At 47.5% G+C, this 123961-nt stretch overlaps 5 protein-coding genes, 16 non-coding genes and 2 pseudogenes across 21 annotated transcripts; all 23 read right to left on the reverse strand.

The window, feature by feature from the left end:
- Positions 1-14039: 14039 nt before the first annotated feature.
- LOC146193678 (uncharacterized) lies at positions 14040-14932 on the reverse strand (annotated as a pseudogene).
- A 15618-nt stretch (positions 14933-30550) lies between these two features.
- On the reverse strand, positions 30551-30671 carry TRNAL-CAA (transfer RNA leucine (anticodon CAA)). Its single transcript has 2 exons — positions 30634-30671; positions 30551-30596 (listed from the first exon to the last, which is right to left on the reverse strand). It is a non-coding gene; the product is annotated as a tRNA-Leu (tRNA).
- Positions 30672-30736: 65 nt separating this feature from the next.
- Positions 30737-30857, reverse strand: TRNAL-CAA (transfer RNA leucine (anticodon CAA)). The gene is made up of 2 exons: positions 30820-30857; positions 30737-30782 (listed from the first exon to the last, which is right to left on the reverse strand). It is a non-coding gene; the product is annotated as a tRNA-Leu (tRNA).
- A 3761-nt stretch (positions 30858-34618) lies between these two features.
- LOC146193681 (uncharacterized) lies at positions 34619-35841 on the reverse strand (annotated as a pseudogene).
- Positions 35842-36427: 586 nt separating this feature from the next.
- On the reverse strand, positions 36428-36548 carry TRNAL-CAA (transfer RNA leucine (anticodon CAA)). Its single transcript has 2 exons — positions 36511-36548; positions 36428-36473 (listed from the first exon to the last, which is right to left on the reverse strand). It is a non-coding gene; the product is annotated as a tRNA-Leu (tRNA).
- Positions 36549-41948: 5400 nt separating this feature from the next.
- Positions 41949-42070, reverse strand: TRNAL-CAA (transfer RNA leucine (anticodon CAA)). The gene is made up of 2 exons: positions 42033-42070; positions 41949-41994 (listed from the first exon to the last, which is right to left on the reverse strand). It is a non-coding gene; the product is annotated as a tRNA-Leu (tRNA).
- A 3678-nt stretch (positions 42071-45748) lies between these two features.
- LOC146193684 (uncharacterized) lies at positions 45749-46939 on the reverse strand. The gene has a single exon (XM_084600119.1). It carries the CDS (start codon positions 46937-46939, stop codon positions 45749-45751), a length of 1191 nt encoding a protein of 396 aa, XP_084456245.1.
- Positions 46940-47065: 126 nt separating this feature from the next.
- On the reverse strand, positions 47066-47189 carry TRNAL-CAA (transfer RNA leucine (anticodon CAA)). The gene is made up of 2 exons: positions 47152-47189; positions 47066-47111 (listed from the first exon to the last, which is right to left on the reverse strand). It is a non-coding gene; the product is annotated as a tRNA-Leu (tRNA).
- Positions 47190-47256: 67 nt separating this feature from the next.
- Positions 47257-47380, reverse strand: TRNAL-CAA (transfer RNA leucine (anticodon CAA)). The gene is made up of 2 exons: positions 47343-47380; positions 47257-47302 (listed from the first exon to the last, which is right to left on the reverse strand). It is a non-coding gene; the product is annotated as a tRNA-Leu (tRNA).
- A 68-nt stretch (positions 47381-47448) lies between these two features.
- Positions 47449-47572, reverse strand: TRNAL-CAA (transfer RNA leucine (anticodon CAA)). Its single transcript has 2 exons — positions 47535-47572; positions 47449-47494 (listed from the first exon to the last, which is right to left on the reverse strand). It is a non-coding gene; the product is annotated as a tRNA-Leu (tRNA).
- Positions 47573-47834: 262 nt separating this feature from the next.
- On the reverse strand, positions 47835-47956 carry TRNAL-CAA (transfer RNA leucine (anticodon CAA)). The gene is made up of 2 exons: positions 47919-47956; positions 47835-47880 (listed from the first exon to the last, which is right to left on the reverse strand). It is a non-coding gene; the product is annotated as a tRNA-Leu (tRNA).
- Positions 47957-53278: 5322 nt separating this feature from the next.
- On the reverse strand, positions 53279-54842 carry LOC146193689 (uncharacterized). The gene has a single exon (XM_084602806.1). The coding sequence runs from the start codon at positions 54796-54798 to the stop codon at positions 53287-53289; it is 1512 nt and encodes a 503-aa protein (XP_084458932.1). The 5' UTR covers positions 54799-54842; the 3' UTR covers positions 53279-53286.
- A 1679-nt stretch (positions 54843-56521) lies between these two features.
- On the reverse strand, positions 56522-58166 carry LOC146193690 (uncharacterized). Its single transcript, XM_084602807.1, has one exon. The coding sequence runs from the start codon at positions 58126-58128 to the stop codon at positions 56872-56874; it is 1257 nt and encodes a 418-aa protein (XP_084458933.1). The 5' UTR covers positions 58129-58166; the 3' UTR covers positions 56522-56871.
- Positions 58167-58257: 91 nt separating this feature from the next.
- On the reverse strand, positions 58258-58379 carry TRNAL-CAA (transfer RNA leucine (anticodon CAA)). The gene is made up of 2 exons: positions 58342-58379; positions 58258-58303 (listed from the first exon to the last, which is right to left on the reverse strand). It is a non-coding gene; the product is annotated as a tRNA-Leu (tRNA).
- A 4707-nt stretch (positions 58380-63086) lies between these two features.
- Positions 63087-73718, reverse strand: LOC146193692 (uncharacterized). The gene is made up of 3 exons (XM_084600590.1): positions 73539-73718; positions 68264-69160; positions 63087-63092 (listed from the first exon to the last, which is right to left on the reverse strand). The coding sequence occupies exons 1-3, from the start codon at positions 73716-73718 to the stop codon at positions 63087-63089; spliced, it is 1083 nt and encodes a 360-aa protein (XP_084456716.1).
- TRNAL-CAA (transfer RNA leucine (anticodon CAA)) lies at positions 63485-63605 on the reverse strand. The gene is made up of 2 exons: positions 63568-63605; positions 63485-63530 (listed from the first exon to the last, which is right to left on the reverse strand). It is a non-coding gene; the product is annotated as a tRNA-Leu (tRNA).
- Positions 63671-63791, reverse strand: TRNAL-CAA (transfer RNA leucine (anticodon CAA)). Its single transcript has 2 exons — positions 63754-63791; positions 63671-63716 (listed from the first exon to the last, which is right to left on the reverse strand). It is a non-coding gene; the product is annotated as a tRNA-Leu (tRNA).
- TRNAL-CAA (transfer RNA leucine (anticodon CAA)) lies at positions 63858-63978 on the reverse strand. Its single transcript has 2 exons — positions 63941-63978; positions 63858-63903 (listed from the first exon to the last, which is right to left on the reverse strand). It is a non-coding gene; the product is annotated as a tRNA-Leu (tRNA).
- TRNAL-CAA (transfer RNA leucine (anticodon CAA)) lies at positions 64232-64352 on the reverse strand. The gene is made up of 2 exons: positions 64315-64352; positions 64232-64277 (listed from the first exon to the last, which is right to left on the reverse strand). It is a non-coding gene; the product is annotated as a tRNA-Leu (tRNA).
- On the reverse strand, positions 69317-69437 carry TRNAL-CAA (transfer RNA leucine (anticodon CAA)). The gene is made up of 2 exons: positions 69400-69437; positions 69317-69362 (listed from the first exon to the last, which is right to left on the reverse strand). It is a non-coding gene; the product is annotated as a tRNA-Leu (tRNA).
- Positions 73719-78677: 4959 nt separating the features above from the next.
- LOC146193698 (uncharacterized) lies at positions 78678-79955 on the reverse strand. The gene has a single exon (XM_084600591.1). It carries the CDS (start codon positions 79953-79955, stop codon positions 78678-78680), a length of 1278 nt encoding a protein of 425 aa, XP_084456717.1.
- A 128-nt stretch (positions 79956-80083) lies between these two features.
- On the reverse strand, positions 80084-80204 carry TRNAL-CAA (transfer RNA leucine (anticodon CAA)). The gene is made up of 2 exons: positions 80167-80204; positions 80084-80129 (listed from the first exon to the last, which is right to left on the reverse strand). It is a non-coding gene; the product is annotated as a tRNA-Leu (tRNA).
- Positions 80205-97749: 17545 nt separating this feature from the next.
- On the reverse strand, positions 97750-97866 carry TRNAL-UAA (transfer RNA leucine (anticodon UAA)). The gene is made up of 2 exons: positions 97829-97866; positions 97750-97795 (listed from the first exon to the last, which is right to left on the reverse strand). It is a non-coding gene; the product is annotated as a tRNA-Leu (tRNA).
- Between the last annotated feature and the right edge of the window lie 26095 nt (positions 97867-123961).

The raw sequence follows: 123961 nt of genomic DNA on the forward strand, positions 1-123961 counted from the left end.
TTTGATAGGACGTCCGTAGACACATATATGCGATCCAGCCGCGCGTGGCTTGACTGCTGGAAATGTGTAAACTTCACACAACGCGATCCTTCTAAACATTCCGCCACGTCGTCAAGGTTGCTAGTGTCTGCAATTTCTGAGAGAGCCTCGGCACTTCTGTCCCTAAACGCTCTTGTACTGGATTTATCGCAGCCTCTCAAGACGCAATTAAAGTCGCCCATGACAATCAGGGATTTCTCACAACTGAAGTACTTTTGTACGTTTTGAAAAAAGGCTACCCTCTCATCCACAACATTTGGAGCGTACACACTTATAATGCGCCAATACTTTTTGTTGTACAGAAAATCAACCCAAACACCCCTGCCCGACGGACATGCCATATGCGCCTGAACCTCGAGTCCGGGTAATTTCTTAACAAAAATGACACAGCCCGCAGAAGTGCCAATTGCGTGGCTCACTACTGCAAAATACCTAGACGTGAAACGTCGCACCATGTTACCGGTCTCTTCTTCCCCATCAACTTTCGTTTCCTGCACGGCCAGGACGTCGATGTCATGCTCAGTTAAAAGGCGGTACACCTGACCCTGTTTCTTCTTGCTTGCCAGTCCCCTGACAATAAGTGTACCTACTTTCATCGGAGCCGCAGAAGCCATTTTCGTACAGGGGAAAGAGACCGGTAACATGGTGCTTACCTCTCGCGTCTAGCGCGTGGCTAGACGACGTCTTTGACACCGGAGCCATCCGGTGCTGGCGGCAGGCCTGGCTGCGGCGGCGGTTTGTCGTGGTCTCTCCTCTCCGCCGACATATTAGGTCGCGGCCGCAAAGTGGACCGCCGTCCTTGGCTAGTTTTTGCCGGCGGCTCCTCGACGCTGGGAGCTGTCGCCTTATCTCCCACAGCACTGGTCTGCGCGGAGCGGGCGGCGCTCTTGTCATGGCTCTGCTCAAACAGAGTCGCTGGTCTTGCTTCCTTGAGTGCCGGCCCGCTTACGCCTTCAGTAGGCTCCTCCATCTGGTTTCCCGCAGGTTCTTCCGCTTCAGGTTTCCGCCCGGCATCGCTGCTGCAAGGTCGTGAAGAGTCCGTAGCGCCGGTTTTCTTTTCGTGTTCCTCAATGCCTTTCGCGGATTCCTCGGCCTCCACTACGTCCATCAGGAGCTCCGCCGTGTCGTCTTTTGACGCGGCACCCGTAGCTGCCGCGTAAATCCGTACACAATTGTATCTGTGGCCGTACCACCGACATTTCGTACAACGGGGGACATTGCAATCCCGGCGCACGTGACCGGTGCCGCGGCAGCGGAGGCACTGCATCGGGCGTCCGGGCGCCACGACAAGGGCCAACTCTCCGGCGATGCGTACCTGATGTGGCAGGTCGTCCACTTTCAGGCCCGGCTTCAACTTCAGTAGGACAGTCCTTGTCGTAGAACCCTTGTCATTGACGCCTTGTACCCGCCACCGCTCACGCGTGACTTCCGTCAACTTGCCAAACGCCGTCCGGATGTCGTCGTCGGCCACGCCGTGAAGCATCCAGTGAAGCCGCAGCTTTACCTGCTGGTCTTCCGGGTCGATGATGAGACAGCGGCGTTTCTTCACTTGCAACTCCTTGAAGGCGAGCAGCTTCTTTGTTTCTTTCCGCACTCCGCAGGGTAACCGCCCAGACATGGTTGACTTGGTACGCCCCCAACGCAACCACGTCGGGGAGCGCACCGGACTCGGCCAGGGCGTCACGAAAATCTTCGACGCGGAAAGGCCTCACTCGTACATCGCCGTGAAGAAAAACTGTGTTTAAAACAACACGACCGGTTGGCAGTGTAGGCAAAATGATCTGGTAGTCCCTATCTTCACTTGCATCGATCCTGTTTCTGCGGCCGTCAGCGGCCGCTATCGCCGCTCCGTTGGAGCCCATGACCCTGCGATCCGTTCAGATCGGCTGCCGGAAGCCGAATCACGGCCATCCTGACACTGTTCTTGCCTGTTTTTGTTGCTGCACTACACTGCATTCTCGAAGTACGACAAAAAATAAATCTGTCAGAAGTGGTATTCGAACCCACGCCAACGTCCGTGGACCAGAGGCCTCGGTTAGTTCACATAGCGAACAAAGTACTAAACCTTGAGTCTGGCGCCTTAGACCACTCGACCATCCTGACTTTTTTTTTCTTTATTGCCGTGAAACACAAAACAAAAATACACATGACAAAACACGTCAACTACACTTGAGCTAACGCGTATGCGGCTAAAATCTTTTCAAGTGCACCAGCTCATCAAATAGACAATGCCATTGTGGTGGATCCTGCCGCATCCTGAAAGTTTCGCGTATGTACACCGCACTTTCAATGAAGTTTTCACGCGCAGATCGTGTATGTATATCTGCGTGACGCACCTGCATTCGTGTTTTCCACAAACTATGGAGGCCAAGAAGCATAATTAAATCACATGGTGCATCATCATTCTGCACTTGTAGGAATCTGATACCGTAAGGAGTTAAGGGAAGTTCCATTTTAATTGTCCTTTGGAGGACGTCCCATAGAAAGACAGCATCCCAAAACTAAGAAAACGTGTTCAATTGTTTCCATTTTTTTCCACAACAGGCAATTTGTTGTCCATGGGGCGAAGATACCTTTTTCATTCAACCAGGTTTTAACAGGGAGAGTATTAGAGTGAAACTTGAAAAGGAACGTTTTAGCAGATGGCCTCACGGGCATCTTCTCCACTCTTTTCAAAACGTCCTGCCTTGGGCCTCCACAGTGTAATGCCCGGTAAAAAGGCACCGGCAGCATCACGTCAATGAGAACCTTATACATTTTTTTTTGTTTTTTTTTTTTTGGGGGGGGGGGACATTGTAAAGGTAATCAAAAGAAAACCGCACTTCCAGCAACTTGCACGAAAAAACACCCTCGCGCAGCTAGCCAGTAACAGTACCAGGCATGTTTTCACATGACACAATCCATTCAGGGAGCAGCCTCTGCAATCGCACTTGCATCACAGTTCTTAGAAAGGTATCTTATTGATCACGGAGGAATATAAATCGCGAAACCACCTGACGCAAGAACAGATGTGCAAGGCCAAGCCCGCCCCTTTTAACAGAAATAAACAAATTCGTCCAGGCGGTTTTTTCCCATGTGAATGCCCAAATAAAAACAGCAAAAACGCGGTGCATTTTCTGAATTAAGGTTCGTAAGACACACATCACATTTATGAGGTACCACAGCCTCGAAATAAGAAAAACATTGAAAATAGAAGCGCGCGAAAACATTGACAGTTGCCTTCCTTGCCACGCATCCACTTTTTCTTTCGCTCTGGATGTTTCTTCAATCCAGTGCACGTTGAGATCTCGATAACAATCTAAAGGCACGCCTAGATATAGTGTTGGGAGAGCAGACCATCGCAGCATACAGAAGAAATCAGGTGTCACGTCCCAATCACCGTGCCAAAACCCAGAGCTTTTCTCCCAATTGATCTTACATCCGGTTTGATCACAAAATGTTTGGACGACACCCGTGACTTCAAAGATGCTCTTTCTGGTTGCACAAAACACTGCTGTCATCAGCATATGCTAGCATTTTCACGTGTGCTGATTACAGCTTGAACCCTAAAATGCGATCGCTATCAATGATAGCCAAGCAAAGTGGCTCTAAATACAGTGCAAAAAGCAGGGGTGAGAGCGGGCAGCCCTGCCTTACCGATGAACGTACTGCGATGCTGTCAGTCAGTTCACCATTAACTATAATACAGGTCGTGCAGTTCGCATAAGCCATTTTAACACCCTCCACTATGACTTCACCAAGGTTAGAATGCTCCAAAATAGAAAAAAGAATTTCGTGAGAAACACGGTCAAAGGCTTTCGCCAAATCTAACTGCGTCATGGCTATCTGACCACCGAGTGCATCAACACATTCTAGTACGGTTCTGGCGACATGTATATTCGTGGCAATGGATCGACCCTTGATGCCGCACGTTTGATGAGACCCAACTAATTTTTTTATTACACTTTGCATTCTTTTTGCTAAAACCTTCAGTACACCTTGTAGTCAACATTGGTGAGGCTAATCGGTCGATATGACCCCCCCAGCTGTCGTTTCTCCGGATCATAGGTCTTGGGTATTAGCACTATGTGCGATGTAGAGAAAGACAATCGAATAGTATTACGTTCATAAGCTTCAGTGATTACATCGAGCATAAACTGAGCCGCATACAGCTGAAAAGTTTTAAATAAGGCAGCGCTTAGACCATCCGGCCCAGGTGCTTTCCCAGGGGTCAGGACATCTATTGCAGATTCTATCTCCTGCAACGTATCGCTGTTTCTAGGCGCGCTTTACTTTCGTCATCCAGTGCAGGCATCAGTCTTCGAAAATCTGTTTGAAAGCCGCCTACAGTCTCAAGCTTAGCGCTAAGCTGTTCTTCAAAGTGCTCTGCTACCGCACGCTGAATATCTTTAGCATCTTCAGTGATATGGCCGGCATACCTTATACTTCTTATTTCTTTCTGGCAGGCGTATCTTTTCTCGTCTGCTAGCGCTCGTTTTGTCGGCACTTCTCCAGCCCAAAGGTTTTCAGCCCTTGCACATATGACAGCCGCTGTGTATTTTTCGCTATCGATTGTTTCCAGCTCACTTTTAATCTCTCGTATTTTAGTGGCGAAATGCCCTGGCACAGTACTTTCCATGCTTTCCAAAACTCAAGTTGTTCATTCAGTTATTTTTCATTTTTTTTTCTCTTGATGCCGCACCTTACTGCTCTTTTCTATGGGTTTCAATTTGACCCACTCTTTGAAGCTGTCCAATTCCGCTTCAAAACTTACTGGTCTCATAGCCAGACGATTTTCAAACTCGGTCTTAACTTCCGTAAGGAACTCTTCATCGGCGAGAAGTTTGGCATTCAGTTTCCATAGGTACCAGTTGAAGCGCGATTTCTTTCCTGCCCTGCCGAACACTGCACTCACGAGACAATGATCACTGAAAGACAGAGGTTTGACCTCATATGCAGAACATAGGGAAAGACGATCAACCGAGGCATACGCCCTGTCCAATCTAGCATGGCTATCTCGCTGAAAGTGCGTGAACTCTGGCTGGTTTCCAGTGGAGAACACACTGCCGACATCCTCAAGGCCATACTCATGTACAAGTGCATTCAACAGGTCGGAGCTTCTGTCTGTTCGAGGTTTACACTTCGCCGCTCGGTCCACAGCTGCGTACACACAGTTGTAGACACCAAGTACAAGCGAAATTTTGTCGACCTTCAACCACAATTCAATTGACTCAAAAAACAATTCACGTTCGCATTCTGAAATGGAGCATACACACACACAACACGCCAGCATAAATTACAGTAGGTAAAATCAGTATCCAAATGCCGACCACTTGGACAGGCAAAAACGAACTCTACGTTTACTCCCAGCCTGTTACGTATAAATAAAAGGCATCCACCCGATACACCAACAGAATGGCATACACACGCATAAAAATTTGGAGGACGCTTAAGCTTCGCCTTCAAGAGTGGAACGCGATAGCTTTATTGCATCTCGTTCGCACCGCCCACTCATTCGCTCGGTATGCTCTTGAATCACACAAAGACATAGTTTTATACTCAACACTTCGGAGCACCACGCAGAAGCATGATTCCTCGGAAGCAGCTCGGCACACATCGCAGGGGACGCTTTCCCAGCAGAAGCGCTCCGGCGCAGCGACCACATCAGAGGCGTCCGGCATCGGACGCTGCACCTAGCAATCGCGCTGTGAGCGGAAAGAGGAGCCGCGTCGCCTAAACACCACTGTTCGAGTGACGCACGCTGGATGTTGGAATGGGAGAGAGCGAGAAAACTTATTAAACGCAAGGGTATTGGGGCATCCTCGCACCGGTACCCGCGCGGCCCGAAGGGGAGAAGCCGGTGAGCGAAGATAGTGATCTAAAGAAAGCAAAGACGCTTGATTCTACAACCCGTGAGGGTGCACGGCGAAACGTCAGGGGCGTGTGGCGCGCCACGTGTCGGGGCAGCGCCGCACATTGCGAGGAGGGGTTCTTCTGTGTTCGCCGCAAGATGGCTCTGCATGTGCGCAGAGCGCAGAAGAAATGTAGCGGAAACGTACTTCGCTACTCGTGGAAACGTACTTCGCTACTCGTGTAACTGCGACTTCTGTAAGTAGCATGATCATAATTACCGATATACACCGCAGTATAACGTTCTACGGCACGTTTTTAAGGCAACACCGCATTCACTAGAAGCGCTTTTGTACCGCTTTCAAGCATCGAACTCGTGGCTGAGTGGGCTCGGTAATCGTGGAGGGAGTGAGAATGGCGTACGCAAACTGCTCTACGCGTATTATAGTTATGGCGATCTCACTGACAGTCTCGCAGTGCGTTCTTCGGTGAGGCAAGGATGCCCACTCTTTCCTCTGCTTTTTGCAGCCTATCTCGAGCCATTAAGCTTGGCCATTCTCAATAATGAATGCATCTCGGGTTCCAAGCTTCAGTCGGCGCATGTGAAGCTACTTGCATACGCGGACGACATTGCAGTATTTTGTAAAAACAAAGAGAGCATTTGTGAAGTGGTTAACGTTGTTGAAAATTTCTCCCGATTGCAGTGGTCTTCCTTGCCAATGCAGTATCTGGGTGTGCCCCTACAATGTTATCGCGATCCTAGCTTACACTGGAAGGAAGAAACAAATAGAGTGCGAGAGAAAGCGCAAGCATTGCAGGGAAGGCAACTGTCAATCTTTTCACGCGCGTTCATCTGCAATGTGTTTTTGATTTGAAAGATATGGTATGTAATGAATGTTCTATGTGCGTCACGAACTGCCATTCAAAAAATTCATCGTGTGTTTCCGGTTTTTCTTTGGACTTCGACCTGGGAAAAGACGAGGCGGACGAATTTATTTCTTTCTTTAAAAAGCGGAGGAGTCGCTTTGATTCATTTGTTTCTGCGCCAAGTTGTATCGCGCTTTTTTTTTCTTCGCGACCAAAATGACACCTTTTTAAGAACAGTCATGCAAGTGCGGCTGCAAAGGCTGTTACCCGGATTTGTTGTCTCCTCAAGTGAAAACATGCGTGGTGCTGTCACAGGATATTTGCGCGAGGTAGTTCTCTCTTACAAGTTGTTAGAAGTGCGTTTTTCCCTTGAATATTTGTACAGTGTTGGCAAGAAAAAGCTGTATAAGGACCTAGTGGAAATCGTGCTGCCGCCACCTTTGTATCGGGAGCCTTACCGTGGAGGCCCAGGGCAGGATATTTTAAAACGAGTGAAGAGGATGCCAGTTCGATCGGCTGCCAAAACGTTCTTTTTTAAGTTGCACTCGAACACTCTACCCGTCAAAACCTGGCTTCACGAAAAAGGAATCTATGTCCCTTGGACGACAAACTGCCAGCTTTGCAAGAAGCCAGAGACAATCGAACACATATTCTTTGACTGCTGGGATGCAGTATTTCATTGGGACGTGCTACAAAGAACAATTAAAAAAGAGCTGCCACTAAACCCTTATGGCATCCGGTCTTTACCGGTGGAGAACGAAGACGTACCCTATGATTTAATAATGCTTCTGGGCCTCCACAGCTTGTGGAGAACACGAATGCAAGTAAGGCATGAAGATATTAACATTCGCAGTGTACGTGAAAATTTTGTTGAAAGTGCTGTTTATCTACGGGAATGTATCTGCGCGCTCCCTGACCCACCACAGTGGGCAGAAGTTCTGGTTGACCTGGTAAAATTGAAGAAATTTTAACCTCACACGCGTCAGCTCAAGGGCAGCTGAAGTATTTTATTAAGTGTGACGATTTGTTGTTCATGTATACTTCGGAAATAAAGAAGAAAAAAACTCGTGGCTTAGTGGTAGCGTCTCCGTCTCACACTCCGGAGACCCTGGTTCGATTCCCACCCAGCCCATCTTGGAAGTTGCTTTTAATTTATGAAGTGCATGCCGGGATTTATCGCTCACGGCTAACGCCGCCGACGCCGACGACACCGGCTTTTCTGCGACACGAGCTCCTTAACGCTACCGCGTTAAAAGATTGTTTGAAAAGAAGCCACCATTCGGTCAGTGCTTTCTTGGCTCTCAATCTTTGACTCTTGCACAGCTGCTACATTTATATCATTATCGATAAGGAGGCGACTGAGCTGAAATTGTCGCCTTCTCGCTCCGAGCCCTCTGACATTCAAAGTAGCGACGTGTAACGGCGAGTTATGCTTGAAAGTCATGTGTTAGAAAGGGACGCCCGTACCCGCACGGTGCCTATCTTCATGGTTGCGTGGCCTCCGCTTCTGAAGAACAGCGGCGTATGTGTCCATGTAATGTCCTCCCAGCGGAACGTCGGGCTGCATTCAAACGAAGTCCAAGCACCGTCTTTCATTTTTTTTCTCACACACGCCCCGCTTGGTTTCAGAATGTTCCTGACGATTGTCGGTAGGCAGCCCACCCACAAATCGTTCAGGACACCACAAAAAACTACGGAGGCGGTTTCCCCGCCTGCCGCGTGTCGGCCGAGAAGTTCGGCTTCGGTCTCAAAGTTGATCTTCGGATGCCCGCAGATTTCGGCGGCGGCTCGTCACAAACGCCGCCTGGCAGCTGAGTCTCCTCGAAGCTTTCCTCGTGTGGACATTTCGCGGCAATTAAGGCCGCTGTCTCCGGCCCAACTTCCATGGCATCAGTACAAGGAGGCTCAGTACTGAGATGCTCCTCAGCGTCAGAAAACTTGATTACGTCTTCTTTCATGGTCCTGGGATGGAACGTTCGACATATGCCGAGTTTCATTTTTTTCACTTGAGACCATCACCTTATTCTTTGCTAAAACCGTCATGGAAGGCGCGTCCTGTTTTGTTGACTGTCATCTAATGTCCGCCGCCTCCTCCGCATCCACCTCATCCATTATTAACTTGGACGAGTCTTCGCTGGTCCCAGGTCCGGCAATGCTTGCGTAAGTACGTGTACACTGGCTGTCTTCATGCCCGAACCGTCGACAGGTTCCGCAGTGAGGAACACGGCACTCTTTGCGGATGTGACCCGTACTCCGACAGCGTAGGCACAAGGGATGTCTGCCTGGCACAACAACTAGCGCCAGTTCACCGCTAACGTTCAACTGATGTGGCAGGTCACCCAGCTTCACGCCAGCTTTCAACTTCAGCGTGACGAGTGTAGTAGTGAAGCCCTTTTCTATCCTACTTTTCACACACCAGCGCTCCCGTGTAACTTCAGACACCTTTCCGTACGGCGCAAAGGCCGCACGAACACCCTCGTCTGGCCCGTTGCGTAGCAACCAGTGAAGTTTCAGTCGCACGTCCTGGTTGGCCGGTTCAATCACAAAGCAGCGACCGTTCTTCACACACAATTCGCCTACACTAACAAGCCTGGTCACCGCTTCAGAATTCTTGAAAGTGAGCTCAGACGTGACTCATCCGATACGCCCCCATTGCAATAACATCGGGGATCAGCGAATGCTGTGCCAGCGCGTCGCGGAAATCTTCCACCCGGTACGGGCGGGCCCTGATATCGGCGTGCAAAAAAACTGTACTCAGAACAAACCGACCTGTTGGCAGTGCAGGCAACACAACCTGGTAAATATTTTCCTGTTCAGAAGTCCTGTTACCGCGGCCTGACATGGCCGCTGAAGCCGCTCCTGAGGAGCCCTGCGTCCTGCGTCCGTTCACTGGCGTGGCCGGAAGCAGAATTCACTCGGCCATCCTGACACTTTTCTAGCATGATTTTAGTTGCTGCACTATACTGCATTCTCGAAGTACGGAAAAAATAAATCTGTCAGAAGTGGGATTCGAATCCACGCCCACATCCGTGGAACAGAAGCCTCGGTTAGTTCGAATAGCGAACAAAGTACTAAACCTTGAGTCGGGCGCCTTAGACCACTCGGCCATCCTGACACTGCCCTAGCCTGATTTTAGTTGCTGCACTACACTGCATTCTCGAAGTACAGCAAAAATAAATGTCACAAGTGGGATTCTAACCCACGCCCACATCCGTGGACCAGAAGCCTCGGTTAGCTCGCATAGCGGACAAAGTACTAAACCTTGAGTCTGGCGCCTTAGACCCCTCGGCCATCCTGACACCTTTTTTTTCCTTTATTGCCGACTTTGACATTTGAAACTGAAATCAGAAATACAGTGCATAAAACGCGTAAGCCAGGCTTCGGCAAACACGGATTAAAATTCTCTCAGCGACACCAAAACATCAAGGTAATCCCTTCTGGTGGATCAGGGAGTGCTCGGTAACACTCTCTTAGTGAAACGACACTTTCAGCAAAATGCTCCCTAACAGGACGCACAACAAGATCAGCATGTTCAAATTGCATCCTCGTTTTCCATATTGAGTGCAGGCCCAGAAGCATAATCAAATCATATGGTATATCATGTGATGTTTCTATCGGCAAGAACCTTATTCCATATGGATCGAGTGGTAACTGTTTCTTAAGTGTGCGCTGTAAAACATCCCAGTTAAATATTGGGTCCCAGCAGTCAAGAAAAGCATACTCTATTGTTTCAGGTTTTTTGCATAAAAAACAATTGGTAGTCCAGGGTATGAAAATGCCTTCGCTATGAAGCCATGTCTTAACGGGTAGCATGTTAGTGTGCAATTTAAAGAAAAAAGTTTTGACTGAAGATATTACCGGCATTGTTTTAACTCTTTTAAGGACGTCTTGTCAGGGGCCTCCACGGTATGGCAAACTGTACAATGGCTGGGGAAGCATGATGTCAGTGAGGTCTCTATAGAGTTTCTTCTTGGTGACATTGCACAGATACTCATGAGAAAAACGCACATTTAACAACCTATAAGCAAGCATAACTTCACGCAGATATCCAGTCACGGCACCGCACATATTTTGACATGACGACACCACGAACCCTGGAAGTTGTCTCCTGAGCCTGACTTGAATCACTGTCCGGAGAAATGGATTGTTTTGGTCGCGTAGATAAATAAAGCGCGATAAAACCTGGCGCATAAATAAATGCACAAGCCCTACTCCTTCTTTCTTGGCAGGAAGGAAAAGATTGGTTCGACTTGTTCTGTCCCATGTCGAAGCCTAAATGAACACAGCAAAAACGATGAATTTTTGTACACTGATCCTAATGGCACCCAACACATTCATTACATACCAGATCTCAGATACAAGGAAGAAATTGCAGATTGTGGCTCGGGAAAACATCGACAATTGCCTTTCTTGCCACTTGTCAGCCTTTTCTTTTACAAACAACGCTTGGTTAGCCCAGTATGGCTCTGGGTCGCGATAGGCATCAAGCGGTACACCAAGATAACGTTTTGAAACATATGACCAATTGAGCCGACAAAAATTGTCCGACGTGGCTTCCCAGTCTCCATGCCAAAAGCCGTGACTCTTTTTCCTGTTTATCTGGGCCCCGGTGCACTCACAAAATTGTTGTACAACAGTTGTGGCATGCTGAATACTGTCTCTGTCGGAGCAAAAAATGGCGATATCATCGGCGTAAGCCAAGATTTTAACATTGGCCGCCTGCAGTCTATAACCTGTTATAAGTTGGCTATTTGCAATGGCCAAACACAGTGGCTCGAGGTAAACAGCGAACAGCAAGGGTGACAGCGGACATCCTTGCCTCACGGACGACAAAACTGGCAGGCTGCCAGTGAGTTCTCTGTTTACTATGACTCGCGTTGAGCAGTTCGTGTAGGCCATTCTTACTCCCTCGGTTATAACAGTACCCACGTTCTAATGCTCCAAAACGCATAGCAGAACTTCGTGCGAGACACGGTCGAACGCCTTCGCCAGGTCGAGGTCCATCATAGCCACGCGGTCACCAAATGCATCGCAACACTCAAGAATACTTTGAGCAACATGGACATTAGTTGCTATACTTCTGCCTTTTATGCCACAAGTCTGGTGCGGTCCAACTAAAGTTGTTATCATTGACTGCAAGCGTTTGGCCAGAGCTTTCATAAAAAACTTGTAGTCTACGTTGATAAGAGTGATCGGACGATAGGACCCTACCTACAAACGCTTATACGCATCATCACTCTTTGGTATGAGCACAATGTGCGAAGTTGTAAAAGACAAAGGCGCTCTTTTTATTTCGTAAGCTTCATCCAGAACCTTATGCCACATGCGGGCTGCCTTCGTTCTGAAAACTTTGTAAAAAGCCGCTCCTTGACCGTCAGGCCCGGGTGCTTTCCCTAGGACGAGGGCATCGATTGCGCATTCTATTTCGCCCTCAGTAATTGGCTGCTCCAGTTGCTTCTTGACTGTTTCGTCCAGACGAGGCATAAGCGAAAGGAATTCCAGGAATCCGTCTTTTACCTCGCGTGAGCAACTAAACAGATCCTTAAAATGATCGGCAACCACTTTCTTGATAACGGTGTTATCCGATGTGATTGCGTTCCCGGTTGCTAACTGGCGTATTTCTTTCTGACATGCATATCTTTTTTCGTCAGATAGCGCTCGCTTAGTTGGCGTTTCTCCTGCCCAGAGCTTCTCTGATCTAGCGCGTACAATCGCCGCTTTGTATTTTTTCGCATCCACACCTTCCAGCTGGCTTTTAACTTTCCGTACTTCTTTCGTATAATTACCAGGTTGAATGTTTTCCATGCTTATCAAGAACTTCAGTTCTTGCTGAAGTTTTGTTTCGTTCTTTCTTTACTGATATGCTATGAGGCTGCTTCTTTCGATGGCTTTCATTTTAACTCGCTGTTTAACTTCCTCCCATTCGATTTCAAACCAGGGGGGCTGCATTTCAAGTAACTTTTCGAATTCTTCCGTTACTGCGTTAACGAAGACCTCATCCTCCAACAGCCTCACTTTTAATTTCCATAGGTCCCAGTTGAATCGAATATTCCTCTGTCTTTCCCCAAACGTTGCCATCACCAAGCAATGATCACTAAACTGGACGGGCTTGACTTCGTAGGCAGTACATAAGGACACCAACTCATGTGATACATATATTCTGTCTAGTCTCGTGTGATTTTCACGTTGGAAATGAGTGTACTGCGGACGATTTCCGCCGGTCAGCACGCTTCCTATGTCTTCGAGATTGCATTCATGTACCACTGCATTTAGCACCTCTGCACTTTTGTCTCGGGCACGTGCACGCTTAGCACGATCCCAAGCTGAGCGCACGCAGTTGAAATCTCTCAACAGTACTATCACTCTGTCACAGTGTATGTAAGCATCAAAAAGCTCAAAGAAGTATCGACACTCTGTTTCAACATTCGGTGCATAGGCACAAATGACACGGAAAGACAGACCAGAATAGGTGAAATCAACGACTAAAAGGCGCCCAATTTGACAAGAAAGCACTCATTCCAAAGAAATCCCAATGTTATTGCGTACGAATAGGGCACAACCACCTGATCCACCATCTGCATGACATACACATACATGAAACTGCATACGGAAATTGGACACCATTCGATCAATCGCTTCTTCGTTTTCGATTTTTGTCTCCTGGACGGCAACTACATGTTGGTCATTGTCAAGAAGAACGCGACGAAGTTGGCACTGCCATCTCCTTGCACAAAGCCCTCTTACGTTTAGAGTGGCTACCCGTAACGCTGTTTCAAGAATGCTTGCCATGGCTACACGAACGAATGGTGCCCATTACAATGAAACGTGCTTCTCGTTTGATACATTTGCGATACCATGGGAACCGCATGCTTCCCAACCAAAATTCTTCCAAAGGAACGTAAACGCCATTATCCGGCATCCGTTCAAATACTAATTTATACAGTATTTCAGCCATTGTTGTCACCAATATCCCCCCCAACCCTTTTACGACCCTGACAGCAAAAAACTACGGAGGCGGCTTACCCGCCTGCCGAGCATCGGCGGGAATGCTCGGTCGCGGCTTGAAAGATGGTCGCCGCATCCCTGGTCCTGGCGTTTTCGCTGGTGGTTCGTCTCCACCAGCTCCTTCCTGATACAGTTGCTTGCTGTCGATATCATCGTTCGGCCGTTTCCCTGTCGGGAGGTTAGCCGCTCCGAACGCAGTGTCCATGCTGTCGGCGTCTGCTTGGCTGACGGCCCCGGCGGTGTCTGCAGGCTTTTCGTCCGTGCCCTTCGGCGTCTCCACGATGTCTCGTGAAGGCATTTGTAGCGGTTATTCAGCCACCGCTTCTTGTACAGTGTTGTCCCACACTTGCGGTATAGGTGTTTTCGACGTCGCCACAGTGGCTCGCGCACTTGCTGCAGCTGATGCTTCCTCCGCGTCTGCCTCGTCCATGAGCAGGTCAGACACATCCTCAGTGCCCACGGGTCCGGTCACACTGGCATAGGTCCGCGAACATTGGCTGTCGTCGTAGCCGAAGCGACGACAGACACCGCACCGCGGGATACGGCACTCACGGCGAATATGGGCTGTGGCTCGGCAGCGAAGGCAGAGTGGAGCCCTGCCCGGCACAACAACAAGAGCTAGCTCACCGGACACGCTCAGTTGATGAGGTAGATCGTCAACCTTCCCACCGACGTTCTGCTTCAAGGTCGCGTTTCTTGTGGTAGAGCCTTTGTCTGTCACTCCTTGAACACGCCACCGCTCTCGAGAGATGTCACTGACCTTGCCGAAAGGAGCGAAGGCGAGACGCACGTCCTCGTCTGATACACTGTGCAGGAGCCAGTGCACATTCATGCGTATATCCCCGTTGGCCGGGTCAATGACGAGGCATCGCTACTTCTTCACTTGCAGTTCGCCAATGCTGACCACCTTCTTGACTGCTTCGGCATCCTTGAGTGTAGCGGCCCACACGTGGCTCATTCGATAAGCCCCCAAAGCGATGACGTCTGGGAGCACCGAAAGCTGAGCGAGGGCGTCTCGAAAATCCTCAACCCTATACGGCCGGGCAGTTATGTCAGCGTGCAAAAATACGGTATTTAAAACGAACCGACCTGTGGGAAGACTGGGCAAAACAACCTGCTAATCACTGTCAGAGGACAAAAACCTGTTACCGCGGCCCTGCTGGGCCGCTGACACCGCTACGTGGGAGCCCATGAATACACGTCCGCTCGCTAGCGAAGCCGGAAGTGGAATCCCACTCGGCCATCCTGACACTGTTCTAGACTGATTTTATTTGCTGCACTACACTGCATTCTCGAGGTACGGCAAAAATAAACGTGTCAGAAGTCGGATTCGAACCCACACCCACATCCATGGACCAGAAGCCCCGGTTAGTTCGCATAGCGAGTAAGGTACTAAACCTTGAGTCTGGCGCCTTAGACCACTCGGCCATCCTTACACTGTTCTTGACTGATTTTAGTTGCTGCACTACACTGCATTCTCGAAGTACCGAAAAAATAAACGTGTCAGAAGTGGGATTCGAACCCACGCCCACATCCATGGCCCAGAAGACCCGTTAGTTCGCATAGCGAGTAAGGTACTAAACCTTGAGTCTGGCGCCTTAGACCAAACGGTCATCCTTTTCTTTTCTTTATTACCGACTTGGCAACCACAAAGAGCGATGAAAAGTCGCATGGAATTAAAAACACAAGTCACTTTCTACATGTTTCTTGTGATAGAATGGATAAGGTGACATGAGCTTGTCCAAGACTGGCAGCCATTCCGGGGGTTCAGATTGCCCTCCGAAAACATCACGCGTGTACATTACACTTTCAACAAAATACGGATGGGCTGGGTGTATGACAACATGCTCATGGCGAACATCCATCCGCGTTCTCCATATGCTGTGCATACACAAGGCCATTAATAAATCACTGGGCACTTCTCCTGGCTGGGCGCATGGAAGGTAGCGTATGCCAAACGGCGTTATTGGTAAGTCCTTTTTAATAGTAGGCTGTAGCACGTCCCACAAAAAAACCGCATCGTGACAATCAAGGAAAATATGCTCTATGGATTCCTTCTTTTTGCAAATTAAACAGTCAGCAGACCAAGGCACAAAAAGGCCTTTGCTTTCCAGCCATGGCTTCACCGGACGAGTGCTGGTATGCAATTGAAAAAAGAAAGATTTACGGACGATCTGATGGGCATTCTTTTCACTCTTTTCAACACGTCCCGCTCCGGACCCAAAGCACATACAGCGCGATAAAGAGGCACAGGTAAAAAGGTTTCCAATAAATCTTTGTAAAGCCGTTTTCGCGTAACAGTACACATATACTCATTTGAAAATCTCGCCTTCATTATTTGGGAAGACGCGACAACTTCGCAAAGAAAAGCACTTAGAGCCATTGGCCCTGAAGGCATAGTCGAAACTACATATTCCGGCAGTGAATCCCGCAATCGCACCTGGATTACCGTTCTAAGAAAAACATCGCTTTGTTCGCGCAAAAAAAAAAGAACCTAGTTACAATCTTCTTTAAGTATAAATGTGACAATCCCAGTCCACCATTATGCACCGTATGAAAAAGATTGCATCGACTGGTACGCTCCCATGTTGAAGTACACACAAACGTGGCAAATACCCTATGCAGTTTTTGAACAGAAATTCTTGACATAGACAACACTTGCAGCATGTAAAAAATTTTTGCAACCAGGAACATATTGCAAACGGTAGCTCTTGCGAACATAGAAAAGTTATGTCCTCCCCATTTGTTTGTTTGGGTTTTCACTTGCTCAACTTCACCGGCCCAACATTCCTTGCTTACACCGTAATGCTTTAATGGCACACCAAGGTAATTGCCTGCCGTTATTGTCCATTGCATACTGGAGAACAGTTCAGGCGCGTGCTGCCAGTTTCCATGCCAAAATCCTAAACCCTTTGCCCAACTAATTTCACTTCCACTTCAAAGCAGTGGCTTCTTTAACAACTTCTTGCACGCTCTCATGGTCAGTATAAAAAACCGCAATATCATCCGCGTATGCCAAAGCCCGAACTTCACTTTGAAAAAATCTATAACCGCGTATGCCTTGTAAGCAATCTTAAACAGAAAGGCTCCAGATAAAGCGCAAACAAAAGGGGAGACAGAGGACAGCCCTGCCTTACTGACGACTGAACAGGTATACAATCGGTTAAATGCTTATTCACGATCAGTCTCGCTGAACAGCACTCGTAAACCATTTTCACGCCCTTTTTTAATCACGGAACCAGCATTGACATACTCTATAACAGACACCAATATTTCATGTACCACTTTATCAAATGCTTTGTGGAGGTCTAATTGCATCATGACTACGTGGTCATGCATCGCGTCACAACATTCGAGTACACTCCTTGCTGCGTGTATGTTAGTAAAAATGGTCCTTCCTTTTATACCGCATGTCTGATGTGGTCCTACAAGAGAAGTAATTACACGTTGGAGTCGTCGCCCCAATACTTTCATGTAAATTTTATAGTCAACATTCGTTAGACTTATAGGACGGTAAGACGCTACAGACTGAAGCTTAACTGTGTCATCTGTTTTCGGGATTAGTACAACATGTGACATTCGAAAAGACGGAGGAGGTACGTTCTTTTCGTAGCATTCACTAATAACTCTTTCCAGTAAAACAGCCATTTTAGTTGGAAAGGCCTTGTATATGGCAGCACCAAAATCATCTGGTCCGGGAGACTAATTGGAATTTAATTCCCCGATAACGGCCTCAATTTCCTCGGAAGTAATACTTGCTTTAAGTGTCTGCGCAACTTCGTCTTCCACTTTTGACATCAGCACCAGAAAGTCTTTTCTGAAGCGTTCGATGTCCGGTGTTTTCAGGCTAAACAATTCCCTGTAAAATTCTACAAACGCCCGTTCAATCGTTTTCTTTTCCGAGGTAAATGCGTTCTGATAGCAGATTTCTTTTATCTCTTTTGGCACTGCGTACCTTTTTTCATCACTAAGTGCCCTTTTCGTGGGCGTCTCTCCGAGCCACAATTTTTCGCTGCGTGCCCTTATCACCGCACCGCGATACTTCTCCTCAAGTTTGGTTTTTATCTTTTTTATATCTTGGGCGAACAAGCCAGGGTAACGCTCTCCATACTAATCATGTATTCAAGCGTGCTTCGAAGTTCTATTTCTTGTTCTCTTTCTTTACGTCGGAGAGTGCATGCTCGGTCAATAGCAGCTATCTTTATAGCGCACTTAAACTGCTCCCATGCTTGTATAAAATTAGAGACATTTTGCAACATATGCGTAATATATTTTTTCACTTTAGTGGTAAACTCTTCATCCAGCAGCAGTTTTTCATTAAATTTTCATAGCTCCCAACTGAACTTTGTTGCCTTACTTTTCATACCTAGAGTAATCATTACGAGGGAGTGGTCACTAAAGCTCATGGGAAGTGTTTGATAATACGAGCACAAGGGCACACAATCCATGGGAACATATATTCGGTCCAACCTTGCATGACAGCTACCTTGAAAGTGCGTGAACTTTGCTTGGCCTTCATGCGTCAGTATACAGCCAGCATCTTCAAGCTCTGCCTCATTAACAATGTCAATAAGTAACTCTGCACTCTTGTCACGAAGGACACGGTCTGTTGTTCTATCTTCCGGTCTACAGACACAGTTGAAGTCTCCAAGCAGGAGAACACGCCTCTCATGTATTAGGAAGGATTTCATATAGTGAAAAAACTCTTCGCGCTCAAACGTTCTAGTCGGCGCATAAACGCAGATCACTCTCCAGTCCAATCCAGAAAAACAGAAATCACATAGCAATAGCCGTCCACTCTCACACGGGAACACAGACTGTACACACTATGCAATTTCGGATGAAAATGACACATCCCCCCGATCTTCCAACCGCATGAAAAACGCAAACACTATATCTAGAACGATATATTTCAGCTATTTTATCTGTTTGTTGTTCGCTTTCCATTTTGCTCTCTTGAACTGCTAGCACATCAATTTCATTTTCCAGCAGAATGCGGTTCAGCTGCTGTTGTCTTCGACGCGTTGACATCCCCCGCACATTTAGCGTGGCTACACGTAAGCTAGTTAATAAATTGGTCACCATCTCAAGAAATTATAAATCGCGAAACATGTATCACTCACATCTCTTTTGCAGAAAGACAGCATTGCGGTTGATCTGTTGCACGGGATGACCATTCTTCCGTTTTGGCGAGTCCGTCCGTCGTTCCAAGCGCTGCTCCCCATCATGGACCGGGCTTGTAGCGTCTCGACCGAAAAGAGTTTCCCGCTATGGCGGAGGCACAGGTGACACAGTTCTTCGGTCTGGAGGCACGTTTGGCCTTGGCTTGAAGGCCGACCTGCGAAGAGGGGCCGCCTTCAGTGGAGGCTGACCGTTCCCCTCTCCTCCTTGTGTTGATCCCTCGTTGACACTGTCTTCGTGCACACGCTTCACAGGCAAGGTAGAAGCAGCTGGCATCTCAGCTTCAGTGTCTCCCTGTTCCTCACTGTGTTGCGTAGACGAAGCTGGGCTTGCAGCACTGGCATTGCTTTTTTCTTTCGTGGGTGTCACGGTCTCAGCAACATTCGACAACGGAACTATCAAATCTGATTCAGAGTGTTCTTTAAGGGCAGGGGTCTTCTCAGAGGATTGGTCTTTCTGTTCTGCCTCCTCAGTGATTCCACTGCTCGCTTCCTCGGCGTCCACTGCGTCCATCAAGTGCTCGCCTGCCACTTCACTCGGCACGGGGCCTGCCACGTTGGCATACGTGCGCACACACTGGGACTGGTCATGGCCGTAGCGACGACACAGCCCGCAGCGCGGCACACGACAATCACGCCGTATATGACCTTTCCCGCGGCACCGGAGGCAAACCGGGGCTCTGCCTTGGACATGGACGAGTGCGACGTCCTCGGCGACCCGAAGCTGATGCGGCAGGTCCTCAATGGTCACGCCCACTTTTAGCTTCAGCGTGACGTTCGAGTCGTTGAAGCCTTGTCGATACACCCTTGCACTTTCCACTTTTCTCTTGATATTTCGGTCACTTTTCCAAAAGCCGCCAACGCCGCTCGCGCATCATCGTCGTGCACGCCGTGAAGCAGCCAGAAAAGTTTTAACCTGATGCCTTGATTACAGGGGTCAATGACCACGCATCGGTGCTCCTTCACTTCGAATGCTTCGGCTTCCAAAATCTTCGCTTTCGCCTCTTCCGCTTTAAACGTTACCGCCCACACATGATTCATCTGATATGCCCCGAGGGCAACCACTTCCGGCAAAAGTGAAAGACAAGCGAGGGAGTCTCGAAAGTGCTCCACCCAGTACGGCCTGGCTTTTATGTCGCCATGCAAAAGAACAGTGTGCAAAACACTCGAACCTGTAGGCAGATGCGGCACAACCAGTTCATAATCCTTGGCAGGCCTTTCCGTACTCCTGATACCACGGCCCAGCTGGGCCGCTGAATCCGCTCCTTGGGAGCACATAATAAACACGTCCGTCACGCTCGGTGGCCGGAAGTGGAATCCTTCACTCGGCCATCATGACACTGTTCTAGCCTGATTTTAGTTGCTGCACTTCACTGCATTCTCGAAGTACCGCAAAAATAAACGTGTCAGAAGTGGGATTCGAACCCACGCCCACATCCGTGGACCAGAAGCCTCGGTCAGTTCGCATAGCGAGTAAGGTACAAAACCTTGAGTCTGGAGCCTTAGACCACTCGGCCATCCTTTTTTTTTCTTTATTGCCGTGAAACACAAAACAAAATACACATGATAAAACACGTCAACTTCACTTGAGCTAACGCATACGCGGCTAAAATCTTTTCAGGTGCACCAACTCATCAAACAGACATTGCCATTGTGGTGGATACTGCTGCATCCTTAAAGTATCGCGTATATACACCGCACTTTCAATAAAGTTTTCACGCGCAGATCGTGTCTCTATATCTGCATGTCGCACCTGCATTCGTGTTTTCCACAAACTGTGGAGGCCAAGAAGCATAATTAAATCATGAGGTGCATTCGTTCTGCACTGGTAGGAATCTTATACCGTAAGGAGTTAAGGGAAGTTCCTTTTTAATTGTACTTTGGAGGACGTCCCATAGAAAGACAGCATCCCAACACTGTAACAAAACGTGTTCAATTGTCTCCGGTGTTTTGCACAACAGGCAATTTGTTGTCCATGGGACGAAGATACCTTTTTCATTCAGCCAGGTTTTAACAGGGAGCGTATTAGAGTGAAGTTTGAAAAGGAACGTTTTTGCAGATGGCCTCACGGGCATCTTTTTAACTCTTTTCAAAACCTCCTGCCCTGGGCCTCCATAGTGTAATGCCCGGTAAAAAGGCACCGGCAGCATCACGTCAATGAGATCTTTATACAGTTTTTTCCTGGGACCATTGAAAAGGTAATCAAAAGATAACCGCACTTCCAGCAACTTGCACGAAAAAACAACCTCGCGCAGGTAGCTAGTCACAGTACCAGGCATGTTTTCACATGACACAATCCATTCAGGGAGCAGCCTCTGAAATCGCACTTGCATCACAGTTCTTAGAAAGGTATCTTATTGATCACAGAGGAATATAAATCGCGAAACCACCTGACGCAAGAACAGATGTGCAAGGCCAAGCCCGCCCCTTTTAACAGAAATAAACAAATTCGTCCTGGCGGTTTTTCCCATGTGGATGCCCAAATAAAAACAGCAAAAACGCGGTGCATTTTCTGAATTGAGGTTCGTGAGACACACGTCACATTTATGAGGTACCACAGCCTCGAAATAAGAAAAACATTGCAAATAGAAGCGCGTGAAAACATTGAGAGTTGCCTTCCTTGCCACGCATGCGCTTTTTCTTTCGCTCTGGATGTTTCTTGCATCCAGTGCACGTTGGCGTCTCGATAACAATCTAAAGGCACGGCTAGATATCGCGTTGGGAGAGCAGACCATCGCAGCTTACAGAAGAAATCAGGTGCCACGTCCCAATCACCGTGCCAAAACTCAGAGCTTTTCTCCCAATTGATTTTACATTCGGTTTAATCACAAAATGTTTGGACGACACCCGCAACTTCACAGATGCTCTTTCTAGTTGCAAAAAACACTGCTATGTCATCAGCATATGCTAGCATTTTCACGTGTGCTGATTGCAGCTTGAACCCTAAAATGCGATCGCTATCAATGATGGCCAAGCAAAGTGGCTCTAAATACAGTGCAAAAAGCAGGGGTGAGAGCGGGCAGCCCTGCCTTACCGATGAACGTACTGCGATGCTGTCAGTCAGTTCACCATTCACTATAATACGGGTCGTGCACTTCGCATAAGCCATTTTAACACCCTCCACTATGACTTCACCAAGGTTAGAATGCTCCAAAATGGGAAAAAGAATTTCGTGACAAACACGGTCAAAAGCTTTCGCCAAATCTAATTGCATCATGGCTGTCTGACCACCGAGTGCATCAACACATTCTAATACGGTTCTAGCGACATGTATATTCGTGGCAATGGATCGACCCTTGATGCCGCACGTTTGATGTGGCCCAACCAATTTTTTTAATACGCTTTGCAGTCTTTTTGCTAAAACCTTCATGTACACATTGTAGTCAACATTGGTGAGGCTAATCGGTCGATATGACCCCACCAACAGTCGTTTCTCCGGATCATCTGTCTTGATTATTAGCACAGTGTGCGATGTAGAGAAAGACGATGGAACAGTATTACGTTCATAAGCTTCAGTGATTACATCCAGCATAAACTGAGCCGCATACTGCTGGGAAGTTTTAAAGAAGGCAGCGCTTAGGCCATCCGGCCCAGGTGCTTTCCCAGGTGTCAAGTCATCTATTGCAGATTCTATCTCCTGCAACGTTATCGGTGTTTCTAGGCGCGCTCTACTTTCGTCATCCAGTGCAGGCATCAGTCTTAGAAAATCTGTTTGAAAGCCGCCTACAGTCTCAAGCTTAGCGCTAAGCAGTTCTTCAAAGTGCTCTGCTACCGCACGCTGAATATCTTTAGCATCTTCAGTGATATGGCCGGCATACCTTAAACTCCTTATTTCTTTCTGGCAGGAGCATCTTTTTTCGTCTGCTAGGGCTCGCTTTGTCGGCACTTCTCCTGCCGAAAGTTTTTCAGCCCTTGCACGTATGACAGCCGCTGTGTATCTTTCACTGTCGATTGTTTCCAGCTCACTTTTAATCTCTCGTATTTTACTGGCGAAATGCCATGGCACGGTACTTTCCATGCTCAAAAAAAAACTGAAGTTGTTCGTTCAGTTCTTTTTCTTTTTCTTTCTCTTTATGCCGCACCTTACTGCTCTTTTCTATGGATTTCAATTTGACCCACTCTTTGAAGCTGTCCCATTCCGCTGCAAAACTTACTGGTCGCATAGCCAGACGATTTTCAAACTCGGTCTTAACTTCCGTAAGGAACTCTTCATCGGCGAGAAGTTTGGCATTCAGTTTCCATAGGTACCAGTTGAAGCGCGATTTGTTTCCTGCCCTACCGAACACTGCACTCACGAGACAATGATCACTGAAAGACACAACTTTGACCTCATATGCAGTACATAGGGAAACAAGATCAACCGAGGCATACACCCTGTCCAATCTAGCATGGCTATCTCGCTGAAAGTGCGTGAACTCTGGCTGCTTTCCAGTTGAGAACACACTACCAACATCATCAAGGCCGTATTCATGCACAAGTGCACTCAACAGCTCAGAGCTTCTGTCTCTTCGAGATTTACACTTCGCCGCTAGGTCCACAGCTGCTCACACACAGTTGTAATCGCCAAGAACAAGTAAGATTTTGTCGACCTTCAACCACAATTCAATAGACTCAAAAAACGATTCACGTTCGCATTCTGAATTGGGAGCATACACACACACAACACGCCATCATAAATTACAGTAGGTAAAATCAGTAACCAAAAGCCGACCACTTGGACAGGCAAAAACGAACTCTACACTTACTCCCAGCGTGTTACGTATAAATAAAAGGCATCCACCCGATACACCAACAGAATGGCATACACACACACAAAAGTTTGTTTGAAAAGAAGCCACCATACGGTCAGTGCTTTCTTGGCTCTCAATCTTTGACTCTTGCACAGCTGCTATATCAATATAATTATCCATAAGGAGGCGACTGAGCTGGCATTGTCGCCTTCTCGCTCCCAGCCCTCTGACATTCAAAGTACCTACGTGCAACGCCGAATTAAGCTTGAGAGTCATGTGTTAGAAAGGGACGCCCGTACCCGCATGGTGCGTACCTTCATGTTTGCGTGGCCTCCGCTTCTGAAGAACAGCGGCATATGTGTGCATGTATTGTCCTCCCAGCAGAACGTCGGGCTGCATTCAAACGAAGTCCAAGGCCGTCTTTCATTTTTTTTCTACACACGCCCCGCTCGGTTGCAGAATGTTCCTGACGCTGGTCGGTAGGCAGCCGACCCACAAATCGTTCAATACACCACAAAACCTACGGAGGCGGTTTCCCCGCCTGCCGCGTGTCGGTCGAGAGGTTCGGCTTCGGTCTCAAAGTTGCTCTTCGGATGCCCGCAGTTTTCGGCGGCGGCTCACCACAAACACCGCCTGGCAGCAGAGTCTCCTCGAAGCTTTTCTCGTGTGGACGTTTCGCGGCAATTAAGGCCGCTGTCTCCGGCCCAACTTCCATGGCGTCAGTACAAGGAGGCTCAGTACTGAGATGCTCCTCAGCATCAGAAAACTTGATTACGTCTTCTGACGCTTCCTTTGACGCGCTTTCGTAGTCCTGCTGGTCCTGCGATTGAACGTGCAAGGCGTGCCGAGTTTCATTCTTTTCATTTGAGACCGTCACCTTATGTTTAGTTAAAACCGTCATGGAAGGCGCGTCCTGTTTCGTTGACTGTCCTCTAATGTTGGCCGCCTCCTCCGCATCCATTTCATCCATTATCAACTCGGACGAGTCTTCGCTGGTCCCAGGTCCAGCAATCCTTGCGTAGGTACGTGCACACTGGCTCTCTTCATGCCTGAACCGTCGACAGGTTCCGCAGCGAGGAACCCGGCACTCTTTGCGGATGTGTCCCGTACTCCGACAGCGTAGGCACAAGGGAGGTCTGCCTCGCGCAACAACGAGCGCTAGCTTACCGCTAACGTTCAGCTGATGTGGCAGGTCGTCCAGCTTCACGCCAGCTTTCAACTTAAGCGTGACAAGTCTAGTAGTTGAGCCCTTTTCTACCATACCTTTCACACGCCAGCGCTCCCTCGTAACTTCCAAAACCTTTCCATACGGCGTAAAGGCAGCACGCACATCCTCGTCGGGCACGTTGTGTAAAAGCCAGTGAAGTTTCAGTCGCACGTCCTGGTTGGCCGGGTCAATTACCAAGCAGCGACCGTTTTTCACACACAACTCACCGACACTAACAAGCTTGGTCACAGCTTCATAATCCTTGAGAGTGACAGCCCAGATGTGGCTCATCCGATACGCCCCCATCGCAACAACATCGGGGATCAGCGAATGCTCTGCCAACGCGTCGCGGAAATCTGCCACCCGGTGCGGGCGGGACCTGAATCGGCGTGCAAAAAAGCAGTATTCAAAACAAACCGACCTGTTGGCAGTGCGGGCAAAACAACTTATAAGTACTATCCTCTTCAGCAGTCCTGTTACCGCGGCCTGACATGGCCGCTGAAGCCGCTCCTGAGGAGCCCTGCATCCTGCGACCGTTCACTGGCGTGGCTGGAAGCAGAATCCCACTCGGCCGTCCTGACACAGTTCTAGACTGATTTTAGTTGCTGCACTACACTGCATTCTCGAAGTACAGCAAAAATAAACGTGTCAGAAGTGGGATTGGAACCCACGCCCACATTCGTTGACCAGAAGCCTCGGTTAGTTAGCATAGCGAGTAAGGTACTAAACCTTGAGTCTGGCGCCTTAGACCACTCAGCCATCCTGACTTTTTTTTTCTTTACTTTGACACAAATACACCGCACTGGAACTCAAAACAACAGGAACAAAGGAATAATATATGTACACAAAGCTAGTTCGCGCTGCCTAACACCCACTGAGGGGCAAGCATTGTCATGTTAAAATTCCTTGAGCACCGTCAAAGGTTCCAGCTTTGACGGCCACTCAGGAGCACATGGTTGCAATTTAAGCACGTCGAGCCATCGCAGCACACTTTCACGGAAATACATGCGGGCTGGCCGCGCATCTGCATCGCAGTGATAACCAGCCATTCGTGCGCGCCATATACTGCGGAGGCACTTTAACATAACCTGGTCTAAAGGCATATCATCGTGGTTATCGAATGGCAAATATCTAATGCCATGGGAATCAAGTGGCAACTGTTTTTTTATTGTCCTTTGCAGAACATCCCACAAATATACTCCCTCCCAGCAATGCAAAAACACGTTATCTATTGTCTCTGGCTGTTTGCAGATGAGACATTGGGCCCCCCATGGTAGGAACATACCCTTTTCCTCCATAAATGATTTTACACACAAAGTACCGGTATGTAGCATAAAGAAAAACGTTTTTGCTCCCGTAGCAACTTGCATTTTCTTTACGCGTTTTAATACATCACTTCCTGTGCCTCCATAGTATAAAGCTCTGTACAAGGGCACCGGGAACACCACTTCACAAACATCCTTGTATAATGTTCTCCTGTTAACAATACTTAAATACTCTTTCGAAAAACGTGCGCTTAAGAATTTCACACTCACAACAATTTTCCTAAAGAATCCAAAAAGAGAACCCGGCATACATTGAGCATAAACTACGAAATCAGGCAACGCTCGACCTAGTCTTTGTTGACACACTGTGCGCAGGAATGGATCGCTGGCATCCCTAAAAAATATAAACCGGCTGACAATCTGTCGCACAAACAAATGACCCAGACCAAGGCCCCCATGCTTCACCTGCCGGAACAAATTTGTCCGACTGCACCTCTCCCAACTCGAGGCCCAACAAACACCGCAAAAACTCGATGCAATTTTTACACATTTACACGGGAGCAATGCAACACTTGCATTACATACCATAACTTACTAATTAAAAACAGGTTGCAAACTGCGGCTCTTGCAAATATTGATAATAAAGCGCTTTTCCATTTCTCCGCTTTTTCACGGGTTCCTTTGACCTGTTCTAGCCAGTATAGCTCGCTTTCCTTGTAAAATTCCAAGGGCACACACAAGTACTTTGCAGGCGTTGTAACCCACGACACATTAGCGAAAGTGTCGGGGGTCAGCTGCCATTCTCCGTGCCAAAATCCCAGGCACTTACCCCAGTTAACTTTACTCCCTGTGACTTTGCTAAAATGTTTTACCACATCCACTGTCATCTTTATACTCTCCTTATTTACACAAAAAACGCAACGTCGTCTGCGTAAGCCAGTAATTTTACTTCGACTCCTGCACCCATCAATGTCATTGCTTTGTAGGATGCTTAAACACAATGTTTCAATATAAACGCCGAACAAAAGAGGGCTGAGGGGGCAACCTTGGCGCACCGAACCTCTTACGTTGATGGGGGCCCCCAGTGACTTATTGACAATTAATCTCGTAGTGCAGTTACGGTACGCTAAGGCCACTCCCTCTCGAATAACAGAGCCGACATTAACATAGTCTAATATACTGAATAGAACGGTATGTGCCACACAATCAAAAGCTTTCTCCAAGTCCAACTGCAGTAACGCAACACATGCATGAGTTGCATCGCAGCATTCGAGCACACTTCTCGCTTTGTGAATGTTCTGATAGATGGATCGCCCTTTGATACCGCACGTTTGGTGAGGGCCCACTAGTTCGCATATAACCGTTTGTAGTCTGCCAGCAAGCACCTTCATATAAATCTTGTAATCAACGTTTGTCAGAGCAATGGGCCTGTAAGACGACAACTGCCTAAGCTTATCTGGTTGGTCAGTTTTCGGAATAAGTACTGTGTGCGACGATCCCAAAGACGCAGGCAGTGCCTTCAGTTCATACGCTTCATTAAATAAGGCACACAACAAAGGAGATAGCTGTTCCTTGAACGCTTTATAAAAAGCCGCCATCAGGCCCGGGTGATTTCCCTGGGTTTAAATTTTTTATTGCCTGCTGCACTTCTTTTTCGCTTATTGGTCGCTCCAGTCTTTCTTTTTGTTCGTCATCAATTTTTGGCATCGCGTCAAGAAAGGATTCATTAAAGCGGTCCAAATAAACCTCTCGGGACGAAAATAGCTCTTCATAATACTCCCGGAAAGCTTTCGCGATTCCTCCGTTATCGGTTTCTGTGCGTCCTGCCCAAATACCTCTGCCACGTGATTTCGCCTTGCATTTGCTTTTTCTATTCCCAACAATCTTTTTGTCGGCGTCTCATCCATGGCCAATTTTTCCGCTCTCGCACGCACCAGTGCTCCGCGATAACGGTCTTCGTCATTCAGTTGAACTCTTTGTTTTATTTTTCTAACGTCGTCCATGTATAACCCTGGCGTGTTACACTCCAGGGCTAACAATTTATCTACCATAGATCTTAAATGCATTTCATTTTGTTTTTCTTGAAACCGTATGCAGCTGGCCTTTTCTATAGCTTTGATTTTAATGTGTTGCTTACATAGTTCTGATTCTTGACCCAGTTCGTGGGTGTCCGCCTGACAAATCTTACCAATTTCTTCTTCTACTAGTCTGGTGAATTGCTCGTCATTCAGCAGTTTACTATTTAACTTCCAAAATCCCCAATTAAAACCGCTACCTCCCTTTCTTGTTGCCATTGTACACTGAACCATGCAGTGATCTGAGTACGTTACCGCCAAAACGTAATAATCCTGGCATTTTGGGGCCAGTTCTGCGGACACACAAATCCTGTCAAGGCGGGCGTGGCTAACCCTGAAAATGAGTATACTGAACGCGTCGCTCGCTCGTGAGACACTCTGCAACGTCTCCAGTGCAAACTCGTCAATCAAGCGCGAAAGTACCTCTGTGCTACGATCCCTAAATGTACGATGGCTCGTTTTGTCACCGGAGCTCAGTACACAATTGAAATCTCCCAGAAAGACAAGTTGCTTATCCGTGTTTAAATACCCTTCAACAAAATCAAATAAAGCATGCCCTCTCATCAACTACCGTAGGTGCATATTACAAACAGCACGCCACTCAGCCGAGCAAAAACTAAAATCGAGGACCACACCCCGACCCGACGGAAAAGAAGCAGCGACCGCACTACAAGACCCGGCAACTTCTTCACAAACAGGACGCATCCAGCAGAAGTACCGACTGCATGGCTGACAACTGCGTAAAACCGCGACGTGAAAAGTGGCACCATGCTCTCGGTCTCTTGTTCACCCTCGACTTTTGTCTCTTGAACTCCAAGTATATCGATGTCATTTTCATTTAAAAGGCGCAGGACTTGGCTCTGCTTCCTTTTCGCTGCTAGACCTCTCACGTTAAGGGTCGCAATCTTTAGTGACAGTTCATGAGCCATTTTCTTAGAGTGAAAAGAGGCCAAGAGCATGGTGCTTACCCTTCACGTCTAGCATGGCGCTTGACGCTTTCGTTGACGCCAGAGCCATGAGGTTGGACTGGCAGACCTTGTGACAGGGGCGGCTTTTCGGCAGCTCTCCTGTCCGCCGAGACATTCGGTCTTGGTTTGAAGGTCGCCCTGCTCCCTATTGGCGTTTTTATCGGCGGCTCGTCGTTGCTAGCTGCATCTGCTTGCTTGTCTCACTTGTGCTCTCGTCGTGGGCACGCTTCGCAGGGCCTTGGACGTTGGTCGCTCGGCTGCTGCTCTTTTCAAGGGTTTCCTGTTGGCTCGCAGACTCCGGAAGTTCAGTTTTTGAGCTCTCGGCATCGGTCACCCTTTCTTCCTCTGACGGTCCGTTGTTCGGTAGCGTGACTTCCTTGTCTGGCCTACTGAGTATCTCGTCACCACCCCCCGGGGGCACTAACATGCCTGTCGTTGCTGCTAGCTTTTCAGCTTCTCCGACCCTTTTTGCGGCCTCTTCTGTCTCTGCCACATCCATTTGGTGCTCAGTCATGTCCGCCCTCGCTGTTGGTGCAGTGGCCACTGCATACGTTCGCACGCAATCTTCCTCGGCGTGGCCAAAACGCTTACATGTCGAGCAACGCGGAATCTTACATTCCCGGCGCACATGACCGGTCCCGCGGCAGCGCAGGCACTGCATTGGCCGCCCAGGCACCACAACAAGGGCCAACTCCCCTGCTACTCTTATCTGGTGAGGCAGGTCATCTATCTTAATCCCGGGCTTCAACTTCAGGAGCACGGTTCGCGTTGTGGAGCCCTTTTCGTGCACGCCCTGGACTCGCCACCGCTCACGGGTCACTTCGGTCACCTCACCGAAAGCCGCAAAAGCAGTTCGGATATCCTCATCCGCCACGCCATGCAACATCCAGTGGAGCCGTAGCTTCTCCTGTTGATCCTCCCGGTCAATGATGATGCACCGTCGACCTTTCACTTGAAGCTCCTTGAAGGCTACCAGCCGCTTGGTTGCTTCAGTGCTGCTCAGAGTCACCGCCCAGACATGGGTTATTTGGTAAGCCCCCAAGGCCACCACGTCTGGGAGCGTACCAGTGTTGGCCAGGGCGTCCCGGAAATCTTCAACGCTGAAGGGTCGCACTCATACGTCGCCGTGCAAAAAAACTGTGTTGAAAACAACATGTCCGGTGGGCAGATGCGGCAAAATGAGCTGATATTCCTTATCATCATTTGCGGTAAGCCTGTTACCGCGGCCAGCCTGGGCCGCAATCGCCGCTCCGCCGGAGCTCATGATTCTGCGTCCGTACACGCCAGTGGCCGGAAGTAGAATCACTCGGCCATCCTGACACTGTTCTAGCCTGATTTTAGTTGCTGCACTGCCCTGCATTCTCGAAGTACGGCAAAAATAAACGTGTCAGAAGTGGGATTCGAACCCACGCCCACATCCGTGGACCAGAAGCCTCGGTTAGTTCGCATAGCGAGTAAGGTACTAAACCTTGAGTCTGGCGCCTTATACCACTCGGCCATCCTGACACTGTTCTAGCCAGAATTTAGTTGCTGCACTACACTGCGTTCTCCAAGTACGGCAAAAATAACCGTGTCAGAAGTGGGATTCGAACCCATGCCCACATCCGTGGACCAGAAGCCTCGGTTAGTTCGCATACCAAGTAAGGTACTAAACCTTGAGTCTGGCGCCTTAGACCACTCGGCCATCCTGACACAGTTCTAGCCAGACTTTAGTTGCTGCACTACACTGCGTTCTCGAAGTACGGCAAAAACAAACGTGCCAGAAGTGGGATTCGAACCCACGCCCACATCCGTGGAACAGAAGCCTCGGTTAGTTCGCATAGCGAGTAAGGTACTAAACCTTGAGTCTGGCGCCTTAGGCCACTCGGCCATCCTTTTTTTTCTTTATTGCCGGGCTCCGACAACCAACTCAGTACATCACGATACACTATATACAAACTCAAGCAAGACGTGGAACAAAAAGGAAACGCTGTCAATTTTGTACTGACATTGTCACTTAAAATTCCTTTAGCCCTGCCAAGGCTTCCACCCTTGGCAGCCACTGCGGCACACACTCAAGTGTCTTCTGCACTTCAACGAAGCGGGAAATGCTCTCCCGAAAATACAAGCGTGCAGGCCTCGCATCAGGATCACAATAGAAGCCGGCCATGCGGGAGCGCCATACAGAGTGGAGGCCAGCCAACATTACGAGATCGAAAGGAAAACCATCTTCGTTATCTATCGCTAAATATCTGATCCCGTGTGGATCTAGAGGGAAATCCTTTTTCACTGTTCTCTGCAGAACATCCCAGAAATACACTCCTTCCCAGCAGTGTAGAAAAACATGATCTATAGTTTCGGGTATCTTGCAGATTAGACAGTTAGTTCCCCATGGCAAGAAAAAACCTCGTTGTTCAAGGAATGTTTTGACTGGAAGTGTTTCAGTATGAAGTTTAAAAAAAAAAGGACTTCATGCCTGGTGTCACCTGCATTTTCTTCACCCGTTTTAACACATCCTGGCCCGGCACTCCACTGTGCATGGCTCTGTACACCGGTACAGGAAGTATTGTGTCGCACACATCTTTGTACAGTGTTTTCTTTTTCACCGCAGACAAATAATCGCTAGAAAATCGTACTGTCAAGGAACATACGCTCATCATCACCTCCTTGAAAAAGCCCTTAATTGGCCCTGGCATTTTATTCGTGCCGATCATAAAGTTTGGCAACGCCCGTCTTAATCTCATTTGGCACACCGTTCGTAAGAAAGAGTCTATTGTGTCCCGCAAAAACAGAAACCTGTTAATAAGCTGCCGCACAAAGAGGTGCGCCAGAGCAAGACCGCCTTCTCCACCTTTCTGAACAAATTTGTTCGGCTGCACCTTTCCCACTGCGATGCCCAAATAAAGGTGGCAAACACTCTGTGCAGCTTTTGCAAATTTAGCCGCGAGCAATGCAAAACCTGCATTAGATACCATAATTTGCTTATAAAAAAAAGATTACACACAGTTGCCTTGGCAAAAAACGAGAGAGGAACCCCCTTCCATCTGTCTGCTTTCTCACGTATTTCATGCGCCTGGCTTCTCCAGAGGTCATCATTGCTTTCGTAGTATTGCAGAGGGACACCCAGGTACTTCACTGGGGTCTTCACCCACGTTACGCCTGCAAACGTGTCTGGGGTTGACGCCCATTCACCATGCCAAAATCCCAGGCATTTTTTCCAATTCATCAAACTCCCTGTGATGTCCCGAAAACATTTTACCTCTTCGACCACTGCTATAATACTTTCTTTATCAATACCACACACTGCGACGTCATCGGCATATGCTAAGAGCTTCACTTCAGCAGCTTGGAGTCGAAAACCGTGAACAGAATCATTCTTAATAATAATCAAGCATAGTGATTCAATGTACAGACAAAATAAAAGTGGGCTGAGGGGCAGCCTTGGCGTACCGCACGCTGCACGGCAATGGGGGCCCCCAGTGACTTCTTTACAATAAGCCGCGTTAAGCAATTCCTGTACGCCATGGCCACACCCTCTCTGATAACCGAACCGACATTAATATGGTCAAGAATGGTGAACAGGATAACATGTGATACACAGTCAAAGGCCTTCTCTAGGTCAAGTTGCAAAACCGCGACGCCAGATTGCATGACATCACAGCACTCAAGCACGCACCGCATCTTGTGTATGTTGCTTACTATAGACCTTCACTTGATTCCACATGTCTGGTGGCACCCTACTATGTCCTTAATCACTGTCTGGAGCCTAGTTGCTAACACTTTCATTAATATTTTTAGTCAACATTGGTTAAAGAGATGGGCCGGTAACTCGTTACAAGGCAAAGTCTTTCTGTATCTTCAGTTTTTGGTATGAGAACAGTATGTGACGTACTATATGACGGTGGTAATTCTTTCAGTTGGTATGCCTCATTGAATACAGCTGCAAGCACTGCAGACAACTTATCTTTGAAAAACTTGTAGAACACGGCACTCAAGTCATCGGGCCCAGGCGACATTCTGTCGTTCAAGTTTTCAATTGCTCGGCACAATTCTCTTTCAGTTATTGGCTGCTCCAAAACTTCTTTTACCTCGTCGGCCAGTCGCGGCATCTGACACAGATACATCTTTTTGAAACCGTCTGAGTCAGCTTCATGAAACGCGAATAAAGCCTGACAATGCTCAAAGAACACTCGCCCATTGCCGTCGTTATCTGACGCCACAACGCCGTCCCGCTCTATCTCGCATACGTGGTTTCGTTGGCCGTTCGTTTTTTCCAAACCTAAAGCCCGCTTCGTGGGTACTTCGCCCGCTTTTAGTGCATTTGTTCTAGCTCGCACCAGCGCGCCTCGATAACGCTCTTCTTCGATCAGCTGTAATTGCTGTTTTATAGTCCTCACGTCATCTTTGAAAACACCTGGCCTTTTGCATTCCTCTGTTATTAACATCTTTAGTGTTTTCTCCAGTTCGTTTTCTTTAATTTTCTCGTGAAATCGAATCGAACTGGCCCTATCAATCGCTGTGATTTTGATTTGGTCTTTGCATAGTTCCCACTGTTGTCCCACCCTGCAGCAATCGTTCATATTTATTCTGTTCGTTTCTTCTGTCACTTTTGCTACAAAATATTCGTCGTCGAGAAGCTTAACGTTCATTTTCCACATATCCCAAGCAAACTTCCTATTTTGTTTCTTTGTTCCTATTACGCACTTAACCAGACAGTGGTCGGTAAAACACAGCGGTAGCACGGTGTAAGTGCGGCATTTTGGGATCAGGTCGAGTGCTACATAAACCCGGTCTAGGCTTGCGTGGCTTGTCCCCAGGAAGTGAGTGTACTTCACTGCCTGTTCACTCTCTAGGACTTCGGCCACGTCGACTAATTCGGCCGCGGTAACAATATCGACTAATAAATCTGTGCTCTTATCTCGCAAAGCCGTGCCGCTGGTTTTGTCTGTAGAATTCAGCACACAGTTATAGTCCCCCAAAATAATGAGGGATTTTTCAAGGTCCACATATTGCTGAATCATAGCGAAAAAATTATATCTCTCATCCACTGCATTTGGTGCGTATATGCAAATAACCCGATATTCCCTTTGGCAATAACTAAAATCACAAATAACGAATCTTCCAGAGGACCCTGATGTGATGCTCTGCACAGTAAGACCCGGTAACTTTTTGACAAAGAGTACGCATCCTGCCGACAACCCAACAGCGTGGCTAACCACAGCGTAGTACCTTGAGGTAAAACGCAGCACCATGCTCCCAGTCTCCTCTTCTCCCTCGACTTTTGTCTCCTGAACAGCTAGTACGTCAATGCCATAATCTGTTATCAGCCGATACAATTGACTTTGTTTTCGTTTGCTCGCTAGTCCTCTGAAATTCAACGTGGCTACACTTAGAGACGGTTCAGGTGCCATTGTTGCTCTAATTATGAGGTAGGCCCAGGAGCATGGTGCTTACCTTTAACGTCTATCAAGCCGCTAGACGCCTCCGGAGCCGCCCGGCTGGCCGGTCTCGCTTTTCGGCGGGGGTGGTTTATCGACAGGTTTTCTTTCCGCTGCGAAGTTAGGTCGCGGCTTGAAGGACGACCGCCGTCCCTCAACCGCTTTCACAGGCGGCTCGTCAACATTGCTTGCATTCGGCATGTCGTCGAGATCGCCGGCTGCGTCGTGGGGCCGTTTAGTTGCAGTTCCGGAACCCACTGAACTTACATTGTCATTGCCCGGGAGCTCCTGACCCTTCACTGCTGCTGGCTGCTGCGCTTGACTGGATACATCTTCGTTGATGTCGGACTCTGCAGATGATGGGTTTTCCACCATTTCACTTGCCCTGTCCGTGCTTTTATCCTGGACTCCTTCGCTAAGGAGAGGCATTTCTGCTCCCGAAGAAGTCGCTATCTCACCAGTCCCCTCCGCAGCGTCCTCCGCCTCAGCCTCGTCCATGAGGTGCTCGGTGTCATCACTCGTCGCCGTTTTCGTTGCCGCGGCGTAGGTACGGACGCACTGCGAGTCCTCATGCCCAAATCGCCTGCAGATCGAGCAACGCGGCACCTTGCACTCTCTTCTCACCTGGCCCGAGCCATGGCATCGCAGGCACTGCATCGGGCGACCAGGTGCGACAACTAGTGCCAGTTCACCAGCGACCCGTAATTGGTGCGGCAGGTCTTCTATTTTCATGCCTTTCTTCAGCTTCAAAAGCACTGACCTTGTTGTGGAGCCCTTGTCGCTCACACCCTGCACTCGCCAGCGCTCTCGTCTGACATCTATTACAGTCCCAAATGCCGCAAGTGCGGACCGGACGTCCTCGTCCGCCACTCCATGCAAAGCCAGTGAAGCTTCAGCTTCACCTGCTGTTCCTGCGGGTTGATGATGACACAGCGTCGCCTCTTCACCTTTAGCTCCTTCACGCCAAGCAGCCGTTTTGTAGCCTCGGCCCCATTAAGGATGACAGCCCAAACGTGGTTAACCTGGTAGGCTCCCAGGGCCACCACATCCGACAGTAAGCCTGTAGGCAAGAGCCCATCTCGCAAATCTTCAACCCTGTAGGGCCTTGCTCGCACGTCGCCGTGCAAAAACACGGTGTTCTGAACGATGCGTCCGGTTGGCAGCTGAGGCAGAATAAGCTGATAATCGCTGTCTTCGCTATCTGACATCCTGTTTCCGCGGCCGCTAAAAGCCTCAATCGCCGCTCCGTCGGAGCACATGATTCCGCGTCCGTACACGGCGGTGGCCGGAAGTAGAATGACCACTCGGCCATCCTGACACAGTTCTTGCCTGATTTTAGTTGCTGCACTACACTGCGTTCTCGAGGTACGGCAAAATTAAACGTGCCAGAAGTGGGATTCGAACCCACGCCCACATTCGTGGACCTGAAGCCTCGGTTAGTTCGCATAGCGAGTAAGGTACTACTAAGCCTTGAGTCTGGCGCCTTAGACCACTCGGCCATCCTTTTTTTTTTCTTTCTTGCCGGCTGTCATACACATAACCAAGGTTGACACACAAATTGAACTGAACACTCCAGCTCGTGATGTTCACATAAATATGACACAGGTAAAAAAGCCGTTGACCTTATTGGGGTTGACGTTGTCGAGTTAAAATTCTTTCAACTCTACCAATGGTTCAACTTTCACGACCCATGCTGGGACTGCACTCATCGCTTTGTGCATTTCAACCAAGGTGTACATACACTCGCGAAAGTAGAGCCTTACCACTCGGCCCTCCTGACACAGTTCTAGCCAGATTTTAGTTGCTGCACTACACTGCGTTCTCGAAGTACGGCAAAAATAAACGTGTCAGAAGTGGGATTCGAACCCACGCCCACATCCGTGGACCAGAAGCCTCGGTTAGTTCGCATAGCGAGTAAGGTACTAAACCTTGAGTCTGGCGCCTTAGACCACTCGGCCAACCTGACACAGTTCTAGCCAGATTTTAGTTGCTGCCCTGCACTGTCAGAACGTGTCAGAAGTGGGATTCGAACCCACGATCACATCCGTGGACCAGAAGCCTCGGTTAGTTCGCATAGCGAGTAAGGTACTAAACCTTGAGTCTGGCGCCTTAGACCACTCGGCCAACCTGACACAGTTCTAGCCAGATTTTAGTTGCTGCACTACACTGTCAGAACGTGTCAGAAGTGGGATTCGAACCCACGATCACATCCGTGGACCAGAAGCCTCGGTTAGTTCGCATAGCGAGTAAGGTACTAAACCTTGAGCCTGGCGCCTTAGACCACTCGGCCATCCTGACTTTTTTTTTCTTTATTGCCGTGAAATACAAAACAAAAATACACATGATAAAACACGTCAACTACACTTGAGCTAACGCGTACGCGGCTAAAATCTTTTCAGGTTCACCAACTCATCAAATAGACATTGCCATTGTGGTGGATCCTGCTGAATCCTGAAAGTTTCGCATATATAAACCGCACTTTCAATTAAGTTTTCACGCGCAGATCGTGTATTTATATCTGCGTGACGCACCTGCATTCGTGTTTTCCACAAACTACGGAGGCCAAGAAGCATAATTAAATCATAAGGTGCATCATCGTTCTGCACTGGTAGGAATCTGATACCGTACGGAGTTAGGGGAAGTTCCTTTTTAATTGTCCTTTGGAGGACGTCCCATAGAAAAACAGCATCCCAACACTGTAAGAAGACGTGTTCAATTGTCTCCGGTTTTTTGCACAACAGGCAATTTGTTGTCCATGGGACGAAGATACCTTTTTCATTCAGCCAGGTTTTAACCGGGGGCGTATTAGAGTGAAGTTTGGAAAGGAACGTTTTAGCAGATGGCCTCACGGGCATCTTCTTGACTCTTTTCAAAACGTCCTGCCCTGGACCTCCACAGTGTAATGCCCGTTAAAAAGGCACCGGCAGTATCACGTCAATGAGATCTTTATACAGTTTTTTTCTGGGAACATTGAAAATGTAATCAAAAGAAAACCGCACTTCCAGCAACTTGCACGAAAAAACAACCTCGCGCAGGTAGCCAGTCACAGTACCAGGCATGCTTTCACATGACACAATCCATTCAGGGAGCAGCCTCTGCAATCGCACTTGCATCACAGTTCTTAGAAAGGTATCTTTTTGATCACGCAGGAATATAAATCGCGAAACCACTTGACGCAAGAACAAATGGGCAAGGCCAAGTCCGCCCCTTTTAACAGAAATAAACAAATTCGTCCGGGCGGTTTTTTCCCATGTGGATGCCCAAATAAAAACAGCAAAAACGCAGTGCATTTTCTGAATTGAGGTTCGTGAGACACACAACACATTCATGAGGTACCACAGCCTCGAAATAAGAAAAACATTGCAAAAAGAAGCGCGCGAAAACATTGAGAGTTACCTTCCTTGCCACGCATCCGCTTTTTCTTTCGTTCTGGATGTTTCTTCCATCCAGTGCACGTTGGGATCTCGATAACAATCTAAAGGCACGCCTAGATATCGCGTTGGGAGAGCAGACCATCGCAGCTTACAGAAGAAATCAGGTGTCACGTCCCAATCATCGTGCCAAAACCCAGAGCTTTTCTCCCAATTGATCTTACATCCGGTTTGATCACAAAATGTTTGGACGACACCCGCAACTTCACAGATGCTCTTTCTAGTTGCACAAAACACTGCTATGTCATCAGCATATGCTAGCATTTTCACGTGTGCTGATTGCAGCTTGAACCCTAAAATGCGATCGCTATCAATGATGGCCAAGCAAAGTGGCTCTAAATACAGTGCAAAAAGCAGGGGTGAGAGCGGGCAGCCCTGCCTTACCGATGAACGTACTGCGATGCTGTCAGTCAGTTCACCATTCACTATAATACGGGTCGTGCAGTTCGCTTAAGCCATTTTAACTCCCTCCACTATGACTTTTCCAAGGTTAGAATGCTCCAAAATGGAAAAAAGAATTTCGTGAGAAACACGGTCAAAGGCTTTCGCCAAATCCAACTGCATCATGGCTATCTGACCACCGAGTGCATCAACACATTCTAGTACGGTTCTTGCGACATGTATATTCGTGACAATGGATCGACCCTTGATGCCGCACGTTTGATGAGACCTAACCAGTTTTTTTATTACGCTTTGCAGTCTTTTTGCTAAAACCTTCATATACACCTTGTAGTCAACATTGGTGAGGCTAATCGGTCGATATGACCCCACCAACAGTCGTTTCTCCGGATCATCTGTCTTGGGTATTAGCACAATGTGCGATGTAGCGAAACCCAATGGACCAGTATTACGTTCATAAGCTTCAGTGATTACATCGAGCATAAACTGAGCCGCATACTGCTGAAAAGTTTTAAAGAAGGCAGCGCTTAGACCATCCGGCCCAGGTGCTTTCCCAGGTGTCAGGTCATCTATTGCAGATTCTATCTCCTGCAACGTTATCGGTGTTTCTAGGCGCGCTTTACTTTCGTCATCCAGTGCAGGCATCAGTCTTACAAAATCTGTTTGAAAGCCGCCTACAGTCTCAAGCTTAGCGCTAAGCAGTTCTTCGAAGTGCTCTGCTACCGCACGCTGAATATCTTTAGCATCTTCAGTGATATGGCCGGCATACCTTATACTCCTTATTTCTTTCTGGCAGGCGCATCTTTTTTCGTCTGCTAGGGCTCGCTTTGTCGGCACTTCTCCTGCCCAAAGTTTTTCAGCCCTTGCACGTATGACAGCCGCTGTGTACCTTTCGCTGTCGATTGTTTCCAACTCACTTTTTATCTCTCGTATTTTACCGGCGAAATGCCCTGGCACAGTACTTTCCATGCTAAAAAAACTGAAGTTGTTCATTCAGTTCCTTTTCTTTTTCTTTCTCTTTATGCCGCACCTTACTGCTCTTTTCTATGGATTTCAATTTGACACACTCTTTGAAGCTGTCCCATTCCGCTGCAAAACTTACTGGTCGCAAAGCCAGACGATCTTCAAACTCGGTCTTAACTTCAGTAAGGAACTCTTCATCGGCGAGAAGTTTGGCATTCAGTTTCCATAGGTACCAGTTAAAGCGCGATTTCTTTCCTGCCCTACCGAACACTGCACTCACGAGACAATGATCGCTGAAAGGCACAGGTTTGACCTCATATGTAGTACATAGGGACACAAGATCAACCGAGGCATACACCCTGTCCAATATAGCATGGCTATCTCGCTGAAAGTGCGTGAACTCTGGTTGGTTTCCAGTGGAGAACACACTACCAACATCCTCAAGGCCGTATTCATGCACAAGTGCATTCATGAGCTCAGAGCTTCTGTCTCTTCGAGGTTTACACTTCGCCGCTCGGTCCACAGCTGCGCACACACAGTTGTAATCGCCAAGTACAAGCAAGATTTTGTCGACCTTCAACCACAATTCAGTAGACTCAAAAAACGATTCACGGTCGCATTCTGAATTGGGAGCATACACACACACAACACGCCAGCATAAATTACAGTAGGTAAAAACAGTAACCAAAAGCCGACCACTTGGAGAGGCAAAAACGAACTCTACACTTACTCCCAGCGTGTTACGTATAAATAAAAGGCATCCACCCGATACACCAACAGAATGGCATACACACACATAAAAGTTTGTTTGAAAAGAAGCCACCATACGGTCAGTGCTTTCTTGGCTCTCAATCTTTGACTCTTGCACAGCTGCTATATCTATATCATTATCCATAAGGAGGCGACTGAGCTGGCATTGTCGCCTTTTCGCTCCCAGCCCTCTGACATTCAAAGAAGCTACGTGTAACGCCGAATTAAGCTTGAGAGTCATGTGTTAGAAAGGGACGCCCGTACCCGCATGGTGCCTACCTTCATGTTTGCGTGACCTCCGCTTCTGAAGAACAGCGGCATATGTGTGCTTGTATTGTCCTCCCAGCAGAACGTCGGGCTGCATTCAAACGAAGTCCAAGACCGTCATTCATTTTTTTTTCCACACACGCCCCGCTTGGTTGCAGAATGTTCCTGACGCTGGTCGGTAGGCAGCCGACCCAGAAATCGTTCAGGACACCACAAAACCTACGGAGGCGGTTTCCCCGCCAGCCGCGTGTCGGCCGAGAAGTTCGGCTTCGGTCTCAAAGTTGCTCTTCGGATGCCCGCAATTTTCGGCGGCGGCTCACCACAAACACCGCCTGGCAGCTGAGTCTCCTCGAAGCTTTCCTCGTGTGGACGTTTCGCGGCAATTAAGGCCGCTGTCTCCGGCCCAACTTCCATGGCATCAGTACAAGGAGGCTCAGTACTGAGATGCTCCTCAGCATCAGAAAACTTGATTACGTCTTCTGACGCTTCCTTTGACGCGCTTTCGTAGTCCTGCTGGTCCTGCGATTGAACGTGCAAGGCGTGCCGAGTTTCATTCCTTTCACTTGAGACAGTCACCTTATGCTTAGTTAAAACCGTCATGGATGGCGCGTCCTGTTTCGTTTACTGTCCTCTAATGTCGGCCGCCTCCTCCGCATCCACCTCATCCATTATCAACTCGGACGAGTCTTCGCTGGTCCCAGGTCCAGCAAAGCTTGCGTAGGTACGTGCACACTGGCTCTCTTCATGCCTGAACCGTCGACAGGTTCCGCAGCGAGGAACCCGGCACTCCTTGCGGATGTGTCGCGTACTCCGACAGCGTAGGCACAAGGGACGTCTGCCTGGCACAACAACGAGCGCTAGCTCACCGCTAACGTTCAGCTGATGTGGCAGGTCGTCCAGCTTCACGCCAGCTTTCAACTTAAGCGTGACAAGTCTAGTAGTTGAGCCCTTTTCTACCATACCTTTCACACGCCAGCGCTCCGTTGTAACTTCCAACACCTTTCCATACGGCGTAAAGGCAGCACGCACATCCTCGTCTGGCACGTTGTGTAAAAGCCAGTGAAGTTTCAGTCGCACGTCCTGGTTGGCCGGGTCAATTACCAAGCAGCGACCGTTTTTCACACACAACTCACCGACACTAACAAGCTTGGCCACCGCTTCAGGAGCCTTGAGAGTGACAGCCCAGACATGGCTCATCCGATACGCCCCCATCGCAACAACATCGGAGATCAGCGAATGCTGTGCCAACGCGTCGAGGAAATCTTCCACCCGGTACGGGCGGGCCCTGATATCGGAGTGCAAAAGAACAGTATTCAAAACAAACCGACCTGTTGGTAGTGCAGGCAAAACAACTTGATAAGTATTATCCTGTTCAGCAGTCCTGTTACTGCGGCCTGACATGGCCGCTAAAGCCGCTCCTGAGGAGCCCTGCATCCTGCGTCTGTTCACTGGCGTGGCCGGAAGCAGAATCCACTCGGCCATCCTGACACTGCCACCAGAGAGATTTCAAGTGAAGCACCATACTGCAAGCTCGAAATATACGAAGGAAAAAAACGTGTCAGCAGTGGGATTCGAACCCACGCCCACATTCGTGGACCAGAAGTCTCGTTTAGCCCACATACTATAGGCAAGGATTTAACCTTGAGTCTGGCGCCTTAGACCACTCGGCCATCCTGACTTTTTTTTCCTTTATTACCGACTTGGCAACCACAAAGAACGATGAAAAGTCGCATGGAATTAAAAACACAAGTCACTTTCTGACAGGTTTCTTGTGATAAAATGGATTAGGTGACATGAGCTTGTCCAAGACTGGCAGCCATTCCGGGGGTTCAGATTGCCCTCCGAAAACATCACGCGTGTACTTTACACTTTCAACAAAATACTGATGGGCTGGGTGTATGACAACATGCTCATGGCGAACATCCATCCGCGTTCTCCATATGCTGTGCATAGACAAGACCATTAATAAATCACTGGGCACTTCTCCTGGCTGGGCGCATGGAAGGTAGCGTATGCCAAACGGCGTTATTGGTAAGTCCTTTTTAATAGTAAGCTGTAGCACGTCCCACAAAAAAACCGCATCGTGACAATCAAGGAAAATATGCTCTATGGATTCCAGCTTTTTGCAAATTAAACAGTCAGCAGACCAAGGCACAAAAAGGCCTTTGCTTTCCAGCCATGGCTTCACCGGAAGAGTGCCGGTATGCAATTGAAAAAAGAAAGATTTAGCGGACGATCTGATGGGCATTCTTTTCACACTTTTCAACACGTCCCGCTCCGGACCCAAAGCATATACAGCGCGATAAAGAGGCACAGGGAAAAAGGTTTGCAATAAATCTTTGTACAGCCGTTTTCGCGTAACAGTACACATGTACTCATTTGAAAATCTCGCCTTCACTATTTGGAAGGACGCGACAACTTCGCAAAGAAAAGCACTTAGAGCCATTGTGCCTGTAGACATAGTCGAAACTACAAATTCTGGCAGTGAATCCCGCAATCGCACTTGGATTACCGTTCTAAGAAAAACATCGCTTTGTTCGCGCAAAAAAAAGAACCTAGTTACAATCTGCTTGAAGTATAAATGAGACATCCCAGTCCACCATTATGCACCGTATGAAACAGATTGCATCGACTGGTACGCTCCCATGTTGAAGCCCACGCAAACGTGGCAAATACCCTATGCAGTTTTTGAACAGAGATTCTTGACATAGATAACACTTGTAGCATATAAAAAATTTTTGCAACTAGGAACATATTGCAAACGGTAGCTATTGCGAACATAGAAAAGTTATGTCCTCCCCATTTGTTTGTTTGGGTTTTCGCTTGCTCAACTTCACCGGGCCCAACATTCCTTGCTTTCACGGTAATGCTTTAGTGGCACACCAAGGTAATTGCCTGGCGTTATTGTCCATTGCATACTGGAGAACAGTTCAGGCGCGTATTGCCAGTTTCCGTGCCAAAATCCTAAACACTTTGCCCAACTAATTTGACTTCCACTTGCAGTGCAAAAAGCAGTGGCTTCTTTTACAACTTTCTGCACGCTCTCATGGTCAGTACAAAAAACCGCAATATCGTCCGCGTAAGCCAAAACCCGAACTTCACTTTGAAAAAACCTATAACCGCGTATGTTTAGCCTTGTAAGCAATCTTAAACAGAAAGGCTTAAGATAAAGCGCAAACAAAAGGGGAGACAGAGGACAGCCCTGCCTGCTGACGACTGAACAGGTATACGATCGGTTAAATGCTTATTCACGACCAGTCTCGCTGAACAGCACTCGTAAACCATTTTCACGCCCTTTGTAATCACGGAACCAGCATTGACATACTCTAAAACAGAGAACAAAGTTTCATGTACCGCTTTATCAAATGCTCTGTGGAGGTCTAATTGCATCATGGCTACGTGGTCATGCATCGCGTCACAACATTCGAGTACACTCCTTGCTGCGTGTATGTTAGCAAAAATGGTCCTTTCTTTTATACAGCATGTCTGATGTGGGCCTACAAGAGAAGTAATTACACGTTGGAGTCGTCGCCCTAATACTTTCATGTAAATTTTATAGTCAACATTCGTTAGACTTATAGGACGGTAAGACGCTACAGACTGAAGCTTAACTGGGTCATCTGTTTTCGGGATTAGTACAACGTGTGACATTCGAAAAGTCGGAGGAGGTACGTTCTTTTCGTAGCATTCACTAATAACTCTTTCCAGTAAAACAGCCATTTCAGTTGGAAAGGCCTTGTATATGGCAGCACCAAGACCGTCTGGTCCAGGTGACTTATTGGAATTTAACTCCCCGATAACGGCCTCAATTTTCTCGGCAGTAATACTTGCTTCAAGTGTCTGCGCCACTTCGTCTTCTACTCTTGGCATCAGCGACAGAAAGTCTTTTCTGAAGCGTTCAATGTTCGGTGTTTTCAGGCTAAAAAATTCGCTGTAAAATTCTACGAACGCCCATTCAATCGATTTTTTTTCCGAGGTAACTACGTTCTGATAGCAGATTTCTTTTATCTCTTTTGACACTCCGTACCTTTTTTCGTCACTAAGTGCCCTTTTCGTGGGCGTCTCTCCGAGCCACAGTTTTTCGCTGCGTGCCCTTATCACCGCACGGTGATACTTCTCTTCGTCCATCACCTCAAGTTTGGTTTTTATCTTTTTAATATCTTGGGCGAACAAGCCAGGCTGAACGCTTTCCATGCTAAGCATGTATTCAAGTGTGCTACGAAGTTCTTTTTCTTGTTCTCTTTCTTTACGTCGGAGAGTGCATGCTCGGTCAATAGCAGCTATCTTTATATCGCACTTAAACTGCTCCCATGCTTGTATAAAATTAGAGTCATTTTGTAACGTATGATTAATATATTCTTCAACTTTAGTGGTAAATTCTTCATCCAGCAGCAGTTTTTCATTAAATTTCCATAGCTCCCAATTGAACTTTGTTACCTTACTTTACATGCCTAGCGTAATTATTACGAGGGAGTGGTCACTAAAGCTCATGGGAAGTGTTTGATATTCCGAGCACAAGGGCACACAATCAATGGGAACATATATTCGGTCCAACCTTGCATGACAGCTACCTTGAAAGCGCGTGAACTTTGCTTGGCCTTCATGCGTCAGTATACAGCCAGCATCTTCAAGCTCTGCCTCACTAACAATGTCAATAAGTAACTCTGCACTCTTGTCACGAAGGACACGGTCTGTTGTTCTATCTTCCGGTCTACAGACACAGTTGAAGTCTCCAAGCAGGAGAACACGCCTCTCATGTATTAGGAAGGAATTCATATAGTGAAAAAACTCTTCGCGCTCGAACGTTCTAGTCGGCGCATAAACGCAGATCACTCTCCAGTCCAATCCAGAAAAACTGAAATCACATAACAATAGCCGTCCACTCTCACACGAGAACACAGACTGTACACACTCTATGCAATTTCGGATGAAAATGACACATCCCCCCGATCTTCCAACCGCATGACAAACGCAAACACTATATCTAGAACGATATATTTCAGCCATTTTCTCTGTTTGTTGTTCGCTTTCCATTTTGCTCTCTTGAACTGCTAGCACATCAATTTCATTTTCCAGCAGAATGCGGTTCAGCTGCAGTTGTCTCCGACGCGTTGACAGCCGTCTCACATTTAGCGTGGCTACGCGCAAGCTAGTGGTTAAATTGGTCGCCATCTCAAGAAATTATAAATCGCGAAAGATATATCACTCACATCGCTTTTGCAGAAAGACAGCATTGCGGTTGATCTGTTGAACGGGATGACCATTCTTCCTTTTTGGCGAGTCCGTCCGTCGTTCCAAGCGCTGCTCCCGATCATGGACCGGTCTTGTAACGTCTCGACCGGAAAGGGTACCCCCGCTATGGCGGAGGCACAGGTGACACAGCTCTCCGGTCTGGGGGCACGTTTGGCCTTGGCTTGAAGAACGCCCGGCGAAGGGGGGCCGCCTTCAGTGGAGGCTGTCCGTTGTCCGCTCCTCCTTGGGTTGATTCATCCTTGACGCTGTCTTCGTGCCCCCGCTTCACAGGCAACGTAGAAGCAGCCGGCATCTCAGCTTCAGTGTCCCCCTGTTCCTCACTGTGTTGCGTAGCCGAAGCTGGGCTTGCAGCACTGGCATTGCCGTCTTCTTTCGTGGATGTCTCGGTCCCAGCAACACTCGGCAACGGAACAATCACATCTGACTCACAGGGTTCTTTAAGGGCAGGGGTCTTCTCAAAGGATTCTTCTTTCAGCTCTGCATCCTCATTGGTTCCACTGCTAGTTTCCTCGGCGTCCACTGCGTCCATCAAGTGCTCGCCTGCCACTTCACTCGGCACCGGGCCTGCAACGTTGGCATACGTGCGCACACACTGGGACTCGTCATGGCCGTAGCGACGACACAGCCCGCAGCGCGGCACACGACACTCACAACGTATATGTCCTTTCCCTCGGCACCGGAGGCAAAGCGGGGCTCTGCCTGGGACGTGGACGAGTTCGACGTCCTCGGCGACCCGAAGCTGATGCGGCAGGTCCTCGATGGTAACGCCCACTTTTAGCTTCAGCGTGACCGTTCGAGTCGTTGAAGCCTTGTCGACACACCCTTGCACTTTCCACTTGTCTCTTGATATTTCCGTAACTTTTCCATAAGCCGCCAACGCCGCTCGCACATCATCGTCGTGCACGCCGTGAAGCAGCCAGAAAAGTTTCAACCTGATTCTTTGGTTACAGGGGTCAATGACCACGCATCGGTGTTCCTTAACTTCAAAAGCTTGAGCTTGCAAAATCTTCGCATTTGCCTCTTCACCTCTAAACGTTACCGCCCACACGTGATTCATTTGGTATGCCCCGAGGGCAACCACTTTCGGCAGCAGTGAAAGACGAGCGAGGGAGTCTCGAAAGTGCTCCACCCGGTACGGCCTGGCTTTTACGTCGCGGTGCAAAAAAACAGTATGCAAAACACTCGAACATGTAGGCAGATGCGGTAGAACCAGTTCATATTCCTTGGCAGGCCTTTCCGTGTTCCTGATGCCACGGCCCAGCTGGGCCGCTGAATCCGCTCCTTGGGAGCCCATTATAATCACGTCCGTCACGCTCGGTGGCCGGCAGTGGAATCCACTCGGCCATCCTGACACTGGCACCAGAGAGATTTCAAGTGAAGCACCATACTGCAAGCTCGAAATATACGAAGGAAGAAAATGTGTCAGAAGTGGAATTCGAACCCACGCCCACATTCGTGGACCAGAAGTTTCGTTTAGCCCACATACTAGTAGGCAAGGCACTTAACCTTGAGTCTGGCGCCTTAGACCACTCGGCCATCCTGACACTGGCACCAGAGAGATTTCAAGTGAGGCACCTACTGCATGCTCGAAATATACGAAGGAAAAAAATGTGTCAGAAGTGGGATTCGAACCCACGCCCACATTCGTGGACCAGAAGTCTCGTTTAGCCCACATACTAGTAGGCAAGGCATTTAACCTTGAGTCTGGCGCCTTAGACCTTTCGGCCATCCTGACACTGGCACCAGAGAGATTTCAAGTGAAGCACCATACTGCAAGCTCGAAATATACGAAGGAAAAAAATGTGTCAGAAGTGGGATTCGAACCCACGCCCACATTCGTGGACCAGAAGTCTCGTTTAGCCCACATGCTAGTAGGCAAGGCATTTAACCTTGAGTCTGGCGCCTTAGACCACTCGGCCATCCTGACACTGGCACCAGAGAGATTTCAAGTGAGGCACCATACTGCATGCTCGAAATATACGAAGGAAAAAAATGTGTCAGCAGTGGGATTCGAACCCACGTCAACATTCATGGACCAGAAGTCTCGTTTAGCCCACATACTAGTAGGCAAGGCATTTAACCTTGAGTCTGGCGCCTTAGACCACTTGGCCATCCTGACACTGGCACCAGATTGATTTCAAGTGAAGCACCATACTGCATGCTCGAAATATACGAAGGGAAAAAAGATGTGTCAGAAGTGGGATTCGAACCCACGCCCACATTAGTGGACCAGAAGTTTCGTTTAGCCCACATACTATAGGCAAGGATTTAACCTTGAGTCTGGCGCCTTAGACCACTCGGCGATCCTGACTTTTTTTTTTCTTTATTGCCGGTCCTCGGCTTTCACCAAACAAAGACAAAAAAACAAAATATGCACACAGTTATACAAGAAGCGAAATCCCCAAGAGAGGACCAGGCTTTGTCACATTAAAATTCTCTGAGTGTTGTCAAAGGCTCTAGCCTTGAGAGCCACTCAGTGACAGGATTCCGTATCTTCTGTATTTCTACAAACTTGCAGATGCTCTCTCGAAAATATATACGCGCTGGACGCGCTTCGGGGTCACAGTACTACCCGGCCATACGAGAGCGCCATATACTGTGGAGGCCCACCAGCATGAATAAATCGAACGGGATCCCACCCTCATCTCTTGTTGGCAAGTACCTAATTCCGTGTGAATGCAACGGGAGCTGTTTCTTCAAGGTCCTCTGTAGCACGTCCCAAAAATAAACCCCTTCCCAACAGTGCAAGAAAACATGGTCTATGGTCTCCAGTTGCTTGCAGATTAAGCAGTTTGGTCCCCACAGTAGAAACATCTCTTTTTCTTCCAAAAAAGATTTGACGGGTGAAGTTCCAGTGTGCACTTTAAAGAAAAAACTCTTGACTTCCGGCGATACATTCATTTTTTAACCCTTTGCAACACATTACCGCCGGGGCCTCCACAGTACAAGGCCCTGTACAACGGCACCGGAAAGATAACATCGCACACATCTCTGTACAACGTTTTCCTTGTTACGCTGCTCAAATATTTCTTTGAAAACCTAGTAGTTAAGAATCTGACGCTGGTTACTATCTCTCGGAAATAACCAAAAATGCCTTCTGTCATGCATTTTGTTGCAACTACATACTCTGGCAAGGCTCGCCCTAGCCTTACTTGGCACACTGTGCGCAGGAAAGGATCTTCAACATCACGGAAAAACAAAAATCTGTTTTCCAGTTGCCTCACAAATAAGTGCCTAGGCCTCCGTCTTTGACCCGTCTGAACAAGTTTGTCCGCATGCACCTTTCCCAGCTAGAGGCCCATACAAAAACCGCGAAAATTCGATGTACCTTTGTATGTTAATTCGCGAGCAGTGGAGCACTTGCATCACATACCACAGTTTACTAATAAAAAACAGGTTACACACAGTGGCTCTTGCAAACACGGATAAATGAGTACATTTCCACTTTTCTGCTTTTTCTTGTGTCTCTTGTGCCTGCCCCTTCCAATACTGTTCAGTATCCCTGTAAAATTCCAACGGGACTCCAAGGTACTTTACAGGGGTCGTACACCAGGTCACATTAGCGAAAGTGTGAGAAGTATCCGGCCATTCTCCGTGCCAGAACCCCACGCACTTTCCCCAGTTCACCTTGCTTCCCGTGACCAAACTAAATCTTTTAACACCTTCTACCGCACTGCTAATGCTATCCTTTGTGACACAGAAAATTGCTACATCATCTGCATATGCTAGGACTTTCACTTCCGCTTCATGCAGCCGAAAACCATGAACAGCATTATTCTGTATTATGTGCAAGAACAAAGTTTCAACATACATACAAAACAAGAGTGGACTGAGGGGGCAACCCTGACGCACCGAACGTTCCACGTTAATGGGGGCCCCCAATGGTTTATTAACAATTAACTTTGTAGTGCCGTGTCGGTACGCCATGGCCACACCCTCAGTGATAATAGAACCTACATTGATATGATCTAAGATAGAAAACAAAATCTCATGAGCAACACAGTCAAACGCTTTTTCAAGATCTAGCTGGAGAATTGCCACAGGTACCCCAGTGACGTCGCTACACTCCAGCACACACCTTGCCTTATGAATATTGTAAGCAATAGACCTGTTCTTTATGCCACATGTTTGATGAGGGCCAACAATTTCTTTAATAACGCTCTGAAGCCTCGCCGCCAAAACTTTCATGAATATTTTATAATCGACGTTCGTTAGTGAGATCGGCCTATATGCAGTAACCTGTCTGAGTTCTATAGGATCATCTGTTTCAGGGATGAGGACGGTATGGCCCGCACCGTAAGACGGGGGCAACTCCTTACGATCATAGGCATCATTAAACAGCAAAGTCAAAAGTGGGGCTAATTCCGTTTTAAACGCTTTGTAAAAAGCTGCACTTAACCCATCTGGGCCAGGAGACTTTCCCGAGTTCAAGTTCTCTATTGCTCGTTCAACTTCTTTTTCACTAATTCGCCTCTCCAAGCATTCCTTTCGGGATTCATCGAGCCTAGGCATAGCGCCGAGAAACTCGCCTTTAAATCTGTGCACGTCAACTTCATGTTGTGCGAACAACATCTGATAGTAATCAAAGAAAGCATGATGGATGCGATCGCTATCGGTCACTACCCCACCCGCTCCTTCGATCTAATGAATTTCGTTGCGTCGAGCGTGCACTTTTTCCATTCCTAAAGCCCGCTTAGTGGGAGTCTCCCCTGCAACCAATTCTTCCGCTCTCGCCCTCACTATCGCCCCTCGATATCGGTCTTCCTCGATAAGTTCAAGCTTTTGCTTTGTTTTCTTAATATCTTCCTTACCTATGCCGGGCGTTTTACATTCCTGCGCCAACAATTTTTCAAGTATATCTCTCAGCTGTTTTTCCTGTAATCTTACCTGGTGCTTTAGCAAAGTAGACCGCTCAATGGCCTTCATCTTAAATTCTTCTTTGGCTAGTACCCACTGGAGCCCGATTTCGTTTTGACACTAATTTACTATTTTGGTAATTTTTTCCGTCACATACTCAGTGAAAATTTGGTCTTTTAGCAGTTTACAATTTAATTAACACAGCTCCCATGAAAATCCACTGGCTCGCTTCCTTTTGCCTAGAGTGCATGTCACTGCACAGTGATCTGAAAAGGCCACTGTAAAACTCGGTATTTTTGACACTTTGGTATTAAGTCCAGTGACATGTAAATCCTGTCGAGGCGAGCATGACTAATACCTTGAAAGTGGGTGTATTGCACACTACGTTCACCGTCTAAACACTCCGCCACATCATCTAATGCATATTCATTTATCAGTCGTGACAATAAGTCTGTACTTCTGTCCCTGAAGGCTCGGGTGCTGCTTTTATCGCGAGCCGCCAGAACACAATTGAAATCGCCCATGAGCACTATCTGTTTCTCACTAGTGCAGTAATATTTCAGGCTCTCAAAAAAGGAACACCTATCCTCCAATTCATTAGGTGCATAAACAAAGATAACCCGCCATTCTATATTCTCAAAACCGAAATCACAAATCACGTATCGCCCTGTCTCTCCGGAAGCATAAGTCTGCACGTTAAGTCCAGGCAACATTTTTACAAGAAGGACGCACCCCGCAGAAGTTCCGACTGCATGGCTCACAACGGCATAATACTTCGACGTGAAGCGCTGCACCATGCTCCCGGTCTCTCCCTCGACTTTGGTCTCTTGAACGGCTAGCACATCGATGTCTCTGTCCGTTATAAGGCGCAATGCCTGGCTCTGCTTTTTCTTCGTTGCTAACCCTCTAACATTAAGCGTCCCGAATGCCAGAGAATATAGAATGAGGGGTTGGATCCATTTTAATATAGAGTGAAGAGACCGAGAGCATTTGCGCTAACCTTTCGCGTCTAGCACCCGGCTAGACGCCTTTGTTTCCGCCGCAGCCCTCCGGTGCGGCTGCATGGTCTTGCAGCGGCGGTGGCTTATCGCTGGCCCGCTTGTCCCCCAGAAAGTTCGCCTTCGGTCTGAGAGAGGACCGCCGGGACTGGACCGTTTTCGTAGGCGGCTCCTCAACGCTTGACACTGTTGTTTTGTCCTCTCCATCACCAGTCTGGGCGTGAGGCCGTTTGGCCGAGACATTGCCCGCACGAACATTGCACTGTTGCTCCTCGCTGCTCGTCGCGGCCATCATCCCGGGTTCCGTAGCTGCCAAAAAGCTATCTTCCTTCTCCTCAGTATCAGCCCAGGCCGCTGTCAAGTCTTTTTCTTCAGGTTAACTCTCTGACTCCCTTGACACGTTTGTGTTTCTGCTAGAAGTTCCAGAAGAGACAGTCACCGCTTCCGGCTTGCCTACTTCCTCGACTCCTTTCGCCGCTTCCTCCGCCTCTGATACGTCCATCTGGTGTTCGGCTATCTCCTCCCTCGATGCGAGCCCCGTGGCCACCGCATATGTACGGACACACTCACTGTCGACGTGGCCGTAACGCCTGCATTTCGAACACCGCGGCACCTCGCATTCACGTCTAACGTGACCGCTACCACGGCAGCGTAGGCACTGCATAGGCCGCCCAGGCACCACAACAAGGGCCAACTCACCGGCGACTCGCCGCTGGTGAGGTAGGTCATAGGTCTTAATACCGGGTTTCAGTTTCAGAACTGTTCTCGTTGTTGACCCCTTCTCTTTGACGCCTTGGACGCGCCACCGCTCCCGGGTCACCTCGGTTACGTTACCGAAAGCAGCAAAGGCCGTCCGGATGTCGTCGTCGGCCACACCGTGCAACATTCAGTGCAGCCGCAGCTTCACCTGTTGGTCCTCTGTGTCGATGATGATGCAGCGACGTCCCTTTACTCCTACTTGTTTCAACGCCACCAGCTTCTTCGTTGCTTCAGCGCTGCTGAGCGTGACAGCCCAAACGTGGTTAATCTGGTACGCCCCCAACGCCACAACATCGGGGTGCGCACCAACGTTGGCGAGGGCATCGCGAAAATCTTCCACTTTATACGGCCTATTGCGCACGTCGCCATGCAAAAACACGGTGTTTAAAACAACACGTCCTGTAGGCAGCGTCGGCAAAATCAACTCATAGTCCTTATCATCCGTATAAAGATTCCTGTTTCCGCTGCCGGCAAGGGCCGCTGTCGCCGCACTGCTGGAGCTCATGATTCTGCGACCGTCCCGCTCGGTGGCCGGAGTTAGAATGCCCTCGGCCATCCTGACACTGCCACCAGAGAAATTTCATGTGAAGCACCATACTGCATGCTCGAAATATACGAAGGAAAAAAAATGTGTCAGCAGTGGGATTCGAACCCACGCCCACATTCGTGGACCCGAAGTCTCGTTTAGCCCACATACTATAGGCAAGGATTTAGCCTTGAGTCTGGCGCCTTAGACCACTCGGCCATCCTGAAACTGGCACTAGAGAGATTTCAAGTGAAGCACCATACTACAAGCTCGAAATATACGAAGGAAAAAAATGTGTCAGCAGTGGGATTCGAACCCACGCCCACATTCGTGGACCAGAGGTCTCGTTTAGCCCACATACTATAGGCAAGGATTAAACCTTGAGTCTGGCGCCTTAGACCACTCAGCCATCCTATTTTTTTTTTTATTGCCTGCTTTATATATATACTGCAAATATATACAGATAAAACACGGTGACCATGCCGTGGTCAGCGTGAATGCTTAAAACTTCTTAAAATGAACAAGATCATCTAGGACGCCAATCCAGTCTGGAGGTTCTGGCAATGTACGGTAAACATCTCGTAAGTACAAAATGCTTTCAATGAAATTCTCCCTGACTGGACGGACGTTTACATCGGCGTGCCTAACAGCCATCCTTGTTCGCCATATGCTGTGGAGCCCCAGAACCATGATTAGATCATAAGGAATGTCTCCATCGTTTTCAATTGGTAGAAAACGGATTCCGTACGGTGTTATTGGTAGGTCTTTCTTTAGAGTCCTTTGCAAGATGTCCCAGTAGAAGACTGGATCCCAGCAATCAATAAATACATGATCTATTGTTTCTGGTTTCTTACATATTATACAGTTAGTTGTCCATGGAACGAATATTCCCTTTTCCTCTAACCAAGTCTTAACTGGGAGCGTGCCTGTATGAAGTTTAAAGAAGAAGGTTTTAATGCTGGGCTTAATATTCATCTTTTTAACTCTCTTTAAAACATCATTTCCTGGGCCTCCACAGTATATTGTTCGGTACCTGGGTGTTGGCAACATTGTATCCAGTAGGTCTCTGTACAGTTTTTTCCTTTGCACTGAACTTAAGTACTCAAGGGAAAATCGAGCCTTTAAGATTTGTACTGCAAGTACAACTTCTCGCCAAAACCCAGTTACTGCGCGTCCACCGTCATTGCATGATGAAACAATAAATTCAGGTAAGGCATTGCCTAAGTGCACTTGCATTACTGTGCGCAAAAAGTAGTCTTTCTGGTCCCGCAGAAAAATAAATCGCGACACAATTTGTCTTAAAAACAGGTGAGACAGGCCTAATCCACCATTACAAACAGAATGAAACAAATTCGTCCTACTAGTACGTTCCCAACTTGCCCCCCAAATGAAAACCGCGAACACTCTGTGAATTTTTTGCAGATTTGTGCGTTTCATGAACAAAAATTGGAGTACGAACCACACCTTGGATATCAAAAAAAGATTGCAGACAGTCGCGCGGGCAAACATGGACAAATTACGGCCTTGCCAGCCTTGCGCCTTTTCCCTGACCCTTTCTGTCTCTTGACGCCAGTACTGTTCGCTATCTTGATAGCTATCAAGTGGCATACCCAGATACTTCGTAGGCAACGATGTCCATCGCATGTTTGCAAACGTTTCCGGTCTTTCGTACCAGTTACCATGCCAAAAGCCAGCCGATTTTTCCCAGTTAATCTCACAGCCAGTTGCGGTGCAAAAACCGCCAGCAACCTCGACTGCCTCACTTACGCTTTGTCGGTTCACACAGAAAATGGCAATATCATCCGCGTACGCAAGTACTTTCACTTCAGATGCTTGTAGCTTGAATCCACGGATTCTTTCATTATTAATCAGGCTTAAACAAAAGGGCTCTAGATACAAGGCAAATAGAAGAGGGGACAATGGACATCCTTGCCTCACTGACGATCGCACGGCTATTGCGTCAGTAAGACTTTTATTTACAATAATACGGGTAGAGCACCCAGCGTATGCCATTTTGACTCCATCTACGATAACACTTCCGATATTTACATGCTCTAAAATGGTGAAAAGGATGTCATGTGAAACGTTGTCAAATGCTTTTGACAAGTCAAGCTGCATCATTGCTACATGTCTTCCGTCTGCATCGCAACACTCTAAAACGCATCTTGCTGTGTGTACATTCGTACAGATAGTGCGGCCCTTAATGCCGCACGTTTGGTGTGGACCTACCAACTGTTTAATGACACCTTGCACCCTCCTTGCCAACACTTTCATAAACAATTTATAATCCACATTTGTGAGGCTTATAGGCCGATAGGACTCCACCGATAGAAGTTTGACTGCGTCATCTGATTTAGGAATTAAGACAATATGTGAAGCTTTGAAAGATGGCGGCATTTGCTTAACATGGTATGCTTCCTTTATTACGCAGTACAATGCCCTGCTGGCTTCTGATTTGAATTTCTTGTAAAAAGCAGCCCCTAATCCGTCAGGACCGGGTGATTTTCCAGCGCTTATTTCTTCTATAGCCTGCTCAATTTCAAGTACACTGATTGGTTGCTCAAGCCTGGCTTTAACTTCATCCTCAAGCCTGGGCATGGTCTGCAAAAACTGACTTTCGAATTGTTCTTTCCTTTGCTTAGCCCGCCCAAGCAGCTCACTATAGTACTCTGCAAACGCTTCTTTGATAACCTCGCATTCTGTTGCAACTTCGTTATGGTGAAGTATCTTTTTAATTTTGTTTTTTTCCGCGTATCTTTTCTCGTCACCAAGTGAGCGCTTGTTCGGTGTCTCGCCAACCCATAATCGCTCTGCTCTTGCTCGCACAATAGCTCCCCTATATCTTTCTTCATCGATAAGCTCAAGCTTATTCTTAACTTCTTTAATCTGCTTCGACCACAATCCAGGCGTCCCGCTATCTAGGTTCAGCAACAAGTTGAGTTGACGGTGCAGATCTTGCTCGTTCTCTTTACTGACATGTCGTAAAATGGTTGCTCTTTCTATTGCTTTCATTTTTATATTGTTCTTAAAACTTTCCCACTCACTCATCCAGTCCCCTGATTTCGTCGCAAACAGTGCGTTGAACATTTCCTTTACTTCGTTCACATAGCTCTCATCATCCAAAAGTTTAGAATTAAATTTCCAAAGCTCCCAGTTAAATTTAGATTTATTTTCCTTTGCTCCTATGCAAAAAACTACTAGGCTGTGATCTGTAAAAGACACGTGCTTAACTTCATAACTTCGGCACAGAGGCGCGAGTTCTAGGGAAATGTATGCACGATCTAGCCTCGCATGGCTTTCTCTTTGGAAATGGGTGTACTGGCATTGTCCATTAGGTGACAGAAGCCAACCAACATCTTCTAGACGATACTCTGTGGTTAACGTCCTTAATAAGTGTGCGCTGGGGTCCTTCACAGGCTGAAGTTTTACGCGATCTTCAGGCATACATACACAATTGAAGTCACCCACCATAACAACACATCTTTCACCCTTCAAATGCTGTTCGAGCTGCTCGAAGAACAACCTACGCTCCCCTTCCTTATTAGGTGCATAGACGCATATCATGCGCCATTTCAAATTACAGAAGGAAAAGTCAACAACAATCAGGCGTCCAGAAGGGCACACTGTGACTGCCTCCTCGACAATGCCCAGACTGTTGCGAATAAAAATAACACATCCTGCCGAATTGCCAACAGCATGACACACACATACATTGTACCTATATCTGAATGGTTGCACCATGCGGTCCGTTTGTTCTTCACTTTCTACCTTCGTTTCTTGTATAGCGACCAAGTCCAATTCGTTTTCAAGAAATAGCCGACTAACTTGATATTGCCGCCGCCTCGCTGTCATTCCGCGAACGTTTAAGGTGGCTATACGTAACGCAGACTGGAGGTTTACTGCCATTTAATTGCAAAACAAAAGGACCGCACAGCGCTTACCACGGCAGTCTGGGAAGCAGTTGAGCATGTGCACTTGCTTTTTTGGTTGAGCCCGTAGCCACTGCGAAGAGGCCTTGCTTCTCGGTCGAAGCACCTTGAAGGGTTTGTCCAGTTCCTTGTGCACAAACTTCACAATCGCTCTTTGCTACGAGGGTGGTGTCCCGACCGTATTCCGGTCGAGGGAGATGTTTGGCTTCGGTCTGAAGCTAGGTCGCCGTGGCATGACGGCTTTGGGGGGCGGTCCCTCGTTGTTAGTGTAGTCAAGGCCGTCTCCTGCTCCCACGCTGTCCCCGTGCGTTCTTTTTGAGTTCACAGTTAATTCCATCGGCTCCCGCTGACTTCCATTGCCTGCGGCTGACGCTGCTCTTCGGTCACTACTAGACGCAGCCTTCGTAACTTCAGGTGACTGCATGCCGTCCTGGGTGTGTTCGTCTGGCTGGCCCTCCGACAAGGTGCTCTCGGAGGACTTCTCAGCAGCCTCCGAAGGCGTCTTTACTTGTGTAGCAAGTGACTGGCTTTTCGTGTCGCGGCTTGCGGCCTGCGTGGAGCCTTCAGAATTTTCGGAAGACGCGTTAGGGCATCGCGTGGACACTTCTAGCCTCCCTTTCGCTGCTTCCTCGGCGTCGGCTTCATCCATAATGAGGTCTGAAGCGTCCTCTTGTTGCAGTGGTCCAGTAACACTCGCGTAAGTTTTAACGCACATGTCCTCCCGATGACCTAAGCGCCTGCATCGGGTGCAACGAGGAACACGACACTCGCGTCTAATGTGCCCCGCAGTCCGGCACCGGAGACAAAGCGGAGCTCTGCCCGGCACTACAACCAGAGCCAACTCGCCTGCTACGCGGAGCTGGTGCGGGAGGTCATCCACCGAAACACCGGATTTCAGCTTGAGCCCAATTACTCTTGTCGTTGATGCTTTGTCCGCAACGCCACTGACACGCCACTTTTCTTTCGAAATGTCCGTTACCTTCCCAAAAGGTGCCAGGGCAGATCGCACGTCGTCGTCATGGACACCGTAGACAAGCCAGTGCAACTTCAGCCTCACGTCCTGGTTCATTGGGTCGATGATGACGCATCGTCGTTCCTTCACCTTGAAATCACGCAGGGCCAACATTTTCTTCATCCCGTCTCCGCTCTTGAATGTAAGCGCCCAGACGTGATTCATCTGGTACGCCCCCAAGGCAATCACCTCGGGGAGCATATCCAGACTATCCAACGCATCGCGGAAGTCTTCCACGCGATACGGCCGACATCTCACATCGGCATGCAGAAAAACAGTATTTAAAACATTCCGACCTGATGGCAGTTGAGGCAAAATGACTTGATAATCCTGGTCCGGTAAGTCCGCAATCCTGTTTCCGCGACCCAGCTGGGCCGCTGTTACCGCTCCGTCGGAGCACATGATGGCACGTCCGTTCGCCTCGGCGGCCGGAAGTAGAATCCCACCACTCAGCCATCCTAACACTGGCACCGAAGAGATTTCAAGTGAAGCACCATACTGCAAGCTCGAAATATCCGAAGGAAAAAAATGTGTCAGAAGTGGGATTCGAACCCACGCCCGCATTCGTGGACCAGAGGTCTCGTTTAGCAAACATACTATAGTCAAGGATTTAACCTTGAGTCTGGCGCCTTAGACCACTCGGCCATCCTGACACTGCCACCAGAGAGATTTCAAGTGAAGCACCATACTGCAAGCTCGAAATATACGAAGGAAAAAAATGTGTCAGCAGTGGGATTCGAACCCACGCCCACATTCGTGGACCAGAAGTCTCGTTTAGCCCACATACTAGTAGGCAAGGCATTTAACCTTGAGTCTGGCGCCTTAGACCACTCGGCCATCCTTTCTTTTTTCTTTATTGCCGGTCCTCGGCTTTCACAAAACAAAGACAAAAAAAAATGTACACAGTTATACAAGAAGCGAAAATCCCCAAGAGAGGACCAGGCTTTTTCACATTAAAATTCTCTGAGTGTTGTCAAAGGCTCTAGCCTTGAGAGCCACTCAGGGACAGGATTCCTTATCTTCTGTATTTCTACAAGCTTGCAGATGCTCTCTCGAAAATATATACGCGCTGGACGCGCTTCGGGGTCACAGTAGTACCCGGCCATACGAGAGCGCCATATACTGTGGAGGCCCACCAGCATGACTAAATCGAACGGGATCCCACCCTCGTTTTTTGTTGGCAACTACCTAATTCCGTGTGAATGCAACGGGAGCTGTTTCTTCATGGTCCTCTGTAGCACGTCCCAAAAATAAACCCCTTCCCAACAGTGCAAAAAAACAAGGTCTATGGTCTCCGATTGCTTGCAGATTAAGCAGTTTGGTCCCCACGGTAGAAACATCTCTTTTTCCTCCAAAAAAGATTTGACGGGTAAAGTTCCAGTGTGCACTTTAAAGAAAAAACTCGACTTCCGGCGATACATTCATTTTTTTAACCCTTTGCAACACATTACCGCCGGGGCCTCCACAGTACAAGGCCCTGTACAACGGCACCGGAAAGATAACATTGCACACATCTCTGTACAACGTTTTCCTTGTTACGCTGCTCAAATATTCCTTTGAAAACCGAGTAGTTAAGAACCTGACGCTGGTTACTATCTCTCGGAAATAACCAAAAATGCCTTCTGTCATGCATTTTGTTGCAACTACATACTCTGGCAAGGCTCGCCCTAGCCTTACTTGGCACATGTGCGCAGGAAAGGATCTTCAACATCACGGAAAAACAAAAATCTGTTTTCCAGTTGCCTCACAAATAAGTGCCTAGGCCTCCGTCTTTGACCCGTCTGAACAAGTTTGTCCGCATGCACCTTTCCCAGCTAGAGGCCCATACAAAAACCGCAAAAATTCGGTGTACCTTTTGTATGTTAATTCGCGAGCAGTGGAGCACTTGCATCACATACCACAGTTTACTAATAAAAAACAGGTTACACACAGTGGCTCTTGCAAACACGGATAAATGAGTACATTTCCACTTTTCTGATTTTTCTTGTGTCTCTTGTGCCTGCCCCTTGCAATACTGTTCAGTATCTCTGTAAAATTCCAACGGGACTCCAAGGTACTTTACAGGGGTCGTACACCCGGTCACATTAGCGAAAGTGTGAGGAGTATCCGGCCATTCTCCGTGCCAGAACCCCACGCACTTTCCCCAGTTCACCTTGCTTCCCGTGACCAAACTAAATCTTTTAACACCTTCCACCGCACTGCTAATGCTATTCTTTGTGACAAAGAAAATTGCTACATCATCTGCATATGCCAGGACTTTCACTTCCGCTTCATGCAGCCGAAAACCATGAACAGCATTATTCTGTATTATGTGCAAGCACAAAGTTTCAACATACATACAAAACAAGAGTGGACTGAGGGGGCAACCCTGACGCACCGAACGTTCCACGTTAATGGGGGCCCCCAACGATTTATTAACAATTAACTTTGTAGTGCCGCGTCGGTACGCCATGGCCACACCCTCAGTGATAATAGAACCTACATTGATATGATCTAAGATAGAAAACAAAATCTCATGAGCAACACAGTCAAACGCTTTTTCAAGATCTAGCTGGACAATTGCCACAGGTACCCCAGTGACGTCGCTACACTCCTGCACACACCTTGCCTTATGAATATTGTAAGCAATAGTCCTGTTCTTTATGCCACATGTTTGATGAGGGCCAACAATTTCTTTAATAACGCTCTGAAGCCTCGCCGCCAACACTTTCATGAATATTTTATAATCGACGTTCGTTAGTGAGATCGGCCTATAAGCAGTAACCTGTCTGAGTTTTATAGGATCATCTGTTTTAGGGATGATGACGGTATGGGCCGCACCGTAAGACGGGGGCAACTCCTTACGATCATAGGCATCATTAAACAGCAAAGTCAAAAGTGGGGTTAATTCCGTTTTAAACGCTTTGTAAAAAGCTGCACTTAACCCATCTGGGCCAGGAGACTTTCCCGAGTTCAAGTTCTCTATTGCTCGTTCAACTTCTTTTTCACTAATTCGCCTCTCCAAGCTTTCCTTTCGGTTCATCGAGCCTAGGCATAGCGCCGAGAAACTCGCCTTTAAATCTGTGCACGTCAACTTCATGTTGTGCGAACAACGCCTGATAGTAATCAAAGAAAGCATGATGGATGCGATCGCTATTGGTCACTACCCCACCCGCTCCTTCGATCTCCTGAATTTCGTTGCGTCGAGCGTGCGCTTTTTCCATCCCTAAAGCCCGCTTAGTGGGCGTCTCCCCTGCAACCAATTCTTCCGCTCTCGCCCTCACTATCGCCCCTGGATATCGGTCTTCCTCGATAAGTTCAAGCTTTTGCTTTGTTTTCTTAATATCTTCCTTACCTATGCCGGGCGTTTTACATTCCTGCGCCAACAATTTTTCAAGTATATCTCTCAGCTGTTTTTCCTGTAATCTTTCCTGGTGCTTTAGCAAACTAGACCGCTCAATGGCCTTCATCATAAATTCTTCTTTGGCTAGTACCCACTGGAGCCCGATTTCGTTTTGACACTCATTTACTATTTTGGTAATTTTTTCCGTCACATACTCAGTGAAAATTTGGTCTTTTAGCAGTTTACAATTTAATTTCCACAGCTCCCATGAAAATCCACTGGCTCGCTTCCTTTTGCCTAGAGTGCATATCACTGCACAGTGATCGGAAAGGCCACTGGTAAAACTCGGTATTTTTGACACTTTGGTATTAAGTCCAGTGACATGTAAATCCTGTCGAGGCGAGCATGACTAATACCTTGAAAGTGGGTGTATTGCACACTACGTTCACCGTCTAAACACTCCGCCACATCATCTAATGCATATTCATTTATCAGTCGTGACAATAAGTCTGTACTTCTGTCCCTGAAGGCTCGGGTGCTGCTTTTATCGCGAGCCGCCAGAACACAATTGAAATCGCCCATGAGCACTATCTGTTTCTCACTAGTGCAGTAATATTTCAGGCTCTCAAAAAAGGAACACCTATCCTCCAATTCATTAGGTGCATAAACAAAGATAACCCGCCATTCTATATTCTCAAAACCGAAATCACAAATCACGTATCGCCCTGTCTTTCCGGAAGCATAAGTCTGCACGTTAAGTCCAGGCAACTTTTTTACAAGAAGGACGCAGAAGTTCCGACTGCATGGCTCACAACGGCATAATACTTCGACGTGAAGCGCTGCACCATGCTCCCGGTCTCTTCCTCTCCCTGGACTTTGGTCTCTTGAACGGCTAGCACATCGATGTCTCTGTCCGTTATAAGGCGCAACACCTGGCTCTGCTTTTTCTTCGTTGCTAACCCTCTAACATTAAGCGTCCCGAATGTCAGAGCAGGGGTTGGATCCATTTTAATATAGAGTGAAGAGACCGAGAGCATTTGCGCTCACCTTTCGCGTCTAGCACCCGGCTAGACGCCTTTGTTTCCGCCGCAGCCCTCCGGTGCGGCTGCATGGTCTTGCAGCGGCGGTGGCTTATCGCTGGCCCGCTTGTCCCCCAGAAAGTTCGGCTTCGGTCTGAGAGAGGACCGCCGGGACTGGACCGTTTTCGTAGGCGGCTCCTCAACGCTTGACGCTGTTGTTTTGTCCTCTCCATCACCAGTCTGGGCGTGGGGCCGTTTGGCCGAGACATTGCCCGCACGAACATTGCACTGTTGCTGTTGCTCGTCGCTGCTCGTCGAGGCCATCATCGCGGGTTCCGTAGCTGCCAAAAAGCTATCTTCGTTCTCCTCAGTATAAGCCCAGACCGCTGCCGAGTGTTTTTCTTCAGGTTGGGTTGCCTCTCTGCCTCACTTGACACGTTTGTGTTTCTGCTAGAAGTCCAGAAGAGACAGTCGCCGCTTCCGGCTTGTCTACTTCCTCGAGTCCTTTCGCCGCTTCCTCCGCCTCTGATACGTCCTTCAGCTATCTCCTTCCTCGATGCGAGCCCCGTGGCCACCGCATATGTACGGACACACTCACTGTCGACGTGGCCGTAACGCCTGCATTTTGAACACCGGGGCACCTTGCATCACGTCGAACGTGACCGCTACCACGGCAGCGCAGGCACTGCATAGGCCGCCCAGGTACCACAACAAGTGCCAACTCACCGGCGACTCGCAGCTGGTGAGGTAGGTCATCGGTCTTAATACCGGGTTTCAGTTTCAGGAGAACTATTCTCGTTGTTGACTCCTTCTCTTTGACGCCTTGGACGCGCCACCGCTCCCGGGTCACCTCGGTTACGTTAACCAAAGCAGCAAAGGCCCTCCGGATGTCGTCGTCGGCCACACCGTGCAACATCCAGTGCAGCCGCAGCTTCACCTGTTGGTCCTCTGGGTCGATGATGATGCAGCGACGTCCCATTACTTCTACTTGTTTCAACGCAGCCAGCTTCTTCGTTGCTTCAGCGCTGCAGAGCGTGACAGCCCAAACGTGGTTAATCTGGTACGCCCCCAACGCCACAACATCGGGGAGCGCACCAACGTTGGCGAGGGCATCGCGAAAATCTTCCACTTTGTACGGCCTATTGCGCACATCGCCGTGCAAAAACACGGTGTTTAAAACAACACGTCCTGTAGGCAGCGTCGGCAAAATCAACTCATAGTCTTTATTATCCGTATTAAGATTCCTGTTTCCGCGGCCGGCAAGGGCCGCTGTCGCCGCTCCGCTGGAGCTCATGATTCCGCGACCGTCACGCTCGGTGGCCGGAAGTAGAATGCACTTTGCCATCCTGACACTGTTCTAGCCTGATTTTAGTTGCTGCACTACACTGCATTCTCGAAGTATGGCAAAAAATAAATGTGTCAGAAGTGGGATTCGAACCCACGCCCACATCCGTGGACCAGAAGCCTCGGTTCGTTCGCATAGCGAGCAAAGTACTAAACCTTGAGTCTGGCGCCTTAGACCACTCGGCCATCCTGACACTGTTCTAGCCTGATTTTAGTGGCTGCACTACACTGCATTCTCGAAGTATGGCAAAAATAAATGTGTCAGAAGTGGGATTCGAACCCACGCCTACAACCGTGGACCAGAGGGCTCGGTCCGATCGCATAGCGAGCAAAGTACTAAACCTTGAGTCTGGCGCCTTAGGCCACTCGGCCATCCTGACACTGTTCTAACCTGATTTTAGTTGCTGCACTACACTGCATTCTCGAAGTATGGCAAAAAATAAATGTGTCTGAAGTGGGATTCGAACCCACGCCCACATCCGTGGACCAGAAGGCTCGGTTCGATCGCATAGCGAGCAAAGTACTAAACCTTGAGTCTGGCGCCTTAGACCACTCGGCCATCCTGACACAGTTCTAGCCCGATTTTAGTTGCTGCACTACACTTCATTCTCGAAGTATGGCAAAAAATAAATGTGTCTGAAGTGGGATTCGAACCCGCGCCCACATCCGTGGACCAGAAGGCTCGGTTCGATCGCATAGCGAGCAAAGTACTAAACCTTGAGTCTGGCGCCTTAGACCACTCGGCCATCGTGACACTGTTCTAGCCTGATTTTAGTTGCTGCACTACACTGCATTCTCGAAGTATGGCAAAAAATAAATGTGTCTGAAGTGGGATTCGAACCCACGCCCACATCCGTGGACCAGAAGGCTCGGTTCGATCGCATAGCGAGCAAAGTACTAAACCTTGAGTCTGGCGCCTTAGACCACTCGGCCATCCTGACTTTTTTTTTTTCCTTTATTGCCTGGCTTTGACACAAATACACAGCACTGGAACTGAAAACAACAGGAAAAAAAGGAATAATATATGTACACAAAGGTAGCTAGCGTTGCCTAACACCCACTGAGGGGCAGGCATTGTCATGTTAAAATTCCTTGAGCACCGTCAAAGGTTCCAGCTTTGACAGCCACTCAGGAGCACATGGTTGCAATTTAAGCACGTCGAGCCATCGCTGCACACTTTCACGGAAATACATACGGGCTGGCCGTGCATCTGGATCGCAGTGATAACCAGCCATTCGTGCGCGCCATATACTGTGGAGGCACATTAACATAACCTGGTCTAACGGCATATCATCGTGGTTATCCAATGGCAAATACCTAATGCCATGGGAATCAAGTGGCAACTGTTTTTTAATTGTCCTTTGCAGAACATCCCACAAATATACCCCCTCCCAGCAATGCAAAAACACGTGATCTATTGTCTCTGGCTGTTTGCAGATGAGACATTGGGCCCCACACGGTAGGAAAATACCCTTTTCCTCCATAAATGATTTTACACTCAAAGTACCGGTATGTAGCATAAAGAAAAAAGTTTTAGCTCCCGTAGCAACTTGCATTTTCTTTACGCGTTTTAATACATTACTTCCTGTGCCTCCATAGTATAAAGCTCGGTACAAGGGCACCGGGAACACCACTTCACAAACATCCTTGTATAATGTTCTCCTGTTAACATTACTTAAATACTCTTTCGAAAAACGTGCGCATAAGAATTTCACGCTCAAAACAATTTCCCTAAAGAATCCAAAAAGAGATCCCGGCACACATTGCGTATAAACTACGAAATCAGGCAACGCTCGACCAAGTCTTTGTTGACACACTGTGCGCAGGAATGGATCACTGGCATCCCTAAAAAACATAAACCGGTTGACAATCTGTCGCACAAACAAATGACCCAGACCAAGGCCTCCATGCTTCACCTGCCGGAACAAATTTGTCCGACTGCACCTCTCCCAACTCGAGGCCCAAACAAACACCGCAAAAACTCGATGCAATTTTTGCACATTTACACGGGAGCAATGCAACACTTGCATTACATACCATAACTTACTAATTAAAAACAGGTTACAAACTGCGGCTCTTGCAAATATTGATAATTGAGCGCTTTTCCATTTCTCCGCTTTTTCACGGGTTTCTCTGACCTGCTCTAGCCAGTATGGCTCGCTTTCCTTGTAAAATTCCAAGGGCACACCCAAGTACTTTGCAGGCGTTGTAACCCACGACACATTAGCGAAAGTGTCGGGGGTCAGCTGCCATTCTCCGTGCCAAAATCCCAGGCACTTACCCCAGTTAACTTTACTCCCTGTGACTTTGCTAAAATGTTTTACCACATCCACTGTCCTCTTTATACTCTCCTTATTCACACAAAAAACCGCAACGTCGTCTGCGTAAGCCAGCAATTTGACTTCTGACTCCTGCAGTCGAAAACCATCAATGTCATTGTTTTGTAGGATGCTTAAACACAATGTTTCAATATAAATGCCGAACAAAAGAGGGCTGAGGGGGCAACCTTGGCGCACCGAACGTCGTACGTTGATGGGGGCCCCCAGTGACTTATTGACAATTAATCTCGTAGTGCAGTTACGGTACGCCAAGGCCACTCCCTCTCGAATAACAGAGCCGACATTAACATGGTCTAATATACTGAACAGAATAGTATGCGCCACACAATCAAAAGCTTTCTCCAAGTCCAACTGCAGTAAAGCAACACACGCATGAGTTGCATCGCAGCATTCGAGCACACTTCTCGCTTTGTGAATGTTCTGAAAGATGGATCGCCCTTTGATACCGCACGTTTGGTGAGGGCCCACTAGTTCGCATATAACCGTTTGTAGTCTCCCAGCAATCACCTTCATATAAATCTTGTAATCAACGTTTGTCAGAGCAATGGGCCTGTAAGACGACAACTGCCTAAGCTTATCTGGTTGGTCAGTTTTGGGAATAAGTACTGTGTGCGACGATCCGAAAGACGCAGGCAGTGCCTTCAGCTCATACGCTTCATTAAATAAGGCACACAACAAAGGAGATAGCTCTTGCTTGAACGCTTTATAAAAAGCCGCACTCAGGCCATCAGGCCCGGGTGATTTCCCAGGGTTTAAATTTTCTATTGCCTGCTGCACTTCTTTTTCGCTTATTGGCCGCTCCAGTCTTTCTTTTTGTTCGTCATCAATTTTTGGCATCGCGTCAAGAAAGGATTCTTTAAAACGGTCCAAATTAACCTCTCGGGACGAAAATAGCTCTTCATGATACTCCCGGAAAGCTTTCGCGATTCCTTCGTTATCGGTTTCTGTGCGTCCTGTCCAATCTACCTCTGCCACGTGATTTCGCCTTGCATTTGCTTTTTCCATTCCCAACGATCTTTTTGTCGGCGTCTCATCCATGGCCAATTTTTCCGCTCTCACACACACCAGTGCTCCGCGATAACGGTCTTCGTCATTCAGTTGAAGTCTTTGTTTTATTTTTCTAACGTCGTCCATGTATAACCCTGGCGTGTTACACTCCAGGGCTAAGAATTTATCTAGCAAAGATCTTAAATGCATTTCATTTTGTTTTTCTTGAAACCGTATGCAGCTGGCCTTTTCTATAGCTTTGATTTTAATTTGTTGCTTACACAGTTCCCATTCTTGACCCAGTTCGTTGGTGTCCTCCTGACAAATATTACCAATTTCTTCATCTACTAGTCTGGTGAATTGCTCGTCATTCAGCAGTTTATTATTTAACTTCCACAATTCCCAATTAAAACCTCTACCACCCTTTCTTGGTCCAATTGTACACTGAACCACGCAGTGATCTGAGTACGTTACCGCCAAAACATGATAATCCTGGCATTTTGGAGCCAGTTCTGCGGCCACATAAATTCTGTCAAGGCGGGCGTGGCTAGCACCCTGAAAATGCGTATACTGAACCCGTCGCTCGCACGTGAGGCACTCTGCAACGTCTTCCAGTGAAAACTCGTCAATCAAGCGCGAAAGTACCTCTCTGCTACGATCCCTAAATGTACGATGGCTAGTTTTGTCACCGGAGCTCAGTACGCAATTGAAATCTCCCAGAAAGACAAGTTGCTTATCAGTGTTTAAATAATCTTGAACAAAATCAAACAAAGCAGCCCTCTCATCAACTACCGTAGGTGCATATATACAAACAGCACGCCACTCAGCCGAGCAAAAACTAAAATCGAGGACCACGCCCCGACCCGACGGAAAAGAAGCATGCGACTGCACTACAAGACCCGGCAACTTCTTCACAAACAGGATGCATCCAGCAGAAGTACCGACTGCATGGCTGACAACTGCGTAAAACCGCGACGTGAAACGTTGCACCATGCTCTCGGTCTCTTGTTCACCCTCGACTTTTGTCTCTTGAACTCCAAGTACATCGATGTCATTTTCATTTAAAAGGCGCAGGACCTGGCTCTGCTTCCTTTTTGCTGCTAGACCTCTCACGTTAAGGGTCGCAACCTTTAGTGACAGTACATAAGCCATTTTCTTAGAGTGAAAAGAGGCCAAGAGCTTGGTGCTTACCCTTCACGTCTAGCATGGCGCTAGACGCTTTCGTTGACGCTAGAGCCATGAGGTTGGACTGGCAGACCTTGTGACGGGGGCGGCTTTTCGGCAGCTCTCCTGTCCGTCGAGACATTCGGTCTTGGCTTGAAGGTCGCCCTCCTCCCTATTGGCGTTTTTATCGGCGGCTCGTCGTTGCTAGCTGCCTCTGCCTCATTCGTCTCACTGGCGCTCCCGTCGTGGGCACGCTTCGCAGGGCCCTGGACGTTGGTCGCTCGGCCGCTGCTCCCTTCGAGGGTCCCCCGTCTGCCCGCAGACTCCGGAAGTTCGATTTTTGAGCTCTCGGCATCGCTCACCTTTTCTTCCTCCGACGGTCCATTACTTGGCAGTGCCACTTCCCTGTCTGGTCCACCGAGCATCTCGTCACCACCCCCCGGGGGCACTAACATGCCTGTCGTTGCTGCCATCCTCTCGTCCTCTCCGACACCTTTTGCGGCCTCCTCCGTCTCTGCGACATCCATTCGGTGTTCCGTCATGTCCGCCCTCGCTGTTGGTGCAGTAGCCACTGCATACGTTCGTACGCAGTCTTCCTCCGAGTGTCCAAACCGCTTACACGTCGCACACCGCGGAATCTTACATTCCCGGCGCACATGACCGGTCCCGCGGCAGCGCAGGCACTGCATGGGCCGCCCAGGCACCACAACAAGGGCAAACTCCCCTGCTACTCTTATCTGGTGAGGCAGGTCTTCTATCTTCATCCCAGGCTTCAACTTCAGAAGCACGGTTCTCGTTGTTGAGCCCTTTTTGTGCACTCCCTGGACTCGCCACCGCTCACGGGTCACTTCCGTCACCTCACCGAACGCCGCAAAAGCTGTTCGGATATCCTCATCCGCCACGCCGTGCAACATCCAGTGGAGCCGTAGCTTCACCTGTTGGTCCTCCGGGTCAATGACGATACACCGTCGACCTTTCACTTGAAGCTCCTTGAATGCTAGCAGCCGCTTGGTTGCTTCCGTGCTGTTCAAAGTCACCGCCCAGACATGGTTTATTTGGTAAGCCCCCAAGGCCACCACGTCTGGGAGCGTACCAATCTTGGCCAGGGCGTCCCGGAAATCTTCAACCCTGAAGGGTCGCACTCGTACGTCACCGTGCAAAAAAACTGTGTTGAAAACAACACGTCCGGTGGGCAGATGCGGCAAAATAATCTGAGATTCCTTATCGTCGTTTTCCTCAAGCCTGTTACCGCGGCCAGCCTGGGCCGCAATCGCCGCTCCGCCGGAGCTCATCATTCTGCGTCCGTACACGCCGGTGGCCGGAAGTATGAATGACTCGGCCATCCTGACACAGTTCTAGCCCGATTTTAGTTGCTGCACTACACTGCATTCTCGAAGTATGGCAAAAAATAAATGTGTCTGAAGTGGGATTCGAACCCACGCCCACATCCGTGGACCAGAAGGCTCGGTTCGATCGCATAGCGAGCAAAGTACTAAACCTTGAGTCTGGCGCCTTAGACCACTCGGCCATCCTGACACTGTTCTAGCCTGATTTTAGTTGCTGCACTACACTGCATTCTCGAAGTATGGCAAAAAATAAATGTGGCTGAAGTTGGATTCGAACCCACGCCCACAAACGTGCACCAGAAGGCTCGGTTCAATCGCATAGCGAGCAAAGTACTAAACCTTGAGTCTGGCGCCTGAGACCACTCGGCCATCCTGATTTTTTTTTTTTCTTTATTGCCTGGCTTTGACACAAATACACCGCACTGGAACTCAAAACAACATGAACATAGGAATAATATATGTACACAAAGCTAGTTCGCGTTGCCTAACCCCCCTGAGGGGCAGGCATTGCCATGTTAAAATCCCTTGAGCACCGTCAAAGGTTCCAGCTTTGACAGCCACTCAGGAGCACATGGTTGCAATTTAAGCACTTCGAGCCATCGCTGCACACTTTCACGGAAATACATGCGGGCTGGCCGTGCATCTGGATCGCAGTGATAACCAGCCATTCGTGCGTTCCATATACTGTGGAGGCACATTAACATAACCTGGTCTAACGGCATATCATCGTGGTTATACAATGGAATACCTAATGCCATGGGAATCAAGTGGCAACTGTTTTTTTATTGTCCTTTGCAGAACATCCCACAAATATACTCCCTCCCAGCAATGCAAAAACACATGATCTATTGTCTCTGGCTGTTTGCAGATGAGACATTGGGCCCCCCACGGTAGGAAAATACCCTTTTCCTCCATAAATGATTTTACACTCAAAGTACCGGTATGTAGCATAAAGAAAAAAGTTTTAGCTCCCGTAGCAACTTGCATTTTCTTTACGCGTTTTAATACATTACTTCCTGTGCCTCCATAGTATAAAGCTCGGTACAAGGGCACCGGGAACACCACTTCACAAACATCCTTGTATAATGTTCTCCTGTTAACATTACTTAAATACTCTTTCGAAAAACGTGCGCATAAGAATTTCACGCTCAAAACAATTTCCCTAAAGAATCCAAAAAGAGATCCCGGCACACATTGCGTATAAACTACGAAATCAGGCAACGCTCGACCAAGTCTTTGTTGACACACTGTGCGCAGGAATGGATCACTGGCATCCCTAAAAAACATAAACCGGTTGACAATCTGTCGCACAAACAAATGACCCAGACCAAGGCCTCCATGCTTCACCTGCCGGAACAAATTTGTCCGACTGCACCTCTCCCAACTCGAGGCCCAAACAAACACCGCAAAAACTCGATGCAATTTTTGCACATTTACACGGGAGCAATGCAACACTTGCATTACATACCATAACTTACTAATTAAAAACAGGTTGCAAACTGCGGGTCTTGCAAATATTGATAATTGAGCGCTTTTCCAATTCTCCGCTTTTTCACGGGTTTTTCTGACCTGCTCTAGCCAATATGGCTCGCTTTCCTTGTAAAATTCCAAGGGCACACCCAAGTACTTTGCAGGCGTTGTAACCCACGACACATTAGCGAAGCTGTCGGGGGTCAGTTGCGATTCTCCGTGCCAAACTCCCAGGCACTTACCCCAGTTGACTTTACTCCCTGTGACTTTGCTAAAATGTTTTACCCCATCCACTGTCCTCTTTATACTCTCTTTATTCACACAAAATACCGCAACGTCATCTGCGTAAGCCAACAATTTGACTTCTGACTCCAGCAGTCGAAAACCATCAATGTCATTGTTTTGTAGGATGCTTAAACACAATGTTTCAATATAAATGCCGAACAAAAGAGGGCTGAGGGGGCAACCTTGGCGCACCGAACGTCGTACGTTGATGGGGGCCCCCAGTGACTTATTGACAATTAATCTCGTAGTGCAGTTACGGTACGCCAAGGCCACTCCCTCTCGAATAACAGAGCCGACATTAGCATAGTCTAATATACTGAACAGAATAGTATGTGCCACACAATCAAAAGCTTTCTCTAAGTCCAACTGCAGTAACGTGACACATGCATGAGTTGCATCGCAGCATTCGAGCACACTTCTCGCTTTGTGAATGTTCTGAAAGAAAGATCGCCCTTTGATACCGCACGTTTGGTGAGGGCCCACTAGTTCGCATATAACCGTTTGTAGTCTGCCAGCAAGCACCTTCATATAAATCTTGCAATCAACGTTTGTCAGAGCAATGGGCCTGTAAGACAACAACTGCCTAAGCTTATCTGGTTGGTCAGTTTTCGGAATAAGTATTGTGTGCGACGATCCGAAAGACGCAGGCAGTGCCTTCAGTTCGTACGCTTCATTATATAAGGCACACAACAAAGGAGATAGCTGTTCCTTGAACGCTTTATAAAAAGCCGCACTCAGGCCATCAGGCCCGGGTGATTTCCCCGGGTTTAAATTTTCTATTGCCTGCTGCACTTCTTTTTCGCTTATTGGCCGCTCCAGTCTTTCTTTTTGTTCGTCATCAATTTTTGGCATCGCGTCAAGAAAGGATTCTTTAAAACGGTCCAAATTAACCTCTCGGGACGAAAATAGCTCTTCATAACACTCCCGGAAAGCTTTCGCGATTCCTTCGTTATCGGTTTCTGTGCGTCCTGCCCAATCTACCTCTGCCACGTGATTTCGCCTTGCATTTCCTTTTTCTATTCCCAACGATCTTTTTGTCGGCGTCTCATCCATGGCCAATTTTTCCGCTCTCGCACGCAACAGTGCTCCGCGATAACGGTCTTCGTCATTCAGTTGAAGTCTTTGTTTTATTTTCCTAACGTCGTCCATGTATAACCCTGGTGTGTTACAGGGCTCCACTCCAGGGCTAACAATTTATCTAGCAAAGATCTTAAATGCATGTCATTTTGTTTTTCTTGAAACCGTATGCAGGTGGATTTTTCTATAGCTTTGATTTTAATTTTTTGCTTACACAGTTCCCATTCTTGACCCAGTTCGTGGGTGTCCTCCTGACAAATCTTACCAATTTCTTCTTCTACTACTCTGGTGAATTGCTCGTCATTCAGCAGTTTATTATTTAACTTCCACAATTCCCAATTAAAACCGCTACCTCCCTTTCTTGTTCCAATTGTACACTGAACCATGCAGTGATCTGAGTACGTTACCGCCAAAACATAATAATCCTGGCGTTTCGGGGCACGTTCTGCGGACACATAAATCCTGTCAAGGCGGGCGTGGCTAGCACCCTGAAAATGAGTATACTGAACCAGTCGCTCGCTCGTGAGACACTCTGCAACGTCTTCCAGTGCAAACTCGTCAATCAAGCGCGAAAGTACCTCTGTGCTACGATCCCTAAATGTACGATGGCTAGTTTTGTCACCGGAGCTCAGTACACAATTGAAATCTCCCAGGAAGACAAGTTGCTTTTCCGTTTTTAAATACCCTTCAACAAAATCAAACAAAGCAGCCCTCTCATCAACTACCGTAGGTGCATATATACAAACAGCACGCCACTCCGCCGAGCAAAAACTAAAATCGAGGACCACATCCCGACCCGACGGAAAAGAAGCATGCGACTGCACTACAAGACCCGGCAACTTCTTCACAAACAGGACGCATCCAGCAGAAGTACCGACTGCATGGCTGACAACTGCGTAACACCGCGACGTGAAACGCTGCACCATGCTCTCGGTCTCTTGTTCACCCTCGACTTTTGTCTCTGGAACTCCAAGTATATCGATGTCATTTTCATTTAAAAGGCGCAGGACTTGGCTCTGCTTCCTTTTCGCTGCTAGACCTCTCACGTTAAGGGTCGCAATCTTTAGTGACAGTTCATAAGCCATTTTCTTAGAGTGAAAAGAGGCCAAGAGCTTGGTGCTTACCTTTCACGTCTAGCATGGCGGTAGACGCTTTCGTTGACGCCAGAGCCATGAGGTTGGACTGGCAGACCTTGTGACAGGGGCGGCTTTTCGGCAGCTCTCCTTTCCGCCGAGACATTCGGTCTTGGTTTGAAGGTCGCCCTCCTCCCTATTGGCGTTTTTATCGGCGGCTCGTCGTTGCTAGCTGCCTCTGCCTTGCTTGTCTCACTTGTGCTCTCGTCGTGGGCACGCTTCGCAGGGCCTTGGACGTTGGTCGCTCGGCCGCTGTTTATTTCAAGGGTTTCCTGTCGGCCCGCAGACTCCGGAAGTTCAGTTTTTAAGCTCTCGGCATCGCTCACCCTTTCTTCCTCTGACGGTCCGTTGTTCGGTAGCTTGACTTCCTTGTCTGGCCTGCTGAGTATCTCGTCGCCGCCCCCCGGGGACACTAACATGCCTGTCGTTGCTGCTAGCTTTTCATCTTCTCCGACCCCTTTTGCGGCCTCTTCTGTCTCTGCCACATCCATTTGGTGCTCAGTCATGTCTGCCCTCGCTGTTGGTGCAGTAGCGACTGCATACGTGCGCACGCAATCTTCCTCGGCGTGGCCAAAACGCTTACATGTCGAGCAACGCGGAATCTTACATTCCCGGCGCACATGACCGGTCCCGCGGCAGCGCAGGCACTGCATTGGCCGCCCAGGCACCACAACAAGGGCCAACTCCCCTGCTACTCTTATCTGGTGAGGCAGGTCATCTATCTTAATCCCGGGCTTCAAATTCAAGAGCACGGTTCGCGTTGTGGAGCCCTTTTCGTGCACGCCCTGGACTCGCCACCGCTCACGGGTCACTTCGGTCACCTCACCGAAAGCCGCAAAAGCCGTTCGGATGTCCTCATCCGCCACGCCATGCAACATCCAGTGGAGCCGTAGCTTCACCTGTTGATCCTCCGGGTCAATGATGATGCACCGTCGACCTTTCACTTGAAGCTCCTTGAAGGCTACCAGCCGCTTGGTTGCTTCAGTGCTGCTCAAAGTCGCCGCCCAGACATGGTTAATTTGGTAAGCCCCCAAGGCCACCACGTCTGGGAGCGTACCATTCTTGGCCAGGACGTCCCGGAAATCTTCAACCCTGAAGGGTCGCACGCGTACGTCTCCGTGCAAAAAAACTGTGTTGAAAACAACATGTCCGGTGGGCAGATGCGGCAAAATGAGCTGATATTCCTTATCATCGTTTGCGTTAAGCCTGTTACCGCGGCCAGCCTGGGCCGCAATCGCCGCTCCGCCGGACCTCATGATTCTGCGTCCGTACACGCCGGTGGCCGGAAGTAGAATCGACTCGGCCATCCTGACACTGCTCTAGCCTGATTTTAGTTGCTGCACTACGCTTTATTCTCGAAGTATGGAAAAATAAATGTCTCAGAAGTGGGATTCGAACCCACGCCCACATCCGTGGACCAGAAGAATCAGTTCGTTCGCATGGCGAGCAAAGTACTAAACCTTGAGTCTGGCGCCTTAGACCACTCGGCCGTCCTGACACTGTTCTAGCCTGATTTTAGTTGCTGCACTACACTGCATTCTCGAAGTATGGCAAAACTGAATGTGTCAGAAGTGGGATTCGAACCCACGCTCACATCCGTGGACAAGAAGCCTCGGTTCGTTCGCATAGCGAGCAAAGTACTAAACCTTGAGTCTGGCGCCTTAGACCACTCGGCCGTCCTGACACTGTTCTAGCCTGATTTTAGTTGCTGCACTACACTGCATTCTCGAAGTATGGCAAAACTGAATGTGTCAGAAGTGGGATTCGAACCCACGCTCACATCCGTGGACAAGAAGCCTCGGTTCGTTCGCATAGCGAGCAAAGTACTAAACCTTGAGTCTGGCGCCTTAGACCACTCGGCCATCCTTTTTTTTTCTTTATTGCCGGACAATGCACAGTTTACAAGAGATAAAACACGCCAACCTGTCTTGAGCTGGCGAGACAAATTAAAATTTCTTCAGGCACACTAACTCATCAAATACATCGATCCACTCAGGAGGTTCGGGTAATGCCTGATACACTTCTCTCATGTATACCATACTCTGAATGAAATTTTCGCGTACAGAGAGAACATTTGGATCTGCGTGATGCACTGCCATTCTTGTTTGCCACAGACTGTGAAGGCCTAGGAGCATAAGCATGTCATAGGGAATTTCATCACTTTTCACTGTGAGAAACCGGATGCCGTAGGGTGTAATGGGCAGCTGTTTCTTTAGAGTTCGTTGCAATATGTCCCAATGGAAGATAGGGTCCCAGCACTCGATGAAAACGTGTTCAATTGTTTCCTCTTTTTTGCACAATAGACAATTAATTGTCCACGGAACGAATATGCCCTTCTGGTGTAGCCATGCTTTTACGGGGAGGGTGTTCGTGTGTAACTTAAAAAAGAAGGATTTAATGTGAGGTCTAACTGGCATTCTTTTGACCCTCTTCAACACATCCCTTCCTGGGCCTTCACAGTAAATTACTCTGTACAATGGAGCTGGTAGTAGGTTTTCCAGCAAGTCAGCATACAATTTCTTTTTTGTAACAGAACACAGGTAATTCAATGAGAACCGAGCATGCAGCATACGGAAAGAAACCACAACTTCATGAAAGTAGCCAGTCACGCGACGGCCCCTTATATCACTGGTTGTAACAATGAATTCAGGAAGCGCTCTCGCTAGTCTAACTTGCATAACTGTGTGCAAAAAACTGTCCCTTTGATCCCGTAGAAAAAGAAACGTGACACAATCTGCCTAATAAACAAATGAGATAGGCCCAGGCCTCCATCGCGGACTGAGCGAAAAAGATTAGTGCGGCTGACTCTCTCCCAAGTTGAGCCCCATATAAATACAGCAAAAACTCGGTGCATTTTCTGTACATTGGCACGGCTCATACACAGCACCTGCAGCACGTACCATATTTTAGCTATCAAAAACAAATTGCACACAGTAGCACGCGCAAACATTGAAAGGTCACGACCCTGCCAATTTCCTATCTTCTCCCTCATTCTATCCGATGCCTCACTCCAGTACTCTGCGGGATTCTGATAGTGCTCGAGTGGTACACCAAGATACGTCGTTGGTGTGGTTATCCAATTCATACATGCAAACCTATCTAGCTTAATGTCCCAGTTGCCATGCCATATGCCAACACTTTTTTCCCAGTTTAACTCTGAACCAGTGAGCTTACAGAACTTCTTAGCAAGATTTACGGCCCCTAACACACTCTAGCGATCTTGACAGAATACGGCTATGTTGTCAGCGTACGCCAGTAATTATACCTCTGTAGAGTGTATCTTAAAACCTATTATGGCTGTTTGACGAATCACTGCTAAACAAAAAGGTTCAACATAAATAGCAAGCAATAGGGGTGACAGTGGGCATCCTTGTCTTACAGAAGATCGTATAGGCACTCTCTCTGTAAGAGATTTATTTATTATAAGCTGTGCTGCACAATCTTTGTAGGCCATCATTACGTCATCTAAAATGGTGCTGCCAACATTCACATGCCTTAATATGCTGAACAGAATCTCATGTGAAACCCTATCAAATGCTTTCGCCAGGTCGAATTGCAGCATAGCAACTTGACCATCCATGTCATCGCAGCACTCTAACACATTTCTGGCAATGTGCGTATTGGTAAGGATTGTTCGCCCTTTGATACCGCACGTCTGATGCGGCCCGACAAGCTGTTTAATCACGCTTTGCACCCTCTTCGCCAGTACATTCATGAATACTTTGTAATCAGTATTTGTAAGGCTGATAGGCCTGTACGATGTTACTGACAGTAGCTTGTCACGGTCATTCGTTTTTGGGATCAGAGCGATATGGGCTGCTCTAAAGGATGGTGGCACCTGACTTTTATTATAGGCCTCATTGAACACGCGGTGCAGTATATATGCCAGCTCATTGGCGAAAGCCTTGTAAAATGCGGCTCCAAGTCCGTCTGGTCCCGGTGACTTGCCTGCAGGCGTTTCCTCGATAGCAGTCTCAATTTCGCGCACGCTTATCGCTTCCTCCAGGCGTTCTTTGGCGTCATCTTCTATCTTTGGCATATCGGATATAAACTCCGTCATGAAATCGTCACTGACTCGGGTAACGTTGCTAAATAACTCGCTATAATAATCCACGAAAGCTTGCTCTGTCAATTTTTGTTCACCCGTCACCTCGTTTTGATAGCGGATCTGTCTGATTTCATTTTTTGATGCATGCCTTTTCTCGTCGCTTAGAAATCGTTTATTTCGTGCTTCCACAAGCCATAAGCGTTCGCTCCGCGCTCGAATTAGAGCTGCCCTGTATTTTTCGTTTTCTATAACCTCCAGTTCACCTTTGGTTCTTCTTATTTCGGCTGCCACTTTTTCCGGTTCGGAACTCACTGTGTTTACCAAAAATTCCACCTGGCATTGAAGTTCTTTTTCTTTCTTCATTTCATTTCGACGCTTGATGCTTCCTCTTTCAATCGCAGCCATTTTGAGTTCAGTTTTAAATTATTCCCATGCAAATCCGTAATTTTCTGGCTCATTATTCATTAGCCACCCCAGTTTTTCCTTGGCTCCGTTAACAAAAGCTTCATCATCGAGTAGTTTAGCGTTGAACTTCCAGAGGTTCCAGATGAATCGCTGCTGCTTTGGCTTATTGCCAATGGTGAAACTCACAAGGCAATGATCGGAGAATGAAACAGGTATAACCGTATACCTATTGCAGTGTGGCACCAACGGAAGCGATACGTAAACTGTGTCAAGCCTTGCTTGACTATTTCGCTGGGTGTGCGTGAATTGTGGCCGCCCACCGATCGTTATCGTGCGACCTAGATCTTCCATGTTATAGTCAGCCACTAAGGATAGAAGCAAGTCAGCGCTTCGGTCACTTGTATATACCAGTTTAGACCGATCTTCGGCACAACAAACACAGTTAAAATCTCCAAGCAAAATAACGTACCTGTCACATTGCATATATTGCTTAAGGTCTTCAAAAAAATGACATCGCTCACCTACACTGTTGGGAGCATAGACACAAATCAAGCGCCACCCCTTTTTCAGCTAGCGAAAAATCCAAGACGATAAGGCGTCCCGTTTCAGACACAGTAATCATTTCCTCTATAATTCCAACACTTTTACGTATCAACACAACACAGCCAGCAGATTTTCCGACGGCATGACATTCACAGATGTTGTAATTGGTTTTAAAAGGCGACACCATACTATCGGTCTGCTCTTGCTTTTCCACCTTTGTCTCTTGTACCGCAATTAAGTCAAGCTCTTTTTCTATGCATAGGCGGCTAAGCTGATATTGCCTTCGCCTCGTTGACAAGCCCCTGACATTAATTGTCGCTACATTTATCGAGTAATTGCAGTTGTTCTCCATTTTAAAGCATGCTTATAGAATCGTGTGATGTCATTATACACATGACTGCCACAACCACATCGTGCGTGTAGTAAAAACTCACGAAATGGTACGAACAAAGAACATCAGGCAAAGTCCTCAACTGTACCTTGAAGGTGCCTCTCGAAGTTCCCTTGAATCCATCCATTTTGACTCAGGAGCGGTTAGGCGCCTCCGACGGCACCGATTCTGTACACTAAATGGGCGTCGCCGCCGGTCTTCGGTCAAGCGGGATGTTCGGTTTTGGGCGTAATGTCGCCCGATGTCCCCCCGTTGTTTTTGCCGGGGGTTCATCATCAGCCGGTTGGCCTTGCTGTCCATCCTGGATATCCGCCTCTTCATGCGTCCTTTTCGTGACAGTACCAGTTGTGCCTGCTCGTTTGAATCCATTGCGCCATCATCGCTTGCCTCCATATCATTGCCTTTTGAAGCTGAAGATCCTTCATCGCTCTCACAGTGTGTTGAAGGCGGCTCCAGTTTAGAAGTCGGGGCAGCTGGAGAATTACTGGGCTTAGCTTCGTGCTGTACTCCAGACTTTTGCTCTTGAGGCTTTGCATCTTCATTATTCGGTCCTGCTCCTTTAGAGGTTTCCTCGACGTCTGCTTCGTCCATGAGCAGGTCGGTGACATCATCCTTTGCCACTTTATGTGTTACAGAAGCGTACGTCTTCACGCACTGTTCCTCTTCGTGTCCATAACGATGACAAAGAGCGCAGCGCGGAACACGACACTCGCGTCGGATGTGGCCAGTATTGCGACAGCGCAGGCATAACGGGGCCCTGCCCGGCACCACAACCAGAGCAAGTTCAGCTGCAATACGGAGCTGATGTGGTAGGTCGTCCTCCGTCACACCTGTCTTCAAAATAATAGTCAACAGGCGCGTCGAGGATGCTTTGTCGTGCACGCCTTGAACACGCCACCGTTCCCGGGTCACTTCCGTCACTTTGCCATACGGCACAAACGCCGCTCGTATGTCATCGTCCGGCACGTTGTGAAGCATCCAATGTAATTTTATGTGCAGTGCATGATTGGCAGGATCTACCACAAGGCAGCGGCGTTCTTTCACCATCACCTCCTTCCTAGACAAGAGCCTTTTTACACCGTCTTCATTTCTGAAGGTCACTGCCCATACATGACTCATCTGGTACGCCCCCAGGGCGATAACTTCAGACAGCAAGCCCAGGCTCGCCAATGCATCACGGAAGTTTTCAACCCGGTATGGCCTTGCCCGTACATCGGCATGCAAAAAAATGGTATTCAAAACAACTCGCCCTGTTGGTAGCTGAGGCAGGAGCACATGGTATTCCGCTTCATCAGAGTCAGAAATCCTGTTACCGCGGCCCTGGTGGGCCGCTGAAGCCGCTCCTACGGAGCTCATGCTGAACACGTCCGTTCGCTAGCGCGTCCGGAAGTGGAATCGCCACCACTCGGCCATCCAGACATTGTTCTAGCCAAATTTTAGTTGCTGCACTATACTGCGTTCTCGAATTACGGCAAAAATAAACGTGTCAGAAGCGGGATTCGAACCCACGCCCACATCCGTGGACCAGAAGCCTCGGTTAGTTCGCATAGCGAGTAAGGTAGTAAACCTTGAGTCTGGCGCCTTAGACCACTCGGCCATCCTGACATTGTTTTAACCAGATTTTAGTTGCTGCACTACACTGCTTTCTCGAAGTACGGCAAAAATAAACGTGTCAGAAGCGGGATTCGAACCCACGCCCACATCCGTGGACCAGAAGCCTCGGTTAGTTCGCATAGCGAGTAAGGTACTTAACCTTGAGTCTGGCGCCTTAGACCACTCGGCCATCCTGTTTTTTTTTCTTTATTGCCATACTTTGACAAACACTGCACACACAAAAAAAAAAACTTCATTCAATCTTGACACCAGCAACCTGCCAGAGCTTCTTGACAGGATTTGTCTTGTTTAAAATTCTTTGAGCAGGCTCAAATTTTCCATCCTGGGTAGCCAATCGGGGTTACAGGATTGTGATCTCACCACCTGCACGAATCTGTGCACATTCTCCTTAAAGTACATGCGGGCCGGTCGCGCGTCTGGGTCGCAGTAATAACCCGCCATCCTGGAGCGCCATATACTATGGAGGCCCCAGAGCATTACTTGGTCCAACGGGAAACCATCCTCATTTTGAATGGCCAAAAATCTGATGCCGTACGGATGAAGCGGAAACTCTTTTTTTAATGGTTCTTTGTAGAACATCCCAAAGATACACCCCCTCCCAACAGTGAAGAAATACATGATCAATTGTTTCGGGCACTTTGCATATTAGGCAGTGCGTACCCCATGGTAAAAATAAACCTTTCCCCTCTAAGAACTTTTTAACTGGTTGTGTTTCTGTATGTAATTTGAAGAAGAAAGTTTTTATTCCTGGCTGCACTTGCATTCTTTTAACTCTTTTCAAAACGTCCCCACCGTTGCCTCCATTGTACATGGCTCTGTACACTGGCACTGGAAAAACATCACACAGATCTACGTATAGCTTTTTCCGCTTCACTTCACTTAAGAATTCTGTCGAAAAACGCGCTGTAAGAAATTTCACGCTGTCAGCCACTTCTCTAAAATAACCGAAGATTCTCCCTGGTAAACTCTTGGTACTCACAACAAAATCAGGCAAAACGCGGTTCAATCTTAGTTGGCACACAGTTCTTAAGAAAGGGTCACTAACATCTCGGAAGAAGAAAAACCTGTTGACAAGCTGGCGGAGAAATAGATGTCCCAGCCCGAGACCACCGTATTTCACACTTCGAAACAAGTTCGTCCGCTTGCACGGTTCCCAGCTCGATGACCAAAGAAACACAGCTAGAATACGATGTATCTTCTGTACATTTACCCGGGAACAGTGCAACACTTGCATGACATACCAGAGTTTGCCTAAAAAAAACACATTCCACACCATCGCTCTTGCAAAAATTGATAAATATGCCCCCTTCCGTCTATCTGCTTTTTCCTGTATTTCGTTCAGTTCTCCATTCCAGTATGCATCACTATCCCTGTAGCTGTTTAATGGAACTCCTAAGTATTTTGTGGGGTTGTTACCCAGGGCACATTTCCAAAAAACTCTGGGGTCGATGGCCAATTGCCATGCCAAAATCCCTGACACTTTGACCAGTTCACTTTGCTTCCGGTTGCCTTCCTGAAACTGTCTACACACTGCACTGCCTCGCGTATACTATGCTGATCCACAGCACAGACCGCTAGGTCATCCGCGTATGCGAGCAACTTGACTTCAGCTGCCTGCAACTTAAAACCTTTAACTGCCTCGTTTTGGATAATATTCACACATAGTGTCTCTATGTATATGGCAAACAAACCCACGCCCACATTCGTGGACCAGAAGCCTCGGTTAGTTCGCATAGCGAGCAAAGTAACAAACCTTGAGTCTGGCGCCTCAGACCACTCGGCCATCCTGACATTGTTCCAGCCAGATTTTAGTTGCTGCCCTACACTGCGTTCTCGAAGTACGGCAAAAATAAACGTGTCAGAGGTGGGATTCGAACCCACGCCCACATTCGTGGACCAGAAGCCTCGGTTAGTTCGCATAGCGAGTAAGGTACTAAACCTTGAGTCTGGCGCCTTAGACCAGTCGGCCATCCTTTATTTTTCTTTTTTTTAGACCGCTCGGCCACGACACCTGTTTTCTTTATTACCCACTTGGCAACTACAAATAACGATAAAAAGTCGCATGCAATTAAAAACACAAGTCACTTTCTTACAGGTTTCTTGTGATAGAATGGATTAAGTGACATGAGCTTGTCCAAGACTGGCGGCCATTACGGGGGTTCAGATTTCCCTCCGAAAACATCACGCGTGTACATTACACTTTCAACAAAGTACTGATGGGCTGGGTGTACGACAACATGCTCATGGCGAACATCCATCCGCGTTTTCCATATACTGTGCATACACAAGACCATTAATATATCACTGGGCACTTCTCATGGCTGGGCGCAATGAATGTAGCGTATGCCAAACGGCGTTATTGGTAAGTCCTTTTTAATAGTACGCTGTAGCACGTCCCACAAAAAAACCGCATCGTGACAATCAAGGAAAATATGCTCTATGGATTCCACCTTTTTGCAAATTAAACAGTCGGCAGACCAAGGCACGAAAAGGCCTTTGCTTTCCAGCCATGGCTTCACCGGAAGATGCCGGTATGCAATTGAAAAAAGAAAGATTTAGCGGACGATCTGATGGGCATTCTTTTCACTCTTTTCAACACGTCCCGCTCCGGACCCAAAGCATATACAGCGCGATAAAGAGGCACAGGTAAAAAGGTTTCCAATAAATCTTTGTACAGCCGTTTTCGCGTAACGGTACACATATAATCAATTGAAAATCTCGCCTTCCCTATTTGGTAGAACGCGACAACTTCACGAAGAAAAGCACTTAGAGCCATTGGCCCTGTAGACATAGTCGAAACTACATATTCCGGCAGTGAATCATGCAATCGCACTTGGATTACCGTTCTAAGAAAAACATCGCTTTGTTCGCGCAAAAAAAAAGAACCTGTTTACAATCTGCTTTAAGTATAAATGTGACAATCTCAGTCCACCATTATGCACCGCATGAAACAGATTGCATCGACTGGTACGCTGCCATGCTGAAGCCCACACAAACGTGGCAAATACCCTATGCAGTTTTTGAACAGAGATTCTTGAGATGGATAACACTTGCAGCATGTAAAAAATTTTTGCAACTAGGAACATATTGCAAACAGTAGCTCTTGCGAACATAGAGAAGTTATGTCCTCCCCATTTGTTTGTTTGGGTTTTCACTTGCCCAACTTCACCGGCCCAACATTCCTTGCTTTCACGGTAATGCTTTAGAGGCACACCAAGGTAATTGCCTGACGTTATTGTCCATTGCATACTGGAGAACAGTTCAGGCGCATATTGCCAGTTTCCGTGCCAAAATCCTAAACACTTTGCCCAACTAATTTCACTTCCACATGCAGTGCAAAAAGCAGTGGCTTCTTTTACAACTTCTTGCACGCTCTCATGGTCAGTACAAAAAACCGCAATATCGTCCGCGTATGCCAAAACCCGAAATTCACTTTGAAAAAATCTATAACCGCGTATGTTTGGCCTTGTTAGCAATCTTAAACAGAAAGGCTCCAGATAAAGCGCAAACAAAAGGGGAGACAGAGGACAGCCCTGCCTCACTGACGACTGAACAGGTATACGATCGGTTAAATGCTTATTCACGACCAGTCTCGCTGAACAGCACTCGTAAACCATTTTCACGCCCTTTGTAATCACGGAACCAGCATTGACATGCTCTAAAACAGAGAACAAAATTTCATGTACCACTTTATCAAATGCTTTGTGGAGGTCTAATTGCATCATGGCTACGTGGTCATGCATCGCGTCACAACATTCGAGTACACTCCTTGCTGCGTGTATGTTAGTAAAAATGGTCCTTCCTTTTATACCGCATGTCTGATGTGGGCCTACAAGAGAAGTAATTACACGTTGGAGTCGTCGCCCTAATACTTTTATGTAAATTTTTGAGTCAGGACGGTAAGATGCTACAGACTGAAGCTTAACTGGGTCATCTGTTTTCGGGATTAGTACAACGTGTGACATTCGAAAAGACGAAGGAGGTACGTTCTTTTCGTAGCATTCACTAATAACTCTTTCCAGTAAAACAGCCATTTCAGTTGGAAAGGCCTTGTATATGGCAGCACCAAGACCATCTGGTCCGGGTGACTTATTGGAATTTAATTCCCCGATAACGTCCTCAATTTCCTCGGAAGTAATCTATTCTTCAAGTGTCTGCGCCACTTCGTCTTCTACTCTTGGCATCAGCGACAGAAAGTCTTTTCTGAAGCGTTCAATGTCTGGTGTTTTCAGGCTAAACAATTCGCTGTAAAATTCTACAAACGCCCGTTCAATCGTTTTTTTTTCCGATGTAACTACGTTCTGATAGCAGATTTCTTTTATCTCTTTTGACACTGCGTACCTTTTTTCGTCACTAAGTGACCTTTTCGTGGGCGTCTCTCCGAGCCACAATTTTTCGCTGCGTGCCCTGATCACCGCACCGCGATACTACGCTTCGTCTATCACCTAAAGTTTGGTTTTTATCTTTTTAATATCTTTGGGGAACAAGCCAGGCTTAACGCTCTCCATGCTAAGCATGTGTTCAAGTGTGCTTCGAAGTTCTTTTTTCTTAGAGGAGGCGCTGCGATCGCCGCAGGTTGCAACCGTGTGGCACCTCGGCTCTTCAATGTTTTTTGAACTGTGTGCGGAAATATTGTTTTTTTTGTGTACGAGACAAAGGACAATGACCCAGTGAGTACCTCCGGTGAGTGCGGAGTGATTTTCGTAGATCTGAAGTCATCGTTTTTCCGCCTGCAACAACGTTTTCTGCGACAGACTGCTAACCCTAACAACACCCAGACGCAGCTCAGCTGCTGCCCTGGCCGGGCTGTCAGGACGCACCATGCCGAAGCCGGCGTCGGTTCGCTCACACCCGAGTGGCGCAAGTGCGGGAGCTGTGGGTTCATCAAAAAGTGTAGGCACCAAAAAAACTGAAAGCAGCCTCCAAGAAAAGGCGTTCCGACGCCCAACGCGCGATGAAGAGGACGGAACGCATCAGCTGCCGAACGCGGACGCTGAGAGTGGTCTTTCTGTGGGACTCACTAAGACTAAGGAGCAGCACGCAAGCGACCAAATGGACACTGAAGACGAAAGTGAGAACGTCGGCGACTACGGCGACTGGACTTTAATCAAGAAACGGAAACCTCAAAGGAAAGTGAAGCCTGAACAGCTTCGTCTTGAACGGGTAAGTCGACCTCTCTTTCCACTCTCGATCAGGCCACTCAACCGAGTACATGTGCATGATATACCTAAACAAGCCATTACAGAGGCGTTAGAAATGACCGCAAAAAGTTGGGAATTGGCAGATTGGCTGCTTTCCGCTACGATGTGGTAGCAAATCGCGTCAAGGTCACTGTTAGAGATGAGGAACACGCAAATAGGCTCACCGCATTAACGCGACTGGCCGGGAAAGTGAACGGGCGCGTCTGCACGTACGAGGTCACGATTGAACGAACGCCAACACGAGGCGAGGAAAAAAGTCGGGGCGTTATCAAGGTGCGTCCTGGTCAAACCATTGAGTACATCAAGGACCACTTAAGATGTGAAACTGCAACTATTCTTGACGCGCGTCTCCTAGGAAAGACAAACATGCTGCTGTTAAAATTCGATACAGAGCAGCTACCCAAAAGGCTCGTTTTTGATTACGAAATCACAAGGGTCTACGAGTACAGACCGAAAATTATTGCCTGCTATAACTGCCACGGACTGGGACATATTGCTAGGTATTGTCCAGCAGAAGAGGTTTGTAAGGAGTGCGGACGGCTGCACTCTAAAGACACAGAATGCGATCAAGAGTTATTCGGCTTGTCCTAGTCGTGTACCAAAAGAGCCTAAAGAAAATAAGCAGAACCCTGATGCAGTTAAGGGAGAAGTTACATGGGCAGACAAGGCGCGACAGAACTCGTCGACAGAAACTGCGCTGCCCCCTGTTTACCAACAACAACTGGAAGAGTTGCGAAAAGAAAATCAGCAAATTAGAGAAATGCTTGAGAAAGTCCTTGCAAGGCTACCACCGGAACAAGACGTTCATGCATCTCAGACGCAGCGGCAACATGCTTCAGCCTCGCCCACTGGGCAGATGCAACGCGTGCGTTCGAAAAGCCGGCCCGGACGGTCGTCCAGTCGTAAAACAACTGCAAACTCCATAAAGCACCAACATACCGAAACAACACTGACTCAAACGCCAAAGACTCACCAGACGACAAAGGCACTTACCGCACAAGATTCGGCGTATGCGCAAATGCTGAGCATCATGAGGCAAGAGCGACACAGCGAGACACAGCGCCTAGAAAAAATCCTGCGGGATGAGTTTCAAACGATAACAAACGCGATACAGACTCAGATTGAAGCAATTTTTATAGAGTTGCACAAAAGCATCCAACACCAGAACGATGAGCCAAAAAGACGTAAGCCCGCAGAGGCGCAATAAGAATCAGATCAATATGTCTACAATGGAACTGCAGAAGTTTCACGCAGACTGGACCTACCCTAAGGGAACAAGTCAGAAAATTGAAGCCTCTGGTCATCCTCTTGCAAGAAACAAGGGGACCTTGCACTATTCGGGGTTACCGTACATTTCAGCAGCCTACCATACTTCACCAGAACAGAGGAAACCAACATGCACAGGGTCAAGCTGCTCTCCTTGTCAGACACGAATGCACAGCAACCGAATTACAAATTCCTGATCTAAGTAATGAGTTCAGAGAAGTAATCGCTGTTAAAATGTGTCCTCCTGGGCAGCGGCCCATGGTGGCAGTCTTCGTCTATTACAGGCCTCTGGCTGGCAGTCATAATACCGACTCATACGGGTGGCTCGCCAAAGTCCTGGCCCTGTCAGGAAGCCTCCCCATCCTGGTGGGAGGAGACTTCAATGCTAAGCACCCGACTTGGGGCTACGCCACAGCTGACCCAAGGGGACGTATGCTGCACGACACTGTAGAAATGTCTGGTCTATACATATACAACACCCCGGACACACCAACGCGCATAGGAGTACACGCCCGACAACGAGATACGACACCAGACCTGACGTTGGCCACACCAGGATTCATCAGGCAATGGGAAGTCGAACAGACAACATGGGGAAGCGACCACTTACCAATTTTGATCACCCTTAACCGAAAAAAGATTCGTGAAAAAAGGCAAACGGTTACCATTGACTGGGAAAAGTTTCGGACAGCCACTGGCGGCAACTTCATGGACTTCGCGCAATTCAGTGCCATGGTTGCGGAAGCACGGCCATGGTCCCGAGACACAATAATATGTGACGACACTACCACACACATGGATAGGCACCTTACCAACTTGTGGCGAAAGGTCAATATCCTTACGCAACAATACAGATATAAAGGAAAGCGCCACAGGGATCTCATGAGCCTTAAGCGCCAATATCGACTCATCAAGGAGTACCAAAAACAGCTCGAAACAGATTCATGGCACAGCACTTGTGCGACGCTCGGACGCAAACCCGGCCTTAAAAAGCTGTGGGGAATTCTACGAAGCCTGCTGGGGAAAAAGAAGAGCACACCACCACTGGCAGAGCTGTTCCTGCGCGAGAACCCAGCTGCACTCGAGGAAAAGGTGATCCACACGTTCTTCCCGCATGCTTCTGAGATACCCACGCCATCATTGCCGGCGATCACGATTGACAACACAGTGATGGAACTTGAAAAACCATTTTATTTTCGCATTTGAACTGCTCCCATACATGTACAAAATTTTTCGACTCACTTTCCAGCATGTTCACTATTTCACCTCTGATGTCTTCTATAAATGAATCTGGGCACGCGCCATCTTTATTACACAGCGTTTCTAGTACTTTCAGTTTCATCTCTGTTTCCTTTTTTCGTAATTAAGTATGCTACTTCTTTCTATGGCTTTCATTTTAATGGCTTGTTTAAGACTTTCCCATTATCTCGCACCAGTCACAATTTGTACTCTCGTAAAGCTTTGCTAAGGCGTCCCTCACTAATTCTACCATGTTTTCATCTTTAAGGAGACTGCTGTTTAGTTTCCACAGATAGCAGTTAAATTTCGGTTTTCTTTTCTCTGTTCCGAGGCCTCGGCGGCCACTTTTCGATGGAGGCGAAAAGCAAAGTGGCCGTGTGCTGTGCGATGTCAGTGCACGTTAAAGAACCCCAGTTGGTCGAAATTTCCGGAGTCTTCCACTACGGCGTCTCTCATAGCCTGAGTCGCTTTGGGACGTTAAACCCCACAAACCAAACCAAACCATTTACATTTGGCGAGCTATTGGCAGCATTAGTCCACGGCAAACCGAAATCGGCTCCAGGACACGACGGAGTAACATGGCAGGAGCTCAGAAATCTTAGCGACGAAGCCCAAGATCAGCTCTTAACTATCATAAACGATTCATGGGAATCAGGAGTGGTGCCAGATGCACTAAAGCTATCATTGATATACCCCATACCGAAATCAGGGAAGGACCACACAAAACCAGAGAACCTACGGCCAATAGCTCTCACATCCACTATCTGCAAATTGATTGAGCGAATGATAGCCGCAAGAATACAGCATTATATCGAATACGTACAGCCTGGGTTGCATCCAGCCCAGGCTGGATTCCGTCCGAATATGGGCACGCATGATTGCCTTTGGCTGCTCCGCAGGGTAATCAACCGCAGGTCTCGCAGACACCAGATTACATCCTCGCGGTTGATATGCGCAAAGCATTCGACAATGTAAACCAACAGGTAATCCTACAAGAATTAGCAAAAAGATATCCCAGCCAAAAAGCATACAATTGGATATGCAGCTTCCTTCAAAGTAGACCTATTAGGCTTCATGGCAAAGCTTCGGGATGGAGCCCCAGAACCTATTACTTGGATAGGGGCGTGCCCCAGGGCTCTATCCTCGGGCCTTTGCTTTTTAACTTGGCCATGACCCGCGTAGCAGAAGCGCTCGAGCGAGACACTTCGGCCCGCTTCACCATTTACGCAGATGATGTCACCATATGGACAGAAGCAGTGGATTACCCAAATGAAGAAGTCATGCAGACGGAGCTCCAAGCAGCAATCTTCAGCCTCACTGACAGCTTGGAAGCATTGGGGCTACAGCTCTCACCTGAAAAGACACAACTCATAAGCATAGACGGCAAGAATTCTACAAACGCCAAAAAGCAGATTACACTGCATCTTGGACAACACAACATCACGTCTGCAAATGGGCAGACAAAAATCTTGGGGGCACAGATTTCTAGTTGCAACAGTCCTCGTAAATAGATTCGTACATTGCAACGTAACAGGACCCCGATGTTGCATATGATTCGCCGGATTTCAAACAAATACTGTGGAGCCCGGCAAAAATCGTGCCAAACACTGTCTAGAGTGGTTGCTGTAGGCAGGATTCTGGCTCCTCTGGCAGATCGATGATGCACTATGTACGCACCAAAATAAAACACGACAGTAAGCTTAGATTATATGAGGCGACACCAACGCCGGTGTTTGAGGACACGAAAGAGCTCACTGGACCACAAGAAATATTTCTCAACAAAGTAATAACAAACGCTGCTTACACACCGCACATACTTGACAAGTGGTTTCTCCGAAGACACGAAACACTCAAACACAACATCTGCACGCACTGTCAGGAACAGTGTACAGCAGACCTAGAACATCTTATATGGCAATGTCCATCGTTTTCACAAGGAAGAAACAAAATTACGCATATTCCACACGACGACATGCCCACATTAGCAGGTCAGGTTATATCAAGCGCCGAAATACAACACTCCATTGCTACATACGGCAGTGAGAGCGGCCTGCTTCGAGTAGTGTGAGAGAGGTCGACTTAGAGCCCGAAGATCGGCCGCATGGCAAGCAACAAGCAACAGCTTGAAGAACCGTTAAGACGAAGAAGTTACACTCCCATCCCTCCTAACTCCCCAAGAACCCAAACAGCGGCCGAGAGCCATCCCTTCCTTTCAATAAAGGCTTCATTCATTCATTCATTCTTTTTCTTGTTCTCTTTCTTTACGTCGGAGAGTGCATGCTCGGTCAATAGCAGCTATCTTTATATCACACTTAAACTGCTCCCATGCTTGTATCAAATTAGAGTCATTTTGTAACATATGCGTAATATATTCTTTCACTTTAGTGGTAAACTCTTCATCGAGCAGCAGTTTTTCATTAAATTTCCATAGCTCCCAATTGAAATTTTGTTGCGTTACTTTTCATACCTAGAGTAATCTTTACGAGGGAGTGGTCACTAAAGCTCATGGGAAGTGTTTGATATTCCGAGCACAAGGGCACACAATCAATAGGAACATATATTCGGTCCAACCTTGCATGACAGCTACCTTCAAAGTGCGTGAACATTGCTCGGCCTTCATGCGTCGGTATACAGCCAGCATCTTCAAGCTCTGCCTCATTAACAATGTCAATAAGTAACTCTGCACTCTTGTCACGAAGGACACGGTCTGTTGTTCTATCTTCCGGTCTACAGACACAGTTGAAGTCTCCAAGCAGGAGAACACGCCTCTCATGCATTAGGAAGGATTTCATATAGTGAAAAAATCCTTCGCGCTCAAACGTTCTAGTCGGCGCATAAACGCAGATCGCTCTCCAGTCCAATCCAGAAAAACCGAAATCACATATCAATAACCGCGTCCACTTCACACGAGAACACACTGTACACACTCTATGCAATTTCGGGTGAAAATGACACCCCCCCCCCCCCCCCCCCCCCGATCTTCCAACAGCATGACAAACGCAAACACTATATCTAGAACGATATATTTCAGCCATTTTATCTGTTTGTTGTTCGCTTTCTATTTTGCTCTCTTGAACTGCTAGCACATCAATTTCTTTTTCCAGCAAAAGGCGGTTCAATTGCTGTTGTCTCCGACGCGTTGACAGCCCCCTCACATTTAGCGTGGCTACGCGCAAGCTAGTGGATAAATAGGTCGCCATCTCAAGAAATTACAAATCGCGAAACATATATCACTCACATCGCTTTTGCAGAAAGACAGCATTGCGGTTTAACTGTTGCATGGGATGACCTTCCTTTTTGGCGAGTCTGTCCGTCGTTCCAAGCGCTACTCCCGATCATGAACCGGGCTTGTGACGTGTCGACCGAAAAGGCCACCCCCGCTATGGCGGAGGCACAGGTGACACAGTTCTCCGGTCTGGGGGCACGTTTGGTCTTGGCTTGAAGGACGACCGGCAAAGGGGGGCCGCCTTCAGTGGAGGCTGTCCGTTTTCCGCTCCTCCTTGGGTTGATCCCTCGTTGACACTGTCTTCGTGCACACGCTTCACAGGCAATGTAGAAGCAGCTGGCATCTCAGCTTCAGTGTCTCCCTGTTCTTCATTGTGTTGCGTAGCCGAAGCTGGGCTTGCGGCACTGGCATTGCCGTTTTCTTTCGAGGCTGTCTCTGTCCCAGCAACATTCGACAACGGAGCTATGAAAACTGACTCACAGTGTTCTTCGAGGTCAGGGGTCTTCTCAGAAGATTGCTCCTTCTGTTCTGCCTCCTCAGTGATTCCACTGCTCGCTTCCTCGGCGTCCGCTGCGTCCATCAAGTGCTCGCCTGCCACTTCATTCGGCACGGGGACTGCAACGTTGACATACGTGCGCACACACTGTGACTCGTCATGGCCGAAGCGACGACACAGCCAGCAGCGCGGCACACGACAATCACGCCGTATATGACCTTTCCCGCGGCACCGGAGGCAAAGCGGGGCTCTGCCTTGGACGTGAGCGAGTGCGACGCCCTCGGCGACCCGAAGCTGATGCGGCAGGTCCTCAATGGTCACGCCCACTTTTAGCTTCAGCGTGACCGTTCGTGTCGTTGAAGCCTTGTCGACACACCCTTGCACTTTCCACTTGTCTCTTGAAATTTCAGTCACTTTTCCAAAAGCCGCCAACGCTGCTCGCACATCATCGTCTTGCACGCCGTGAAGCAGCCAGAAAAGCTTCAACCTGATGCCTTGGTTACTGGGGTCAATGACCACGCAGCGGAGTTCCTTCACTTCAATAGCTTGGGCTTGTAAAATCTTCGCTTTCGCCTCTTCACCCTTAAACCTTACCGCCCACACGTGATTCATTTGATATGCCCCGAGGGCAACCACTTCCGGCAGCAGTGAAAGACGAGCGAGGGAGTCTCAGAAGTGCTCCACCCGGTACGGCCTGGCTTTTATGTCGCCATGCAAAAAAACAGTGTGCAAAATACTCGAACCTGTAGGCAGATGCGGTAGAACCAGTTCATAATCCTTGGTAGGCATCTCCGTGCTCTTGATACCACGGCCCAGCTGGGCCACTGAATCCGCTCCTTGGGAGCCCATGATAATCACGTCCGTCGCACTCGGTGGCCGAAAGCGGAAACTCGGCCATCCTGACATTGTTCTAGCCAGATTTTAGTTGCTGCACTACACTGCTTTCTCGAAGTACGGCAAAAATAAACGTGTCAGAAGTGGGATTCCAACCCACGCCCTCATCCGTGGACCAGAAGCCTCGGTTAGTTCGCATAGCGAGTAAGGTACTAAACCTTAAGTCTGCCGCCTTAGACCACTCGGCCATCCTGACTTTGTTTTTCTTTATTGCCGTGAAACACAAAAACAAAATACACATGATAAAACACGTCAGCTACACTTGAGCTAACGGGTACGCGGCTAAAATCTTTTCAGGTGCACCAACTCATCAAATAGACATTGCCATTGTGGTGGATCCTGCTGCATCCTGAAAGTTTCGCGTATATGCACCGCACTTTCAATAAAGTTTTCACGCGCAGATCGTGTCCCTATAACTGCATGTCGCACCTGCATTCGTGTTTTCCACAAACTGTGGAGGCCAAGAAGCATAATTAAATCATAAGGGGCATCATCGTTCTGCATTGGTAGGAATCTGATACCGTACGGAGTTAGGGGAAGTTCCTTTTTAATTGTCCTTTCGAGGACGTCCCATAGAAAGACAGCATCCCGACAGTAAGAAAACGTGTTCAAGTGTTTCCGGTTTTTTGAACAACAGGCAATTTGTTGTCCATGGGACGAAGATACCTTTTTCATTCAGCCAGGTTTTAACAGGGAGCGTATTAGAGTGAAGTTTGAAAAGGAACGTTTTAGCAGATGGCCTCACGGGCATCTTCTTGACTCTTTTCAAAACGACCTGCCCTGGGCCTCCACAGTGTAATGCCCGGTAAAAAGGCACCGGCAGCATCACGTCAATGAGATCTTTATACAGTTTTTTTCTGAGAACATTGTAAAGGTAATCAAAAGAAAACCGCACTTCAAGCAACTTGCACGAAAAAACAACCTCGCGCACGTAGCCAGTCACAGTACCAGGCATGTTATCACATGACACAATCCATTCAGGGAGCAGCCTCTGCAATCGCACTTGCATCACAGTTCTTAGAAAGGTATCTTTTTGATCACGCAGGAATATAAATCGCGAAACCACTTGACGCAAGAACAAATGGGCAAGGCCAAGCCCGCCCCTTTTAACAGAAATAAACAAATTCGTCCGGGTGGTTTTTTCCCATGTGGATGCCCAAATAAAGACAGCAAAAACGCGCTGCATTTTCTGAATTGAGGTTCGTGAGACACGCAACACATTGATGAGGTACCACAGCCTCGAAATAAGAAAAACATTGTAAATAGAAGCCCGCGAAAACATTGAGAGTTGCCTTCCTTGCCACGCATCCGCTTTTTCTTTCGCTCTGGATGTTTCTTCCATCCAGTGCACGTTGGGATCTCGATAACAATCTAAAGGCACGCCTAGATATCGCGTTGGGAGAGCAGACCATCGCAGCTTACAGAAGAAGTCAGGTGCCACGTCCCAATCACCGTGCCAAAACCCAGAGCTTTTCTCCCAATTGATCTTACATCCGGTTTGATCACAAAATGTTTGGACGACACTCGTGACTTCACAGATGCTCTTTCTGGTTGCACAAAACACTGCTATGTCATCAGCATATGCTAGCATTTTTACGTGTGCTGATTGCAGCTTGAACCCTAAAATGCGATCGCTATCAACGATAGCCAAGCAAAGTGGCTCTAAATACAGTGCAAAAAGCAGGGGTGAGAGCGGGCAGCCCTGCCTTACCGATGAACGTACTGCGATGCTGTCAGTCAGTTCACCATTCACTATAATACGGGTCGTGCAGTTCGCGTAAGCCATTTTAACACCCTCCACTATGACTTCACCAAGGTTATAACGCTCCAAAATGGTTAAAAGAATTTCGTGAGAAACACGGTCAAAGGCTTTCGCCAAATCTAACTGCATCATGGCTATCTGACCACCGAGTGCATCAACACATTCTAGTACGGTTCTTGCGACATGTATATTCGTGGCAATGGATCGACCCTTGATGCCGCATGTTTGATGAGACCAAACCAGTTTTTTTATTATGGTTTGCAGTCTTTTTGCTAAAACCTTCATGTACACCTTGTAGCCAACATTGGTGAGGCTAATCGGTCGATATGACCCCACCAACAGTCGTTTCTCCGGATCATCTGTCTTGGGTATTAGCACAATGTGCGATGTAGAGAAAGACAATAGAACAGTATTACGTTCATAAGCTTCAGTGATTACATCGAGCATAAACTGAGCCGCATATGATAAAAGTTTTAAAGAAGGCAGCGCTTAGACCATCCGGCCCAGGGGCTTTCCCAGGTGTCAGGTCATCTACTGCAGATTCTATCTCCTGCAACGTTATCGGTGTTTCTAGGCGCGCTTTACTTTCGTCATCCAGTGCAGGCATCAGTCTTAGAAAATCTGTTTGAAAGCCGCCTACAGTCTGAGGCTTAGCGCTAAGCAGTTCTTCGAAGTGCTCTGCTACCGCACGCTGAATATCTTTAGCATCTTCTGTGATATGGCCGGCATACCTTATACTCCTTATTTCTTTCTGGCAGGCGTATCTTTTCTCGTCTGCTAGCGCTCGTTTTGTCGGAACTTCTCCAGCCCAAAGTTTTTCAGCCCTTGCACGTATGACAGCCGCTGTGTATCTTTCGCTGTCGATTGTTTCCAACTCACTTTTTATCTCTCGTATTTTACTGGCGAAATGCCCTGGCACTGAACTTTCCATGCTCAAAAAAAACTGGAGTTGTTCATTCAGTTCTTTTTCTTTTTATTTCTCTTTATGCCGCACCTTACTGCTCTTTTCTATGGATTTCAATTTGACCCACTCTTTGAAGCTGTCCCATTCCGCTGCAAAACTTACTGGTCGCATAGCCAGACGACTTTCAAACTCGGTCTTAACTTCCGTAAGGAACTCTTCATCGGCGAGAAGTTTGGCATTCAGTTTCCATAGGTGCCAGTTAAAGCGCGATTTCTTTCCTGCCCTTCCGAACACTGCACTCACGAGACAATGATCGCTGAAAGACACAGGTTTGACCTCATATGCAGTACATAGGGAAACAAGATCAACCGAGGCATACACCCTGTCCAATCGAGCATGGCTATCTCACTGAAAGTGCGTGAACTCTGGTTGGTTTCCAGTGGAGAACACACTACCAACATCCTCAAGGCCGTATTCATGCACAAGTGCATTCAACTGCTCGGAGCTTCTGTCTCTTCAAGCTTTACACTTCGCCGCTCGGTCCACAGCTGCGCACACACAGTTGTAGTCACCAAGTAAAAGCAAGATTTTGTCGACCTTCAACCACGATTCAATAGACTCAAAAAACAACTCACGTTCGCGTTCTGAATTGGGAGCATACAAACACAACACACGCCAGCATAAATTACAGTAGGTAAAATCAGTAACCAAAAGCCGACCACTTGGACAGGCAAAAACGAACTCTACACTTACTCCCAGCGTGTTACGTATAAATAAAAGGCATCCACCCGATACACCAACAGAATGGCATACACGCACATAAACGTTTGTTTGGAAAGAAGCCACCATACGGTCAGTGCTTTCTTGGCTCTCAATCTTTGATTCTTGCACAGCTGCTACATCTATATCATTATCTAAAAGGAGGCGACTGAGCTGGCATTGTCGCCTTCTCGCTCCCAGCCCTTTGCAATTCAAAGTAGCTACGTGTAACGGCGAATTAACCTTGAGAGTCATGTATTAGCGAGAGACGTCCGTATCCGCATGGTGCCCACCTTCATGATTGCGTGGCCTCCGCTTCTGAAGAACAGTGGCATATGTATGCATGTATTGTCCTCCCAGCAGAACGTCGGGCTGCATACAAACGAAGTCCAAGCACCGTCTGTCATTTTTGCTCACACACGCCCCGCTTGGTTGCAGAATATTCCTGACGCTGGTCGGTAGGCAGCCGACCCACAAATCGTTCAGGACACCACAAAACCTACGGAGGCGGTTTCCCCGCCTGCCGCGTGTCGGCCAAGAAGTTCGGCTTCGGTCTTAACGTTGCTCTTCGGATGCCCGAAGTTTTCGGCGGCGGCTCACTACAAACACCGCCTGGCAGTTTCGCTTCAATAAAGGCTGCTGTCTGCGGCCCAACCTCCATGGCATCAGTACAGGAAGGCTCAGTGCTGAGATGCTCCTCAGCGTCAGAAAAATTGATTACATCTTCTGATGCTTCCTTTGACGCGCCTTCATGGTCCTGTGACGGATCCTGCAGGCTCGCCGAGTTTCACTCTCTTGACTGGGCACCGCCACCTTATGCTTTGTTATAACAGTCATGGAAGGCGCGTCCCGTTTTGTTGACTTGACCTCTAATGTCGGCAGCCTCCTCCGCGTCCACCTCGTCCATTATTAACTCCAACGAGTCTTCGCTGGTCCCAGGTCAGGCAATGCTAGTGTAGGTACGAGCACACTGGCTGTCTTCATGCCCGAACCGTCGACAGGTTCTTCAGCGAGGAACCCGGCACTCTTTGCGGATGTGACCCGTACTCCGGCAGCGTAGGTACAGCGGGGGTCTGCCTGGCACAATAACGAGCGCCAGCTCACCGCTAACATTCAGCTGATGCGGCAGGTCGTCGAGCTTCATGCCTGCTTTCAGCTTCAGAGTGACGAGTCTAGTAGTTGAGCCCTTTTCTAACATAGCTTTAACTCGCCAGCGCTCCCGTGTAACTTCGGATACCTTTCCGTACGGCGCAAAGGCAGCACGAACATCCTCGTCTGGCACCTTGTGTAGCAGCCAGTGAAGTTTCAGCCGCACATTCTGGTTCGCCGGGTCAATTACCAAGAAGCGACCGTTTTTCACACACAACTCGCCTACACTAACAAGCTTGGTCACCGCTTCAGAATCCTTGAGAGTGACAGCCCAGACGTGGCTCATCCGATACGCCCCCATCGCAACAACATCGGGGATCAGCGAATGCTGTGCCAAAGCGCCGCGCAAATCTTCCACCCGGCAAGGGCGGGCCCTGATATCGGCATGCAAAAAACCGTATTCAAAACAAACCGACCTGTTGGTTGTACAGGCAAAACAACTTGATAAGTACTATCCTGTTCAGCAGTCCTGTTACCGCGGCCTGACATGGCTGCTGAAGCCTCTCCTGGGGAGCCCTGCATCCTGCGTCCGTTCCCTGACGTGGCCGGAAGCAGAATCACTCGGCCATCCTGACATTGTTTTAGCCAGATTTTAGTTGCTGCACTAGAGTGCGTTCCCGAAGTACGGCAAAAATAAACGTGTCAGAAGTGGGATTCGAACCCACGCCCTCATCCGTGGACCAGAAGCCTCGGTTCGCATAGCGAGTAAGGTACTAAACCTTAAGTCTGCCGCCTTAGACCACTCGGCCATCCTGACATTGTTCTAGCCAGATTTTAGTTGCTGCACTGCACTGCGTTGTCGAAGTACGGCAAAAATAAACGTGTCAGAAGTGGGATTCGAACCCACGCCCTCATCCGTGGACCAGAAGCCGCGGTTAGTTCGCAGAGCGAGTAAGGTACTAAACCTTAAGTCTGCCGCCTTAGACCACTCGGCCATCCTCTTTTTTTTTTTTTTTTCTTTATTGCCTGACTTTGACACAAATACAACGCACTGGAAAACAAAACAACAGGAACAAAGGAATAATATATGTACACAAAGCTAGTTCGCGTTGCCTATCCCCCACTGAGGGGCAGGCATTGTCATTTTAAAATTCCTTGAGCACCGTCAAAGGTTCCAGCTTTGACAGCCACTCAGGAGCACATGGTTGCAATTTAAGCACGTCGAGCCATCGCTGCACACTTTCACGGAAATACATGCGGGCTGGCCGTGCATCTGGATCGCAGTGATAACCAGCCATTCGTGCGCGCCATATACTGTGGAGGCACATTAACATAACCTGGTCTAACGGCATATCATCGTGGTTATCCAATGGCAAATACCTAATGCCATGGGAATCAAGTGGCAACTGTTTTTTAATTGTCCTTTGCAGAACATCCCACAAATATACCCCCTCCCAGCAATGCAAAAACACGTGATCTATTGTCTCTGGCTGTTTGCAGATGAGACATTGGGCCCCCCACGGTAGGAAAATACCCTTTTCCTCCATAAATGATTTTACACTCAAAGTACCGGTATGTAGCATAAAGAAAAAAGTTTTAGCTCCCGTAGCAACTTGCATTTTCTTTACGCGTTTTAATACATTACTTCCTGTGCCTCCATAGTATAAAGCTCGGTACAAGGGCACCGGGAACACCACTTCACAAACATCCTTGTATAATGTTCTCCTGTTAACATTACTTAAATACTCCTTCGAAAAACGTGCGCTTAAGAATTTCACGCTCAAAACAATTTCCCTAAAGAATCCAAAAAGAGATCCCGGCATACATTGCGTATAAACTACGAAATCAGACAACGCTCGACCAAGTCTTTGTTGACACACTGTGCGCAGGAATGGATCACTGGCATCCCTAAAAAACATAAACCGGTTGACAATCTGTCGCACAAACAAATGACCCAGACCAAGCCCTCCATGCTTCACCTGCCGGAACAAATTTGTCCGACTGCACCTCTCCCAACTCGAGGCCCAAACAAACACCGCAAAAACTCGATGCAATTTTTGCACATTTACACGGGAGCAATGCAACACTTGCATTACATACCATAACTTACTAATTAAAAACAGGTTGCAAACTGCGGCTCTTGCAAATATTGATAATTGAGCGCTTTTCCATTTCTCCGCTTTTTCACGGGTTTCTCTGACCTGCTCTAGCCAGTAAGGCTCGCTTTCCTTGTAAAATTCCAAGGGCACACCCAAGTACTTTGCAGGCGTTGTAACCCACGACACATTAGCGAAAGTGTCGGGGGTCAGCTGCCAGTCTCCGTGCCACAATCCCAGGCACTTACCCCAGTTAACTTTACTCCCTGTGACTTTGCTAAAATGTTTTACCACCTCCACTGTCCTCTTTATACTCTCCTTATTCACACAAAACATCGCAACGTCGTCTGCGTAAGCCAGCAATTTGACTTCTGACTCCTGCAGTCGAAAACCATCAATGTCATTGTTTTGTAGGATGCTTAAACACAATGTTTCAATATAAATGCCGAACAAAAGAGGGCTGAGGGGGCAACCTTGGCGCACCGAACGTCGTGCGTTGATGGGGGGCCCCAGTGACTTATTGACAATTAATCTCGTAGTGCAGTTACGGTACGCCAAGGCCACTCCCTCTCGAATAACAGAGCCGACATTAACATGGTCTAATATACTGAACAGAATAGCATGCGCCACACAATCAAAAGCTTTCTCCAAGTCCAACTGCAGTAAAGCAACACACGCATGAGTTGCATCGCAGCATTCGAGCACACTTCTCGCTTTGTGAATGTTCTGAAAGATGGATCGCCCTTTGATACCGCACGTTTGGTGAGGGCCCACTAGTTCGCATATAACCGTTTGTAGTCTGCCAGCAAGCACCTTCATATAAATCTTGTAATCAACGTTTGTCAGAGCAATGGGCCTGTAAGACGACAACTGCCTAAGCTTATCTGGTTGGTCAGTTTTCGGAATAAGTACTGTGTGCGACGATCCGAAAGACGCAGGCAGTGCCTTCAGCTCATACGCTTCATTAAATAAGGCACACAACAAAGGAGATAGCTGTTGCTTGAACGCTTTATAAAAAGCCGCACTCAGGCCATCAGGCCCGGGTGATTTCCCAGGGTTTAAATTTTCTATTGCCTGCTGCACTTCTTTTTCGCTTATTGGCCGCTCCAGTCTTTCTTTTTGTTCGTCATCAATTTTTGGCATCGCGTCAAGAAAGGATTCTTTAAAACGGTCCAAATTAACCTCTCGGGACGAAAATAGCTCTTCATAATACTCCCGGAAAGCTTTCGCGATTCCTTCGTTATCGGTTTCTGTGCGTCCTGCCCAATCTACCTCTGCCACGTGATTTCGCCTTGCATTTGCTTTTTCTTTTCCCAACGATCTTTTTGTCGGCGTCTCATCCATGGCCAATTTTTCCGCTCTCGCACGCACCAGTGCTCCGCGATAACGGTCTTCGTCATTCAGTTGAAGTCTTTGTTTTATTTTTCTAACGTCGTCCATGTATAACCCTGGCGTGTTACACTCCAGGGCTAACAATTTATCTAGCAAAGATCTTAAATGCATTTCATTTTGTTTTTCTTGAAATCGTATGCAGCTGGCCTTTTCTATAGCTTTGATTTTAATTTGTTGCTTACACAGTTCCCATTCTTGACCCAGTTCGTGGGTGTCCTCCTGACAAATATTACCAATTTCTTCTTCTACTAGTCTGGTGAATTGCTCGTCATTCAGCAGTTTATTATTTAACTTCCACAATTCCCAATTAAAACCGCTACCTCCCTTTCTTGGTCCAATTGTACACTGAACCATGCAGTGATCTGAGTACGTTACCGCCAAAACATAATAATCCTGGCATTTTGGAGCCAGTTCTGCGGCCACATAAATTCTGTCAAGGCGGGCGTGGCTAGCACCCTGAAAATGTGTATACTGAACCCGTCGCTCGCTCGTGAGACACTCTGCAACGTCTTCCAGTGCAAACTCGTCAATCAAGCGCGAAAGCACCTCTGTGCTACGATCCCTAAATGTACGAAGGCTAGTTTTGTCACCGGAGCTCAGTACACAATTGAAATCCCCCAGAAAGACAAGTTGCTTATCCGTGTTTAAATACCCTTCAACAAAATCAAACAAAGCAGCCCTCTCATCAACTACCGTAGGTGCATATATACAAACAGCACGCCACTCAGCCGAGCAAAAACTAAAATCGATGACCACACCCCGACCCGACGGAAAGGAAGCATGCGACTGCACTACAAGACCCGGCAACTTCTTCACAAACAGGACGCATCCAGCAGAAGTACCGACTGCATGGCTGACAACTGCGTAAAACCGCGACGTGAAACGTTGCACCATGCTCTCGGTCTCTTGTTCACCCTCGACTTTTGTCTCTTGAACTCCAAGTATATCGATGTCATGTTCATTTAAAAGGCGCAGGACCTGGCTCTGCTTCCTTTTTGCTGCTAGACCTCTCACGTTAAGGGTCGCAACCTTTAGTGACAGTACATAAGCCATTTTCTTAGAGTGAAAAGAGGCCAAGAGCTTGGTGCTTACCCTTCACGTCTAGCATGGCGCTAGACGCTTTCGTTGACGCCAGAGCCATGAGGTTGGACTGGCAGACCTTGTGACGGGGGCGGCTTTTCGGCAGCTCTCCTGTCCGTCGAGACATTCGGTCTTGGTTTGAAGGTCGCCCTCCTCCCTATTGGCGTTCTTATCGGCGGCTCGTCGTTGCTAGCTGCCTCTGCCTCATTCGTCTCACTGGCACTCCCGTCGTGGGCACGCTTCGCAGGGCCCTGGACGTTGGTCGCTCGGCCGCTGCTCCCTTCGAGGGTCCCCCGTCTGCCCGCAGACTCCGGAAGTTCAATTTTTGAGCTCTCGGCATCGCTCACCGTTTCTTTCTCCGACGGTCCGTTGCTTGGCAGTGCCACCTCCCTGTCTGGTCCACCGAGCATCTCGTCGCCACCCCCCGGGGGCACTAACATGCCTGTCGTTGCTGCCATCCTCTCATCCTCTCCGACCCCTTTTGTGGCCTCCTCCGTCTCTGCGACGTCCATTCGGTGTTCCGTCATGTCCGCCCTCGCTGTTGGTGCAGTAGCCACTGCATACGTTCGTACGCAGTCTTCCTCCGAGTGGCCAAACCGCTTACACGTCGCACACCGCGGAATCTTACATTCCCGGCGCACATGACCGGTCCCGCGGCAGCGCAGGCACTGCATGGGCCGCCCAGGCACCACAACAAGGGCCAACTCCCCTGCTACTCTTATCTGGTGAGGCAGATCTTCTATCTTCATCCCAGGCTTCAACTTCAGAAGCACGGTTCTCGTTGTTGAGCCCTTTTCGTGCACTCCCTGGACTCGCCACCGCTCACGGGTCTCTTCCGTCACCTCACCGAACGCCGCAAAAGCTGTTCGGATATCCTCATCTGCCACGCCGTGCAACATCCAGTGGAGCCGTAGCTTCACCTGTTGGTCCTCCGGGTCAATGACGATACACCGTCGACCTTTCACTTGAAGCTCCTTGAATGCTAGCAGCCGCTTGGTTGCTTCCATGCTGTTCAAAGTCACCGCCCAGACATGGTTTATTTGGTAAGCCCCCAAGGCCACCACGTCTGGGAGCGTACCAATCTTGGCCAGGGCGTCCCGGAAATCTTCAACCCTGAAGGGTCGCACTCGTACGTCACCGTGCAAAAAAACTGTGTTGAAAACAACACGTCCGGTGGGCAGATGCGGCAAAATAATCTGATATTCCTTGTCGTCGTTTTCCTCAAGCCTGTAACCGCGGCCAGCCTGGGCCGCAATCGCCGCTCCGCCGGAGCTCATCATTCTGCGTCCGTACACGCCGGTGGCCGGAAGTAGAATGACCACTCGGCCATCCTCACATTGTTCTAGCCGGATTTTAGTTGCTGCACTACACTACTTTCTCGAAGTACGGCAAAAATAAACGTGTCAGAAGTGGGATTCGAACCCACGCCCACATCCGTGGACCAGAAGAATCGGTTAGTTCGCGTAGCGAGTAAGGTACTAAACATTAAGTCTGCCGCCTTAGACCACTCGGCCATCCTTTTTTTTTATTGCCGGCTGTCATACACATAACCAAGGTTGACACACAAATTGGACTGAACACTCCAGCTCGTGATGTTCACATAAATATGACACAGGTAAAAAAAGCCGTTGACCCTATTGGGGTTGACGTTGTCGAGTTCAAATTCTTTCACTCTACCAATGGTTCAACTTTCACCACCCATGCTGGGGCTGCACTCATCGCTTTGTGCATTTCAACAAAGGTGTACATACACTCGCGAAAGTAGAGCCTTGCAGGGCGAGCTTCAGGGTCAACGTGGAAGCCCGCCATTCGGGACCGCCAAAGACCGTGTAATCCTAGCAACATTACGGTGTCTAGGGGTACATCATCTTCATTATCTGTCGGCAGGAACCTGATTCCGTGTGGATCTAAAGGTAATTCTTTTTTAAGTGTTCTTTGTAATACGTCCCAAAAATAAACCCCCTCCCAGCAGTGCAGAAAAACATGGTCTATTTTATCTGGTTGTTTACATATTAGGCATTGTGAACCCCAAGGCAGATAAAAACCCTTGTGTTCGAAAAATGTTTTCACCGATATGTACCTATATGTAGCCTAAAGAAAAACGTCTTTACCCCCGGAGAAACTGGCATTCTTTTCACGCGCTTTAATATGTCTTGACCTAGACTCTCGCTGTACAAGGCTCTGTACATAGGAAGAGAAAAAAGGTTGTCACAAATATCATTGTACAGTTTCTTCTTTTTGACTGTACTCAAGTATTCTACCAAAAAACGAGCAGTTAAAATTCGGACACTGCTAACTATTTCTTAAAAAACTTGGAAATTCGCCCTGGAATACTTCTCGTAGAGACAACAAAATTGGGCACTGCCCGCACGAGCCTTACTTGGCCCGCAGTGCGTAAGAAAGAGTCTCAGACGTCACGGAGGAAAATAAAACGATTAACCAGTTGGCGTACAAATAGATGAGCAAGCCCAAGTCCACCTTCTCGAACCCGGCGAAACAAGTTATCTCGGCTACACCTTTCCCATTTGGATGCCCAAATAAAAACTGAAAAACATCGATGAAGCTTTTGCACATTCAACCTGGAACAATGAAGCACCTGCATGGCATACCAACACTTTGCCACAAAATACAGATTGCACACAGTGGCTCGTGCGAAGATAGATAGCGGCGCCCCTTTCCACTTGTCCACCTTCTCGCCTATCTCTTGAGCCTGGGCACGCCAGAATGAATCACTGTCTTCATAGCACTCCAAAGGTACGCCCAAATACTTCACCGGTGTCGTGGTCCAGGTTACGTTGGCAAAAACATTGGGTGTCGATGACCACTCCCCATACCAGAACCCTAAGCACTTTCCCCAGTTTACTGGGCTTCCTGAGATGGCACTGAATTCTTTCACTGTCTCAACAGCCTTGAGTACACTTTCTTTGTCCAAGCAGAAAACTGCTACGTCATCTGCGTACGCCAAGAGTTTCACCTCGCACATATGCAGTTGGAAGCCCTGGACAAATTTGCTTCGTATAGTAGACAAGCACAAAGTTTCTATATAAATACAGAACAGAAGAGGGCTGAGGGGGCAGCCCTGGTGCACCGAGCGTTGCACATTTATTGGATTGCCCAGTTCCTTGTTGACAATCAATCTCGTGGTGCAGTTTCGGTACGCCAGGGCCACGCCCACTCTGATAACAGAACCCACGTTGATATAGTCCAAAATAGAAAACAAAGCGTCATGAGAAACAAAATCAAAAGCCTTTTCCAAGTCGAGCTGGAGAACCGCGACCCTAGCGCAAACAGCGTCGCAGCACTCCAGCACGCACCTCGCCTTATGTATATTAGTAGTTATGGACTGTCCTTTGATGCCACAAGTCTGATGGGTGCCGACTCTCTTGAATTACTGTCTGCAGCCTGGCCGCAAGAACTTTCATTAGAATTTTGTAATCGACATTTGTTAGTGATAGAGGCCTGTATGATGTCACAAATCTTAATTTCTCCGTTTCATTAGTTTTAGGTATTAACACAGTGTGTGACTTGGCAAACGAAGGCGGCAACACTTTAAGGTGGAAACCTTCGTTAAAAACTTCTGCCAACAGCGGGGATAGCTCTTCCTTAAATGCTTAGTAGAAAGGTGGGCTCAAACCGTCAGGCCCAGGCGACTTCCCTGGGTTTAGGTTTTCTATTGCTCGTGCTACTTCTTGCTCGGAAATTACCTGCTCTAGTCTTTCTTTTGTGCAGTTGTTCAGTCGGGGTAATGAAGAAACAAACACCCCCTTAAACTTCTCCAACTCTATGTCCCTTATTGCGAACAGCTGCTGATAGTAATCATAGAACGCACCTGCTATGTCATCCTTATCCGTCATACGGCTGCCGTTCCATTCTATTTCTAGTATTTCCTTTCGACGAGCGCGTGCTTTTTCGAGACTGAGGGCCCGCTTAGTGGGGGCCTCGCCAGCTGTCAATCTTTCAAACCTTGCACGAACGATCGCTCCAGAATATCGTTCCTCATCCATTAACTCTATTTTCTTTTTAATATTTTTGATGTCATCTTTATACACCCCCGGCTGTTTGCTTTCCTGAGCAACTAACATGTTTAGTGTTGACCTTAGTACTGCCTCTTCTCGCTTTTCATTATGACGAATGCAACTACCTCTTTCTATCGCTTTCATCTTTATTTCTTGTTTAAATAGCTCCCACTGCTCCCCAATGTTACGGTTAGTTCGCTTCTCTATTTCTTTTATCATCTCTAATATAGTATCACGTTTAATCTTGTCATCTAAGAGTTTAGAATTTAACTTCCAGAGTTCCCAGAGAAAATGTTTGCTTTGATTTCTAGGTCCAATACTGCACTTCACAAGACAGTGACCGGAAAACGAAATCGCGATAACGGCATAATTTTGACAGTTTGGTATCGCATCCAACGATACATAAATCCGATCGAGTCGCGCATGACTGGATCCCTGGAAATGAGTGTAAAGCACACTGCGCGCACCATCCAAACACTCCGCAACGTCTTCCAGCGAAAATTCACCAATCATCTGGGACAAACGGCCAGTGCTTGCGTCTTTGTAGGCACGGTTCGAGGATTTATCTCTAGCGCTTAACACGCAGTTAAAATCCCCCATCACCACGAGCTCCCTCTTTGAACTTAAATATCGTTGCATGCTTGTAAAGAAGTTGAAAGTTTCTTCAACAGTATTGGGTGCATACACACACAGAACGCGCCATTCGCTATTGTGAAAAACGACGTCGCAGACAATGAGCCTTCCACATGCGGATGAGGTCACGGCCTGCACTGTCAGCCCTGGCAACCGCCTAACAAGCAGAAGGCACCCAGCCGATGAACCCACCGCGTGACTAACAGCCACATCATACCTTGACGTGAAACGCTGCACCATGCTCCCAGTCGCCTCCTCCCCTTCCACCTTAGTTTCTTGAACCGCTAGCACGTCTATGTCTAGCTCTGTCAAAAGGCGCTGTACTTGGATTTGTTTTCGTCTCCCTGCCAACCCACGGACGTTAAGCGTTGCTACGCTCAGGGCCTGTTTCATCGCCATTTTCATGCATAAGGAGGCCACCGGGAGCAAGGCGCTTACCTTTCACGTCTAGCGTGCCGCTAGACAGTTCCTGAGGTCCCACCGCCTTCACTTGTGGTGGGCCCGACTTTTTGCGGGGAAGGCTTTTCAGCGGTTTTCCTGTCTGCCGAGGTATTAGGTTTGGGCCTGAACGGTGGTCGTCGGCTCTGTGTCGCTTTCGCTGGTGGCTCCTCGTTGTTGCTCGGGTTCCCTTTGTCAGCACAGTTGCCGGCCTCGGCATGCGGACGCTTTGGCGCACAAGCGGTGCCCGTTGGCCGACCTCGGACTTCCGTGGTAGCACTCACACTCATTGCTGGTCCCTGTTGTGGTCGCCTTGACTGAACACGTCCTCTTTCAAGGACAACTCCGATACAGCTGACGCTGGCTCATGAGTGCTGGTGTCCACGCACACCTCTTTATCCGTGCCATGCGATGTCGCCCCATTATCTGGCACTTCGGAACCTCCCGTGTTGTCTTGGGTTCCCTTCGCTGCTTCTTCAGCCTCGGCAACGTCCATCATGTCCTCGGGCGTCTCCTCTCTCATAGCTGGTACCGTTGCCGCCGCGTACGTGCGCACACACTCCACTTCCGCGTGTCCGAAGCGCCGGCAGCGAGAGCAACGCGGCACTTTACACTCGCGTCGCACGTGTCCGGAGCCGTGGCAACGTAGACATTGCATAGGCCTTCCGGGCACTATGACGAGGGCCAACTCGCCTGCTACCCTCAGTTGATGGGGAAGGTCATCCAGTTTCATCCCTGTCTTCAACTTCAGGAGTACGGACCGTGTTGTGGAGCCTTTTTCGCTTACACCCGAGACGCGCCACCGTTCACAGGTGACTTCGGTTACGTTGCCGAATGGGGCGAAAGCCGTCCGAATATCTTCGTCAGCGACACCGTGGAGCATCCAGTGAAGTCGGAGGCGGACTTGCTGGTCTTGAGGGTCGAAAATAATGCATCGTCGCCCCTTAACGTTAAGCTCTTTCAAAGCACAGATGCGCTTTGTGGCTTCAGCGGTCTTGAAAGTGACAGCCCATACGTGATTTACCTCATACGCCCCCAAGGCGACAACCTCGGGGAGCGCGTCCGTCTCGGCGAGCGCATCGCGGAAATCCTCGACTCGGAAGGGTCTAGCTTTAACATCTCCGTGTAAAAAAAGCGTGTTTAACGACACGTCCTGTAGGCAGCTGAGGCAAAACGATCTGATACTCGCTATCAGTACTTGCGTCGGACCTGTTTCCGCGGCCAGCCTGAGCCGCTATCGCCGCTCCGGTGGAGCCCATGATCCTGCGTCCGCACCAAACGGTAGCCGGAAGTAGAATGACCACTCGGCCATCCTGACATTGTTCTAGCCGGACTTTATTTGCTGCACTACACTGCTTTCTCGAAGTGCGGCAAAAATAAACGTGTCAGAAGTTGGATTCGAACCCACGCCCACATCCGTGGACCAGAAGCCCCGGTTAGTTCGCATAGCGAGTAAGGTACTAAACCTGAAGTCTGCCGCCTTAGACCACTCGGCCTCCTGACATTGTTTTAGCCAGATTTTAGTTGCTGCACTACACTGCGTTCTCGAAGTACGGCAAAAATAAACGTGTCAGAAGTGGGATTCGAACCCACGCCCACATCTGTGGACCAGAAGCCTCGGTTAGTTCGCATAGCCGGTAAGGTACTAAACCTTAAGTCTGCCGCCTTAGACCACTCGGTCATCCTGACATTTTTTTTCTTTATTGCCGTGAAACACAAAACAAAAATACGCATGATAAAAAAACGTCAAGTACACTTGAGCTAACGCGTAGGTGGCTAAAATCTTTTCAAGTGCACTAACTCATCAAAGAGACAATGCAATTGTGGCGGATCCTGCTGCCTCCTGAAAGTTTCACGTATATAAACAGCACTTTCAATAAAGTTTTCACGCGCAGATCGTGTATCTATATCTGCATGACGCACCTGCATTCGTGTTTTCCACAAACTATGGAGGCCAAGAAGCATAATTTAATCAAAAGGTGCATCATCGTTCTGCACTGGTAGGAATCTTATACCGTAAGGAGTTAATGGAAGCTCCTTTTTAATTGTCCTTTGGAGGACGTCCCTTAGAAAGACAGCATCCCAACACTGTAAGAAAACGTGTTCAATTGTTTCCGGTTTTTTGCACAACAGGCAATTTGTTGTCCATGGGACGAAGATACCTTTTTCATTCAGCCAGGTTTTAACAGGGAGCGTATTAGAGTGAAGTTTGAAAAGGAACGTTTTAGCAGATGGCCTCACGGGCATCTTCTTGACTCTTTTCAAAACGTCCTGCCCTGGGCCTCCACAGTGTAATGCCCGGTAAAAAGGCACCGGCAGCATCACGTCAATGAGATCTTTATACAGATTTCTTCTAGGAAATCTGTAAAGGTAACCAAAAGAAAACCGCACTTCAAGCAACTTGCGCGAAAAAACAACCTCGCGCAGGTAGCCAGTCCCAGTACCAGGCATGTTTTCACATGACACAATCCATTCAGGGAGCAGCCTCTGTAATCGCACTTGCATCACAGTTCTTAGAAAGGTATCTTTTTGATCACGGAGGAATATAAATCGCGAAACCACCTGACGCAAGAACAGATGTGCAAGGCCAAGCCCGCCCCTTTTAACAGAAATAAGCAAATTCGTCCGGGCGGTTTTTTCCCATGTGGTGCCCAAATAAAAACAGCAAAAACGCGGCGCATTTTCTGAATTGAGGTTCGTGAGACACATAACACATTCATGAGGTACCACAGCCTCTAAATAAGAAAAACATTGCAAATAAAAGCGCGCGAAAACATTGAGAGTTGCCTTCCTTGCCAGGCATCCGCTTTTTCTTTCGCTCTGGATGTTTCTTCCATCCAGTGCACGTTGGGATCTTGACAACATTCTAAAGGCACGCCTAGATATCGTGTCGGGAGAGCAGACCATCGCAGCTTACAGAAGAATTCAGGTGTCACGTCCCAATCGCCGTGCCAAAATCCAGAGCTTTTCTCCCAATTGATCTTACATCCGGTTTGATCACAAACTGTTTGGGCGACACCCGTGGCTTCACAGATGCTCTTTCTAGTTGCACAAAACACTGCTATGTCATCAGCGCATGCTAGCATTTTCACGTGTGCTGATTGCATCTTGAATCCCAAAATGCCTGTACCTCAAATCATCGAATACCTGCACACCCATCCATTTTTACAGGCGACAATCCTTTAAAGTCAGTTCAGTTCAGGCGTTCAGTCGTGTCCGACTCTTCGTGACCCTATGGACCATGTCACGCCGCGCTTTCCGGTCATTCACTATCTTCCTAACATCAAATAACTTCATCTGCAGTGCCTCGAGGATGCCATCTAAACATCGCGTTCGCTGCCTACCCTTCTCCGGCGACCCTCAACCTTTCCCAACATCCAATCTTTCTCCGGCGACTCCTCTCTTCTCATCAGATGACCAAAGTAGCTGAGCTTTAACTTTCAGTCAGGGTTTATGGTCGACAATATCGACTGATTTGATCTTCTGGCAGTCCAAGGAACTCTCAAGAGTCTTCGCCAGCACCACAATTCAAACGCGTCAATTATTCAGCGGTCAGCCTTTTTTTACAGTCCAACTCTCGCATCCATACATCACAACAGGAAAGACCATAGCACGAGTTATACGGATCTTGGTTGGCAGGCTAATGTCTCTGCTCTTTACTAGGCGGTCAAGGCTAACCATTGCTCTCTTTCCCAGAAGCAGGCGTCTCCTAATTTCATGGCTGCAGTCTCCTTCCGAAGTAATCTTCGAGCCCAAGAAAAGAAAATCTGTCACAGCTTCCACTTCTTGTCCCTTGATGCTCCAGGACTTGATAGGGCAATACGCCATGATCTTTGTCTTTTTAATGTTAAGTTTAAGCCCAAACTTCTCACTCTCTTCTTGTACGCGCATCAGAAGTCTCTTGAGTTCCACTTCACTTTCTGCCATTAAAGTGGTATCATTCGCATGTCTAAGGTTGTTGATACGTTTTCCAGCAATCTTCACTCCAGCTGAAGACTCGTCCAGACCGGCCTTCCTCATGATGCACTCTGCATATAGGTTAAATAGGCAGGGTGACAGTATGCAGCCTTGCCTCACTCCTTTCTCAATCGGAAACCAATCAGTAAGACCATGCCCCGTTCTGACTGTGGCCTCTTGCCCTTCATACAGGTTCCTGAGGAGACAGTTGAGGTGAATTGGAACTCCCATCTCTTAGACAGCTTGCCACAATCTGCTGTGATCTACGCAGTCAAACGCTTTCGCATAATCATTAAAGCAGAAGTAGATGGGTTTCTGGAACTGTCTTGCTTTTTCCATGATCCAGCGAAGGTTGGCAATTTGGTCTCTAGTTCCTCTGCCCTTGCGAAACCCAGCTTGCACGTCCGGAAGCTCCCGATCCACATACTGCTGCAGCCTACCTTGGAGGATTTTGAACATCACCTTGCTAGCATGCGAAATAAGCGCGATCGTGCGGTAGTTGGAACAATCTTTGGTACTTCCTTTCTTTGGAATGGGGATGTAAACTGACCTCCTCCGATCCTGTGGCCACTGCAGGGTTGTCCAAATCTTCTGACATAATGTATGCAGAGTGTTAACAGCGTCGTGGTTGAGGTTTTGAAGCAACTCAGCTGGAATACCATCAATTCCGCTGGCTTTGTTCTTAGCAAGGCTGGCTAAGGCCCATTCAACTTCACTCTTCAGGATGCCCGGCTCGAGATCAGTAATCACAACCGTCTTATGTTGGGTTTGCACATCCGGGTCCTTGTTGTACAGTTCTGTGTATTTCTGCCACCTCTTCTTTATCTCTGTGGCTTCAGTGAGGTCCTTGCCTCGTTTGTCCTTTATTACGCCAAGCTTAGCACAGAAGCTTCATTTGATATCTTTGATTGTCTTATACAGAGCTCTTGTGTTCCTTAATTGGCTGTTGTCCTCAACTGCTTGGCACTGTATGTTCAGGAAGGCATTCTTATCTCTCCTTGCTATTTTCTTAAAGTCCGTATTCAGGACCTTGTATCTTTCTCTTTCCCCCATAACTTTTGCCATCCTTCTCTCCTCGGCTATTTGCAAAGCCTCTTCAGATAACCAGTTTGCTTTCTTGCATTTCTTTTGCTTTGGAACTACCTTAGTAGCAACTTCTTGTATTATATCACGAACATCAGTCCACGTCTCTTCGGGCTCTTTGTCTTCTAGATCTAATTCTTGAAATCGATTCCTCACTTCCACAGCGTATTCTAATGGAATTTGATCCAGATCATACCTGAAAGGCCTTCTAGTTTTCTGGGTTTGCTCAATCGAAGCTTAATTTTCGCAACAAGAAGCTGATGATCGGTGCCACAATCGGCCCCAGGCCTTGTTTTTACTGCTTGTATAGCGCTTCTCCATCTCTGCCGGCAAAGAATATAATCGATCTGATTCCTGTACAGTCCGTCCGGTGAAGGCCATGTGTACAGGCGCCTCTAGTGCTGTTGAAAATGAGTATTCGCTATGGTCAGGTTGTTTTCTTGACAAAACTCTACTAGCCACTGCCCAGCTTCATTTGGCTCACCAAGACCGAACTTGCCTGTAATTCCGGATATTTCTTCACTCCCTACCTTAGCATTCCAGTCTCCTGTGAGAAAAACGACGTCTGATGATGGGGTGCGGTCTAAAAGGCATTGTAGGTCCGCATAAAATCTCTCAACGTCAGCTTCTTCAGCAGTAGTGGTCGGTGCATAGACTTGGATAACTGTTATGTTCAAAGGGTGACCTTGGATCCGAAGTGACATCATTCGGTCGTTTTTGGGGTTGTACCCTAGCACTGCTTTGCCCATTCTTCTGTTTACTATGAGAGCGACCACCTTCCTTCTCTTGGATTCGTGCCCACAATAAAAGACATCCTTTAAAATCCTTTAAAACAGGTGCTTAAATTTTTATCACAAGTAGGCTTTTTACATGAAATTTCTTATCGACGTGGGTCTCAGCCCGCTCCTCCTTGAGAGGACGGGTGAGATCTTTTAAAACATCTACATATACGTCGCACATCTATTATATATTGCAAATGAATTTTAGGCCCTATACACCATTGTTTTAGTGATATTACAGAGCAAATACATTTTAGGCCCTATACACCACTGTTTTTTATCCCTTCAGGAAACATCACAGCTATCTCATTACATAAACATGAGTACACCGCTAACCTTGAGTTTGGCGCTCTTTGGCCTGAGTCGCCCTTGCGCCATTAAAATCCATCATCATCATCATCATTACAAATATGACACTTCTTTAGGTAGAAAATGTAAACTGCCTTTATTTGTGCGCGCGACTAATATAGTTATTTTCTAATTTTTGGAGTAATCGCACTTTTTAGACTTTAATATTTGGTAACATAGTTTGCAGGTGTCTTTTTGCATCATTCATCATTATCATCGAGTTGATGCCGCTTGGAGGCAGCAGGATGCGTTTCGCTTCAAGAAGCGTGGAATTTTCACTAATCTTGCTGCATCCATCTTGGCAATGCGTTCAATTGTCTTCTTTAGCGCTTCAAATATACCTCCGGAACTGCAGTGTATGACATTTAGTCCTCTGCGTACATATCGAGGCAAAGATCTTGTTGTATGATGACTGCTCGGAATACACGCAACGGCAGTGATACGAAGGGAAAATGCCTAGACTAATAATCTAGTCAAAGGCATTTTAATGTCTGCGCTTGCTTTTTTCACTCCTACGAAAACACACCACCAAATATGAACACACAACAAGTACGGCGACGTACCTTCTAACACAAGTGCTGCTTGCAAGTGTCCTTGCAATTTCTGGAAAAAATTGTGACTAGCATTATCTCTAATATCGTATTTATATCACGTCATTCAATTGCGCGGAAACTAGATTTGCCACCACAGCAATAGAGCGCCGATATTCTCAGCAGAGATATCGATCGGTCCAGGATACATGGCTGTCACAAGATCTGCACAATATCAAGTCGTATATTAGAAGCAGTGCTGCAACCCTGCCTAGAACCGGTGGTAGGAGACGCTTGCAGGGTTTTGTGACGTTATCAGAATTGTGGATCCAGCAACTGACTGAGGCTCAAAGATGGAGAGATTAAAGAGATTGAAAGAGTATTAGTCATGCTACTTCAATCAAATGCGGCTAAGGTTCTTGCGCAAATATTGTATATTTGAGCGCTGTAACAAAGGAGCGGACAATCGCCGCTGTGTGCTAAGATAACCAAAATGAAGCAGACGACGTTCTGAGGTACCTGTAGTCAGTAGTGTGTGCTCAGGAAAGGAGTGTTTTTTGTAGCATTAACACGAACCCGTAGAAGCAAGGTGAAATATTCCTACCAATGCAATTATTCGTAGTCCGAAGTTCCTAGCCGTCAGGGGAATAGGTACTTTCTGCTATGCCCATAATGTTTTTACATTAACTACAGACAGAGAAGCAAAATAAAATGTGCAAAATGTACTTTTCTTGTGAAAATACTAATTATAGCAGTTTTCATTACATTTTGTGACATACCGTTGTTCGTTATGACTTGGCAATACTCTCATTTTCCTTCGTTGCTGATGCTGTTTTATGCGAAATGTGTACAGTCTGTCCAGCCACAAAAACGCCATCGCCATCTCGGTGAGCCGTACCCCAAATTAAGAAAAATGGTGCCGCAGAAAATATGCACGTTACATCGACCGAACTTGTGAGGGAATAATACTTTTTGTAGCATTACAGCTAGGATCATTCTGAGTCACTCCTCATTTAGAGTTTATCTCCTAACCACGTTGGACGCTAGTTCTCGATAGAGATGCGAACTGGCGACATATGCACTGCCTCTGATAAGTAGATGTCCGCCCACCCACAAAAGTGAAACAGATCCTGCAATTTAAATCATAAATATAAACGCTTTCGCGAATGGAGAAGGCGGTTTTAAATGTGCTTGATCGTCCCCCGAAAGTTTTCTGTTGATGAGGCGTCACCGTAATGTTGCAGCATTTTTACAAACATACAGTGAATTTTTTTTATAAAAAGCCGTCATAGTGTCCCTCCTTGGACCTAGAGCCGGGTACATAGGCGAATTCTCGACGGGCAAACACGCCTAGCCCAGCTGCCATATGCGATGCAGCAAAATATGTTAGAAAGGCAAGCACTGGATTGGGTGTCATACATCTGGTGCAACGGTGTCAAGGCCTCCGCTGTTGTTTTCAAAGCCACCGTCAGCCTATGTTTCTACGTAGTGCACAGGATACATATTTCGTTTAGTTTATTGGGTTTAATGTTGGCAGGTGATTTAGAATACGACGTATATCGCAGCGGAAGGCTGCCGAAGTTTCGACTAACGGAGGCTCCTCAACATGTAGTGACATCGCGTAATACATGAGCGCGTTGCTTTTCGCCTAAGAAGAAAAGAAGCCGCCGAAGCTAGCATCCTTTCAATGAGCAGTCTAGTTTTAAAACCACGGAGACACAGCGACAAGGCTATAATACATATTTTATCCTTATTTAGAGCACTGTTTACACCCTTTTCAAACGAGACGACACATTTCTCAGTACAGAGCTTTCATTGTGGAATGAGTACATCTTGCTTTGTGATTTGGTGCATATACTGACCGACAAAAAAAAAAAAGAAGCGAAAGCGTACACAAGATGTTCAACGTGAATTTTCTATCCCCTAAGAATTTTGTTTTTCTTTTTTTTTTATCCCTCGCCCCACTACCATTTCCTCTCAAAACCTCAGCGTTCTTCAAGGACACGCTTGGCTCGTACGACAACTTCTACCGTGTCTTCGGAGCGGCCAACAGCACCGTGGCGGTGCTTTTGACATTCCTCGCCTGTCGGGACAAAACTCGCAGACGGGCCTGGACAGTAGACAAAAACAACGCCGCATCATCGAAAGGCTGTGCTGGGATCCCTTAAGAATTATCTGCGAAAAGAAAAAGCGTTGAGGGGACGCGCCACTTCACAGGCGCTGCACTGAAGTGCGTTGAATTCATAAAAATTGTCAGTGTGTCATCGAGACAAATGGTTTTGTTTCGGCCGAACCTTTGAATAATTTTATGTGCAAACTTCTTTTAAGGCAAAAGAGTGTGATACGTTAGCTGCCATGGCATTCCCCAGTTTGAAAAAGACAGCCAATACACTTCACTCCGCGCTGCTACGGATAAACATTTCGTACAGTGTAGTATGAAATGGGCTATGGCAAAAATATTTTATTCACTATCGAAGTTTCTCGTCAGTGTGAAACCTTTTCCAGGGCTGGCACAAGGCCTTCCTGGCTGCTGGCTTACTCGGGGTTCCAGATATATGTACTCGTTCAGTGCGTATCTGCCACGATTTGTGCTACATGTCTTGCGGCCGGTTTTTCTCAGTTCTGTTCGTCGTCCCTCTCTCTACACGTAGTCTACCTGGCTGCTTCGGGGGCATTTCAGGACGCTGCTGTCAGCTTTTTATTGCGAAGGTAATACTACGTCAGATCTAACCGCATGTCGCTGTATGCCATTTCCGGGTCCGTGTCCGTGGTAGCCCTCATAAAAAAAATCAGCCTGCACTGACGTCTGAAATCACGTTACCCCTATACCACGGGCAGGAGCTGCCTACTCGGTTCGCTGCTTTTGTACGGGAGGGTGATATCAGAATCAGCCTACCAGAAGCGTATTGCCGTTCCCCGAAAACTGCAGCAAAGTAAGTGCCGGGTGTAAAACGCAACCTTACGTTTGTTTTCAATCATGAAGCGTGGTGCGGGAATTCAAATGCCATATCAATAAGATAGATTTATGGATTGAAATTACTTACTGTAAAGAACGTAATACATCGGTGGCGTCCGTCGCGCCATCATTGCTACGTTGAATAAATTAACTTGACAAATCATCATTATTATCTGCCTGACTATACCCACTGCAGGGCGAAGGCCTCTCCCATATTTCTCCACTTAACCCTGTTCTGTGCTAGCTGCATCCACTTGACCCCTGCGAACTTCTTAACCTCATCCGCCCTCCTAACTTTCTGCCGCCCCCTGCTACGCTTTCCTTCCCTTGGTATCCAGTTTGTTACCCTAAGCGACCATCGGTTATCCTCTCTTCGCACTACATGTTCTGCACATGTCCATTTCTTTTTCATAATTTCCACTAGAATGTCGGTAACGAGTTATTTCTCTGACCTTATCTGCACGATTCCTTTTCTTTTTCGTTCCATAGCCCTCTGGGTTGTCCTCAACTTAAGTAGAACTCTCTTGGTTAGCCTCCAGGTTTCAGCCCCATAGGTGAATACAGGTAAGATGCAACTGTTGTATACTTTCCTCTTGAACGATACCGGTAAGCTGCTAGTCATAATCTACGTTCAGTTCAGTTCAGTCGTTCAGTCGTGTCCGACTCTTCGTGACTCTATGGACCTTGTCACGCCACGCTTTCCGGTCTCTCACTATCTTCTTAACATCACATAACTTCATCTGCAGTGCCTCGAGGATGCCATCTAACCATCGCGTTCGCTGCCTACCCCTTCTCCGGCGACCCTCAACTTTTCCCAACATCAAATCTTTCTCCAGCGACTCCTCTCTTCTCATCAGATGACCCACGTAGCTGAGCTTTAACTTTAGAATTTGACCCTCCAAATCTACGAGTGCTTGCCAAATGTGCTTCATCCCAATCTTATTCTTGTTATTTTCTTTTCATGGTCCGGATCTGTGTGTGTGGTTACAACCTGTCCTAAGTAGACATATTCGCCTACTACTTCCAGTACGTCGCTACCTAATGTAAACTGCTGTTCCTTCCAGAGGCTGTTGAACATTACTTTAGTCGTCTGCATATTTATTTTCAAGCCTACCTTTCTACTTTTCCTGTCTAGGTCATCAATTCCGAGTTAATTAGACGGGCAATGTCATCAGCAAATCGCAGATTACTGAGGTATTCTCCATCTATCCTTATCCCTAACTGCTCCCATTCCAAGTCCCTGAATACTTCCTCTAAGCAAGCAGTGAATAGTACTGGGGAGATTGTGTCTCCTTGACTAACAGCTTTCTTTATGGGACTTTTGTTACTTTCATTATGTAGAACTATGGTTGCTGTGCAGCTACTATATATATCTTCCAGCACTTTCACGTACGGCTCGTCTGCCCCTTGATTTCGTAATGCCTGCATCACCGCCGAGTTTTCAACTGAGTCAAATGCTTTTTCGTAATCAATGAATGCTATGTATAAGGGCTGGTTATATTCCGAGCATTTTTCTATCACCTGATTGATGGTATGGATATGATCGATAGTCGAGTACCGTTCCCGAAAACCTTCTTGATCCTTTGCTTGATTGCTGTCTAAGGTTGTTTTTATTCTATTAGCGACTACCTTAGTAAATACCTTATACGTAACAGACAGTAAGCTGATTGGTCTGTAATTTTTAAGGTCCTTAGAGTCCCCTTTCTTGTGAATGAGGATAATGTTTGCATTCTTCCATGGTTCCGGTACCGTCAATGACACCAGGCACTGCGTATACAGGGTGGCCAGTTTTTCTAGCACGATATCCCCCCCGTCCTTCAGCAAATCTGTAGTTATCTCATCCTCTCCAGCTGTTTCCCCCTTTTCATAGTTTCTAATGCTTCCGTGACCTCGTCCTTCGTCACTGGCGTAACGTCTGACTGTTTTTCCCTACCGCCAATCTCATTACGGTCCTGACTACTTAGGCTACTGTAGAGATCTTTATAGAACTCCTCGGCTACTTTGACTATCTTGTCCAAATTCTTGATGACGTTCCCCGCCTTGTCCTTATCGCATACATCTGGTTTTTGCCTATGCCCAATTTCTTTTTCGCCGCCTTTAGTCTTCCCCCGGTCTTTACAGCATCCTCAATTTTCTCGATGTTATACTTCCTTATATCGGCCACCTTGTGCTTGTTGATAGCTTTGATATATCGGCCAATTCGACCTGGTCTGTTGTATTGGAAGCTTTCATACTCTGCCGTTTCTTAATCAAATCTTTCTTCTCCTTCGACAGCTTACCGGTATCCTCTCTAACTATCCTACCGCCTACTTCTACCGCACACTCAGTAATGATATCTTTAAAAATATTGTTCATTGTTTGTAGGGTACAGCCCTCCCTCTCACCGCTAATCTTTCTTTCTTAGTAATCTGTTGCGTTCCTTCTTCAGATTTAGGCCAATTCAGGACCTCACCATCGTGTGGTCATTGCATCGCACTTTCCCTATTACCTCTACATGTTGCATAATGGCGAGTATTGAAAACACTATAAAATCAATTTCATTTTTAGTTTCCCCGTCAAGACTTTTCAATGTCCATTTCCGGTTCTTCCGTTTGCTGACGAAAGTATTCATGATTCTTCAATTATTGCGCTCTAAAAACTCTAGTAACTCCGCCCTGCTATTCCTACAACCAATGCCATTGTCAACTACTGCCTGGTCTCCTGCCTGCTTTTCCCCTACCTTGCCATTGAAGTCGCCCATTAGTACACTATACTGCGTCTTTACTTTTCGCATTGCCGATTCTACATCTTCGTAGAAGCTTTCAACTGCCTGGTCAACGTAACTACATGTAGGTGCATAGGCCTGTACAACCTTCAGTTTATACCGCTTATTAAGCCTAATTACATGTCTACCACCCTCTCATTAATACTATAGAATTCATCTATATTACCCGCTATAAACTTGTTGACAAGGAAACCAACTCCTAGTGGTCGCCTCTCTGGTAAACCTCAATAACATGGTACATGCCCATCCTTCAGTACAGTATATGCCTCATTTGGCCTCCTAACCCCACTAAACCCTATGACATCCCATTTCATGCCCTCTAGTTCCTCTAACAGCACTGCTAAACTCGCTTCACTAGCTAGGGTTCCAGCGTTAAACGTTGCCAAGGTCAGTTTCCAATGGCGGCCTGTCCAGCGCAGCCTGTAAATATTAGCACCCTGCGTCACAGGGCTGACCGCCGCCGTGGTCAGTTGTTCCGCAGCCGCATGATGACTGAGGGCCGGGGTTTTATGGGGCTTATCATGAGAGGTTGGGCCAATTACTGCACCAGGGTGGCCAGCTCCTATTCTGGTGAGGGAGTGCGTTGCCGGAGGTGTTCACCGGCATCAGGTCGCACCCCAAACCTGTTTATGCTATTCCATCGACACGCGGATGTTTTTTTGTTTGTTTTTTTATCCGGTGGAGAATTGCACGGCACCGCGATTTGAACCCCGGTCCTCTTGCATGCGAGGCGGATGTTCTACCGCCACGTCACGCGGATTTAGGCCGCGGCGTAAATTCGTAAAAAAAAAAAGTTTAAAGCATGTTACAAGGCGGTTGTTGCTGAGAGTTGTCGCTGAACGCCACCTAAGGGTAACATACACTCACTGAAGACGGGAATTCATTACGATGAAAGTATTTGTATAGTACAACCGTTGTCATACTGTCACATAGTGGCTGCGTTCGCGGCGGCTTTTGCTCGTATTAAAAGCAAAAAAAACATCGTATTGTGCTACCTAACGGGGAAAATACCTCAGGAAATATGGTCGTAATTTAGTTCAATATTGTGAATTTGAAAAAAAGTGGTACGTACCTACAGGAATCGAACAGATGTCTTACAATCAGGTACGCGGTGTTTATCCATTGCGCCACAGAAACGATGGGTAGTGCGCATCTTTAAATGTGCTGTTTTTCTTTTTTATTCAACGTACTAAAGATGGCACGACAAATGCAACTGGCGTGATCAGATGATTACTGCAAGCAATTTTAATCGAGCAAACGTTTTTATTCCGTATGTATTTTAGTTTATGCGCTGCATTGTATACTCAAAAAAAAACGTATAGCTTTATTGACTTCCTTTTTGTTGTGTTTTATTTTTTAGTGACTCCACCCGGGCACTTCCGTTGCTACAATTTTCGGAGAATGGCAATACGCTTGCCAAAACCATATGCAGTCTCGTTTGCCCTACGACACGCATGCACGTAGGGGAATAATGTGACAGGAAAACGAAGCTTCCGCCGTTGCTTTCGCAATTCAACTAGGGTTAACCAGAGCTTAACCGCAATTAATTTTCTCGCTGTAAGATAGCATCCTCCTCTACCAACTGACAAATCAGTCGACTTTGGGCCTACCTGCTTCCCCTGCTGCATCTTTCTTCTCATGCAGTCTCAGCTTAACAACTTCGTTACGCAATATTTAAATAATAATTACATATAATACGCAGCTACCTTATGGACAGATTCCAAATTGTGCAGTTTTTCTAAGGCCATTTCTAATCCAGCCGTTATTATATGTGGTATTCACAAGGACTTATTTTAGGGCCAATCCTTTTCCTTGTAATATAAATGACCTCCAAAACTGTCTCCCTAACTTTATTTGTATGCTCTATGCTGATGATACGACTAATTTCGCTGTGATATCAATATTTGTAACCTTGCAGAATAATAGATGAAGATCTTCATCAACATTGATTGTGGTGTGAAATAAATTTACTTCAGATTAATCCTGAAAAAAACTTAATTCACGGTGTTTCATTAGAGCAGCAAAAAAAAATAATAATTACCCCACAGATTCATTTTTGTTACACACTTTATTAATGCATCAAACCCCACCATTTTTGGGGGGGATTGTCCTTGACTTCATTTCGCCGCCCATATTCGACCTGTAACATCTGAAATGGTATTTGGAATTCGCGTAACAACTAGAACACGGCATTATTTTTAACTGCATATTCTTCTTTCTCTTTATTATTATTTCATACATAGTCATCTCATTTATTGGTTGTCATTGTGGTGAAGTGCCTAGCATGCACCTTACGTTCCTTCGTCATTTGCAAAATCAAGCGACTTCATCAATCACTTTTGCCCCACGAAGATAGGCTACCTTAAATAAGTACTGTAACCTAAACATTCTTCCTGTCGACCTTCAACTTAATCTTAATTTAACGCTACCTATATACGCGCCAGTAATACTGAACTTAAACTAAATAATTGTTTTGACCTCCTTCTACTGTCACACGCTATGATAAGAAGACATTCAGGAGAAAATAACCACTTCTTCCAAACATTCGCACTAATTATGGGAAGCAAACATTGTTCTTTTTAGCAATCTCGTCGGGAAATATTTACCCACTCGAAGTTATTACACACCTCCTGCTCATTTCATCAGTCCTTGAAGAGCTACTACCTACGTTATCATAGTTATTCTTGTCCTACCTGATGCTAGCCCTGATATATTATGTCCTTTTGAGATGAATTTCACTTCATGTTACTTTTACATTGTACTTTGCCCTATCCCATTGATAACATCCCTTTCGTCTTTTGTTATTCCTTTCCAATAGTTTTGATGACTGTTAATATTGTTTATATTTGTTTTGTATACTTCTCTATGTACACGGTGACAACAAATTTTGTTAATACATTTTAGTGCAAATTTTATTTTATACGATTAAGTTCTTTTTGTGCTCTCCTTACGCCTCTATTGTTTTGCTGCCTTGCCTTTGAAGTTTAACTGATACATTAACTAACAGGAGGTTCCCCTTACGCTTATTATCTTCGGACCTCTTTCTGTACAGTTTTATTGCGGTGTTGCACGTGTACCACATGAATAAAAATTAAAAAATCCAGTCAAATCAAATACCATATCCCCCTACTGAAAGATCCACGAAAGGAAGGAAGAGGCAAGTACACGGCAAGGTGATCATCTCCGCCACAATCACTTTTTACGCAAAGTCGTACTGTTTCTGAACTTTTTCCCGCCTTTTCACTGAGCAGCGTTTTGTCTTAGGGAATAATGCAGTGTTTATTCATGATTACTTGTTTTAGTTCATCTAATGGTGTTTCTGATGTTATTATGCTATCATTCGGGACGTCACTGCGTTGAGACCCCAGCTTTGCTGTGACGTCAAGCATTGATGTAACCAACACCAACGGCGTACAACACGGACACATGGCATTTACAGTCCTAGCTGCCAAGGACAATAAGCAGGCATAGCTACCGATAACAAGAGGGCAGGAATAAAGCCAACAGCTTCAGAGATTATCCCGGTTTTAGTAGGCGAGGCCAACAAGAGAAGATACGGTGAAAGCAACTTGGTGAATTTGGTGAACTTGGTGAACAGAGTTTTTGCAGCGCGTAGCCGGACAAGGACGAAGACGGAGGAACACGTAAGACGCACAGGCGCTGAACTGCGACTTTATTTTGGTAATCAGCCAACCATGTCATATATATACCAGAGAGAAACGCCCACAAGAGGAACAAAATCTAGGCGCGTGACGAAAAACCGGTGCAACAAAATCAACCACGAGTATAAAAATATCGACAAATCTAAATGCCTAACACACGAATAACATGAGAAAGCAACATAACATGATAATAGTGGCCGTGGCGAAAGTGCGTCAAAAATCAACAAAAATTTCAGTCCTTAACAAGCAACAATGGCTAAAGAAATTGGATGCACATCAAACGCTTTTTATATAAGAACTTGTTTAAAACCAGCAGATAAACCTATGAGATGGACAAAAAATAAGTGAAACATAGAAAAAAAAAGAGAAATGAAAATGTTCAAACAAAATTGAAAGCCAACAATCAACACTGCAAAACAAAAAACCAACAATGAATTAAACAGTGTGACTGACATGGGTATGTAGAATGAAAGAAAATGGATTAACAAGCAATGAAAGTGAAAGGTTAAAATCTAAAGGAGCGAAAAAACCAGACTGCAATTCAAGATGTATAAAACAAAGGCATGTAAGGAGTGCGAATAAAATCAAAGATAAAATCAAGAACAGTCAGAGAGAACAGCAATTTCTTTGTTCGAAAGGAAAACTGAGGATGTGCTGAAGCATTCATTCTTGTGCTTAGCAATGAAAGCGGCTTCCACTATTTCGCGTGTAAGTTGTTATGGGATCTATTTAGAATGGTCGTTTTCTGAAAAACAGGGGAGCATTTTCTATTGCGGCCGCGTGTGCGACAATGCACTGGCAGGTTTTTGGATGATAACCCTGAAAAATCATTGCTATGCTCCATTAAACATTTATTAATACATCGGCTGGTTTGGCCAATGTATGCCTTGTCAATAAGGGGATAGAGTATTCAACCCCTTCTGGGCATGTTACGGAGGGATTCTTGTGCCTTGTGGTGCAGCCATTATCTCCCTTTGTCGTTTTGTTGACCATGCGATAAAGCTTGATAGGCGGTGCAGGGCTGAAAAGACCACGTGAACACCTGCCTTCTTACCAATCTTCTTGAGATTATGAGAAATCTTTTGAATATAAGGTATTATTGCTACCTTATTTCGCTGTTGGACTTCAGCTGAAGTGCCTGTCATCTTTCCTTTGGAGTTCTTCAACATTTTTCTAGC

This window comes from Amblyomma maculatum, chromosome 4 (genome assembly GCF_055883805.1).
Source record: "Amblyomma maculatum isolate TAMU_Amacu chromosome 4, ASM5588380v1, whole genome shotgun sequence".
In the NCBI taxonomy this organism is placed as follows: domain Eukaryota; kingdom Metazoa; phylum Arthropoda; class Arachnida; order Ixodida; family Ixodidae; genus Amblyomma; species Amblyomma maculatum.

Bases quoted from the DNA above. Each gene is read 5' to 3' on its own strand.
- LOC146193684 (XM_084600119.1), bottom strand. From the start codon at position 46,939: ATGGGCTCCCAAGGAGCGGATTCAGCGGCCCAGCTGGGCCGTGGCATC.
- LOC146193689 (XM_084602806.1), bottom strand. From the start codon at position 54,798: ATGGCATACGCTGGGTGCTCTACCCGTATTATTGTAAATAAAAGTCTT.
- LOC146193690 (XM_084602807.1), bottom strand. From the start codon at position 58,128: ATGTGCTCCGACGGAGCGGTAACAGCGGCCCAGCTGGGTCGCGGAAAC.
- LOC146193692 (XM_084600590.1), bottom strand. From the start codon at position 73,718: ATGACTGAGCACCAAATGGATGTGGCAGAGACAGAAGAGGCCGCAAAA. The intron at 69,161-73,538 runs GTGAGCGATGCC...ATTGCGGCCCAG, and splicing joins GACCGTCAGAGGAAGAAAGG to GCTGGCCGCGGTAACAGGCT.
- LOC146193698 (XM_084600591.1), bottom strand. From the start codon at position 79,955: ATGAGCTCCGTAGGAGCGGCTTCAGCGGCCCACCAGGGCCGCGGTAAC.